The sequence below is a fragment of the Euphorbia lathyris genome, chromosome 6 (genome assembly GCF_963576675.1).
Source record: "Euphorbia lathyris chromosome 6, ddEupLath1.1, whole genome shotgun sequence".
Lineage (NCBI taxonomy): Eukaryota > Viridiplantae > Streptophyta > Magnoliopsida > Malpighiales > Euphorbiaceae > Euphorbia > Euphorbia lathyris.
In genome coordinates this window covers 25,989,565-26,117,868 of record NC_088915.1, presented here as the reverse complement: position 1 = coordinate 26,117,868, position 128,304 = coordinate 25,989,565, and the positions used below count along the sequence as shown (strand labels likewise).

At 35.2% G+C, this 128,304-nt stretch overlaps 4 protein-coding genes across 12 annotated transcripts; 2 read left to right on the top strand and 2 right to left on the bottom strand.

Annotated features, from left to right (window-relative positions):
* Nucleotides 1–55,744: 55,744 nt before the first annotated feature.
* Nucleotides 55,745–75,603, bottom strand: LOC136233854 (uncharacterized protein At5g08430-like). 8 transcript variants are annotated; one of them, XM_066023550.1, is made up of 15 exons: nt 75,326–75,603; nt 75,116–75,258; nt 73,154–73,905; nt 70,282–70,385; nt 69,512–69,571; nt 68,508–68,558; nt 68,207–68,277; nt 67,281–67,546; nt 60,486–60,530; nt 60,243–60,287; nt 58,410–58,616; nt 58,191–58,259; nt 57,027–57,464; nt 56,435–56,945; nt 55,745–56,278 (listed from the first exon to the last, which is right to left on the bottom strand). In XM_066023550.1, the coding sequence occupies exons 3-11, from the start codon at nt 73,803–73,805 to the stop codon at nt 58,525–58,527; spliced, it is 1,386 nt and encodes a 461-aa protein (XP_065879622.1). In that variant the 5' UTR covers nt 73,806–73,905; nt 75,116–75,258; nt 75,326–75,603; the 3' UTR covers nt 55,745–56,278; nt 56,435–56,945; nt 57,027–57,464; nt 58,191–58,259; nt 58,410–58,524. The 8 variants fall into 8 exon arrangements, with proteins under 8 accessions (XP_065879622.1, XP_065879624.1, XP_065879623.1 ...); XM_066023552.1 differs by having other exon boundaries at nt 55,745–56,593; nt 56,880–56,945; XM_066023551.1 differs by having other exon boundaries at nt 56,880–56,945.
* Nucleotides 75,604–75,727: 124 nt separating this feature from the next.
* Nucleotides 75,728–94,917, top strand: LOC136233853 (uncharacterized). Of its 2 annotated transcripts, none has more exons than XM_066023545.1 (23): nt 75,728–75,944; nt 77,307–78,335; nt 80,178–80,293; nt 80,838–81,046; nt 82,688–82,807; nt 83,625–83,753; nt 83,858–83,983; nt 84,811–84,866; nt 84,975–85,074; nt 85,984–86,101; nt 86,293–86,502; nt 86,974–87,298; nt 87,629–87,722; nt 88,254–88,362; nt 88,449–88,714; nt 88,825–88,949; nt 89,921–90,155; nt 91,496–91,684; nt 91,766–92,052; nt 93,202–93,409; nt 93,495–93,734; nt 93,964–94,049; nt 94,533–94,917. In XM_066023545.1, the coding sequence occupies exons 2-23, from the start codon at nt 77,491–77,493 to the stop codon at nt 94,690–94,692; spliced, it is 4,353 nt and encodes a 1,450-aa protein (XP_065879617.1). In that variant the 5' UTR covers nt 75,728–75,944; nt 77,307–77,490; the 3' UTR covers nt 94,693–94,917. The 2 variants fall into 2 exon arrangements, with proteins under 2 accessions (XP_065879617.1, XP_065879618.1); XM_066023546.1 differs by having other exon boundaries at nt 75,728–76,191.
* Nucleotides 94,918–96,549: 1,632 nt separating this feature from the next.
* LOC136232717 (ATP synthase subunit delta', mitochondrial) lies at nt 96,550–99,710 on the top strand. Its single transcript, XM_066022088.1, has 2 exons — nt 96,550–96,944; nt 99,173–99,710. Exons 1-2 carry the CDS (start codon nt 96,678–96,680, stop codon nt 99,515–99,517), a joined length of 612 nt encoding a protein of 203 aa, XP_065878160.1. The 5' UTR covers nt 96,550–96,677; the 3' UTR covers nt 99,518–99,710.
* A 9,281-nt stretch (nt 99,711–108,991) lies between these two features.
* LOC136231906 (lon protease homolog 2, peroxisomal) lies at nt 108,992–122,141 on the bottom strand. The gene is made up of 17 exons (XM_066020928.1): nt 121,848–122,141; nt 121,591–121,709; nt 121,367–121,475; nt 121,020–121,189; nt 119,654–119,745; nt 118,406–118,585; nt 118,223–118,306; nt 117,444–117,571; nt 115,126–115,327; nt 114,828–115,034; nt 113,911–114,041; nt 113,091–113,304; nt 112,034–112,336; nt 111,114–111,308; nt 110,337–110,582; nt 109,651–109,752; nt 108,992–109,508 (listed from the first exon to the last, which is right to left on the bottom strand). Exons 1-17 carry the CDS (start codon nt 121,952–121,954, stop codon nt 109,425–109,427), a joined length of 2,673 nt encoding a protein of 890 aa, XP_065877000.1. The 5' UTR covers nt 121,955–122,141; the 3' UTR covers nt 108,992–109,424.
* Nucleotides 122,142–128,304: the final 6,163 nt, after the last annotated feature.

Here is a 128,304-nt window from a genome sequence, read left to right as displayed (position 1 = left end):
GTCATCTTGTTCTCCATCCTCAATATCTGAATCAGAAAAATCCTCCTCAGATTCATTTTCTATAATATCATCGTTTGACAAAGGCTCCTCCTCAACCACTCCCATAACCGTATCTCTCCACGAATTTTTTCCAACGCCTTGTTCGTTACCATTTTTGTTATTTTTTTTACTATTCTCATCAATAATAATCATAGATCCCAAATTCTCAACGGAACGGGCCTCCTTAGCAACCGCAGAAACCCCACCATCCACCACCATGGCGCCCCAATGTCCCTGGCCTGCCAGTCCGCCCCCCTAGACTATCGCCACATTCCCTACTTTTTTCACTCCCCCAGCGTTATCTCCTAAAACCACAGCCGTAGGGGAAGCCATCCCGCCGGCCTGCAGCACTCCACCCCTCCCCTACCCAAGATCCTCGCTTCCCACCTTAACCTCCCCGCCTCCCAGCCTCATATCTCCGATCGCCATCCCCTCTTCCTCGGAAACAGATCCACCCAAGCTGCACCTCCCAACTCCATCTGACGCCCTACCTCCCGCCTCCCTCTCCTCATCCGCCCCTGAACTGACAGATCCGCCCCTCCCAAATTCGGCCGCTCCCCTATCTCCCATATCCCTCACCCCTACCGATCCAAAATCCCCGCCCTCGCCCAGACCCCCAGCCAAAGCCATCCGCATGCCCGTCGTCCTCCCCCGCGTCGCCCGATCCCTCTCCCTAGATCTCTCCCTCACCCTCACATTCGCCTCCTTCATCGCACTCAGAGACGTTTTCGGTGTTAAAAGATTTCAAGGTTAGTGAGATTCTAGTTTGTTCCTCCTGCTTTTGAGATTTAAGGTTTAGGATTTGAATTATTGTTGCAATATTTTTGTAAATTTTGATAATGTTATGATTTTAATGTTAGAGTTATTATTGCAATTGTGTTGTAAATTTTGATAATGTTATGATTTTAATGTTAGAATTATTATTGCAATCTTGTTATCAGGATTTGAAAGTTATATACCACTTCGCATATTGTGAAATCTACGAATTAAAAGTCATTCTGCAAATTAGTATTGCCTCCGCATATTGCGAAATATGCGAAATAAATTTCATGTCCTTAAGCTTCGCAAATTGCAAAATATGTGAAATAAATTTCATGTTGTTAAGCAATATTATCTTCACAGACTTTGCAAATTGCGAAAAATGTGAAGTTAGACAGAAGGGATAAAGAAGAAAGAGTAAGAAATTTCTAAGTGATATATATATGAAGGTTATTTCGGAAAAGTCACAAAAAATAGTCTAGATAGGTAATGAGTTGGGTAATTGGTCTAAATATGTAATGAGTCTCCCATTTGACCAAATTTTGTAATTTTCCCTAGATATTTTCATTACCTACTTTTCCGAAGTATCTCTATTTTTTTCAAACCACCAACTCAATGTATGCAAAGCAACTGCGAACACCTTTCAACGAACAACATTTGCGATTTTGGCTTCGAACAACATTTGCGATTTTGGTTAGAATTTTTGATGAATTTTTTAATCAAATTCAATGTCAAAGATAGAAAAGAAGGTAAGTTTCAATCTTCTTACATCTAATAACATGAAATCTTTGTTAGGGTTTACGGGTTTAAGGTTTATAATATAGATTTTTGTATGATTTAAAGCCTTATTAGGGTTAGAGTTATGTTTATTAGCATGTTTATGCATTGCAAACTTGTGTGGGATGTATTTGCATTACTAAATGTGTTAGGCATACCCTTATTTCAGTAGCTCGATAGTTTCGTAGTCATGAAAAATCTTCCGTAATGGAAGCAACTGCGGAGAAAATTCATATCAGTCAGTTGAATTTCCTTTGCAGTTGCTTCCACTGCAGAAGGTTTTTCATGACTTCGAAAACAATTTAATACAGGAGTACCTTCGCAGTCTAAGACACTGTGAGTGGATTACAGGAACTGCAGTTTTATCATATGTTTCGCAGTTTCTTCAATTGTAAAATATTTTAAGCTTGTTTTGTTTTCGCAGTAGGGTTAACTGCGAAATAGTTTTGTTTTTCTAGTTTCCTTTACACTAAATGCCAATTTTTTTTATAATGTGAAGATTCCAACCAATGTTCTTCTAAGAAGGATTTCAATAAGAGAAAGACAAGAGTACCTTTGGATAATAGTCTGGAAGGCATTAAAACATTCAAGTATCCATTTAGTTTGAATACAAAGACATCCGTCACAGTGAGAGATGACTTTGAGCTAATGAAGAAAGTGATCATCATCATCAGTTTCAATACAGGTCATTGTACCTGGATTGTCAATGTCTCGCAGTAGTCTGGTAACAACATATATGACTGACAAAACCATTTTAGTCTTGTTACTTTCTATCTTATTCAATATAATTTGGAAATATTTGATGTTCAATTGATGTTTTTATCTCATATTTTGTTTTGAGAGAAAGTTTAGATTTTTGGTGAAAAATCTGAAAATTAGTGGCCTTTTGGAGCATTTTGGAGTATTTGCAAATCAGAGACCAGTTTCAGTTAAGGCGTGGGCACGTCCTGCCTCAGCTGTAAAACCCCTAGACCAGTTATCGGTATTGGTTTAAGCGATCCACCCTAGTCCACCAGGGACTAGGAGAGTTGGACATCCGACCTTCGTGAATGGAGGCAGATGTCTCCATAGGGTGGAACCCCTGTGAACACTTTGGGCTCTAGAGTTAGCCCATAGTGCATGTTTTTTACAAGACGGGGATTAAACACAGAGACCCACCGGAATGGAATACCGATAAATGATTTAACGGGATGCTTGAGGCTTAAAGGGGGAAGATCGCTTTGGTAGGGATTAGTTGGTTGGGGATTTGGAGAAATCTCGGTGCTACATGGGGCATTGGCAAGGCTTCGACCTGGTCCCATGACAATACGCACATGATCCTTTTACACGTATTACAATTTGTAAAGTTAAATGAAATTAAATCATTTTAACATAGTAATTTTCTATTACCTTTTCATTCCCAATTTTTTCATAGCATTTCTAATCTCTGCTTCAGTAACTTTTTGAGCCCTTAGTTCTTCAACTTTCTTATCAATTAGGTCCTTTTCTTCGTTAATGTCTAATCCATGAATACCATTATGTGACTCGTTCAGGTTGTAAGGACTTTCTTGAATTAATCCTGATTTTACTCCACAAACATATGCTGAAACATACCCATATTAATTATTCAATGCATAACAGTACATAAAAATAAGGCTTAATATATAACTATATGCTTAATACATTAGGTCACCCGGTCTTAACCCTTTACAGACCGTGAATGAAATAATAAATTTGAGCCCCTTTGTACATACATTCTAAAATTTTAAACAATTATAGAGGATAAAGATGATTTCAAAGAAGAAGAAAATATGAATTTAAAGAAATTTTTGTGCCGGTTACTTTAAATCAAAATGATCAGTAATTGTTTTCATTTTTTTGGGATAAAGTCTAAATTTGCCCATATTGTTCTGAGAGAAGTGCAAATTATACCCCTATTTGACAAAAAATTTGAAAAAGACTAGCTTCACCGTTATTTGAGTGTCACATCGAACTTTTCAAATAAGGTGTTGTTTGATAAAACTGAAAATTAAGTACTGAAAAAATAAGTACTGAATTTTAAGTGCTGAAAATATTGAATGATATAACTTTTATAAAAATATTAGTTGATAATGTTTAACTTAAAACGTTAAGTTAAATATTTTGACTTATCAAAATAAGTGATTTTTAACTTAAATAAACAATTTAAGTGGTGGAGAAGCAATCGTTATCAAACGCACTTAAATTAAATAAGTGCTTAACATCTTAATTTAAGTAATTAAGTGCTTTATCAAACAAGACCTAAGTTTGTCAATAAATTGCAGTAGTTTCTTGCATTTTGTCGGATTGTTTTTGTAGCCGCATTAATAAATATTTTATGATTAATTTATATATTACAAATGTAATTGTTGACATTTTGAGAGGTTCTTTTGTAAATCTTTCAAAGGCAGAACATTCTTCTTCCCATCGACATCTCTCTGCTTACCCGACCCCTGCCATTGCTTAGCTGAACTTCCCACTGCACTGACATTATCATGGGACGAGACTCTAAAAATTGTAGATACCCTGCCAGGCTCCCTGAGCCAGTTGGACACAACAGGGTTGCTGACCCTCTTCAAGGGAGCTTTCAGCCACTCACCCCATTCACGTTTAACCTCCTCGGGTTTCAATAAAAACAACTTCTCATAAAATCTCTTGGTGTCGCCTAGCTTCCCACATATATAGCAGAACATACTTAGCCTATCATACTCGAACTTAATAAAAGCCCAGTTATCCCGACCCTTCTTAATCTTCTTGAAACTTTTAAATGGATTTCGCACATCAATCAATACTCTAATACACATGAAATAACGATAGACCCCGACATTGTTATTCATATCGTACTCCTAGAATTACCAGTGAAATTAGCAATTTGGCGTCCCAAACATTCAAACATGTAACTCACCGGAAGATCAAAGATCTGTATCTAGAAAGTTGCTTCATTCAACACTACCATCTCCGACGAAGGCTCATTCTTCCATTCTTAGATCACAAGGATGTGGTTATCAAACGACCATGGCCCCCCTACTATGACTCTAGCCCTATCGGCTTCATGGAAAAACTCAAACACATAACAATTTGTATCAATTTTCGAAATTGCGACCCTCTTGTCTGGATGCCACAACGAAGACAATTTCAATTTCGTAGCCCCGATATTGATTGTCCAATCGATAAAAAAATGCCCCACTAGGGATAACCCAATGTTCTTGGCGCCGGGGTTGGAAGACGGTCCACTCAAGTCGAGCTCTTCGTTCGATGAATCATGAAGTCCTCCATTCAATGTGAGCAACAACAAGTAAAGAGATTGCAACAACACCACTAGTATCAGTAGTGACAATAGACATACGATATATCTATTGAGTGGTTGATAAGTGCTCAATATATTAAACTCACTCCAATGAGAGAGAGAGTTTAATGAATGAGTATAATGAGTGGTTCATTATACTCCATTGGAGATGCTCTTATTAATATCTTTAATGATATTCTGAAACGTCCATAGGAGAATTCAATGCTTATTAATGTCTTTAATGATATTCTGAAATGTCCATGAGTGAATTCATTACTATTCTATCTTTAGCTTTCCCATTCCTTAGAAAAGAAATGAAGAAAAACACAAAGAATTCAAAATTTGTGTGCAATTTGCCTTAGTACGAGATGATCCTAGGAATCTACAAACTCAATCTCCACCATTTAGAGCCTTAAACCACATGTGTCTAGAAGATAACTTACGAATCTAACATAAATCAAATGGTGAAAATCCACCAAATTGATTTTTTTTCTTTTTTTGGTAAAATCGGTCGGATTTGAAAATGTGATGAAAAATAAGTAGAAGAAAGAAAAAGAAAAAAATGAAACAAGAGTAATATACCTTAATTTTATTTTTACTTTATTAAACCAAACATCCGACAAATTACTTGGTATTGCTTTAGATCGCTCAGAGGTGAGAGTGATTATTGATGATATCAGACAGATTCTACTTAAATGTCCAGGTTATTCTGTGACCTTCATCTCGAGATTAGCGAATGGAGCGGCTCATGCTATGGCTAGACATGTTCGGTCCAATGCTAGTTTTTTAGTGATTTTTCTATCCGTGATTTCTTGGTTTCTATAGTTTGTAATGAATCTTCTTTGATTTTTTAATATCATTTTATTTGGTTTAAAAAAAATATAATCAAAGTATTTTTGTGATCATAAATCACTAGTGAAAGAATTAGTTATTATCTCAATCACCTTATATAAGTATGAAATTGAATTTTATCCTTATCTTGATCAAATTTATCCGATGATAGTCAGATATTTTTTAAACATAAATTAAAGCTTTTTGGATTTATTAGTTATTAAATTTGAGATCTTGTTTAAACGACTTGAAACCTTTAACCATTCAAATCAATTTTAATTTGGGAAAATTACAAAACTAGATCAAATTGGAGGCCCATTTACATATTTAAACCATTTACTCAACCTACTACATATCTAGACTGATTTTGTGTGACTTTCCTATAATACCCTCAATATTTACGCGCGTCTCAGCCCCCTCCCGTCTGACTTCGCAGATTCTACATTATGTGAAGCCTGCAAAGCTAATGTTTGGATTTACTTAATGAATTTAGTTCGCATATGCGAAGCCTGCGAAGCTGAAGTTTGTTTTACTTGATGAATTTAGTTCGCATATGCGAAGGCTGTATATGTTTTGAAGCTAATTCGCGTAATGGTATATAACAAAAAACGGCAAACAACAACGGATTCTAACATTAAAATCATAACATTATCAAAATTTACAACAAGATTGCCACAATAACAACATTCAAATCATAACATTATCAAAATTTACAACAAGATTGCCACAATAAACTCCTAACAAATCATTTCAAAGTGAACCTAACTAATCTGGTACCAATTTTGAAGCGGATGAGTAATCTTGGTGTGCACCATGAGACACATCCATCTCAAAAGGTCTGGACTTCCATTTCTCATCCCAAAAGGTCAGACTTCCAGACTTTTTGGGATGGACGTGTCCCACGGTGCACACCAAGATTACTCATCCGATTCAAAATTGGTACTGGATTAGTTAGGTTCACTTTGAAGATTGGCACCATGGGATGGACGTGTTGGAGTTTAGTGTCCTAAAGACAATTGTTTTAGGATATAAATATTAACGAATAAATTGTTTATTTAGTCATTTGTTTAATCAGATATATAGCATTAATATGTAACTATATATAAGGCACAAATCTTTCATAAAGAAAGTAATCCTTAGTTTGTTTAATAATTATAAAGTGTTCATACAAGCATGAAGTGAGACTGTACTTTATAACAAGATCAATAAACTTAAAATCAACCCAAGTCAAGTGATATGTTATAGGGGTTGGCATATCACTGTTGAGACTTGTATGTAACAGTGTTTTCTATCGAGACAGAAAGCTGATCTCACAAGCTTTAGATATAGAGATATCTAGACAGTTACATGGATCCGGTGAAGGAGTTCATTAGGATTGGGACCCGACTTGAGATAACAGTATGGATTAATTTATCTAAATGTGTCAACTGTTCATCTCATTGGTATTAGCAGGTATAACTAATCCTCAGACTTAAACATTCATTAATTAGTGATTCTGGATCGTAGAGTGTGATACTTAGATTCTGTGCGAGCACGATCCATTACAGGTGGGAGCTTGGGGTGTGTAAGAGCAGGGTTGGGTATCACACAAAGTGGTTGCATAATAGTTAATGTCAGATTAAGCATTCATCGCTCCTGATAAATGGGAGATATATCCAAATGGCCGCTTGTGATGAATTAACTGAAATCCTTGCAAGGTGATAGAGTTAAGAGTAGAATAGAAATTTCACTTAATTTATCTTTCAGAGTGAATTCAACATGTACAAGTAAAACAGACTCTTCGTTATATGTAACCTTGACACGTTCCATGGTTATAAGGAATTGACCAACAGGATATAGTTGATGAAGGATCGTATTATACTGTACCTAATGCAGAAAGGTTAACGTCAGTTATCAACCTGACTTCTTAATTGCTCTGGGGGAATATCATAGGTTCTGCTAGTAACAGCTCGCGACGGTATTCCGTTATATATGTGTTGAAATAATCGTGATGATTTAATTTCAAAGGATATATAAGGCTAGTAGCAATAAAGGACCTAACGGGTCGCATATGGGACTTGGAACCAGAGGACGAAAATGTAATTAGCCAAACACTACACATGGGTCGAAATTTATATAGTAATTAGGGATAAATTAATTTGATTAATAGTTATAATTGGATTATGGTTATAAATTAAATTAATGGATTATGTGATAATGTTAATTAGAGATTTTAATGGGAATGAAACTCTAATTAATTATCCCTAACAATAATTAGATTATTAATTTGATTAATAATATTATCTAGATATAATTAGTTATTATTTAGATAATAATGAAGTGTTTATTTAATTATCTAATTAGCAATCCTATTCCGAATGAGATTCTGATTATTTAATTATCTAACACAACTGGGATTAGGGTTTAGAGAAGTCTATAAATAGACTCCCTAACCCCAGAATTTCGACACACACAAAAGAAGAGGAAGAGGAATCGTTCTGTCTCCGTCTCGGCTAATTTACATTCTTTCTAACTCTCTCTTTGATCTCATATCGATTCCGTTAGAGACAATCATTGCAATTGTTTATTATTAAGGTTGATTACTAATCGGTTATTGTTTTCTGTGTTGAACAAACCATTCGTGGATCTCGGATTTGATAAAAGAAGTTGTGGGCACTTCGTTTGCAACTGTAGATAGAACTTCAGAAAAGGTATTTCCTTCTATCCCTCCTTATATGAAATAACAGTTAACAGATCTTGGAAAAGGGAAATAGATAAAATAGATAAAATTTTATTATTCCGCTATGCCTAGGCTTGTCTATTTTCCTACATTGGTATCAGAGCCTATGTTAATCTGTTATTTCATATATGAAAATAAAAGTGTTTCGATCAAACTGAATAAATATTTATTATTAGGTTAATTAATTAATTGGTTAGTTTAATTAATCTAAAGATAAATAAGTTTTGATTACTTGATAATTAAAACTGATTATGCATAGTTCCTGATTATTTCGGTTGATAATCTTTTAAACTTAACTTAAAGGTTTTATAGTTAGATAATTAAAAACTTTTGTTTTTACTAAATCTAAAAGATAAAACTAATTTCTGATATTCTGAAAATTATTTTGAAATTGTTTTAAAACAATTATATGTATATTAGTATATATTTATTTATTTAAAAATATATATATATATACGAACAGCTATTCGGGGTCGCTGCCGCGAGGCAGCAACCCCGAGCGGTTGTCGCAGTTGGTTGCTGCCTTACGCAGCAACCAACAGTGGGGACTCCGCTGCTGTTACAGCAGCGGCTCCCTGCGTTTTGCTGCTGCCGCGAGGCAGCAGCTGTTACGACGGGTGGGCCGATTAAATCGGCCCGGCCCGATGGGTACCGTTTTAAAATCGTTTTAAACAGGCCCGGTTTTTTTTAATATATATATATACGTTTCAGAATATTAAAAGTTTTATTTTGATTATCAAAATGAATTTATTTAAAAGTTTGTTTTACCTAAATATTTGATATAAGTAATTCAAAGCGTTAAATGAATTATACGAATTAATTAGGACATGCATAATGCTATTTTGTACATGTTATATTAATCTAATATGTACTTGCTACAATTTGATTAGATTGAATATAAAGGGTGCAAAATTGATAAGAATAAAATTGAATGTAAATTAATTTAAGTTGTTAATTCGATTAACTCAAATATTACATAAATAGTTTGTGTAATCAACCAATTTAATTTAATTTAATTGAGTCTTTGCATGTTGGGCGTTATGGACATATTAGACCCTCTATAATAGTTATTTAGTGTTTTGGTAATTTTTTAAAATAGGGCCTGCGATTCCTGCCTCTCTTACTCTCTATTGTATTTCTCTTCTCATCCAAATCCCTTCAAGTAATTTGAAGTTTCTTAGAAATTGAATATTGTTGTAATTCGAGGCGCCAATAAGAAGACAGAGGATCCAAGAGAAATATGTGATAGTTAATATTTCCATAGGGTTGACCATTTATTCCGTTTCTGGCTCAACGGAATAAAACTTAAGAATATGTCCATAATTGTTAATGTTGAATGTATGAGTGTCTGATGTATGCTAAAGAAAATCAAGACTAGGTTAGATTATGAGACAGTAAAATTAAAATCCCTCACTAATCAAAAGGTTAAGTCAATAAACAAGTTATGTTAGTTGCCCCCTATTATTATAATTCAGCCGGTGATATCTGGGGACCTTGGGCGACTGAGAGTCTCAAGGCCTGGGGTCTTATGGGTAACACCTGAATTATCAAAAAGTGTTTTCATGAATAAATGAGGTCAATGACTTAAAATGGCTGAGAGTAGTTAGACGAGTCGTCTAGATTATTTAAAGCCGTTGGGCAAAATGGTTGGGATTAATGTCAAAAGCATTAGTTACTAATGTGGTTAGTAACCCAACAAACCTAGGAATCACATGGTTGATGTGATTGATTATATGAATCTACCTATTAAAGGGAGTGAACTTGTTTGAGTCATTCAAGGTAAGCTTCACAAGATAGGATCCTAGCTCACTAAGGAATTTATATTAGATTCTTCGAATTAATATGGAGGGTTATTAATTTGGTAAAATAGTGGGAGCAATTTAAAATCAATAAAGTCCTACTACTTAAATTGTATAAGAATTAAACAAATGAATAACATTCGTCACATTTTCTCACTCTCAGGTTATAAATCAAAATCTTAATCTAAATAATCATGTCGAAAACCGATTTAAGAAATATCCTTACCGATAACAAACTAAATGGTTCAAACTTCGCCGACTGGTTTCGTAACCTCAAAATCATTTTGAAGTTCGAAAAGATTGGGTATGTATTGGATACGTCGATACTCGAGGCTCCGGCTGATGATGCACCCATTGAAGAGATATATGTTTATCAGAAGCATCGATTTGATGATGAGCATATGCATCATACTTGCATCGATGACACCAGAATTGCAAAGGCAACATGAGGAGATGGATGGTTATTCTATAGTCATGCACTTGAAAGAGCTGTTTGGGAAACAGACTCGCTGTGAACGTTTTGAGATATCAAAAATGTTATTTCATTGCAGGATGCAAGAGGGTACATCTATTATGACACATTGTGTCAAACTGATTGGCTACATTAACTTTCTAGTATTAGCTTTGCGATGGATCATGAACTAAGTGTCAACTTACTTCTCGCATCCCTCCCAGAAAGTTATTCTCAGTTTGTAATGAACTATCAGATGAATGACTTACAGACCTCTCTTGAAGAGCTCGCCAATATTTTCAAGACTGTTGAGCCCAATATGAAGAAAGATAAGGGAATTTCCGCACTTGTCATCGAGGGGTCAAAGAAGAGGAAAGGGAATTTTCCCAATCCTAAATATCCCAAGAAGAACAAGGGAGCCAAGTCAGCCCAAGCCAAAGGGGAGCAAGTTAAGAAGCCCAAAGGGGAATGCCACTTCTGTGGTAAAGACGGGCATTGGAGGAGGAACTGCAAGGAGTACCTAACTTCTCTCAAGAAGGGAAAGAATGGTGCTTCAACTTCTGGTATGTTCTATATTGAAATTAATTCAATTTCACAGTCTGAATCTTGGGTATTGGATACCGGATGTGGATCTTATATTTGTACGAATATGCAGGAACTAAAACAGACTAAGGACTTGAAGAAAGGAGACATAAATCTGCGAGTTGGAAATGGAGCAAGGGTTGCCGCACTCGCAATTGGAAATTATGTTTTGCGTTTACCAGCAGGACTTGTAATAGAATTAAGGAACTGTTTGTATGTTCTAGAGATGTCTCGTAACATTAATTCTATTAGTTGTCTAGTTAATGATGGTTTTCATATTTCAATTAAGAACAATAATTGCGAATTTTATAGAAACAACATTTTCTATTTTTCAGGAATATTGTTAAATGGGATTTATATTTTGAATGATGATATTTCTGCTTACACAATTGATACCAAAAGACTTAGGCTAGATAATTCAACTTACTTGTGGCATTATCGTTTAGGCCATATAAACCAGAGACGCATGCTTAAGCTACATCAAGATGGGCTTATAGATTCGATTGATTATGAATCAATGGGAATGTGTGAGTCATGTTTAAAAGGTAAAATGACAAAGACACCCTTTAGCAATAAAGGTCAGCATGTATCAGACACTCTAGGATTGATACATTCAGATGTATGTGGTCCTATGTCAGTCCAAGCAAGAGGAGGATTCAGATACTTCATTAGCTTCATAGATGATCATACTAGATATGGTTATATCTATTTGATGAAGCACAAATCAGAAGCTTTTGAGAAGTTCAAATGCTTTAAGAATGAAGTTGAAAATCAAATTGGAAAGACTATTAAAATACTTCGATTTGATCGAGGTAGGGAATATCTTTCAGAAGAGTTTATGAATTATCTAAATGAATATGGAATATGCTCACAATGGACACCTCCTTATACACCATAACACAATGGTGTATCATAGAGGAGAAATCGAACCTTATTGGATATGGTACGATCTATGATGAGCACCGCATCTCTTCCAAAGACATTCTGGGGCTATGCCTTGGAAACTGCTCTATTTACTTTGAATCGAGTACCCACTAAATCCGCTAGTACCACTCCATTCGAACTGTTCATTGGAAAGAACCTCGTTTTCTCTTTCATGAGAATATGCGGATGTTCAGCATATGTTAAAGGAATAGTGTCAGATAAGTTGGATTCTAAATCTGATAAATGCTTCTTCATTGGATATCCTAAAGAAACCATAGGATATTACTTTTATCATCCGGATGATCAGAAAGTAATTGTATCCAGGAATGCAGTGTTTCTAGAGAAAGAGTTTCTAGAGGAAACACAGAATGGAAGTATAGTCGAACTTGAGGAAGTTCAAAATGAAACACATGCTGAGACAGCGGAAGAGGAAGTTGAATCGGAACTTGTTTCACTAGATGAAGCACACGTGTTATATCCCACACGTAGGTCTCAGAGAGTTCGTGAGCTCCCAGTTAGATATGGTTTTTTAGTGGGAGATAACGAACTGGTTCCCGTGTTAGACGACGAACCTGAAACCTACGAAGAAGCTCTTACTAGTCCAGAATCTAAAGCATGGCTCGAAGCCATGAATTCTGAAATGGACTCCATGTATACCAACCAAGTGTGGACTTTGGTTGATCCACCCGAAGGGATAAAACCCATTGGGTGCAGGTGGATCTTCAAGAGGAAGACAGACATGGATGGAAAGGTTAGTACCTACAAAGCTAGGTTGGTAGCGAAAGGATATCGTCAAAAGCAAGGAGTTGACTATGACGAGACTTTCTCTCCTGTAGCCATGTTCAAATCCATCAGAATATTGCTTGCAATTGCCGCTCATTTTGATTATGAAATTTGGCAAATGGATGTGAAAACAGCTTTCCTAAATGGAAACCTACTTGAGGATGTATACATGATGCAACCTGAAGGTTTCATATCGAAGGATGCGACTAAGGTTTGCAAACTTCAAAGGTCCATTTATGGACTCAAGCAAGCATCTAGAAGCTGGAACAAACGTTTTGATGAAACCATAAAACAATTTGGTTTTGAACAAAACTCTGAAGAGGCTTGTGTTTACAAGAAGATAAGTGAGAGCTCAGTTGTTTTCTTAGTACTATATGTCGACGATATACTACTCATGGGAAACGATGTTGCAATATTACAAACGGTAAAAGTTTGGTTATCTGGTAATTTCTCCATGAAAGACTTGGGAGAAGCAGCTTACGTCTTGGGTATTAAGATCTATAGGGATAGATCTGCTTGGACTATCCCAGTCTATATATATTGACAAAGTCCTAAAGCGTTTTGACATGCATGAATCGAAAAGGGGTAACTTGCCAATGGTCCATGGTGTCAAGTTATCAAATGATCAATGTCCTAAAACGGACGATGATAAGAAACGCATGGCTGTAATTCCTTACTCTAGTGCGGTTGGTTCGATCATGTATGCCATGCTTTGCACTAGACCTGATGTGGCATTCGCATTGAGTATGACGAGCCGCTATCAAGGGAATCCAGGATTTGATCAATGGATTGCTGTTGAGGACATACTTAAGTACCTTAGAAGGACTAAAGATATGTTCCTCGTATATGGACACGGAGAATTGAAAATTGAAGGATATTCAGATGCTAGCCATCTGACTGATGAAAATGATTATAAATCTCAATCAGGATACCAGTTTATCTTGAATGGAGATTCAGTTAGTTGGAAGAGTTCCAAGCAAGGAAGCGTTGCTTTCTCGTCGACTGAATCAGAGTACATCGCAGCTGCAGAAGCGGCAAAAAAGGCAGTTTGGATTAGGAAGTTCATAATAGAACTAGGAGTGGTTCCCTGTTGGTGTGCCCTAGTTCTTAGGCATTGGTTTATGTATATTGTATTATGCTTTTGATTATTCTTGCATAGATACACTATTTGTGTTACATTAATAAAGGCATTAATCTAGTTCATTTATATCTTGTGCTATAATATGAATAGAGAATCCATTGATTGATAATCGTAAAACCATATCCCAAGTCTATTCTATCATGGGAATGATTAGGACCATAGATTTGTATATTCGACGACTGTATGGTAGTAATTGATACTAGCCATAGTACTTGATAAGTCAGTTGTGAATATGGGTACATGTTGTATACATGTGACTGGATCGATCCGCCCGAGAAAACTACATGGTGGTTGTGTCATTAGTTTTCTTAAGTAGGTCTCTAACTGTCTTCAGACTAGATTTCATTATAATATCAATGTGGGAGCCGGTTCACTTTGACATACGCCTAACAGGTCTGTAACAGGATGCCAAATACGGGTATGATTGGGTGAACAGGTGAACATGTTGGTATTGATATTGAAGTGATGGAATTACCACTCATGTAATAGTGAGATGATACCACAGGCCACTTGATAAGTGAGATTGATAAGTGTGTGGCCACACCCTGATAAGTAGTTTACTTATCTGTCTCATCAATCTACTTAAGATCAAGAAATATCATAAACGTTAGAGAGGATGACAGCCGCCATGCCTCTAGTTTATAATATCGATATCAAATGGTAAAAGAAGTTAAGAGATAACTACAGGGGTCTCTGCATCTTTAGACTGCTGAAACTCTGTCTTGGTTAGGGGCAGTAATGGTTTGCTAGAACCCACTTACTGTCTGTGGGCCGTGAGCCCACTGCTAGCTAAGGACAGTCCCATAGGATCGTGCACATCGAACATCTGAGTTAGAACTTATAGAACGGTACATTGGAGAGATGAAATTAATTAATTGATTGATAGTAAAATATCAAGGTAATTAATTGGTGGTTAATTAATTAATTAATTGATACTTTGTATCAAGGTAATTGATTAATGGTCTTAAGTGTTGAGTATTTAATTGATTAATTAGTTTACGGGATGTAATTAATTGATTTGTAAATTAATGAAATTGCATTCGGTGAATAATTAATTAAACTAATACGTTAATTTATTAATTAGTGTTGTTTGTTTAATTGGGGTAATTAAATTTAATCTAATCATAATTAATTGTATAGAATAAATATTATTGGTATTTATTTATGTAATTAGATTAGGATTGGATTAGTTTTGTAAGTAACCAATTAACCCTAAACCAATTAGGTTTAGGAATACACTATATATATAAATTAAAACATTAAAACCCTAATCTAACCTAATGCTAATTCGGCCACTATAGAGATAGAGGCAGAAAATCAAATTGTTTTCGTTGCCACCATTCATTGAAAGTGGGTTTTGGTTTTTGGCAAATATCAAAATCTCTCCAGTTCTTCCTCCGTTCTTCGGCTAGCACCGGTTCTAGCTCGATAGCTGTTCGTGCACCTGACTACGGAGATCTTACTACTTTGTGGATTCTTCAGCCGTCTCTAGAAGAGACAGTCCGGGTAAGTTTTTATCCCTAAACGGATCCAAAAAGGTTTTATTCAATTAATGGTTAACGGACAAAGATCAAACTAAAGGGATTAGAAATAAATTTTGAACCGCAATTCCGCTGCGCTACAGTTGATTAACTGGCAATAATCCCTAACATTCCCGACATTGTAAATCCCATTACTTTGTACTGTGATAACAATGGAGCCATTGCACAAGTAAAGGAACCACGGTCTCATAATGCATCCAAGCATTACCTCAAGCGATATCATCTAATTAGGGAGATTATAGCCAGGGGAGATGTGAGAATAAAAAAGGTGCCTACTGAGGACAACATTGCAGATCCCTTGACCAAGCCATTACCACAAAGAGCTCATGATAGACATCTTGGTTCTTCTAGTATTAGTTACAAGAACAATTGGCTTTAGTCCAAGTGGGAGAATGTTGGAGTTTAGTGTCCTAAAGACAATTGTTTTAGGATATAAATATTAATGAATAAATTGTTTATTTAGTCATTTGTTTAATCAGATATATAGCATTAATATGTAACTATATATAAGGCACAAATCTTTCATAAAGAAAGTAATCCTAAGTTTGTTTAATAATTATAAAGTGTTCATACAAGCATGAAGTGAGACTGTACTTGTTGAGCGATTTCCGCAAGTGCACGGTATACGCTTGTAGTAATAAAAGATATCGATCCCACAGGGAACGTTTTTTAACAAAAACTTATTTTGAATTGGTTAAATATACTTTTAAGATTTATAATATGGAAAATCGTTAAATTGGATTTGGTTTTGAAATTGCTAGAATGAGAATTAGAATAGAGAATAACAAATGTTAGAAAATACTTTTGATTTAGGAATGAATTTACAAAACAGGATTGCTTAGTTCTTTAGAAAAGTAAACAAATGTATTCGTTTGCATTAAGCAAAGAAAACAACTTTAAACTTTGTATAAATTATAACGATGAAATAAATGACGGAACCTCTAATTTTTAGGCTTTGAACTGTAGTCAATCCTCCTACGGTCGGGTTAGATCGCTACCTTAACCAAATTAAAACTCTTTCGAGATAATAATTTGTCTAAGTGTTCAACAAAGTTTCCTTGTAAAGATTTTGAATTAAACTACGTTTTAATGAAAACATCGGCAATCCACTTCGGATCCTTTACCAAAGTGCTGCATGAAAATCTATCGAATAGAACAGACTTTATTAGATGAAATATAAATTGATACAAGTTTACAGAGAACAAGGAGCATGAAAACATTCGACGACGTGCAAGTGAGGGGTTGTCAATCCTTTCCTTGGGTTTCGTTAGAGTTTGTCAGACTCAGGGGCGGATCCTCTACTCAATCTTCTCGTTGAATCTTCCGAATAGAGACTGGTCTATCTACTACCAAAATGTAAACTAATATGAACAAATCTAAATGCTATTGTGTTTGTAATTATTGAATAAACAATGTGTGTACATCATATTGCTTTTTACAGAAATGAACTCTAATCTCTGACTCATTTCTGAGTCAGAGTTTCTGCATAACTCCTGCACTAATCTTAAAATCTAACTCTCTCATTATTTTTCAACTCTCAATCAACTCTTTATTTATAGATGTTGAAGAGTCGTGATTGAAGTGTCATGTCCGTTATGGAGGGTCGTGTCCGTTGTGAAGGGACGTCTTTATCCACCCGAACGAACGCGTTTCTTGGATTTTAAACATGTGTTTGTTGTGCTTGGCATAATTTCTGATCTTACCGAGAATGGCAATTCTCGGTTGAGAATGAGGGAGCATTTATTTGGTCTTCGGACGAAGGGAAAGAGGTGACTGTTGACGCGTGTCGCGACCGAGAATTTGGGATTCTCGGTCGCGACTTTTGTAAATTCTCTACCGAGAATCTTGTTTCCTCAATCGAGAATGTGTCATTTTCTTCTGTTTCTGACTTCGTCTTTGTCCTTGTTTTGGTGTAATTGATCTTCGTCGTTTTTGACTCCTTTTGTAGGGTTTTTGTTCTGTTTTTAACCTCTTTCGTTTCTATTTGGATTTTACCAAATATTTAGGTACCTTGCAAGAAAGAAATATATTCGAATGTAAAAGTACTCTAAATAGATATAAACAGCACAAATTCGTAATAAAACTGACGTAAATATTAATGATATTTTAGGTATATTTTGGGCTTAACAAATCTCCACACTTAATCTTTTGCTAGTCCCGAGCAAAATTTCACTGAATTTATTCTTTAACCAATCTCTTTATGAAAATAAAACATATATCTTTGTATTACCTTTTAAATTAGTTAAGCCAAAAAGACTAACTTCGTATGGCAAATTTATACGCAAAATATCAAACTAACTTATTATAAATACAATATATCATTCGTCTTGTATTTTTAATTTTGAATTGAAGTATTCGGGACGATATAAGTACGCATGTTATTGAGTCTTTCATCTCAAGGCATTTCAAAGCACAAAATTTCCTTTCCTAAACCTAAACTAATATATGAGATATATTATATTTAAATAAGTACTTAATTTTAATTTTTTTTTGCTTAGTTACGCCCGAGATAAGGGTGGTCTCAATCGTAACTCTATACGTATTTTATTGCTTAGTGTTTGCTTAAGAGGTACCGACCATGCCATGGGTGGACGCAATCGTTACTTTAAACATAAACACACTTAATTTTTTGTTTAAACGTTCCTTCCATACCTCGATTGTGATAAGGGTGGTCGCAACCGTGGCCAAAAGTAAACGGTACTTAATTTTCTTTCCTTTCATACCTCGATTGTGATAAGGTTGGTCTCAATCGTGGCCAAAAGTTAAGAATTCAACTAATTGATTAATTAATATGAATTTATGAAATTGTAACTTGGGAAGAAGAAAGATAGCACATTCATCCTATATTGACTTAAAATTCAACATGTATTATGGCTAAAGTTTCCTTAAAAACTTCAATTGGTGTTAATGTAAGACGAAATCAAACCGAGCTAAAAATCGTTAGTTCAATTTAATGCCTATAAACCTAATTGAAAATTTAAAATAAGATTTATTGTATCATGAATGTCATGATATAAAATAGAGATTAAAATAAAGAATTTATTACTTAAATACATTTACTCGAGACAATTTTACTTAAAATCGTAACGGAGATTTTGTGAAAAAATTTAAAAATATTACCCGTATAGAAATATTATTTCTAACGATAATGATAACCTAAAAATAATCATAATTTAAAATATTTTAAACATATAAAAATATAAAGTTATGAAAAATAATGTTTAATAAATTGTGTTGCAATATATGTTGCATTTGCATAAAACAAGTGTTGCATTTATAAATTATTCTTATTCATTGCATCAAAATATTATTCGTTGCATTTATTCATGCTAAAAATAAAATGATATATGCAATATCTCCTCCCACACTTAAATTGGACCATGTCCTCATTGGTGTAAAAATTGATAAAACACGAAAAATTGTACGAAATAAAGCATACGAAAAGAAAATAGAGAAATATGAAATGGATTTTATCCAACAGAAATAGAAATTAAAATTGTAACAAACTTAATAAAAAAATTAACATAAGAGATAAACGAGTTGAGAAAAGATAAGATAAAACCTATTCTTGTGAAGGTGAACCCGGTGGAGATGGTGTGGTCACTACGCCTTGACGACGGAAGCAATGATAACAACCGACGTCGAGTTGATGTATGATCTCGTCGCAAAGTATGAATATGTGCAGCCACCGCGTTTAATCATGAACTCATCTCCTGGTTGTTCGCAATAATATCATCTAACCGCAAAGTCATTGGCCGGTTGTGGGTATTTATTTGGTTCAAAATTCTTGGAAAATTAACGTGATCATAAACATTGTGCTCATCATCAATATGCCCTTGTGCTTGTGTGTAGGTATCAACATGCTCCTCCTCCTCACCCGTTTTAATACATATCGGCATCCTCACTAAAATGTGTCTGCTCATTACCATTCTCTTGAAGACCATTATAATGTGAACTTGGAACACCAACATCGAACTTGAAAAACGAACCATAATTGGCTAACCACTAAATAAATGTGTAAAAGGTGTGGCATAATCCAACATCGGAAAATAATTAGGAGTAAGTGATTAAAAATTACTCCATAAGACCCGTAGCATCCAAAACAATACCCGTAAACAAAGTACACATAACAACGTGCTTATTGGGTGAAAATGGAAACATGGTTAAAAATTATCAAAAAGTAATCCACCGCTATCTACCACGAAAACCAACGATCTTTAATGAGCGTGCTAGTAGCATTCTTGAAATTAAATCCATCCAAACCAGGCAAATTATGTCCAAACCGGATTGCTTTGAAAATTGATGGCTTAACAATAAACAATTTTGTATGATATCCAAACTAAAAACGAATCTCGTCATCCCCAACTTCATATATTGGAACCTAATTCCTAAATGTAATCCTCTCATTCCTCTTTAGCATGGGAAAGAGTAATCTTCTTATGTCTAGGCATTTGGAGGGTTAGGCTATGGATGTTGTGGTTGGGAAAGAAGTATATTGGATAGGTAAAAATTTGGTAAAAGTAAAGGTAATGGTGTGGAATTAATTGTACTGGGAAGAGTTTGGATTGTGTAATTTGGGTAAAATAGGAGGTGATATTGGGTTTGTGTAAGGGATAGGTATATATAGGTAGGAATATAGGTGTGAGGAAGTAGTGAGGAATAGGAAAAGGTTGCAAAATTGGATAAATTTTTGCCTATACCCGTCCTACAGGGCGTGTGTCGCGACCGAGAATCCAGATTCTCGGTCGCGACTCGTCATTTTCAGAGAGAAAATCTCACTGAAAATTACATGTTTTCGCTGAAGTTACCGAGAATTATTAATTCTCGGCCAAGAATCTGCACCTGGCAGCGACAAAAAGTGCGTAAAAACTCTGTTTGTGCAATTTTGCTGGGTAAATATGTCCTATAATGAAGTAAATGTATACCTGAAACTTAAAAACACAAATAAAACATTAAATTCAAGGTAAACCAAAGGTTTATCCTTAGTAAATTGGAGTAATGAAACAATAAATGCGTTAAACACAAATTAAAACATTTTGATAAGTGCATACTGATATATGTTAAATAATTTATCATGGTTAACATAAATGAATCAACAAATAAAAAGTAAACTTGATGATCTAATTTAAAATGAAAATTCACTATAATGTTCAATAGTTAATAATGATTATAACTTATTAGCATTTAAGATATATATGTACAGATTCATTGCTAATAGTGTATAAATTTTAACAGATATAAACCAGAACATAAGATTAAAGTATGAAATGAATTTGAATTCTTATTGCATAACACATATTTGTATGAATGAAAATTAACATATGTACAAGAAAGATTAAATTAAACCTATATACAGAAACAAACAAACAAATTAAAAGTAATCAAAACAAATTATTAATCACTTATTCATAGTAAATTTGAAGCATTGAAACTTATGCAGATTAATGAAATGATATACAGAGTCATTTTAACATTATATACACATTTATGTTTGAAGTTTATACTGATACATTTTAATATTATATACAGATTCAGCCTAATATAGTTAACATATACTAATAAAAAATAACCAAAGAATCAAAGTTGATATGCTATCAAAATTGAAAACATATGTACAGAAACATAACTTAGAATTTATCATATAAAATGAATGTTCATGAACTTTTTCAGTAGTTATTAATGATTATACCGTATTAGTATGTAATATATATGAAAAGTCAGATGTTCAGAAACATTTCTGAAATGAACACAGATTCATGAAAAATAATTACAGATTCATGTTAAAAGTTATACTGTTTTATTTAAACTTAGATTCAGATGTATTCGTATAACTTGTATGGTTAACGTATATTTAAGCAAAAAGAATCAAAGAATCAAACTTGATAGTTTTATAAAAAATAGAAGACAATATATATTAGTTACAGAAAGAACAAACTCAAAAACAAACCGAATACAAACTATATACAACAAATAGTTTTATAAAATCTTCGTTCTTCATTATGTGCTAAATGGAAAACGGTGCACCGTAGCATTCTGATAAATCAGGACGCTTATTGCGTGCAGCAGTAATCTTCATGGAAGATTTATGCTTGGAAGTCGTGGTTTTTGAAAGAAGAAAGAGTTTCTGTAACTTTTTGAAAGGTTTGAATAATTGGAGAAGAATATCAGATTTTGTCTGAAAGAGATGAAAAGTATTGAAATCTGATCTTCTCTGTTTATTCCTAATGATGTTAGGATTAATTAATGTGTCTATTGATGCGTGTCACCTAGTAGTGTCGTTTTCCACGACGAAATATATATTATGATGATTGCGCTACGACTATATATATGGTCTTTCTAAGTGCTTTGTATCTACTAGATGTCACTACATAGGGGCAAGTGTACCCTGTCGTATCAAGTAATAATCCGGTTAAGACCGGGTATCGAATCCACGGGATTTATAACTGCAAGTATTAAACGACTCGGTTTTATACATTATTTAAGCGGTGAATACTTTGAGGTTGGTGAACACAGCTACAAACTACTCCTAACTATGTGTGAGGCAAATTTATGTAACGAAACTCTAAGAGGTGATGCGGATGGCGATAAGTTATAACTATGACAAACAACGACTCCTAATGCATATACGGTTAATGTTTTGCTCTTGCATAGACGACTACGTGTAGTATAACCGGCCCATGAAGTACTTAGACTACGTGGTTCCTAGTCAAGGCGTGTCTAATGCTTGGGACCAGAAATTAGGGCCCGTAAGTTCTGTGGCTTGTCAATTCCTACGGTTTCCGGTTTGTCACTTCCGGTAAGGCAACACCTATATGAATCCCTAAGGATAGCCCGAATGGCGTCGGAAATCGCGTTCTCCTACACAATAGTCAATTATAAATATCAAAACAAGTAACAAACATCAACACGTGTATAGAAAAGAAGATTATGAATCATAGATTATAATATGGAAAGTGTAAATATGGATTACAAACAAGCCTAGTACATAGGATGAGATCAAGCTAATTAGCAAGTGTAAAGGGAAGAATCCACCCTCGGAACTAGCTAACCGGACTCAAAAGCCGTCTCTAAGGACTTGAATGGTGGAGCTCTCGAGCTTGGTGTGCGGAGATGGAGCGGGACTTTGGTGAAATGCTGGGAGCAACGGACAAGCTCTCGAGATGGAAGAGTTTAGTTACACAAAGCCTAAAACAACTCTAAACTACAACAATCAAAACAAGTATAGTTTTGCTCTCTCTAATTCTTGTGTCTTCAAATGGGGTTCAAGAGCTTCCTATTTATAAACATCAAGCAAGGGCAATGTTGTAACTTCACAAAGCACAAGTATGGAGCAATATTATTTGGTGCAGAAATCCCATGATACGCCCCGCGTAAGGTGGTCTACGCCCCGTGTAAGTGCCCATTCCATCAGAAATCTCCTGCATGTGGACCAATTCCATGTCTAATTGTCTCAAACACGCCCTGCGTAGCTGAAGTACGCCCCGCGTGTTTGAGCTTCTGAAGTTTTATTGCTTGAATTGGAGCTTTTACGCCGTGCATAGTTGAAACACGCCCCGCGTAAATGAATCTATGAGCTTTTAACATTGAGGAACTGCCTGATACGCCTCGCGTATATGGTGATACGCCTCGCGTACAAAGAGTTGACTTAGGGAGACAATGCAGTCTGACTTTCAGGATTAGGCCAATCATTTCCGACATGTGTCATACGCCTCGCGTAGGGTGGCATACGCCCCGCGTATGTTGAGTCAATTCCACATGACGTCCGTGGATAAGGCAATTATTGCTGACACCATGTTTCACGCCCCGCGTAAGGGATGATACGCCATGCGTATTTGAGTATATTTTTGCTCCTTGCTCGTACCTGAAATACAAATCTTGCGAGTCGAGTTAGCTTGACGTTTTTATTTCCTAAACTAATAAAAAACACGGAAAATTAACTGAAAGTACGAAATTTATTTTTATTTCTATTATTTTATCAAACTGCTTTATTTTTGTAATTAAACTTATTTATTTTATCCAAAATCAACCCGTAAATCACGCTAAAAGATAGGGGTAAAATACCCCTATCATCTATTGGTGGCGAAAAGGTGCAAATTCACACCATTTGAACATGAAGAAACTTAATTGTTCAAAAATTTCAGAAATGGTGCATGAACTGAATAAGAAAGAAGAGATACATGTCTAATATACGCCCGTGTCGCGACCGTGAATGACAATTCTCGGTCGCGGATTTTTTTTTTTCGCTGAAGTTACCGAGAATTTTGATTCTCGGTCGAGAATTTCGATTCTCGGTAAGTTCAGAAATTTTGTTTTTCTCTTCCTTTCCCTTGAAATTTTGAAATCCTGAATTCTCAACTGAGAATTCACATTCTCAGTAAGTTCAGAAATTTATAAGGCAGAGAAAGTAAAATTCTCAACTGAGAATTCACATTCTCAGTAAGTCCAGAAATATATTTTTTTTTCTTCCTTTTGCTTGGACAAACTGAGATTGCTGGTTCTCAACTGAGAATCCAGAAATCTCAACTGAGATTTCTGATTTTTTTTTCTATCGAATTAATTTCTAAAAACATGACTTAAATAAATTTTTATTGATTTTAAACTCGACATACTCATATCTAAAAACTAAAAACTAAAAATCATAAACAAATGTAAATTAAATTTAAAACAAGTAAAGATGAAAATAAAACAAAAACAAGATTAATGATGAACAACAAAAAGTATGAAAAACTAAGTAATTAATTTTTATTGAATACGTCCACGAATTCAATTTTCTCGAATTGGAGCGTCTTCGTACTCAAAAAAAAAAATTCAACTAAATATAGTCTTGTTCATTTTAACTTACCTGGAAATAATTTCAATTTGGAATCAAAAAAGTAGAACTGTATCCCAAACTTTGAAATTATATTTTTTCTTTTTTTTAGCATTTTTTTTCAAGCGCTTTCTTTTTTTAGCGTTTTCTCAATTTAAGGATCTAGTGATTTCGGTTGAATGTCCGAACTTCTGGTTCAGGCCTCGAACAAAAAACTACGCACATTAACTGAAACTTTCAAAACTATATTAAAAGTATACAATTCCTTCGTGGTGAATAAGATAATTTCATCATACTTCTGATATATCTGTCTGAGAAGATTTTCCATGGTGATTTCTTAGAGAGATAGATGTAGGTGTTTAGGAATGTTATAAAAAGGGAAATTATTTGGGTTTGTAGGAAATGAATAAATTTCTTAACAAAGAAATTTCATATGTTGGTGAAGGATTTAGTGTATAGAAAAGAGGTAAATGTGTTTGGAAAGAGGTAAATTTTCTGGAAAAATCATCTGTCACGTCTGACATCCTATTTCATAAAATTTTCTTTTCCTTCTGATGTAACTGCAGGCTTAATTTCTTTTCTGTAGACTCCTTCTGTGAATTTCATTGATAATCAAATCTCCAGGTTATCTTTGAAAAAACTTGAATTTTTTATCTGCAAACATCTAATTGCAAACGTTAAATAACAACGAGGATGTAGTCCTAGTGACCATCCTCAATAAATAATAAAATCTATAAAATAAATAAATACATATATTATAAACCAAGGTTCGAAAAAAAAACACGAAAAACATAAATTTTTGTTAAAAATTTGGCGTTCTCCGGCAACGGCGCCAAAAACTTGTTGAGCGATTTCCGCAAGTGCACGGTATACGCTTGTAGTAATAAAAGATATCGATCCCACAGGGAACGTTTTTTAACAAAAACTTATTTTGAATTGGTTAAATATACTTTTAAGATTTATAATATGGAAAATCGTTAAATCGGATTTGGTTTTGAAATTGCTAGAATGAGAATTAGAATAGAGAATAACAAATGTTAGAAAATACTTCTGATTTAGGAATGAATTTACAAAACAGGATTGCTTAGTTCTTTAGAAAAGTAAACAAATGTATTCGTTTGCATTAAGCAAAGAAAACAACTTTAAACTTTGTATAAATTATAACGATGAAATAAATGACGGAACCTCTAATTTTTAGGCTTTCAACTGTAGTCAATCCTCATACGGTCGGGTTAGATCGCCACCTTAACCAAATTAAAACTCTTTCGAGATAATAATTTGTCTAAGTGTTCAACAAAGTTTCCTTGTAAAGATTTTGAATTAAACTACGTTTTAATGAAAACACCGGCAATCCACTTCGGATCCTTTACCAAAGTGCTGCATGAAAATCTATCGAATAGAATGGACTTTATTAGATGAAATATAAATTGATACAAGTTTATAGAGAACAAGGAGCATGAAAACATTCGACGATGTGCAAGTGAACGGGTTGTCAATCCTTTCCTTGGGTTTCGTTAGAGTTTGTCAGACTCAAGGGCAGATCCTCTACTCAATCTTCTCGTTGAATCTTCGGAATAGAGACCGGTCTATCTACTACCAAAATGTAAACTAATATGAACAAATCTAAACGCTACTGTGTTTGTAATTATTGAATAAACAATGTGTGTACATCATATTGCATTTTACAGAAATGAACTCTAATCTCTGACTCATTTCTGAGTCAAAGTTTCTGCATAACTCCCGCACTAATTTTAAAATCTAACTCTCTCATTATTTTTCAACTCTCAATCAACTCTTTATTTAGAGATGTTGAAGAGTCGTGATTGCAGTGTCGTGTCCGTTGTGGAGGGTCGTGTCCGTTGTGAAGGGACGTCTTTATCCACCCGAACGAACGCGTTTCTTGGATTTTAAACATATGTTTGTTGTGCTTGGCATAATTTCTGATCTTACCGAGAATGGCAATTCTCGGTCGAGAATGGGGGAGCATTTATTTGGTCTTCGGACGAAGGGAAGGAGGTGACTGTCGACGCGTGTCGCGACCGAGAATTCAGGATTCTCGATCGCGGCTTTTGTAAATTCTCTACCGATAATCTTGTTTCCTCAACCGAGAATGTGTCATTTTCTTCTGTTTCTGACTTCGTCTTTGTCCTTGTTTTGGTGTAATTGATCTTCGTCATTTTTGACTCATTTTGTAGGGTTTTTATTCTGTTTTTAACCTCTTTCGTTTCTATTTGGATTTTACCAAATATTTAGGTATCTTGCAAGAAAGAAATATATTCGAATGTAAAAGTACTCTAAATAGATATAAACAGCACAAATTCGTAATAAAATTGACGTAAATATTAATGATATTTTAGGTATATTTTGGACTTAACAGTACTTTATAACAAGATCAATAAACTTAAAATCAACCCAAGTCAAGTGATATGTTATAGGGGTTGGCATATCACTGTTGAGACTTGCATGTAGCAGTGTTTTCTGTCGGGACAGAAAGCTAATCTCACAAGCTTTAGATATAGAGATATCTAGACAGTTACATGGATCCGGTGAAGGAGTTCATTAGGATTGGGACCCAACTTGAGATAACAGTATGGATTTATTGATCTAAATGTGTCAACTGTTCATCTTATTTGTATTAGTAGGTATAACTAATCCTTAGACTTAAACATTCATTAATTAGTGATTCTGGATCGTAGAGTGTCATACTTAGATTCTGTGCGAGCATGATCCATTACATGTGGGAGCCTGGGGTGTGTAAGAGCAGGGTTGGGTATCACACAAAGTGGTTGCAGAATAGTTAATGTCAGATTAAGCATTCATCGCTCCTGATAAATGTGAGATATATCCAAATGGCCGCTTGTGGTGAATTAACTGAAATTCTTGCAAGGTGATAGAGTTAAGAGTAGAAATAGAAATTTCACTTAACTTCTCTTTCAGAGTGAATTCAACCTGTACAAGTAAAACAGACTCTTCGTTATATGTAACCTTGACACGTTCCATGGTTATAAGGAATTAACCAACAGGATATAGTTGATGAAGGATCGTATTATACTGTACCTAATGTAGAAAGGTTAACGTCAGTTATCAACCTGACTTCTTAATTGCTCTAGGGGAATATCATAGGTTCTGCTAGTAACAGCTCGCGATGGTATTCTGTTATATATGTGTTGAAATAATCGTGATGATTCAATTTCAAAGGATATATACGGCTAGTAGCAATAAAGGACCTAATGGGTCGCATATAGGACTTGGAACCAGAGGACGAAAATGTAATTAGCCAAACACTACACATGGGTCGAAATTTATATAGTAATTAGGGATAAATGAATTTGATTAATAGTTATAATTGGATTATAGTTATAAATTAAATTAATGGATTATATGATAATGTTAATTAGAGATTTTAATGGGAATGAAACTCTAATTAATTATCCCTAACAATAATTAGATTATTAATTTGATTAATAATATTATCTAGATATAATTAGTTATTATTTAGATAATAATGAAGTGTTTATTTAATTATCTAATTAGCAATCCTATTCTGAATGAGATTTTGATTATTTAATTATCTAACACAACTGGGATTAGGGTTTAGAGAAGTCTATAAATAGACTCACTAACCCCAGAATTTCGACACACATAAAAGAAGAGGAAGAGAAATCGTTCCGTCTCCATCTCGGCTAATTTACATTCTTTCTAACTCTCTCTTTGATCTCGTATCGATTCCGTTAGAGACAATCATTGCGATTGTTTATTATTAAGGTTGATTACTAATCGGTTATTGTTTTCTGTGTTGAACAAACCATTCGTGGATCTCAGATTTGATAAAAGAAGTTGTGGGCACTTCGTTTGCAACTATAGATAGAACTTCAGAAAAGGTATTTCCTGTTGAAACACCTTTCCACATGATTTTGATTTGATAAAATTATTTATGTAATTAATTAAAAAATATTCTAACACATTAAATTTAAATGCTTTGATTTATTTACACTAATGTGTTTGTTCAATGTTAAGTTTATTGTTTATAAGCAATTAAGATAAATAGCTTAAAGGCCCATAAGTGAAAGTCAAGCCCAAGTCAACACATCAAGACCATTCGGCCCAAGACTTCAAAACGTAGCCGTATCAAGTGAAACGACGACTCAGCATGAAGAAGGATCGAGAAGCCTTCTCTCAATTGCTTCAAGATGAAGCTGCTGAGTGGAACGACAATGCAGTCAGGACAGCGGCAGACAAAAACCAACTTCTAGACAAAGTATTTCTACTTTGGGTAAAGTTCAGAAGGCGTAGAAAGCTGTCTCGTGGACTTTGCCGTAAATGTCGAAACATTTTGTTTCTAGGACGAAAAGCTGCCGTGGACAGAAGATGCATGAATCCTATTGGCCAACGACGCTGAGCACGCCCAGAGTGACAACGACAGGAAGCCGTTTCCCTCCAACGGTTATTTCAAAATTCGAAATAACCGGTGCCTCAAGTGTCTCTATATAAAGGCCATTCATTTGCTTTAATCGATGCAGATCTTCAATTAGTTGAAACGCTGACCAAATTCATACTTGAAGTTTCTATGAGAAAAGCAAAGTAAATACCTTACACCAATTTCCAAATTATTGTGTAAAAGTCTAGAGTGATTTCAATCATCTAAAGTGTCTTAGCAATTGTTGTTTAGGACAAACACTTTATCATTTCTAGAAGAATAGAAATGAGAGGTTGAGTACTCGGTTATAGTACTCAGCGGTATATATAGGAGTGAGTAGAGGTATAGAGGAAGGTACTTTGTATACTCAGCTTCTATTGTAAAAGGTTTCGTGCTCTACCTTTAAAGAGCTCAGTAGAGAATTCAAAAAGCTCGGAACGAGTTCCGGGGACTGGACGTAAGCGGAGAGGTTGAACCAGGATAAGTCTGCTGAGTAATATCTTTCTAACCCTTAAACTCCTTTACATATTGCTTGCTATAAAACTGACTAAGTAACGAACTCACGCTGAGTTAAGTATACTAAGAAGCTGAGTTTAGGAATAGACTCTAAGTGCTATCTCCTGACTCAAGGAAAGAAACAGACTTAGTCACAAGTTGACTAAGCTTGTGTCTTCAAACTACTTAGTCACGCTGTGTAAATCTTTTCATAAGAAAAGAAGTCAGCCTTAACGGACAAAACTTTAAATAGTTCCTATCCCCCCTTGGAACTAACTTGTCACGTTATAAGGGACCAACAAGTGGTAACAGAGCTTAAAAGCTCATTGAGAAAGGTTTAACTACCTTGAGCTGATCCCCACTATGGCTGAGAACAACACTCGGTTCCTCCTAGGAAATCAGACAACTCAGATTTTACCTGAGGGGCTGTCCATTACTCGGCCTCCTCTATTCTCCGGGTCTAACTATACCTTTTGGAAGAATAGAATGAAAAATTTCATTCAGGCAACAAATATAAGTGCATGGCTATCTATAGTCCAAGGCCCATTTGTTCCTGTTGAAACTATTGACGGCCAAACGGTTGTTAAAGCCGAGACTAGATGGACAGAAGATGATCTCAAGAAGCTACAAAATCATGCTTCGGCTATAAATATGCTTCACTATGCGTTAGATGCTGTAGAATACAACAAGATTTCAGATTGTGAGTTAGCGCAGGAGATCTGGAAGAAGCTGGAGGTCACCTATGAAGGAACCAACAAGGTGAAGGAATCCAAGGTCAACCAGCACATGAGGTTGTACGAGCTGTTTGAAATGAATGATGATGAAGGAATCTCTGACATGAACTCAAGGTTCACAAACATAATCAACGAGCTCAAGAGACTTGGAAAGATCTTCACTGAGGAAGAGCAAGTCAAGAAGATTCTTAGGAGTCTTCCTAAAAGCTGGCAAGCAAAGAAAACTGCTGTTGAGGAAGCTCAAGACTTAACCACCTACAAGTATGATGAACTCATTGGCTCGCTGCGGACCCACGAGATATCAATGAAGAACTTCGAGGTGAAGGAGAAGTCTGAAGACAAGAAGCAAAAGTCTCTTGTCATGAAAGCTGACTCCACTGATGGGAGCTCAACAAACGATGAAGAAATGGCTATGTTCACTAGAAATATGAAAAGGCTGTTCAGAAAGAATGACAAATATTCTAAGAAGCCTTACAAGAAGTTTGATAAGTACAAAGCTGAGTCCAGCGACAGCAAGTACAAGAAGGATAGCTCAAAGCCCATTACATGCTTTGAATGTCATCAAACTGGCCATATCAAGTCAAACTGTCCCACGCCGAGGAAAGAAAAGAAGAACGGCAAGAAAGAAATGGTGGCAACCTGGAGCGACAGTGATGAGTCTTCATCATCAGAAGCTGATGCCACTGAGTCAGCAAAGATTTGTTTCATGGCTGACGAACTTGCTGAGCCATGTGTTTCTGAGCATGCTGACCCCTCAATCGCATCTGACAATGAGATACATTCAACTGAGGTAATATCACTACCCTTGCTCAGAAATGAAATGGTAAATGCCCTGAGTGACGTCTACACACTTATCAAAAAGTGTAATAAGAAGGTTAAAGCACTCAGCAGACGATGTGACGAGATTGAGGAGGTCAAACTGAGTGATCTTTGATATCTTCTCCAGGACAACTCAACTTTGCATAGTAATGTAGAAATTATGCAAAAGTTTGTCTCTGAGGTCCAATCAGATTCTAAGAAACTAAAAAAGGATGTCACATCTATTCAGAACCAACTTAAGGTTCCGAATAAAAGAAATATTCCTCTGAACACTCAGTACCGAAGTGCTAGTCAGCAGAGATGGAATCCTCAGCGGAATGTCCAGTGTGACTTCTGTGGGAAGAAAGGACACACCACAAAGGTGTGCTGGCATGCTCAGCACTGGGGTGCTGACCAGTCAGTGAGATATCCTAAACGGAAGGTCAGCTGTGACTTCTGTGGAAAGAATGGACACACTGTCCAAGTATGTCGTCATAAAATGAAATATGACGCTTTACTTGTTGAACCTAACAAACAAGGACCCAAAAAGAATTGGGTACCTAAAAACAACTAGCTATATTGCAGGTAAGCCTGAGGTGTGCTGAGAAGTCAAAGATGTGGTACATTGACAACGCATGCTCGAGGCATATGACTGGTGATGAAACTCAGTTCATCACATTTGTGCGTAAACGAGGAGGAAGCATAATTTTTGGAGACAACAAAAAGGGTAAGATAGTAGGGTCAGGAACCGTTGGTGGTAATCCTACTATTGAGTCAGTCTCCCTAGTCAGCGGACTCAAATATAACTTACTCAGCGTAGCTCAGCTATATGACAATGGGAGAAAAGTTATATTTGATGACACTAGATGTAAAATATTCGAGGGTAAAACAAATGAGTTAATTTTAACTGCCCCTCGTATTGATAATGTCTTTATGCTGAACTTAGAAAAGAAGTTTTCAAAAACTGTATGCTTAGTGTCAAAGGAAGAAAATTCCTGGCTATGGCACATGAGACTTGGTCATGTAAGCATGGACCTCCTGGCCAAGTTAGCAAGAAAGCAATTAGTTGAGGGACTGCCAGAACTTAAGTTTGAAAAAGACCAATTATGCAATGCTTGTCAAGCTGGAAAACAAACCAAACAATCTTTTCATAGTAAAAATATTGTCTCAACTAAGCGTCCATTAGAGTTGCTACACTTGGATCTCTTCGGACCAGTCCAGCCGCTGAGCTTGGGTGGTAGGAGATTTTCCTTGGTCATTATAGATGACTTTTCTCGGTACACTTGGATCATCTTGCTGAGTAGCAAGGATGAAACATTTGAGACGTTTTCAAATTTAGTAAGAAAACTTGAAAATGATAAAGACCTAAAATTGGCTCACATCCGAAGTGATAATGGTGGAGAATTCAAAAACCAACAGTTTGTTGAATTATGTGAAGCCAGCGGCATTGACCATAACTTTTCTACTCCTAGGATGCCTCAACAAAATGAGGTTGTTGAAAGGAAGAACAAAACCTTGGTTGAAATAGCCTGGACAATGCTGAGTGAGCATAGGCTTCCAAAGTACTTTTGGGGAGAAGCTGTTAACACAGCGTGCTATATACTCAATAGGGCTCTAGTCAGACCCATATTGAAAAAAACTCCCTACGAACTTTGGAAAGGACGAAAGCCCAATATTGGATACTTTCATGCCTTCGGCTGTAAATGTTTTATTTTAAATACTAAAGACAACCTTGCTAAGTTTGACTCAAAAGCTGATGAAGCTATCTTTTTAGGCTACTCAACAAACAGTCGAGCATACATAGTTTTCAATAAATGAACTTAGGTTTTAAAAGAGTCAGTACATGTTGAGTTCGATGAAACTAACCCTGCAGGAAGAAACCAGCCGCTGACCGAGGATGATCCACACTCAGCTCCCGCTGACCAAGAAACAGCCACCGAGTCATTGCCTCAAGGGTTGACCAAAGGTAAAAGTGAAACTCAAATTGTTTTCACTGACCAATCTACACCTGCAGAGATTGTTGAAACACAACCAGCACAAAACATCAATCTACCAAAGGAGATCAGAATACCAAGAGGACACTCAGAAAGTGCCATTCTTGATGCCACTGAGAATACCCTGATGACAAGAAATCAACTCAGGAGATACCTCAGCAACGTAGCATTCGTCTCAGTTCAGGAACCAAAGAACTTCGCTGAAGCTGAGCACGATGAGTTTTGGATGAATGCAATGCAAGAAGAGCTTGATCAATTCAGAAGAAATGAAGTATGGGACTTAGTGCCAAATCCAAGAAGCCAGAAGACCATAGGAACAAGATGGGTCTTCCGCAACAAGCTGGATGAACAAGGGAACATGGTCAGAAACAAAGCAAGACTCGTAGCTCAGGGCTACAGTCAGCAAGAAGATATTGACTACGGTGAGACCTTCGCCCCAGTGGCAAGGATAGAGGCTATAAGAATCTTATGTGCATACGCATCGTATATGAATTTTAATTATTCCAAATGGATGTTAAGAGTGTATTCCTTAATGGAGTTATAAACGAGGAAGTTTATGTTAATCAACCTCCAGGGTTTGAGGACCCCAAGTTCCTAAACCACGTTTATAAACTAAAAAAGGCTCTGTATGGCCTCAAGCAAGCACCACGTGCTTGGTATTAGAGGCTGACTAGTTTCCTGCTGACTAGAAATTATGTCAGAGGTAAAGCTGATACAACCTTATTCATTAAGAGGAAGGGTAAAGATACCCTACTGGCTCAGATTTATGTGGATGAAATTATTTTTGGTGCCACTAACGAGTCAATGTGCAAGGAGTTTAGTAAGCAGATGCAGACTGAGTTTGAAATGTCAATGATGGGAGAACTAAACTTCTTCCTTGGACTTCAAATCAAACAAGGAAAGAATGGCATCTTCATCAGTCAAGCTAAATATGCCAAGGAGATATTGAAGAAGTATGAACTTGATAACTGTAAGCCAATATCTACCCCTATGGGCACTGACACTGTCCTCTGCGCTGACAAGAATGGTAAGTCGATAGACAGCAAATTGTATCGAGGTATGATCGACTCTCTACTCTACTTAACTGCTAGTAGACCAGACATTTAGTTCTTAGTATGTTATTGTGCTAGATATCAATCTAACCCTAAGGAATCTCATTACATAGCTGTAAAAAGAATCCTTAGATATTTGCAAAGCTCAGTGAATGCAGGTTTATGGTATCCCAATACTCATGATTTCACACTCATTGGATACACTAACGCTGACTACGGACGAGACAAGCTTGAATGAAAAAGCACTTCAGGAGGATGCCACTTCCTTGGGAGCTGTCTTGTGTCCTGGTTCAGTAAGAAGCAGGCGTCAGTAGCCCTGTCAACCACTGAAGCTGAGTACATTGCTGTTGGAAGCTGTGTTGCTCAAGTCCTTTGGATTAAGCAACAACTAGAAGATTATGGTGTTCAGACTAAGACAATTGAAGTCAAATGTGACAACAAAAGTGCAATTGATCTATCAAAGAACCCAATCCAGCACAGCAGGATGAAGCATGTCAGCATAAGATATCACTTTATTAGATACCATGTACTCAAGGGTGAGATCAAGCTGACCTATGTCCCAACGGACGAGCAGCTTACGGATATCTTCACAAAGCCACTGGCTCGTGAGCAATTCAACATACTGAGAGAAGCCATTGGTATGTTTAATCCTCTTCAGTAAATTCCAAGTATAAAAATGTGATATATGCATGCTGAGTGAATTACCATGCTCAATGATTTATGCTATCACATGCTGAGTAGATATATATATGCTGAGTGTTTATATTAAGTTGAGCTACTAAGCATAAGAACTATTCCTTTGCGTAACACTGACTACTCAGAACATTAATCGCTTGAAATTCTTAACACTGAGTAAAGATCCGTTGCAAAATTTAATGCATAACACATGAATTAAATAGCCACCTAGGATGACGTATGCGCAATAATTAGAAAATACATGCACCGTATGTGTCATAAATGCCAGAATCTTTATCGATTGAGGATCTCGAGGTCAAATTGACAACCCAACGCTTTAGATCAACTCAACACCTCTATAAATAGTGGATGAATTCCCACTTTTATCTCTTTACGTTTAGAAATCTCTGGTATTCCTATCTTCTCTCTAAAAAATTCCCAATCTTCCCAAACTTCTCTGAGAATCATGACAAAAGTTTCTCTGAATATCTCCGGTGCCGGTAACTCTGATAACCGCTCCGATGAAAATCCTTCATCTCCTGCCCAGCGTGACCACTCTAAGGTCACTACGCCGAGCAAGCAAACCAAAGCTGACCAAGCTGCCTCTTCAAAGGGAAAACAGCAAAAGGACAAGGGCAAGAAGACTGTGGAACGCACCTACTCTCAGGTTTACGAGAGTGTGAGGGGGTATAAGGTTGACCACTCTCGATGGTTTTCAAAGGGCTTTGTAGATGCTGAGCAACCCTTTTGTGAGTGGATCAAAAAGAACGGCTGGACCGAGCTGTTCTCAATACGCGAGGCTACTTATCCTGAGCTGGTAAAGGAATTCTACGGCAACCTAAAAGCCACGAATGATAACCGGGACTATATGGTCACCAAGGTTCAGGGGAAGGATATCTTCATCAACCCTTCTTACCTTGTCTCTCTACTCAAGCTGAAAAATGAAGGAGCCATACTTCGTAAATCAGGTGACCAAGATAAGACCAAATATGTCGCTGAATTCTGTAATCCTCCTGGTCATGTAGGAGAAATTTCAAGTACCTCCATGGGTCAGCATCAGAAGATAGCCCATTACATACTGACCAATTTCCTCTTCCCCAAAATCAACTGCACCAACTCAGTGACAAACTTCGAGCAGTGTTTCATATGGCATATGCTGACCTACACGCTGATCAACATGCCTGTCTTCATAATCGGTGGGTTTCAAAGAAGTACTGGAACCCTTAGGCTAGGCTCCATAATCACCAAAATCCTCAAGGATCAAAAGGTGAGCTTGGTTGAGGAAATCCACACTTGGGGAACCGAGATTACGGCTGCTGCCCTGTTCGGCCTGACATATGACCAACCGATTATGCCCAAGAAAGGAAAAAGGGCCGCTGTCCAGGAAACTGAGGGGATGGTGACTCGAAAGGGAAGGACAGAAAGAAAGAGGAAAGCTATTCAAAGCACCTCTAAAGAAGTTGTGTCTCCACCAAAGAAGCTTAAATTCGTATCCAGAGGAACTAAGCCTCAAATTCAACTAGGACCGATTGAGCCTAGGTCAGCTGAGAAAAGACCAAGGCAAGCTGAGCCTGAGGTAGAAGAAAAAGAGGATATTGATGAGCAACCATTAAGAAAGAAAAAGAAACTCTCTTCAGAATTACGTCATATCGATGCCCTTCCAACTGACATCGTCATTCCTCCTAACTCACGCTATGTACAGAGTCAAGACATTGACACTAAACAACAGTCAGATGAAGAGGAAGAACAAGACCAATTGGGTGGTCAGTTTGAAGAAGAGGAAGAATAAGACCAATTGGGTGGTCAGTTTGAAGAAGAAGAAGAACTGGGTGGTCAGGTTGACACTGAGGAGACAGCTGATGATGAGCTATATGAACCAACCAACACTGTGTTGGTTGACGAAGAAGAAGCTGAGCCAATGGCAAATCATCCCGCTGTTCAAAGGGAAACTTCACCCACTGACTCCATTGAGTCCATACCTGCTGACCCTACTCCTCTAAGGATAAAGAGACTACGAAGACTTAAGAAGAAGGCACTTCGATCCCTCGTCATTGATCTGATGAGTGTCTCACCTCTGAAGGACGAAATCACTAACCTAACAGACATACATCTTAAGTTCTTCTCTAATCCTACTGAATCTCCACCTGAGCACCAAGAAAAGCAAGACTCTATTTCTCAGCAAAAGGAACATGCCGACTCCAATGCTCCTAAAGAACCCGTCCATACCGAGCAAGTGCTCGAAGTTCCTGCTCCTCAACACATTGAGTTAGCTAAGGAAATACCTGCTTAGGTGAGCGCTGATATTTCTCAACTTCCTATCTCCAACCAGCGTCAACCTGATACTGAGCAAGTTCAAGATTCTACCGAACAACCACTCCCTCAACCACAAGTGCAGAATATCCATCCAAGTCCAACCGCTGATAATGTTGGCACTTCTAATTTTGAGCATAACCAAACACCACCTCTATTCGGTTCTACTCCTCCTCCGGCATCTGGGCCAACAAATGATGGATCCTTCAGTTATCTAACTGCCTCTGAGTCTGGTCGAAGAATCGTTGACTCAGCTGAAGCCCTTCTTCAGGACCTCCATCAAACAAACAATGATGCCGCTGGGTCAGTTCCTGTTGAGCTAACTCAACTTTCATCTGTCACTCAGCTTCTTACGGAGATCAAAGGCCTTAAGGATCTTCTGAGTGTCATGACTTCATTACAGTCTCAACAGCCCAGGCAGGAATCCATAACCAAGCTGGCCGAACTTCAGCTGACCATGGTCAATCACATGAATTCTCTACAAGGTCAGGTTCATCAACTGTCAACTGCGAACTCACCGTATGCCACTTCTGAAGAAGTTCATCAACTCTTCAACCAGCTGCACACTGAGCAAGAGAAAACCAATCACCAACTCTCTTCCTTCTCCCAGTGCTCAATTGAGCAAATTAGTGAGGCTGTTCGTCTGCTAAATTTAAGCAAGGAAGAGATGGAAACTGACCAGCTTAAGACAAACAAAATCCTGAAGTACTCTCGAGCAACTTTCAACCATATGCGCCACTCAAATATCCAACGTCAGTATTATGACACGTCCCTGCTAAAGATGTTTCATCAAGCATTTGCCATGCTTACTGACAGCATACATTGGGTTGGAAAGTCTCAAGCATACATCTTGAGAATGCTCAGTGCTTCGGCTATCAGGATTCCACGTTCTATTCTGGATGATGGTGTTCCAGTCTTTGACGGCATAAATGAAAGCACACGAAAGCTTAAGGCATTCTCTGGCCGACTAACTCATGCTTCCATCAATGACACCTTCATTCTTCCCTCTCAAGATGCTGACAAAATGGGGGAGAAAGAACAAGCTCAAAGAACTCGCCAATCAGGAGAAGCTTCAGCAAGTCAGCAGAAATTCAAGGGAAAAGGCAAAGCTGTAGAACATGCTGCCCAAGTTAACTACAAGAAGAAATAGTCTAGCTTGATTATGTTCTGTTAAAACTTGCAGTCTTTCCCTTATGTATTTTTGTTATGCTGACCCTGAATACAAAACTATGCATGCATCTATCCTTTTAAGAATGGACCAATCTTATGTGATGCTTTACTTTAGTTTTGTGATAATTAAACGCATCTTCATTAAATCAACTATGCTAAACTGTCTACATTGCTTTATGATTGTTTGCTCTGTTGATCAATACGTTGACCACTTCTTATATGCTCTTAACTAAAACTCATTGAACAAATAAATACTAAACGCTCTCTGATATCTAAAATCTTCCGCACAAACTGAGTTAAATATAATATGTTCCATGAGCTGACCTTTTTCTGAAAACTGACCTTAGACTTACTCGATTAAACCTTGAAATGTTTAGAGTAAAACTAAGTCAGTAGCTCAACCCTTACGGGGGAGTAATTTGATAATATAAGGTCAACTATCATGGGGGAGCTCAACACTGAGTTCTTGACTGAATATTTTTGCCAACATCAAAATGGGGGAGTTTGTTGAAACACCTTTCCACATGATTTTGATTTGACAAAATTATTTATGTAATTAATTAAAAAATATTCTAACACATTAAATTTAAATGCTTTGATTTATTTACACTAATGTGTTTGTTCAATGTTAAGTTTATTGTTTATAAGCAATTAAGATAAATAGCTTAAAGGCCCATAAGTGAAAGTCAAGCCCAAGTCAACACATCAAGACCATTCGGCCCAAGACTTCAAAACGTAGCCGTATCAAGTGAAACGACGACTCAGCATGAAGAAGGATCGAGAAGCCTTCTCTTAATTGCTTCAAGATGAAGCTGCTGAGTGAAACGACAATGCAATCAGGACAACGGCAGACAAAAACCAACTTCTAGATAAAGTATTTCTACTTTGGGTAAAGTTCAGAAGGCGCAGGAAGCTGTCTCGTGGACTTTGTCGTAAATGTCGAAACATTCTGTTTCTAGGACGAAAAGCTACCGTGGACAGAAGATGCGTGAATCCTATTGGCCAACGACACTGAGCACGCCCAGAGTGACAACGACAGGAAGCCGTTTCCCTCCAACGGTTATTTCAAAATTCGAAATAACCGGTGCCTCAAGTGTCTCTATATAAAGGCCATTCATTTGCTTCAATCGATGCAGATCTTCAATTAGTCGAAACGCTGACCAAATTCATACTTGAAGTTTCTGTGAGAAAAGCAAAGCAAATACCTTACACCAATTTCCAAATTATTGTGTAAAAGTCTTGAGAGATTTCAATCATCTAAAGTGTCTTAGCAATTGTTATTTAGGACAAACACTTTATCATTTCTAGAAGAATAGAAATGAGAGGCTGAGTACTCGGTTATAGTACTCAGCGGTAGATATAGGAGTGAGTAGAGGTATAGAGGAAGGTACTCTTGTATACTCAGCTTCTATTGTAAAAGGTTTCATGCTCTACCTTTAAAGAGCTCAGTAGAGAATTCAAAAAGCTCGGAACGAGTTCCGGGGACTGGACGTAGGCGGAGAGGCCGAACCAGGATAAGTCTGCTGAGTAATATCTTTCTAACCCTTAAACTCCTTTACATATTGCTTGCTATAAAACTGACTAAGTAACGAACTCACGCTGAGTTAAGTATACTAAGAAGATGAGTTTAGGAATAGACTCTAAGTGCTATCTCCTGACTCAAGGAAAGAAACAGACTTAGTCACAAGTTAACTAAGCTTGTGTCTTCAAACTACTTAGTCACGCTGTGTAAATCTTTTCATAAGAAAAGAAGTTAGCCTTAACGGAATTTTTTTTAAATAGTTCCTATCCCTCCCCTTGGAACTAACTTGTCACGTTATAAGGGACCAACATTTCCTTCTATCACTCTTTATATGAAATAACGGTTAACAGATCTTGGAAAAGGGAAATAGATAAAATAGATAAAATTTTATTATTCCGCTATGCCTAGGCTTATCTATTTTCCTACAGGACGTGTCCCATGGTGCACCCCAAGATTGGCACAATCTCTCCTAACCAACCATTTTAGGAGTGAATGTGTCAATCTTGAGGGAAGTTAATCCTTATACAGGAAGGAAAATCATCTCCTCTGCAGCCCAGTACGTCGCCTTCCAGAAAGGGATGTTAGGTATTCAACCACCATCAGAAAAAATTAATCGTGTTAGGCAGGGAAAAAGATGATTTTGGCTTCGCGAAATGAAGATTAGCGAAGCATGCGAATGTAAATGTGTAGGGAAAGAGGTGATTTTACTTCGTTAATCGATTTTTTCGCGAAGCCTGCGAGGTCTGAAACATGACTATCTATGTTGCATATCGATGCTTTCGCGAAGTCTGCGAGGTCTGAAACGTGAGGATCTATTCGCAGACTTCGCGAACTAATCGATTCGCGAGGTAGATCCATACGTTTCAGACTCTTTCTCTTCGCAGATCTTCGCGAAATTATCGATTCACGAAGTAGATCGTCACTTTCCAGGCTCTTTCTCTTCGCAAAGCTTTGCACAACCATCGATTCACGAAGTGTATTCATGAAAAAATGCAGAAAAAACAACAGATATTTGCATTTTTCGCCCCTTTCGCCCCTTTCACCCCCAAAAGCAACAATAACAATATGATAATATGGGAAGAATGAAGGAAATAACGTAGAAAAACTATTTCTTTGATGGTAACAAGAAGAAAGAAACCAAACAACGAACAGGAAGATGAAAAACCATGGCTCGTTTTCTAGGGTTAGGAAGTTGCAGAATCAAGCGATGAAGAGAGGAAAAAGAGAAATTCATTGTGATTTTGACGAAATGGTGCAGATTTCGTGCAATTTAAAGGAAGAAAGGAAGATCAAAAGTCTTCAAATCATTAATGCAGGAGCAACTTTTCGCGTAACCAAGGAGATAGGGGGAGCGAGCGGCCGTTCGCAATGTGTGGGAAGTAGGAAGGTTAGGGGTATTATAGGAAAGTCACACAAAATCTGTCTAGATATGTAGTAGATTGAGTAAATGTGTTAATTATGTAAATGGTCTCTCATTTGACCCAGTTTTGTAATTTTTCCTTTTAATTTTTACATTTTTTTTTTTGGTAGAAAAGGAAAAGAAAAACGAATAACAACAAACTACCCAGGAATTAGCCTAGGGAAGCTAACCCCAATCTTATCTTCTAAGAGAAGATGAGAGATGAAACTAGGGGAAACAGGAAGGGTAGTAACGCCTAACGTCCCTTCATGGCCCGCCGCCGCCAAGCGATCAGCAACACGATTCTGCTCTCTAAAAATGTGTCTGAACTCTACGAACTCAAAGGAGGAGCAAAGCCTTATAATAGCTTTGATGAGGTTGCGACTGTTAAGACCCATAGAATGATTCTCAGAAATCATTTTGATTGCTTCCAAATTATCAGACTCCACAGAGAGCCTCTTAACACCCAGCCTTTTAGCAAGATTGATTCCAGTAAGAATAGCCCAGAGCTCCGCAGAAAAGGAAGAACCCAACCCTAAATTCTGGGAGAACCCAGAAAGCCAGACGCCCCCTACATCTCTAAGCACACCTCCAGCCGCAATCTTACCGTTACTGAGGCAGGAACCATCAGTATCCAGCTTCACAACCCCCTCTCTTGGCCTGCTCCATCCCACGAGATGGACATCACAACACTGAGAGGCTCTGGCAAGGGACTCTCCTTTGAAACTATCGATAATAGAGAAAAGTTTTTTCGAGAAGAAATCAGCTAAGTTTGTCATAAAAACAGTTTTATCTCCAAAAATCTCCTCGTTTCTCCATTTCCAAACTTGGTGACAGATAATAGCAAAGAAAATGTCACCATGCTCCATGTATGGAAGCAACTTTCCTCTAACACCATCAGAGAACCGGTCGACCTCAGAATGTGCCATGAAGGAAGAGAAAATATGGTGTGGGAGAATTTTCCTCCAAACCTCTTTACTATTAGAGCAATCTCTAAGAGCATGGCACAAAGTCTCAACATGGCCTCTGCATCTACTGCAAGCTCCAGAATCAGCCAAGTGCCTTCTGTGCCTATCCGAATTAGTAAGAAGCCTGTCCTTAACGCCCAGCCACAGGAAACTCCTAATACGGAAAGGAACTTTAAGGGTCCAAATCGACTTCCACACATCCGAGGGAGGATCAGATCTAAAGAGAGAGAAAGCTTCAAAGGCCGATTTGCAAGAATAAACTCCATTGTTATTCAGCGCCCAACAGTGCCTATCCAAGTCTTCCTCTTGATTACTCACCTTCACTCCCCGCATTCTAAGGAGAGTCTCAAGGCTAAAGAAAGTATCAAACTTTGACCAGATCCAGTCCCCTTCCGAGTCAACCATATCGGCAATCCTCCAGTTGCGTATATCATTAGGCGGAGGGGGGAAGAACACACCTCAATTAACGGTTTATCCCCAATCCAGTTATCAAACCAGAAACTAATGGACTTACCATTCCCCACCTCAAGGCCAATTAATTTTTACATTTCATTTTATTTTAATCACTTATGTATCATCTATTTGTACATAGTCAATAACATAAGAATACAAATTTTAACAAAACCCAATATATTAATTTTTTTTTGGGATAAATTAGGTTGAAAATGATTTTAGATCTGGAATGCACAAATTTTCAACTAGTTAAATGAATTATTAGTTAATCTGATTGGTGATTGCTTAAAAAATTAAAAAATATAGACTTTTGACTCCTTATAGAGTCAATAATAATGTACGAAGTTTAGAAGTCGAGAATGAAATTAGGACAGGGCGTGAATTTTGGAGATTCTTGAACCGGATCGAATATCCGAATAAAAAAATCTAAAAATTAATTGAACCGTTGATATTTTTAGGACCGAGCTAAATTATATCGTTGACTTAATTAAATACAATTCTAAAGATTTTCAAATTTCAAATATTACTAACTAAATATGTTAAAGATTCTAGAACCGGATTAAATATCCAAAAAAAAATAAAAAATATTGCAATATCGATTTTTTTTAAACCGAATCGAATTGCACCGTCAATTTTATTATATACCGTTCAGGAAACTTTGAAATCACCGAATTGTGCCCTAAATGGAATAATCAATTAAAAATGGCAAATCCGTTAATCAATTAAAAATGGCAAATCCGTTACAAAGGGAAAAAGCTAGGGGTAGATTCGTAATAATCAACTACCATATAAAAATACACGCGTAAATCTCTTTCAGAATCCAGCAGTGCAAAAACGTAGCTTGGACTCATTAAAGACACACTCTCTACTCAGTCTCCTCTCTCTTCTCTACACTGTAACGCAATTATGCACAAGAAAACAAATAATAAATAACTGAGAAGAAAGCGAAGAGAGAGCAAAGAGACAAAGCAGAAAGTTGAAACCGTTTTAAAAAAAAGAGGCGGAGCTTCACTCTTTAGAGTCAGTAGAATTTTCAATCATCCATTACTAGATGGTACTCTTTCTCTATCTATTTGTCTTCACTTCGACTTCACTTTCAGCTTTGAGTCTTCTGGGTCAAAATCAGCCAAAATTCTGGTTTGATTTGGATTCTGCGATGTTTGATTTTTCTTGTTGGGAATCTGAATTCTATGATTGGAATGGCAAGATCGATTGTCGTTTTATGTGTACTACAACATTCTATCAAACGCTGTTTAGAGCTCACTAAGCATTTGACATATATACAGAAGTCTCCTCTATCTATGTAATTTTTTATTCATTTTCCTTTTTCTTTAATATTTTTAGTGTTGTAGAATTTTAATGTGGTCTTTCTTTTAGGGACTCAATTTGCATGATCACTGTAAATCTTTCAATTCTATTTTAGTTGAGAATTCTTGTATTCGATGTTAAATGTGGTATAAATCATGCAGAGGAAAATTGAAAATCTGGAATGTTATGCAGTAGTTGCTGAGTTTAGACCACGGTGTGAAAGATAATTAGGGAAAAGTTCATAAAAAGCTTGAGAAAGGGTTGATTGATGGGGAATTTTATAAGTTAATTATGCAATGACATATGGTGAAAACGAAATATGAAGTTGAGCGACTCTAATATTCAATAATCTATGCTATGTATATTGCCTGGTGAATTATAACATTCACATGTGAAATTTTAGTGCATATATGATTTTGAATTTGATGTACAATTGTTGAATTGACTTGTACATATATTAATGTAAACAAGAAATGGATTTGGTGCATTATACAGGCAATGAAGGATGTAAAAACTAAATGTAAGAAATCCATCCTTGGCATGACATACCAAGGGTGGATTTTTAGGGGTTTCTACATCAACCCCATGGTGCTGGGATCAAAACTCAACACCTCCCTCCTTGCAATTTAACAAGCATGCATGCACCAATGTAAAATATGAAAAGAAAAAAATATTGCATAACATATAATTAGGATTGTTGAATCTTTTCATGGGTTTAAATTATGTACTGAAGACTTGTCTTATGGAATTTCTATTGCATTTACCATATGCAAGAAGACAAGAAAGAACTATAATATATTAGACTGTCAAAAAATTTAGAAGAAAGAAAGATAAGCCATTTTGCTAATGATATCACACCATAAATCTAATTGCTTGCAGTACAGAAAATTGCATGTTTTGAATTTTTTTTTTTTTTTATGATTAAATATTTGCTCTACTAATTAGCTTTAGTGAATTTCTGCCTGAAGAGTTAATATTTCTTCTTTTTTGGATTATCATTAGCATTTTGTTGAACTTGTTCTAGTTCCATTCTTTAGCTTACTAATTTGGAAGTTATATTCCTAGACTTGTCAGGAGATACATGTTTCTTTTTTATATCCTTCATTTCAGCGTGTTCAAATCTAACAGTAAACTTTTGGTCATATTGGCAGGTTTGAATTCATCAGGATAACATAAGGCTATAGGGGGCTTTGCAGAAAATATTCACAATTTGGGACTGCCAGGCATTCACGACTTTACGGGAAAACTATGAGCATACCTAATCGATTAATACTCTGGAACTTAAGATTTCAGTGCAGGAGATAGCAGTACAATACTTGGTTATTGGGGTGGTGATGTGTCATTTTCTGATGAAAGGATACTTTTGCTGGATCATTCTTTTGGGGCATGTGTGCATATCCACTCTTTCTCTTAGTTCAGGGGAATCTAGAAGTGAAAGCATTTTGTCAAGGCATTGGCTGCATAACTCTGGATCAGTTTCGTATAATGGTTCTAGAAATGGCATTTCCTACCGAGTCAAATCTGTTGAATTTTCTTTCCCTTCTGTAACTTGTGAGGACCTAGATGGAGTTGGATCATTTAATACCACCTGCTTTCTAAACTCAAATTTGTATTTGAATTCTGATCTTCACATATATGGCACGGGAAATCTGGAGATACTCACCCATGTTTCAATTGTATGCCCCTTGGAAGGCTGTATGATTACTTTTAATATGACGGGCAATATTAATATTGGTCAATATTCAACTGTTGTTGCTGGCTCAGTTGTTTTTATTGGTACCAACTTGACCATAGAATATAACTCTTCTATTAATACATCTGGCTTGGGGGGACTGCCGCCTCCGCAAACTAGTGGTACGCCAGTTGGATATGACGGAGCTGGGGGAGGTCATGGTGGTCGTGGTGCTTCCTGTCTGACGAAGAATAAGACAAATAATTGGGGTGGAGATGTTTATGCTTGGTCAACGTTGGCTGAGCCATGGAGCTATGGTAGTAAGGGTGGTAGAACCTCTCCTACAAACAAGTTTGGAGGGAATGGTGGAGGACGTGTCAAGCTTCTAATGAAGGAGATACTGTACTTGAATGGATCTATCACCGCCGAAGGTGGTGATGGGGGTCTGCATGGAGGAGGAGGATCTGGTGGTAGTATCTTTATACATGCAGTAAAGCTGTGAGTAAACCTTGCCTGAATGGGGAAAATATAAGCCATACTTTTCTTTGGTAGTTTATATAACTATTTGGATGTTAATGCATGCTTAGGCGACAACTATGCAGGAACTAATACACGCTAATATTGTCAAAGTGATACCGGGATTTTTCCCTGTCAGAAGATTGGAACATCTACTGGCACCATAATGCTTTTATTATCTATTGCCAATATTCATGAATCTCATAATACCCATCCAAACTGTTCATGATAGAGAACAAGATATTAGTCGGGCTATTTTGCAACCAGATCATGGGCCTAAACCTCTACAGGTATATGTTAGGAAAAAGGGAAATATACAGGGGCAGAAATGGATATCTGGAAAGAGTTAGTTATTTACAAGGGTGTTTTAGGGAATGAGTTGGTTATATACTGTGGGTGGGGAAAGGTGTGAGGTATGCTGATTTTGTTTGTCTTTTCTGCTTAGCAGGGCTCTCCCGTTTGGGTTGAGAGGGGTAGCAATACCTTGTACTGTTTTCTCTTTTCGGATTAATAACAATTCATTCCTTTTTTCTATCAGATCATTCCTTTTGTCAGTTACTTTCTCATTTCTGTCTAATTGTGGAAGATTTCTGGATCTTTTCCCTTTCAATTGGCGCCGTCTGTGGGAAATTGCTTTCTCGATGGGAAACGATCCGATTCAAACAAGGACTCAATCTTTGCTGGATGTTCAAACTAAGTTGGAAGGCCATGAAGCACAGTTTGAGCTCGTTCAACAATCTCTGGGAGGCACGAGGAAGACCATGGAAGGATTACAGAAGTTAGTGGAGAACTTGGCTGTACAGATTCACAACAACCCTAAACGGCCACCGGAAGGTCCGTCTTTCTCCTTCCCGGAATTAGAGGACACCTCTGAACCTGAATCAGGTATCAAACCCGATCACCAGCTCTTTGAATCTGGCTTTAAGGGTGGTGGAGAAAATGGGTCTAAGGGAGGAGGTCCTAATCTTAATTCTCACATCCATCCCAACCATTTCGATGGTGCTGTGATGGCTATGCCTAAGGTGCGGATACCGGCGTTTGATGGATCTGAGGATCCCCGTTCATGGCTCACCCAAGCCGATTTATATTTCAGAGTCCACCGGACTCAGCCGGCTATGAAAATCATGTTAGCACAGATGTGTATGTCCGGCACGACGTTAACTTGGTTTGCACGGTTGTTCCGAGATGATCCGCAATTGTCCTGGGAAGTTTTCCGATTGAAGATGCAGTAGCGGTTCAGTGAACGGAGAGTACAGAATGCATACGAGGAACTCTCTACGCTCCGCCAAACAGGAACGGTCGATGAATACATTGAAGCCTTTGAAAAGGTAACTGCGTTCATCCCAAAATCATCAGAGGATCAGTTTTTGGGACACTTAATTGGAGGATTGAAGGAAGTTATCCGACCATGGGTGCGCACTCTGAGACCGCGGACCTGCGATGATGCGATGGAATTTGCAAGGGATGTTGAATTATCATATGGGTTACAGGGGAATCGCACTTTTGGGAAGGAGAAAGGAGGAAGCTCCGTGGGAATGATAGACTCTCACGTGACCTCTCACACATGGAAACCCACTTTACCTAAACCACCCACAAACCCGACCCGACCCGACTATAAACCTAGATCCCTAAAAACCCATGATACCCACATAGATCGCCCAACTCCCCCTTTTCAAACACCAAATCCTAATCGTAATCGGATTCGTTCCAACCTCTCAGCCAAAGAATTAGAAGAACGTCGGCGAAAAGGCTTATGTTTCAAGTGTGCTCTGCCTTGTAGTCCTCAACACCGGTGCAAAATTGGTGAACTACGTTTGACGGTGACTGAGAACGATTTGTTCTTTGAATCTGGTGCTTCTTTTCTAGAGTCACTAGAGTCAGAAGTGTCTGCAGTAGCCAATGAACTTGAAACTGACGGTGAATGCGCAGTGCTTGAATTCCTTTCTGCCGCATCTGAACCACGGTCAAGCCCCCATACTTTGAAACTGACAGGTGCGATTTTGGGTATCCCTGTAGTCCTACTGGTTGATTCTGGGGCAACCCACAATTTTATTTCTCCCAAATTGGTCCATTCTTTGGGACTATCCACAGAATTCATCAATCCTCTTTCTATCCGTTTGGGTGACGGGCACAATGTTTTCGTCCAGGAGCAGTGCTTGGTCTGTATTAAATTGGGCTCAGGAACGTTCACTCTTACGGCTCTCCTTTTTGAATTGGGGCATCTTGACATGGTCTTAGGAATGGCCTGGTTGCAGTCTTTGGGGGATGTGCTGCATAATTGGGATCAGAGGTGGATGAAGTTTGTGTATGAAGGTGAGGCAATTGAATTACAGGGAACTAGGGGTACTCAATCTGAATTGACTGCTTTGCAGGTCTGGCTTGGAGGTGAATCTTTGGCTATGACCGTTGTTGGTAGCGCTGGTTCCACTATTGATACTGATAGCTCACTATCTTCTGTGCAAATGAATGATTTACAGCACCTGCTTTTCCAAAATCGGGAAGTCTTTGAGCCCCTTACTGGCTTACCGCCGAGACAAAAGCACGATCATGCCATAACTCTTTTTCCAGGCCAAGGGGTTGTGAGTGTCCGCCCTTATCGCTACCCTCACATACAGAAAGAAGAAATTGAAAGGCAGGTGGCTGAGTTATTGGGAATTGGGTTGATCAGGCCAAGTCAGAGTGCTTTCTCCAGTCCGGTTTTGCTCGTTAAGAAGAAAGACGCTTCATGGCGAATGTGTATCGACTTTAGGGCGCTTAATAAAGTCACTGTTCCGGATAAATTCCCCATCCCGGTTGTTGATGAGCTTTTGGATGAGTTGAATGGAGCCAAGTACTTCTCAAAAATTGATCTCAAATCGGGATTTAATCAAATCAGAATGCGTGAGGGGGATGAGGACAAAACAGCGTTCCGAACGCACGATGGACATTACGAGTTTCTAGTGATGCCGTTCGGCCTTACTAATGCTCCGTCAACATTTCAAAGCATGATGAATGACTTATTCCATCCTTGGCTGCGGAAATTTGTTTTGGTTTTCTTCGATGATATACTCATTTACAGTGCTTCATGGGAGGAACATCTACATCATTTGGCTTTAATTTTACAGATCCTTACTAATGATTCTTTTAGAGTTAATCAGAAGAAATGCTCCTTCGGGCTGACCATAGTGGAGTATTTGGGGCACTGTATTTCGGGCCAAGGAGTCTCTGTGGATCCTAGTAAAGTTTCAGCTATCCAAAACTGGCCTATTCCCAAGAACGTGAAGGGGGTACGGGGTTTCTTGGGTCTCACCGGTTATTACCGAAAATTCGTTAAGGATTATGGAAAACTCGCAAAACCGCTTACTGAACTTACCAAGAAGAACAATTTCTTATGGCAAGCGGAAGCTCAGTTAGCCTTTGATACACTCAAGGAGCGTTTGAGTTCGACTCCACTCTTGGCCCTTCCTGACTTCTCTAAGGACTTTTGTATTGAGTGTGATGCCTCGGGTTGGGGACTAGGAGCAGTGTTGATGCAAGGGGGACAGCCAATTGCGTATTATAGTAAGGCCCTATCACCAAATAATTTGGCCAAGTCCGCTTATGAAAAGGAGCTGATGGCTCTTGTCCTCTCGATTCAGCATTGGCGACCTTACCTCTTAGGGCGCAAATTCTTAGTTTACTCGGATCAAAAAAGCTTACGCTATCTTCTCCAACAGCGAATCACTACAATGGACCAGCAGAATTGGTTGGCCAAGCTCATGGGCTATTCGTTTGAAGTGGTTTACAAACCAGGAAAACAGAACCGCGCTGCTGATGCTCTTTCTCGGCAACATGATACGGGTGATTATTTTTCTCTTATTTCATTCCCTAGTTGGTTGGATGAGCAGCAGCTCTTGGCTGAAATTAAAGCAGACCCCCACTTGAATGCTATTGTGGATTGTTTGAAGAAAGACTCGACAGCCCTCTCCTCTTATCAATTGAAGAATGATGTACTGTATCGACGGGGCAGTATCGTCCTCCCTGCTCAATCTGCTTGGATTCCAGTAATTTTAGCTGAATTTCACAATTCAAAAACAGGGGGCCATTCAGGCTATTATCACACCTATAGACGGATTTTGGGCATTTTCTATTGGAAGGGAATGGTGCAACGGGTCCGGGAATTTGTTCAACAGTGTGCTGTTTGCCAACAATTTAAGGCTTCAACCTTAGCCCCCGGAGGACTGCTTCAACCCCTCCCTATTCCCCAGGAGGTATGGACCGACATATCTATGGACTTCATTGTGGGTATGCCTAAGTCTAAAGGCTACGAAGCGATCATGGTGGTGGTCGATCGTCTTACAAAGTACAGCCACTTTATAGCCCTCAAGCACCCGTATACAGCTAAGTCCTTGGCAGAAATTTTTGTGAAGGAAGTAGTTCGGTTACATGGCTTTCCCTCCACCATCATCAGTGATAGAGATCCGGTATTTATGAGTCACTTTTGGCGTGAATTATTTCGTTTGCAGGGCACTCAGCTCAAATACAGTTCCGCTTATCACCCCGAAACCGACGGGCAAACAGAGGTGGTGAATCGCTGTTTAGAGTCCTATTTGCGATGCTTCGCGTCTGATCAGCCTAAATTCTAGCTCCAATGGCTGCCGTGGGCGGAATTTTGGTATAATACTTCATTTCATATTTCTACTGGCACCACTCCTTTCGAAGCCCTATATGGCAGACCTCCTCCTTCCGTGTTCCGCTTTAGTTCCCAAGAGATTCAGGTGGAGGCTGTGGCTCATGCTTTACGAGATCGCGACGAGGCCTTGCGACAGCTCAAGCAACATTTGTTGCGTGCTCAACAACAGATGAAGACTCAGGCAGACAAGCACAGGCGAGATGTGCAATTTTCTGTGGGGGACTGGGTGTATATTAAGCTTAAGCCTCATAGGCAACAGTCAGTTGCTCGTCGAGTTTACCCGAAGTTGTCTGCTCGTTTTTATGGGCCTTATCCGGTTACTGCCCGTATTAGTTCAGTGGCTTACCGCTTACAATTGCCGGACACCTCTCGTATTCACCCCGTATTTCATGTATCTTTGCTAAAAAAGGCCATTGGCGCCCATTCTGCTTCTACTGACCTTCCCCAAGAATTGGCTATTGATCCCTCTGACACACTTACTCCTGCAAAAGTGTTGGCTACCCGAACTACACAGAAACATGGGGATTCTGTTTCTCAATGGCTGATACAGTGGCAATCTAAAGGAGTTGAAGACGCCACTTGGGAAGATGAGTTTGTTATCAAGAGTGAGTTCCCTTCGTTTTGTCTTGAGGACAAGACACTTTCTCAAGGGGGTGGCAATGATAGAGAACAAGATATTAGTCGGGCTATTTTGCAACAAGATCATGGGCCTAAACCTCTACAGGTATATGTTAGGAAAAAGGGAAATATACAGGGGCAGAAATGGATATTTGGAAAGAGTTAGTTATTTACAAGGGTGTTTTAGGGAATGAGTTGGTTATATACTGTGGGTGGGGAAAGGTGTGAGGTATGCTGATTTTGTTTGTCTTTTCTGCTTAGCAGGGCTCTCCCGTTTGGGTTGAGAGGGGTAGCAATACCTTGTACTGTTTTCTCTTTTCGGATTAATAACAATTCATTCCTTTTTTCTATCAGATCATTCCTTTTGTCAGTTACTTTCTCATTTCTGTCTAATTGTGGAAGATTTCTGGATCTTTTCCCTTTCAGTTCACCAGCTGGGTTAATGTAGTTTGCTTATAAGAATTTCATTTCTTTCATCATGCTAATTACGTTTGCTTGCAAATGATTACAGAGACAAGCCTCTCATGTGACAATTTTTTGTTTCTCTTGCAAATTCTTCATAAGACTTTAAACATAATGCACATCAAGCTTCTAGCTGTCAACCGACGACGTTTCATCAAATATGTTTCTTATTCTGTTTTTTATGGAAATTTTCCCTTGTTATGATCTTTTGCTTTTATGATCTTAATTATTGAGCTTGCTTCATCTTTCAATGGCCTTAATCGTCTTTGTCCTCAAAGTCACCCTTAGGTACAAGCTTATTACATCTTGTACCACAGTGCACGCCCTAAATCAAATTTTGAATTCACACCTTCTTTCAGTCTCACAATTTGTTGTCTCTTGATGGACAATTCTTAATATTTCAGTGTGATGAATGCCTAAAAGGAGCTATAACTGGAACTAGGAGGCCTTAAGTTGCTCGATGGCCATTTTTTTAGTCTCTATTATGGTCATTGCATCTTGTACCACAGTGCACGCCCTAAATCAGTCTTTGAATTCACTCCTTTTCAGCCTCACAATTTGTTATTTCTTGATGGCCAATTCTTGACATTTCAGTGTGATGAATGCCTAAAAGGAACTATATCTGGAACTAGGGGGCCTTAAGTTGCTTTGATGTTCATTTTTTTGGTCTCTATTATGGTGCTGCTTAGGGTAATAGCTTAATTTATTACACTGACTTGCTCAATCTACATTACTCAACACGTTTAATTTTACAATTAATCTGCTGCGGAGAAGGCACTTATAAATTCAAATGCATCATCTTTTGTTAGTTTGTTGAGCCTCATTCACGCTTGTTCTTATACTGTGAGGTTAGTTAGGGAATTTGGAGACATTATATTGGTATTTACAAAATAGATATTAGAGACATCCAGATTACTTAAAACTTCTTGTGGCTTGAAATGGCAGAATTTAGTGGTAGAAAAGATTCTGAATTCTTTAGAATTTGCCTTTTCTTCCTCCATGTATTTTTGAGCATTTTAATGTGCACGAATGCACATTTTCGGAAACCAGATGTTGTTCCTCAATCTGTTTTTGGATAAAGTAGTTTACTTGGCTTCTCTACTGTGTTTTGCTCCTCAATCTGTATTCGCTTGGATAAGGTAGTTTGGTTAATGTTCAGCTTGATTTAAGGGTGTTGCTTTTTCTATGATGTTTACTATCAGTCTATAAGAGTATCTTAGTCTTTAACTTGTAAGCTCCATTTTCTTTAATATAATCACTTGTGTTATAGAACTACAACTACATTTATTGTTGTGTAAATCACCATTACATAGAAACATGACTTGAATTTTCATTACATTATCATCTAGCCTCTCATTTCTCAAATCTTACATTTCAGTCTAACCTCTCATTCTTGTCAAAAACGCAAAAAGTAGAAAAACATGAAAATTGAAAACGAGAAAAAAGAAAAAAAAAATTGAAAAATCGAAAAAAATGCAAAAAAAATGAAAAAAACAAAAAACCGAAAAAAGTAGAAAATAGAAAAACTGTGAAAAATGTTGAAAATGGAAATTAAAAGAAACGATAAAAATGTAAAAAAATATGAAAATGCGAAAAACTATATACTAATTTATTGATTTCGGTTAATCTAATTTTGTATTTGATTCGATTCGATTCGATTTTCACATTTTTTGTACTTTTCACGGTTTTCATGTTTTTCGTTGATTTTAATTATGTAAATAAAATTTTATGATTACATTAGGAAAATATAAGTATTGTAATGGCAATTACATTCCATCATTTTCTTTTCAATTGTCAACCAAACATGGCAATAGAATCACCATTCCATTCCATTACAACTTAGATTACATTACGACCTTGATTATATTGCATTGCATTACGGCATACCAAACGACACCTTAAGGGTTTAGAGTTCAACCGGGATTTAATGGGGTTGAACTGAGGTTCAAAAGATCCTATAAAAACTAATATTTTAAGTTTTATTTAACCTTTTACATAATAAAATTAGAATACCAGGATAATAAGTCTATAATATATAAAAACATCAAGTTTAACACTATAATACTAAATTGATAATCAATATAGTAAAATATTAATTAATAGATAAATGATATTGTTGACTCAGGTTTTATCATCATCAAATCAATATTTAAAATTAAAAGTTTATCTCTCGTTGTTTGCAAAGAGCGGATCAAAGAAGTCTAAATTGATATTTTCCAAGTTGCCTCTAACGTTATAATCTTCTTCTACAACAAGATAAAAAATAATAATTATAAAATGATATCGGATAAAAGATTAAAGAAAAACAAAAATAGTAACAATAATCCTTTTAAGCAAAACCAACCATAATTATAAACCGAAACCTTTGAAATAGGTATAAGAAGAAGAAATTGTAAAGAAAATAATTGAAAAAGTTAAAGAGATATGGGCAATAGCAAAATAATTAGTCTCGCAAGTTGCTATGGAAATCTTATTGTAAGATGTATTTAGTAGTTTAGTGTAATTTTGCTCTTTGTAAGTTCATTTATGTTATGATTATATATAATTAGAATTTTGATATGTTATTTACTTCCATAACACTTAACTATAAATAAAAGGGTTTCAATATTTACAGCCCTAAGGGCTGTAAATAAAAACTCCAAATTCATAGTGTTAATTTTGTGTTCCAATATCTAAAACTTGTTAATACTTTAATGCTAAATACTTAAATGCACTTATCATAATATATTATTATATTTTCAATACAAATAAATGTTTATTTTAGAATTAAAGTTCTCTTTTTTATTGAAAAAAAAAATATATACAGATGATTAAATGCTTATATACATTCCATAGGATTGTATATATCATTTGCCTAAATAAATAGTCTATGGTTCAACCATTAAATTTATTTTGATGTTTCAACTACTCCTTCAAAAAAACCGTCGACGGTCTCAAAATAAAAAATTTAAAGAGTTAATAATATTGTAAGGAACTTTAATACGTGAAAATTTTCGTTTAGAGATCATTTAGATGTTGTTTAGTTAGGAGGGAGATGATGAATCTTTAAAGAGAGAGAGCTCCAAAAAGAATGTGACTTTGAAAAAAAAAAGTGGTTTCATCGTAAATATTGTTCTGAACAACTTTAATTCTTGAACATTTTCATTTTGAGGTTGTTAACAGTAATTTTGAAAAGTTAGTTAAAGTTGAATGACCATAGATATTAAAAAGTGTAAATTTAAATGGTCCTACCGTTAAGAATTGAATTTTAGTGGTCACAGTGTTAAAATGAGTAAAGTTCAGTATCCATGGATATAATTTACCCCACGACTTGAAAATGATAATTGTCAGATCTACCTTTTACCATTTACAATGACCCATGACTACTTCAAAATGGAGAAATCGAAAAACTAAAGCTGCTTAGAATCACTTTCTCATTAAACAGTCATTTTCCAAATCGCCATTCTCACAGTTTTCCCTCTCTAAACAATTATTTTCTCCATCTTAAAGTTGCTTAGAATATCATTTTTATATAATCTACCACGAAGAATTACCTGCTGTTGGAGTATTTATCATGATCAACGGTACAAGTGATCGTATGTTAGTAAAGTGCAAAGTTATGGGTTTATAATGTTTGGCTTTAAAGTTCAGAGATCATGATAAAAGTAGAAATAAAGTTGAGGAGTCATGAATGTAAATTTACCCTATAAAACAGTACACAGTCATTTCTTAAGGAAAGCAGCGTCTCGGCAGCTCTAAATATGGCACAAAAACGCTATAAACGTAACAACATAGAGCCGAAAACTTAACAATTGAAACATATTTCAGGCATGCATGCACTTTATGAATTAGAAATCAATTAATAGAAAACATTCTCTGGATTTACCTACTCACTAACTTTAACTCTTCAATTCAGTAAATATAAACACAGAAGGAACCAGTTATACCATTCATCACGCCAGCAAAAGAACTCAAACAAAAGGTTCCTTAATCAAGCACACACTACAGGAAAACAAAAACATAAAATATTCTTTTGTCACCTTAAACGAAGGAACCAGTTGCTCCTTTTGTCGCCTCATTATTAGCGGAAGCACTAAAGGAAGATAGGAAAAATATGGTTTACCTTAAACTTTTATTGAAAAAGCTATATAACAATTTACAGGGAAAAAACCTTGTGTAAAAATCAATTTGGGTCCTAAATGTAGTACCCCTCGAAAATTTTGAGGGACCCCAGTTCTTATGTATATGTATAGCACCAACCTAAGCCGAAGTTTTTACGATTGAGGCTCCCCCAGCTTATTCCTATAAAGTTACATCAGTCATCTATACTGTAACCACCAAATATCCCTCAAAGCATACTACTCAATGTTACAGCTTCTTTTTGACTCTATCCTGTCAACCAAACCTTAAAATCTGGAGGAAAATAATTAAGTCGCTGCTTGAATCTTCCGATTTCTCTTCATCATTGCTTAAATCAATCACCTCTTCATCATCGCTTGTATCAATCACCGGCGATGATGAAGAGGTGATTGATATAAGCAATGACGAAGAGTTTCATCATCGCTTATATCAATCACCGGCACAGGGATCTCCAGGTCGCTGCTAGAATCTTCCGATTTCTCTTCATCATCGCTTAACCCTGACAATCTGCATTTTATTAAAACAAAAAAAAGAGGTCAGTGAGCAATAAGAATGAAGTAATTGTCATCTTATTGAAGGGTAACTGAAATACAAAGCAACAAGTTAATGGCTAGGTCTTTTGCAGAAAAGCAAAGGATTTTCAGCAAAAAAAGATACAGGTACCTTAGATTCGAATCGACGCATATTCAAAGGCATTTACAATTCTCTCAAATTAACTTGTTTCTAAAGAAAATAATGGAATTCTTTGCATAGTATCCTTGTTCTCAGTGCTAGTATCTATTGGTTGTTTTTGTTCTTACAAAATAAGAGAACGCCAAAAACCTGTATTAATCTCATGAGATGTCAGTGAGCAATAAAAATGAAAAATTGTCATCTTCTTGAAGGATAATTGAAATACAAAGTGACAAGCTTACAGCTAGGCCTTTTGCAGATAAAAGCAATGAATTTTCAGGAAAAATAATACAGGTATCTTAAATATGAACTGACACGCATATCTTTTAGGCATTGTTTGGAAGAAAGAATTCAATTCAGCTGAATTCATAAATAATTTACTATCCTCTCCAAACTAGTTTTCTTAAAAATAACAATTGAATTCTTTGTATAGTACCCTTGTTCTCAATGCTCATATCTGTTGCTTGTTTTTGTTCTTCCATAATAACAGAATGCTGAAGATCTGCATTGAATTCATAAATAATTTACTATCCTCTCCAAACTAGTTTTCTTAAAAATAACAATTGAATTCTTTGTATAGTACCCTTGTTCTCAATGCTCATATCTGTTGCTTGTTTTTGTTCTTCCATAATAACAGAATGCTGAAGATCTGCATTGAATTTATGAGATGTCAGTCGACAATAAGAATAAAGGAATTGTCATCTTATTCAAAGGTAACTGAGATAATAAGCAACATGTTTACGGCAAGGTTTTCTGCGTTTAAAAGCAATGGAATTTCCGCAAAAATAATACAGGTACCTCAGATTCAAAATGCCATTGTGGTATTTCCGCAAAAATAATACAGGTACCGTTTCAAACTCAGATGAAAAAATAACTGAAGAGCTGCTGAAATAGAATAAAATGAAAAGAAAGGAGTGGTGACTGGTGATTCGAACTCAGACGGTGGTTGGCTTGTGGTGGTGGCCGGCCGATTTCGACCTCACTCTCAAATCTCTCACCCTTGGCTGCTTGTGTCTGTCAGCTGTGTAAAAAGAGAAGAAAATTAGGTTTTCAATATTTATAATTTATTTATACTCCATCAAATATGAAACCCTAAGGGTACTTTTGTAATTTCACTTTTTCATGTCATTTTCGTGTTTTCCGGGTTGACCGGAACACGACCCGAAATTTTTAGTGTCATTTTCAGGTTGACCCAAAAATGACCCATTACCTGCTAAGCTCAACACTAACACTAAAAATCCGTGTGTCGTATAATTGTGTTGTATGTCATTTTGCCACGTCTAATGCCACACACATCCACAAATCCCTTGTTTGGAACAAATTTCATACAAGAAAAGAATTGAATTTTCTAAAATTCAATTCAATTCATGTACCATATCATTTCTTACATTTGGAAAACATTTTTAACATTGAGAAATTCAAGTACAAATTGAGCAAATATGTGCTTCACAAACTACTCTACTCCCAATCGAACAAAAATCCGTCATCTTTCTACTTTCCAGTTCTCACGTCACAAAAATATGAGAGAATTCAATTCTTTTAGATTCTTTTGCTAACAAACATGAAAATTGGGCAAAAAATACTCAATTGAATTGAATTTCGTCCCATAATGAGATATCCAAACACTTTGCAAGGCATTGCTTGGAAAGAAAGCATTTGGCAGAAAGGAATTCAGTTTAAGTCCTACACAATTTACAATTATCTCCAATTAAGTTGTTTCGTAAAGAAAATTGTTTAATTGGTTTACCCTTATTCTAGTTGATAATATCCGTTGGTTGTTTTCGTTCCTCTTCTAAAATAACAGAATGCTGAAAATCTGCAATAAAATCATGAGATGTCAGCCAGGTATAAAAATGAAGGAATTTGTCATCTTATTGAAGGCTAACTGGAATAAGAAGCAACTAGTTTACTGCTAGGCCTTTTGCAGATAACAGCAATGGATTTTCAGTAAAAATGATGCAGGTACCTTAAAATCGAAATCATATGCATATTCATTAAGGCTTTGTTTGGAAAGCATTTGAACGAAACGAATTTAGTTGAATTCCTTTATAATTTGCAGGTCTCTCCAATTAACTTGTTTTCTAAAGAAAACAATTGAACTGTTTTACCCTTGTTCTCAGTGATAACATCTGTTGCTTTTGCTCCCCTTCTAAAACAATAGAATGCTGAAAATCTGCATTTAAACCATGAGATGTCAATCAGCAATAAGAATGAAGGAATCCGCATCTGATTGAAGGATAATTGAAACACGAAGCAACAACTTTATGGCAGGCATTTTGCAGATGATAAAAGCAATGGATTTTCAGCAAAAGTAATACAGGTAACTTAAATTCGAAACAATTCAAACATTCATTAAGAAGCGCACAAAAATAAAACAAATAAGAAAAAAGTAATCTCTTAAAAAAGTATACTAATTTTTCTTTCTGAACAAAAAAAGGAAGCTTGATAAAAAAAAAAAAAGACATTGTCAGAGTTAATAATATACAAGAAATCTTTTCCCGCAGGAGACAAAGGCATATTTTGCACAATGTAAAAACCCATCTGTTACATGTTTTGAAAGATTTTTGGTATGTACATAATAGTAATATACAGAAATCTTTAACCGAATCTTTAGAATTTTACGTACAAAACCTGCATGTTACCATGTTCATACCAAAAATCTATATATTACCATTCTGTTCCATTCTTCTGCAATATTTACATTTTGTTCAAACCAAAAATCTTTCAAAACAAAACATTATGTTCATACCAAAAATCTGTATATTGCCATTCTATTCGATTCCCCTGCAATATTATATTAAAATTCTGTCCATACCAAAAATCTTTCAAAACAAAACAAATACAAAATATCATACCAAATCATACAAAACAAATATATAATTGAACGTTTCCAATTAGAAAGTAGAGAGAGAAGGGAATGGGGAAGAACTAAGTCTGAGACAGTGATAAAAATAGAGAGGGAAGGGAATGAGAGAACTAAGTCTGACATAGTGATAAGAGAAGAGACTAGAAAGAAGTGAAAAGAATCGATGATGTATAGGAATTAGGAATTAGGAATTAGTATTAAATATATTAGAGAGAGAGGAATAGGAGAAGGAAGTGGGTGTTTGATTTCATTGATATAAATGAAAAGATAAAGAAGAAGAGGAGAGGCTTTTGAAAATTGTAAGATTCATTGAATGAAGAAATGAATTGCATTAGGATTTAGGAATAGAAAGAGATTTCTGTGGTCTTTGAGAATTGGGGGGTGGAACCAATAAGAGCAACTTAGGAAAGAACTACATTATATATATATATTCAGTCCAGTACAGTTTTTAAGTAATTTTTATAAACCAGAACCGAAAACCGATAATTCTTAAAAAAAAACTAAACCGATCACGAACCGAACGGTAATAAAACCGAACCGAAAACCGGATTTTAATGCAGTTTGGTTTGGTTTTGTGGTTTTAACCTCATAATGTACAGCCCTAGCTACATCAGATTAGAGCAACTGCTGCTCCCCCTCAATAACTTACTATTCCAAAAGAAATAATCATAATTTGCCAACATATCTGGTGAACACATCAGCTCGTATAATAGATAAGCAAGACGAGAATGTTTATGGCAAACTACGTACTTTTGCAGGATTTATTAAGATTTTAACTGTGCATAATTCGACTATTAACTAAAAAGGATAGGAATATTGGTAAAGCACATGCATAGAAAACCGTAACTGTCAAAATTTGTGTCCTCTTTATCTCACATTTTCAAATAAATTTAATAGCAGCACGGAAGGGTATAAAAAATGGGGAATTTTTACCCTTTCCGCTAATCTGTTCAGTAAATGCAAGAGCTGGTAGGTTCCCTGCAGAACAAAGCAAATGAAATCAAAATTAATCAGCATGATTATGGAGAAGACCAAACTCAGCAGCATTTTCATTTCAACACATTTGAGTGGAAGGCCAAAAAGAATTTGTACATTCAAGATCTGAAAATACTTCCCCTAACTCAAATAACCAATTCATAGAGAAAGCTAGGAAGGGCAGATAATGAAGAATTTTACCCTTTCCGGTATTATGCTTTGTAAATGCCAAAGTCTGTGGGGCCCCTGGAGAAAGAACAAAAAACTAAGTAAATATAACAGGACTCAATCAACATAGTTGTGGAGAAAATTCATGAGATAGAGCGACAAACAGTAGAATTCAGCACATTTATTCATTTGCACGCATTTCAACTGGACGATGAAAAATTAACTGTGTTTCAACTTCGAAATAACTGATGTATAATAAATGCCAGCTAAGACTGACAGGAATTTTGCTAACCACTCATATACGCATTTAGTTCTAATTCAGAATAAAATAGTCTAAGCTTATACGCATTTAGTTCTAATTCAGAATAAAATAGTTACATTTCAAGAGGTGAATTACTTATTTCCCCGCAAAATGTCATGATTACCAATCCATCTAGTTATAAAACTCAAGGTATTTCGTCCTCCAGATTTCATTACATTAAAAAGATTGTTCTTACGATATTCTTTATTAAATTAGCAACGTAAATCTGAAAAAGGTAATCAGATCCTTGAAGTAAATTTATAATTCCATATATACTCATCATTACAAAATAATCAGCAGTACGAGGCTCTCCTTTTCTCCCCATTTTTTCCCTATTTTTCAGCCTTCTACACTGCTCCAACTGATTCTCTTATTGAAGTTACCTAAGAACTCTAGATCAACAGACGAAGTATCTATCCCCAAAAATATTTTCCTCAAATCTCCTTGTTTGCCTGTAAAATCCTAATCTACAAATTAAATATATCACTTTGAGTTACTGATATCAATTGATAAGCACAACAGATAAAGTAATAAAATATAAATAGCCCTTAATTTTTAACAAAAAGAATAAGTTGCAAAATTTTACAAATTAATCAACAGATCGGAATTGAAAGATTGTGGACAACCAAGAAACACTAAAATAGAGCAGAGTAGTGATGGAGGTGGGACAAAGTTTTGCGACATCATTTGATTATTTCAAATTGTCAATTCGTACATTCATTATGGATGTCAGGAGCACATTTCCTCATCAAAAGAAGTGAGGCATATTGCAAAATGGAGCTCCTAATGCACCATTTGTGAATCTTAAATTGAAGGGTAGGAGAGTTGAAGTGCTACTTGCACAGCAAGGAAGGCATACATAGTTGTTAATGGCGATGCCATGACAACACCATGGTGCAAGAGCACAATGCTCAAGGTCATGCGCCTTAGCACCCCCTAAGTCCAGCCATGTTGCTTTAGCAACGGCAAGGTGCACCATTTTGCGCCTGGACAAGGTTATCAGAGGATCTTGATGGCATGCCTTTTGTGTCACAAGTTATTCTTTTAGGGTTTTATATTATTCACCCACATGTTCAAACTACACCATTGGATTAGGCACATCTAGAGTCCAAATAAACAAAAACAACAGCAAAGCAGACACACTTTCAAATTAAACAATCAGAGAAAAGAATAGAGAGAAAGATGCATAATGAGAAACAAAGGGAAAGAAGAAGCCCTAAAATAACAGCGGAAAAAAATAAAAAAACAGCCAGAACTTGAAGTTGGAGATTTTTTATAAGTAGCTATTAGTAAACTTAGGATTTACTATTTAGTTGAACACTAGAACTTTAGAATATAGGGTTTATTGCATGTTAGAATTTACGATTAAATATATTGACATGATTTCGTATTTATTGAATTTTAACTTCGAAGGTAACATTTTCTTATATTTTAAATATTATGATTTATGGTGGTTTTACATGAAGTTACTCACGCACGCGCTTGCGCCAAGGCTCCAGGACCCCAGAGTCGTAGCGTGCCTTGAGCATTTAATAACAATGAGTAAAACATTGAAACTAAGCTTCGGAATTATATTATGGAATTGTATGATCCATTACTTGAAAGCAAAATGGTCAGGAATCAATAAGCTCGTCCTATTTAGATTTATATTCTATTTATTAAATGAGTTTTATTCCTAATAGAATTAGGAACTAATTTGATTTCCCACATAGCATAGTTACCATTTAGGATAGGTCTTGAATTCCACAAGTATTGGTTATTCTCTATTCCTAATTAGTTGTTGTTTCCTATTCCTAATTAGTTGCTTCCTACGCAGGCCTAGCTTGCATTATTTTATTCCTATTTAGTAATTTTGTCACTTCCATTTAAAGGGGAGATCATTAATAAAATAGCCATCAGTTGAAAATCAAATTAAAGCTCAAGAGGTCGTGGAGTTCTCTCTTAACGAGCTACTAACTGTTTGAACAAAATAGGTACGGCCGAAAGGAAAACTCCTAAGCATTATTTTCTAGAAGATTATAGGGTACAAGGTCTCGTAACTAGATCCCAAACCTGTGTTCATAACAAAAGTATTTTTGTTGACGGGTATGTAGAATTTGATTTTATCAATGCATATTGACTTTTATGAAAAAGTGTTGTTTCCTATTCCTAATTAGTTGCTGCCCACTCAGCCCTAGCTAGCATTATTTTATTCCAATTTTGTAAGAAAACGAGCCACTAACTGTTTGAACAAAATAAGTAAGGCCGTAAGGGAAGGAAGACTCCTAAGCCATCTTTTCTAGAAGATTATAGGGTACAAGTTCCCAAAACTAGATCCCAAATCCATGTCCATAACAAAACATTTTTGTTGACAAGTATGTAGAATATAAGAATTTATCAATGCATATTGATTTTTATGAAAGTAGCGTGTTGTTTCCTCTTTGTAATTAGTTGCTACCTACGCAGCCCTAGCTAGCATTATTTTATTCCTATTTTCTAATTCTGTCTCTTCAATTTAAAGCAGAGATCATTAATAAAATAGCCATCACTTGAAAATCAAATTAAACTCATAAGATCATGTAGTTCTCTCTTTACGAGCTACTAACTGTTTGAACAAAATAGGTACCGCCGTAAGGGAATGAACACTCCTAAGAATTCTTTTCTAGAAGACTATAAGGTACAGGGTATCGTAACATTATCCCAAACCCGTATTCATTACAAAAAAAAAATTCTGACAAGTATGTAGAATTTAATAATTTATCGATGCATATTGGTTTTTATGAAAGTAATGTGTTGTTTCCTATTCCTAATTAGTTGCTGCCTACGCAGCCCTAGCTAGCATTATTTCACTCCTATTTTGTAATTCTGTCTCTTCCATTTTAAAGGGGAGATCATTAATAAAACAGCCATCAGTTGAAAATGCAATTAAAACTCAAGAGATCGTTGAGTTCTCTCTTAACGAGCTACTAACTGTTTGAACATAATAAGTAAGGCCGTAATGGAAGGAAGACTCCTAAGCATTCATTTCTAGAAGATTATAGGGTACAAGGTCCCATAACTAGATCCCAAACCCTTGTTCATAACAAAAATATTTGTGTTGACAAGTATGTAGAATTTAATAATTTATCAATGCATATTGGTTTTTATGAAAGTAATGAGTTATGTGCTATTCCTAATTAGTTGCTGCATACACAGCCCTAGCTAGCATTATTTTACTCCTATTTAGCAATTCTGCCGCTTCCATTTAAAGGGGAGATCATTAATAAAATAGTCATTAGTTGAAAATCCAATTAAAGCACAAGAGATTGTGGAGTTCTCTCTTAACGCACTACTAACTGTTTGAACAGAATAGGTAAGGCCGTAAGGGAAGGAAGACACCTAAGTATTTTTTTTCTAGAAGATTATAGGGTACACCGTCCCATAACTAGATCCCAAACCCGTATTCATAACAAAAATATTTTCTTTTACATGTAGAATTTAATAATTTATCAATGCATATTGATTTGTATGAAAGTGGCGTGTTGTTTCCTATTCCTAATTAGTTGCTGCCTACGCAGCCCTAGCTAGCATTATTTTATTCCTATTTTGTAATTCTGTCTCTTCCATTTTAAAGGGGAGATCATTAATAAAACAGCCATCAGTTGAAAATGCAATTAAAACTCAAGAGATCGTTGAGTTCTCTCTTAACGAGCTACTAACTGTTTGAACAGAATAAGTAAGGCCGTAATGGAAGGAAGACTCCTAAGCATTCATTTCTAGAAGATTATAGGGTACAAGGTCCCATAACTAGATCCGAAACCCCTGGTCATAACAAAATTATTTTCCTTGAAAAGTATGTAGAATTTAATAATTTATTAATGCATATTGATTTTTATGAAACTAACGTGTTGTTTCCTATTCCTAATTAGTTGCTGCCTACGCAGCCCTAGCTAGAACTATTTCATTGCTATTTTGTAATTCTGTCTCTTCCATTCAAAAGGGGAGATCATTAATAAAATAGCCATCAGTTGAAAATCAAATTAAAACTCAAGAGATCCGGGAATTATCTCTTAATGGGCTACTAACTATTTGAACAAAATAGGTAAGGCCATAAGGGAAGGAAGACTCCTAAGCATTCATTTCTCAAAGATTATAGGGTAAAAGGTCCCATAACTAGATCCGAAACCCGTGTTCATAACAAAAATGTTTTTTCGACAAGTATGTAGAACTTAATAATTTATAAATGCATATTGGTTTTATGAAAGTAATTTGTTGTTTCCTATTATTCCTAACGAGTTGCTGCCTACGCAGCCCTAGCTAGCATTATTGTACTCCTATTTTGTAATTCTGTCTCTTCCATGTAAAGGTGAGATCATTAATAAAATAGGCATTGGTTGAAAATCCAATTAAAGTGCAAGAGATCGTGGAGTTCTCTCTTAACGAGCTACTAACTGTTTGAACAAAATAGGTAAGACCGTAAGGAAGGAAGACTTCTAAGCATTCTTTTCTAGAAGATTATAGGGAACAGGGTCCCGTAACTAGATCCCAAAACCGTGTTCATAAGAAAAATATTTGTGTTGATAAGTATGTAGAATTTAATAATTTATCAATGCATATTGATTTTTATGAAAGTTACATATTGTTTCTTATTCCTAATTAGTTGCTGCCTATACAGCCCTAGCTAATATCATTTTGTTCCTATTTTGTAATTCTGTCTCTTCCATTTACAGGGGAGATCATTAATAAAATAGCCATCAGTTGAAAATCTAATTAAAGCTCAAGAGATCGTGGAGTTCTCTCTTAACGAGCTACTAACTGTTTGATCAAAATAGGTAAGGCTGTAAGGGAAGGAAGACTCCTAAGCTTTCTTTTCTAGAAGATAATAGGGTACAACCATAACTAGATCCCGAACCCGTGTTTATAACAAAAATATTTTTTGTCACAAGTATGTAGAATTTAATAATTTATAAATCCATATTGATTTTTATGGAAATAACTAACAAATGTAATCTCACTATCTTGCATCAGTCACAATCATAATAGAGATAGCTGATTTGCAATGTTGAGGATGCTCATGATATACTTTAGCAACTAAAAAGCAAGCTCTGCGTTATGGTGCCAGAAAACTTATGCAAAACCAATAGGCAAAATAATTTTAGTGGATATGGGTCTCAAACAAGCAACATAATTGGAAGCAGTTGCAGTGACAATTAAATTTTTTAACTGTACATACAGCTAATATTGAAAGAAGTAACAAAGAACAAATGGAATATTATAGTATAGCACGATATGCAAGGAAAAACATATAGGGTAAAGTTCAAATAACACCCATGTGGTTTCACTAATTTTCAGATAAAGGACTGTGATTTACTTTTTGTCAAAACGAGGATTGAGGTTTCACACTTTTAATAATGATATTAAAACTATCTTTAACGACCTAAAAATGAAAATTTTCAAGAATTAAAGTTGTTCAATGTCATATTTTCTATGGAACTACATTTTCGATTTTAGAAAATCATCTTTTTTGGAACTCTCTCTCTAAACATTAATTTTCTCTCTTTACCAATCATCATCTAAATAATCTCATAATAATAAAAAATTTGAAGAATTAAAGTTGCTTAGAATATTATTAGTTCTTAAAATATGTCATTTTTGAAGTCGTCAAGGGTGATTTTAATAGTATCAATCGAAAAAGTTCTTATTTTGCTGAAGTTGAAAACCTCAATCCTTGTTTTGACAAAAAGTAAACCACGGTCCTTTATTTGAAAATTAGTGAAACCACAGGGATTTTATTTGAACTTTACCCAAAAAAATATTATTAGCTTAAGAAAAGAAGGTGTAATTCATACATTCAATACTTGTCAAGAGAGCGATATACTTAGTTCACTTGTCCATAAATGACAGTGCATTTAGTCGAGATTGAGGAAGAATCCGAACCAAATTATAATGATTATGATGAGATAAATGAATTTGTTAGCAATCAAACTCAAAGTGGACCTTTGGTGATCTTAAATGATAACAACGCTCAAGAGTGAAGAAGATTGGAATCAGTGTAATATTTTGTGCTATTTGTGGAAAGGTGTAAATGTAATGTGGAGAATGTAATATCTAAGGAGGATGTAGATAAGCTGAAACCTCTTAAAATGCAATATCCTGATCTGTACAAAGGGGGCTCATGAAGCAAAGGCAAGGAACATTGCTATTTCCTTAATGTTTGATGAAATTTTTAATGACATGTAACCTAGAAGATGAAGCTTTTTATGTGATGCTATATCAAAAACAGTTGGGTATATTCTTTATTTGGGATCCTTATTTGATTAAAAAAATATCACCATGCCACGTGTTAATCGTAAAAAAAAAAAAACATAAATACTAGTTGATTTAATCTAACTATAGAATTATTTTAAGAGTTCCTATTAGGTCCCAAATTCAAATGCCTCACTATATAAAATAATACCTCATTGCATTTGGTTTCTAAAATAAAAAACTATTGAGAGCATTTTCAGACACAAACAAAAATTTCATCTTTCAAGGGGTAGGGATATAGAAATGTTATACTAAACTCACACCTGCAGAATCCAAAGCAAAAGGTACACAAGCTGATGGAGTTTCTTTGCCTGCTACACCCTGCTTAGAGACATTCAAACCTCCATTGACAGTTGGGGTTGATTTTGGGGAAGCAAGATCATCTTGCTTTTCTGTACTATTTGGAAATTCCTGCACAGCACCTTCAACTTCTATTTCTTCCGCAATAATTTCTGGAACCTCACACAAAAGGCGTGCCTGTTCTTTTGGAGTTAGCAGCAGCTTCTTTCTATCAAGGTACCCAGACAGCGTAAATCAAGCATGTTAAGGATTCCAAAAAACACACTTAGTAAAGCTGCCAGCAGACCAAACAGTTAGAAATCAAATACAAAGATCTAGGATAGTGCCTTAACACCATTACCAACCTTCAAAACTAGATCCTCAAGGAATACTTCTGCATCCTACATAAAACCAAATTTGTGCACTTCATCCAACTTCAGAAAATCTTAAAAGACTATTTTCCTAGAATAATTATTGCTAAAACTACTCATAGATATTATTACCAGTTCTTAATCTCTAGTTTATGAAGCATCATGCATCTCTGGTACCGTATTCCAGTTCCTTCCTTGATACTTAAAAGACTTTTAGGAACAATAATAGATATCTTAACTCACAAGTGGTTATATTGACAACAGCAACCATGAGTTTTGACGAATTTTATTAAGACTAGTAATACCAACCACAGCATGATTAATGGATGAACTAGTATCACATTCAGCTGCAAACTGAACTACCTGAAATCTAGAACACTGCTAGATACATTGTTTCTAACCTATAGTACAAGAGATCCCTTGGTACTTGTGACCACATGCAAATATTTGCTACATCATGAAACAAAATATATAAGAGATACCGTAATTAAGGGAATGATTTTTCATGCTCTATCTTTTATTCAAATCATTAAGGATATTCTCTACACCATCCTTTATAATTTGCTAGATCAATTTGTTTTTCTAGCAAAGCAAGTTCCTTTGCCAACCACTGCAAAAATTCCATAACGTTAATTATAAATTGATGAATAAATGTGAAAATGCAATTGATATCAAAAGCATTTTAACATTATCTTGTTATAAAAAGCATAAATGTGAAAATGCAATTGATATCAAAAGCATTTTAACATTATCTAGTTATAAAAAGCACAAATGTGAAAATACAATCAGTTTGATAAAGAAACAAGACATGGTTAAGTTTTCTTTATAATAAACACCTACATGATTTGTTATATCTTTGTGCAAGACTTGCACCTTCTTTTCTAGCTCCACCTATTAAGGTTAAAGATCTACATCAGTAAGCATCAATTAAGAGCCTATAAAAAGAAAGAGCTTAAGCTATCAAAACTAGAGAATCAATTATAAATGATGTCAGTAACGAATAACTGCGTTAAAAATTAGAAAGTTCTTAGACTAAAAATCAAAATTACCATGCATCAACTCGAATGAAGTGTACATGATCAAGAAATTTTGTTTGTTTTATTTTTCAAACATTAATCAATATGGAGATCCTGAAAGGGAAGGGATTCAAAATCAATATTCATTAGGAAGAGGCTTCATTTCGGAGAAAGAAAAGGAGGACATTGAGGTAATATAGTTACTTCATTGCTTTACACTATTTGATCATTAGTAAGTATCTAAGTTGCGGAGAAACATTTGGTGTTTAGATTCTACTGAAATATTTATACTATCTTCTGCTGCATGCATTTGATTTACACCAAAAAAAAATTCTCTTAAGTGACAGAATTTGGAAAGGAAAAGTGCTAGTGAGGAAAAGGCTTTTGCATGGTCAGCAGTCTTTAAAACCTTAAACTAATGAACTGTTGCGAAAAGGAAGCCTTGTAAAGTTAATTCTCCAAATTGGTTTGCTACTTATACTAAGTACTGTGGATTTTGACAGTGTGGAGATGTTGGACATTTTAAATTGCCTAGATGGGCAGCAGGCATTCAGAAGAACTTAACATAAACCTAGAAATCAAGCATCCAATCTCAAAGTGGCAGCAATTTCGGGAGGATAAACCCATAGTACACAATAAATAAGATCCTCTTGTACTTTATGGACGCACTAAGTTAGTTTATAGCCCTTTCTCTTCACAGAGATGAGCTTTTTCTTATTTAGGAAATATAGGACAAGATACGACCATACATTCTTTGACACACAGATGTCACCAACACAAACTGGATGGATATAATGAAAACATTAGGCAAGACCAGAAGGAACTTACAACTGTCAGCTTTTTAAGTAAATCATTTCTCATTCTCTGATGCAAATCATTGCACTCCTCCTGCAACCAACAGAACAATGCCAAAGAAAGCCATGAAATCATTACATGCACAGAGACATGAAATTGTACAAATACATGTAAATCTGAATTGCAACAGCAAATGAAAATACAAAAACTGTTATCAGTTATGAAGAAGCATCTGCTCTAAATTACTAAGCCTAACACTGAAATCAGACCATGCGGTATCAAAATAATCAGATTAAAAGAAATTGAGAATAAAAGGTGTCTACTGTGTGTGCATGTTTTCCATAAATTTTAGTGAGAAGTTTGGTATTCTGGATAGAGAATATATTTGGCATTGAGAATTTAGTATTGAGACATTGCTTCGCGAATGGGGAAGTCCAAAAACAGAAACTAGAATGGTGTGGAAGCAATCATTGCATGCAAGAACAAGCTCAGGATCTCCAATGATCTCCATTATTCTTGCAAGTAACGGATGGCATGTAATATTGTTGATATAATACTATAACTTGAATCAGCTGATTAAAAAGATAAAACATTGATTCCATCATTAGGTGATCTTTAAGGACCTCTAGGTGTTTATTAGTTCGTAAGTTCAACGGTTCCTAAATAACCAGAGCAACTCTTGTGATAACAAAAAAGAAAAGGTAAAAACCAGACCTGATGGTTCAATACAGCTTTGCATAAAAGCACAAAAAACTGTGTGCAACCATATTAAAAAAATAAAATAGCAAAAATCCGCTCATTACCTCAGAGAAGTTATCCTCTGAAAGGATGGAGATATGGACATCTTTCATAATAGTTGAAACTCGAAGAACAAATTCTGTATCAGACCCAGTGATCTTCTTTAAACCTGAAGAAGAAAAACAATTCCCTCGCTTTTCAATCTCTGAAAGTCTAATTATTTAGTCTCACTTACAAACATAGTTGTTAAATCGAGATTCGGCTCGTGACTCGAAATCCTTATTTAGTAAATTGGGACTCATGAATCGAACCGAATTGTAAGATTCGGATAAAATTCAAAATATAATAATAATAAAATATTAACCATGTTTTCTAAAAATGCAATTTTAATGTTCAAAATAGAAATTACATCAAGTTATCAATCATACACTTAGTTAAAATTCAAATGTAATGCAATTCTAATAAAACTAATTGACAAAGCATTGTCAAAAGAATCACAAAAGGAAAGTAAGAAAAGAGTTGGCTGGGAAGGGAGAGTGACCCTAAACGAAAAGAAATAGAGAAGGCTTGTTGCAGAGAATGAATAGAAACAGAGAAGAAAAGAAGGTTTGCAATTTGTAGTCTCTCCTAGTTGCAAAGTATTAGAAAGAGTCTCCTAGTTTTCTTCAATGTCTTTTTAATTAGTTCTCTGTCGTTTTTTACTCCATTTAAATTAAAAACAATTTTTTAATGGAGTACATGAATTGACAGAATTGGTGGACTCGAGCGATTCAATGATTTCGAGTCATACCATAGATACGACTTAATATCATACAGAATCGACTCGAATCGTACGAGTCGTTATAACAATGCTTACAAAACAGTGTTTCATTCAATGAAAAGCATTATCATCAGTAAGACACTGGATAATAATATAATAAAAAAAAGAACCGGATAAACAATATGACAAACACCGTCTCCTGACTTCCCATTTCCACACAGAAAAAACAAGGTTCAAAAATAAAAAAGAGAATAAGAAGAAATAAATAAAAAGTCAGGTATGCGATTGAAGGAGCTATCATATAAAACAATACTCTGCAAAGTATGTCAACACAAAATTAGCTCAATATAAAAGTGATATGCAAATCAAAGTGCGTAGAAAACACAACATATTATAATTTCATCTTTCAAGCTACAAGAAAAAGACAGCAATAAGATTGGTTCAACTTAAATGCAGGTGCACAGGGAAAGCAAAAAGAAAGGATATAGTAACCTGCATTATCCACAGCTTAACACAAACAGAAAAGCTAGCATACCAAATTATACAGACACAACAACACCTATTAGTATTCCTCTTATTCCCCTTCATGGTGTAAGTGTTTAAATGTTTTCTTACTCAAACCTATTAAGTCCAAAGATGTTCACTTCTTGTTCACTGTATAAAACCATAACCACTGAAAATTAAAGCTGCTCTAGAAATAAGTTGACATTGACTAAAGGAGGAGCATCTGCAATACAAGATATATGATAACATATTCACCTCTTCAGTTTGATTTTAATTACTAGCACTTTTTTTTGGCACAGAATCCATCAAGTTGTTAATATCATAAGATAAATTTTATGATGGTCACAAGTACCCATGATCAAACAGTTAAAATAAACCAAGGAAGCATAAAGCGAAAAGATCCTATAATAAAAGAGGGTTTATAAGGTTTGAGGGTTAAGCACTTTCCAATCAAAAACTTCCCTTCTCCTTGTTGACCCTCCATGCAATCAATCCAAACAAAGCAGAGGGGGGAAAAAGATAAAGTTCTTTGTTAGCAATAGTGACAAGGAGGGTGTGGGGCCTTACTAAGAGTATACACAAGGAGAAATAAGGTGAGAGAGGGCAGTTAAGGGAGCATGGGTGTTTTGTCATCTTATGAAGAGTGGTAGTAGTAGCTTAAATAAGAAAGAATGCAGAGGACAGAGGAGAGATAATTTTGTTTTTCTGTGCACAACCTGTGGGCGGCAGAGAAGTGGGGCTTAGCCCTGCGAAGTTTATTCATTACCTTGTAATTCCTTTTTTAGGGGAGACAGGTGTTTACTTCCATTAATATCAATACCAATGTTTTATCTTGTTCTTAATTCCTAGATACAAACTGTTCCTGTTTGCATTCCTTAACATTCTTCTCTAGAAGGAACATGTTAAGCAACCGGGCACACCTTTGGGCTTCAATTATCATGCATTACAGCCTTAGCGACATAAATTTATTAGCAAGAAATCATAAGGCAGTCTGATCCCATTCATGATGAGTAAAATTGGTCAAAATTTCCAGATTCAAAGCCAAAAACAACTACTTGTTGACATGAAAATGCTCAAACAGGAAGACTTTCAAACACTACAAAGATACATGACTTGATAAGAGCCAATATAAAGACCAAAACCTAGATTTTCTTTTCACCGAATTGGTTGTACCATGATTTATGAACCTCCATGAAGCTTCACCAATAGTAGAAAGCAGATGAACATGCTAAACAATTTCAACTTCAAATTGTAAAGTAAAAAAAAAAGTACAAAAAAGGCATTCAAGAGATAGAGGCAGCGATTATCTCCCTTGAAGTCTGTGGTGAATGCGATTCTCATTGTACTTCCCCATAATAAAATGATAATAGGAATGAGAAGTACTAAATTTCAAAGTCGGTCTACTTTAAAACTGAAACATGCTTTTTGCTACATTGAAAGTATCAATCCACGAAAAACAACTAACACATTTCAAACATATATAAAAATTTAGAGAAAAAAATCCTTAGTATAAGGGCACCTAATAATAATAAAACTCAGATCAGGCATAAGAAAAATAATAATATAAAGAAGTGACTGTAGTTCATGTTCCAATGTGAAACCCACTGGTATCAAATAAAACGACACTTTCTTAATGAAAATTTATAAATAGGAAACAGCTAACAGGAAAATACCTATAACTTTCACAAGCATGTGAGAGTTTTTCTGTAGGTAGTCATAAGAGTCACGTTTGACTCTCACAATACTTCCTACGATCTTCTCTTCACACGTTTCTGAATCCCTCAGAAGCTCCTGCACTAAACTCCTTCTCAAATAGATGAGTTTAATGTTATCATGAATAATTGCGGCAAATTCGCTTTTTGGGGCTTTCAACACCTTCTCACTAGGCTTTCTTTTCAAAGTAAACTTCTCCTGACTTTCACATGCACCATCTTTGTTCAAACTACAAGGAAAATCATCATCTGAATCCACTTGATTTTCCACAAAGTGAGTCTCTAGCTTGCTATGGATTTGACCTTTAACAATCTTTTTCCTTCCAAAAAGAGAAAGAAGCCACTCATCACAAAGAATTGTCCTCCTTTTTTTTCTTTCTGGGAGAAGAAGCTTCTGATCCTCGGCATATTTCTCCACAATGACAGAAACATCATATTGAGAAATCGGTTTACTTGTATCTGTACCAACTGATTCAAGAAACTCAATTAGTGGTCTAGAACCCCACCCAACATACTGCATTTTCTTTGTTTTTGCGTTGCTGTTCACACCTACAGGAATAGGTGGTTGCTCTATGTGTTCTTCCACCCTAAAAATTTGCTCACTGTCGCCCATTTTACCAAGAAACTAGTACCAGTAGCAACTCAAATAAAATAAACCTAGTGAATTTCAGCCCAGACCCACTTTGTCCTCTGCTAGTACTAAAATGTGCACCCTGCATGAGGAGAGCTTTTTTAAGGCTAGCAGCAATACAATCAACAAGCAAATAAATTCAAGCTGAGAGGTCATTTACTGACAAATGCAGAACTAAAGTCTAAAATACCCCTTAAGCAGAGACAGATCCAGAATTTGCATATAGTGGGGGCAAACTATATATGCGGTGTAAAAAATAGTCAATAACAACGTAAATAAATAATTTCAATTACAATATATCAAAATAAATTACATAAAGTAATATCTTTCATAACTGTCCTCTAAGTTTCTTCCTATGTACTAAATTGCATTAAATATACATCATCCCTCCAATATATACAAACTAATGTTAAGTTGGTTCAAATCAAACCCTTGTTAAATTGCTCAATTGGTTCAAATCAAACTCTTACTAAATTGCTAATTGGTTCAAATCAAATCTTTGATAAATTGCCCAATTGGTTCAAACTCTTGCTAATTGGTTCAAATCAAACCCTTGCAAATTTGCTAATTGATACAAACTCTTGTTAATTGGTTCAAATCAAACCTTGCTTAGTTTAATGTTAAATTGGAACAGTTAATTGATTCAAAACACTTAATTGGTTAAATTAGTTCAAAACACTAAATATGTCGCAATGAAACCAACAACAAAACACAATTCAAAATAAATTAAGCCATTCAGGGTAAAAGAAACAATTAAAATGTCCACATCAAACAAAGAGAAAAGAGCAGCAAAACAAGCTGAAAACACTTCAATTTCAACCTTTCTCAATTCTCCAATTCAAACAAAGGGAATAGCAGAGCAGCAAAGTAAGCAGAAAACAAATAGAGGGGACGACGACGGTCGGGAAAGAGAAGAGCAGCAGCAGAACTTGAAGGATTTAGTTTTGAGCAAAGATCAAGAGACAGAGAGAGAGCTTCAAAACTTAGGGATTAGTTTTTTTTAAGGAAACACTATTTTGCAATGTTATCAGAACTGGACCGGATTTGTATAAATAAAATATATATTAATTATATATATATATATTAAAATTATATTTATATATATATATATATATAATAATAATAATATAATAAATCTGTTGATTCCATTACCCAAATAAAAATTGCAAACATAAGTTAGAGAACATTAAACACTAAACCATAAAAATATTTACAAACATATGATCAAGATCACCCAGTTTTCGCAATTGCATATCCATATTAATATATGATCTCACAAAGCAAAGTAGTACCTCCAGGAATAGGATCCACCCCTGAATTGGCAGCACTAAACTCAAATGTAACCTCCCCTTTCTCAACTGCTGAATTCGTATTGAAGAAGGTAAAGCTTAGGATTGACGGGATTTGTGATGGGAATTCTGCTACACCTGATTCACTGAAACTTTACAAATCAAGAATTACCTATGCAATTTGTTCTCAACATCAGACTTTAGAAAACTTACCCTATCTTGTGCAGAAGAGGTGGAGATCGAGAGGTGGAGGAGGAGGCGGCGGTGGAGAAGCCGCTCCCTGTTTCCGGCGCCGTGAGAAGTGGATCGACTGACTGGAGGTACGAACGGCGGTGTGCGAGATGGCGGTGCAAGGTGGAGGTGGCGATATGCGAGGTGGACGTGGCGATGGAGTGGAGTGGAGTGGAGTGGGTGGAGATAAAACCCTAGAAAATAAGGAAGAAAGCAGAGACGGGTTAACAAAAGAGCAGGAATACGATTAGTGAATGATGTGGTTAACAAAAAGAAAAGATTATATTTTATTACAAAGGGAAAAAACCAGGGGTAGATTCGTAAAAATTAACCACCATATAAAAAACACGCGTAAATCTCTTTCACAATCCAGCAGTGCAAAAACGTAGCTTGGACTCATTAAAGACACTCTCTACTCAGTCTCCTCTCTCTTCTCTACACTGTAACGCAATTATGCACAAGAAAACAAATAATAAATAACTTTGAAGAAAGCGAAGAGAAAGCAAAGAGACAAAGCAGAAAGTTGAAACCGTTTTAAAAAAAAGAGGCGGAGCTTCACTCTTTAGAGTCAGTAGAATTTCCAATCATCCATTACTAGATGGTACTCTTTCTCTATCTATATGTCTTCACTTTGACTTCAGTTTCAGCTTTGAGTCTTCTGTGTCAAAATCAGCCACAATTCTGGTTTGATTTGGATTCGGCGATGTTTAAATTTTCTTGTTGGAAATCTGAATTCTATGATTGAAATGGCAAGATCGATTGTCGTTTTGTGTACTACAACATTCTATCAAACGCTGTTTAGAGCTCTCTAAGCATTTAACATATATACAGAAGTCTCCTCTATCTATGTAATTTTTTATTTATTTTCCTTTTTCTTTAATATTTTTAGTGTTGTAGAATTTTAATGTGGTCTTTCTTTTAGGGACTCAATTTGCATGATCACTGTAAATCTTTCAATTCTATTTTAGTTGAGAATTCTTGTATTCGATGTTAAATGTGGTATAAATCATGCCGAGGAAAATTGAAAATCTGGAATGTTATGCAGTAGTTGCTGAGTTTAGACCACGGTGTGAAAGATAATTAGGGAAAAGTTGATAAAAAGCTTGAGAAAGGGTTGATTGATGGGAATTCTATAAGTTAATTATGCTATGACATATGGTGAAAACGAAATATGAAGTTGAGCGACTCTAATATTCAATAATCTATGTATGTATATTGCCTGGTGAATTATAACATTCACATGCGAAAGTTTTAGTGCATATATGATTTTGAATTTGATGTACAATTGTCGAATTGACTTGTACATATATTAATGTTAAACAAGAAATGGATTTGGTGCATTATACAGGCAATGAAGGATGCAAAAACTAAATGTAAGAAATCCATCCTTGGCATGACATAACAAGGGTGGATTTTTAGGGGTTTCTACATCAAGCCCCATGGTGCTGGGATCAAAACTCAACACCTCTCTCCTTGCAATTTAACAAGCATGCATGCACCAATGTAAAATATGAAAAGAAAAAAATGGTGCATAGCATATAATTAGGATTGTTGAATCTTTTCATGGGTTTAAATTAGTATTGAAGATTTGTCTTATGGAATTTCTATTGCATTTACCATATGCAAGAAGCCAAGAAAGAACTATAATATATTAGACTGTCAAAAAATTTAGAAGAAAGAAAGATAAGCCATTTTGCTAATGATATCACACCATAAATCTAATTGCTTGCAGTACAGAAAATTGCATGTTTTGAAATTGTTTTTTTTTTTTAATTTATTTATGATTAAATATTTACTCTACTAATTAGCTTTAGCATTTTGTTGAACTTGTTCTAGTTCCATTCTTTAGCTTACTAATTTGGAAGTTATATTCCTAGACTTGTCAGGAGATACATGTTTCTTTTTTATATCCTTCATTTCAGCGTGTTCAAATCTAACGGTAAACTTTTGGTCATATTGGCAGGTTTGAATTCATCAGGATAACATAAGGCTATAGGGGGCTTTGCAGAAAATATTCACAATTTGGGACTGCCAGGCATTCATGACTTTACGGGAAAACTATGAGCATACCTAATCGATTAATACTCTGGAACTTGAGATTTCAGTGCAGGAGATAGCAGTACACGTACTTGGTTATTGGGGTGGTGATGTGTCATTTTCTGATGAAAGGATACTTTTTCTGGATCATTCTTTTGGGGCATGTGTGCATATCCACTCTTTCTCTTAGTTCAGGGAAATCTAGAAGTGAAAGCATTTTGTCAAGACATTGGCTGCAGAACTCTGGATCACTTTCGTACAATGGTTCTAGAAATGGCATTTCCTACCGAGTCAAATCTGTTGAATTTTCTTTCCCTTTAAACACTTCTGTAACTTGTGAGGACCTAGATGGAGTTGGATCTTTTAATACTACCTGCTTTCTAAAATCAAATTTGTATTTGAATTCTGATCTTCACATATATGGCACGGGAAATCTGGAGATTCTCACCCATGTTTCAATTGTATGCCCCTTGGAAGGCTGTATGATTACTTTTAATATGACGGGCAATATTAATATTGGTCAATATTCGACTGTTGTTGCTGGCTCAGTTGTTTTTATTGCTACCAACTTGACCATAGAACATAACTCTTCTATTAATACATCTGCCTTGGGGGGACTGCCGCCTCCGCAAACTAGTGGTACGCCAGTTGGATATGATGGAGCTGGGGGAGGTCATGGTGGTCGTGGTGCTTCCTGTCTGACGAAGAATAAGACAAATAATTGGGGTGGAGATGTTTATGCTTGGTCGACTTTGGCTGAGCCATGGAGCTATGGTAGTAAGGGTGGTGGAACGTCTCCTACAAATAAGTTTGGAGGGAATGGTGGAGGACGTGTCAAGCTTCTAATGAAGGAGATACTGTACTTGAATGGATCTATCACCGCTGAAGGTGGTGATGGGGGTCTGCATGGAGGAGGAGGTTCTGGTGGAAGTATCTTTATACATGCAGTAAAGCTGTGAGTAAACCCTGCCTGAATGGGGAAAATTTAAGCCGTGCTTTTCTTTGGTAGTTTACATAACTATTTGGATGTTAATGCATGCTTATGCGACAACTATGCGGGAACTAATACACGCTAATATTGTCAAAGTGATACCGGGATTTTTCCCTGTCAGAAGATTGGAACATCTACTGGCACCATAATGCTTTTATTATCTATTGCCAATATTCATGAATCTCATAATACCCATCCAAACTGTTCACCAGCTGGGTTAATGTAGTTTGCTTATCAGAATTTCATTTCATTCATCATGCTAATTATGTTTGCTTGCAAATGATTACAGAGACAAGCCTCTCATGTGACAATTTTAGTTCACTTGCAAATTCTTCATATAAGTGACAAGCAACCTTTATATGCAAAGACTTTAAACATAATGCACATCAACCTTCTAGCTGTCAACCAATGACGTTTCACATCAAATATGTTTTCTTGTTCTGTTTTTAATGGAAATTTTCCCTTGGTGATCTTACTTATTGAGTTCGCTTCATCTTTCAATGGCCTTCATCGTCTTTGTCCTCAACGTCACCCTTAGGTACAAGCTTATTATATCTTGTACTACAGTGCACGCCCTAAATCAAATTTTAAATTCACACCTTCTTTCAGCCTGAAAATTTGTTGTCTCTTGATGGACAATTCTTAATATTTCAGTGTGATGAATGTCTAAAAGGAGCTATAACTGGAACTATGAGGCCTTAAGTTGCTCGATGGCCATTTTTTTAGTCTCTATTATGGTCATTGCATCTTGTCCCATAGTGCACACTCTAAATCAATCTTTGAATCCACACCTTTTCAGGCTCACAATTTGTTATTTCTTGATCGCCAATTCTTGACATTTCAGTGTGATGAATGCCTAAAAGGAACTATAGCTGGAACTAGAGGGCCTTAAGTTGCTTGATGATCAATTTTTTGGTCTCTATTATGGTGCTGCTTAGGGTAATAGCTTAGTTTATTACATTGACCTGCTCAATCTACATTACTCAAGACGTTTAATTTTATAATTTATCTGCTGCAGAGAAGGCACTTATAAATTCAAATGCATCATCTTTTGTTAGTGTATTGAGCCTCATTCACGCTTGTTCTTATACTGTGAGATTAGTTAGGGAATTTGGAGACATCATAATGGTATTTACAAAATAGATATTAGAGATATCAAGATTACTTAAAACTTCCTGTGGCTTGAAATGGCTTAGTTGTAGAAAAGATTCTGAATTCTTTCAGAATTTGCTTTTTCTTCCTCGTATTTTTGAGCATTTTAATGTGGACGAATGCACATTTTCAGAAACCAGATGTTGCTCCTCAATCTGTTTTTGGATAAAGTAGTTTACTTGGATTCTCTACTGTCTTTTGCTCCTCAATCTGTAGTCGCTTGGATAAGGTAGTTTTATTAATGTTCAGCTTGATTTGAGAGTGTTGCTTTTTCTATGATGTTTACTATCTGTCTGTAAGAGTATCTTAATCTTTAACTTGTAACCTCCATTTTCTTTAATATAATCACTTGTGTCATAGAACTACAACTACATTTATTGTTGTGTAAATCAACAGGTTCTATGTGAAAACTTATAAGCTGCTCTGTTTTCTTTAACTGTCAGTTGCAAGTACGATAATTTTGTTTAGCTGTATTTCGCCTATATTTTGTTCTGTGGGAAAGCTTCAAAAGATCAATGAGATTGTGATATTTTACTATTTTATGTTCATTTATAGTAGGAGGTATTTGATGTGTTTAATTTCATATTGGTAGGATTTTGAATCTTTGTTATTATATGTTATACTTATTTGTTCTTATGATTCCTAATTTCTTAGGAAGGGTTATGGCATTGTCAGTGCAGCAGGCGGGAGTGGAAGAGGTGGAGGTGGTGGTGGAAGAATTTCTCTTGATTGTTACAGCATACAGGAAACTGTTACAGTGACTGTTCATGGTTTGTACTGATCATACATCTGTTTCTTGTTGTAATCTTAAAAATTCTGACGTATTACTTAATGGATAATTAATTTACTGAAGTGCTAAATGTCAATCGAAGGTTTATTTACTGTAATTAAGAGTTGGGGCTGCATATTTCCACAGTCATTTGATAAATAATGAAGGTTGTTCGCCTTTTAACTTAGAGAACATTTTCTGTATCACATTTATTGCTCATGCAGAGGGTGCATTTCAGCTTTTCTTGTTGTATATTATTTTAGAAGAGGGCAGTACTCTTTAAGTTTGTTGAATGGGACTGAAATTTACCGTGTTCTTGCCCCACCCCACTTATATTTCTAGTTGTACATTGTCAGAAAGTTTATTTTCTTGGTACTTTTCTTTTCCCTGTACAAATTTTGCGAAAAGCATGCTTGTTGATATTGCTGATTTGGCGAGAACAATTTTATTCATTTGCATGTTATTTCTTTGTATATAAATTTCTGGCAACAATTCATACTATTATGGCAGTCTTTTGGACTAAGTTTTATGCTTTTATGGGACAGGTGGTTCAAGTATTGGTTGTCCTACAAATGCTGGTGCAGCTGGTACATTTTTTAATGCAGACTTACTTAGTCTAAGAGTTGGAAATGACAATGTGACTACTGAAACGGAGACTCCTTTACTTGATTTTCCTACTACACCTTTGTGGTCAAATGTGTTTGTGGAGAATAATGCAAAAGTCTTGGTTCCGCTTCTTTGGACCAGAGTGCAGGTTTCTTGATCTTTTCCATGTCAATTATGGTGCTTTTTTCATGAACTGATTTCATTAGCATATCTATGAGTTAGGACGATAATTTTTCTATCATAGGCTAATAACCAAAAAAATACTGTTCTTTTAATTTTGTCAATTCTATCCTAACCTATAGGCCTCTATAACAATTTCAGCCAATTTAGTAAGTTATGACTAAAATATTTGTGAAAACTTACCAACTATTATCTCCTTAAGTTAAATTTACTTTTAATGTTGAAAAAGTATTTATTTTTCTTTCTATACAAATTTATCTTTATATAAAAGGGCCGCTATGAGGGCGAGCCTTGGCGCAACGGTAAAACGTTGTTGCCGTGTGACCAGAGGTCACGGGTTCGAGTCTTAGGAGCGGCCTCTTGCCAATTAAATTGGCAAGGGAAGGCTTGCCCCCAATACACCCTTGTGGTGGGACCCCTTCCCGGACCCTCGCTCAGCGGGGACGCGTAATGCGACCGGGCCGCCCTTTATAAAAGGGCCGCTATATTATAAGAAAATTCTACTACTAAACTTTTTCTTGAAATGAATAGAGTAAAGAAAATTATATCATGCTCATCAGTCTTACAGACAAGTAAAGCAAATATATACTGTTTTTAACTATGTAGAGATTGGATAAAACTGTTGTTATATGTTCTAAGTTAGGTTGAAATTGACAAATTGAAATACATATAGTTGAAAATGAAGGGGTTTTTTTCAATATTTTTTATAGGCTTTCTAGTATATGAATGGACGATCTTGCTTTCCACTAGTGCATGTAATCACTCAAGCAATGCTGTGTGCAGAATCTATTTCCTCCATTGTTTCTTAGATCATCATTTCTAGTACTTATTAGCGGCATAAGATTTTGTCGTAGGTGTTATCTTGGTGAATCATAATTAGTATAGCATGCATAGAAAACTTTAATTGGGAGAGGATCCACCTAAAGGGTGCCTGAGAAATCGGACAAACTATCCAAAAAAAAAAATATACATTTTTCTAAGAACAGTTGAAGGTTTACAAGGCACTTTTTTCACTTGCTCATTGCATGCATGCCGGACAACATTGTAAATTCACCTTATGATTCATGAGATGTACTGAGCTATTGAAAGTTTAATTTTTTAGTATAATATATTAGTTTTCTTGTACACGTCAAGTCGTCCACTTCATTTTTGGGATGCAATTTTAGCTTCATTTAGTGCTATTGTGGGTTGTGAATAAATTAATGGAGCTAGAACAATAATGGTTATTAGGAGCATGTCTCTTATATTCTTAAATTCTTTGGAAGATAATTAATTTGATGTAGTAAATTATTATTCCAAGTTTCAGTCAAAGATGTGTTCACTATCAAAGAGTTTGTGTACACTCTCCTCTTTTAATGCTTCATTTCTTGGACTTCAGCATGATCAGCTTGAATGGGGATTTTCTGTTGGTTTGCACCATAAGACATACTAATTCTTCCATGCTTTGCCAAGGATATTCTTTCGGACTTATCTTCACACATTTAATTTTATATTTTGTCAGATTCTCTGATGAAATTTATAATTCATCTTTCCTACAATTTTTGTTCTTGGTTGGTTCATGAACTTCTCAGCTTCAAGCATGATGCTAATTTTTTCTTTCCTTGTGAAGGTCAGAGGTCAAATTGGATTATATAGTGGTGGCAGCATCGTCTTTGGATTATCTGCATACCCAGTATCAGAATTTGAGCTTGTGGCAGAAGAACTTTTGATGAGTAACTCTATAATAAAGGTATATTTTCTGGAGGGCTGTATTGTTTCTCCAATTACTATATTGTAGAATTAAAGAATTGCTTTCCTCAACTTTTATCGCCCTTTCTGGTTAGAGCAGGTCGGATATTTCATAGATTGGTATTCATACAACTAATTTGATATATTTCACAAATTGGAATGAAAATAAATGTAAGTGTTAAGATAGATCCAACTCATTTTGCACTGACCTTTGTAAGCACAATATCACATGCAACAGGAGATTATTATAAGTAAAATTCATATGATGTGGAACTTTCAGATATAAATGTTTTTGTTTTCGTCGCAACTAGTTTCTTGCAGTTATATATATATATTGAATTAAGAGTTTGTATCACATGTATAATTTCCTAGAAATAATAAAAGTACTGTTGGAACATTATCTATCAGCTTAAGTTTTTGAATAAGTGGTTCCTTGACATGGTAACAAAGCTTGCTAAATCAAGAGGTCTAGAGTTTGAGTCCTGGAAACCACATTTATTAATTAAATTTTGACACAAGGTAGAATGAGGCTATGCTTGTACACCCTTCTAGTCCAAGGAGCATTCGTCTGCAGGAGTTTGTTAAAATAATAAACACTATTTTTGGAACCTTAGCTATCAGCTAAGCTTTTTGGGTTAAACGATTACTTGATAATAAAAATGTAATTGGTAAAACTTTGCGAAATTATGTGCTATTTTACACTAGCTGTATATGATGCTCTGCTTCAAAAATGAAGGTTTTTGGTGCATTTAGAGTTGCTGTGAAATTATGTGATATTTTACACTAGCTGTATATGATGCTCTGCTTCAAAAATGAAGGTTTTTGGTGCGTTTAGAGTTGCTGTCAAAATGTTGCTTATGTGGAATTCCAGCATTGAAATTGATGGAGGTGGAAACACTGTTGTCACTGCTTCTATCCTTGAAGTCAGAAATCTGATTGTTCTGCGGGTATGATGGCTTCAGAATATATTCTTGTACACTCACTACTCCCTCTTGTTGAACACACATTGCGTCTCTGATAGAAAATTTGAGTCTGCTATTTGTCTTTGCAGGCTAACTCTATCATTAGCTCAAATGCCAACTTGGGGGTATATGGGCAGGGACTGCTGAGATTGACAGGTCATGGTGATGAAATCAAGGCCCAACGGCTTTCCCTCTCCCTCTTTTACAATATAACTGTAAGCTATTAGCATGTAGAGTTGCTTTTCTATTTTTTTGTTTGCATATTATTACATTTCTTTTGATATCATAGTCTACAAGCAGCATGCACAACTGAGAAGATTGGAATAGATATAATATTTTCCAATGTTTCCAATGTTAAAAAAACATGATTGGGAGTCAGCAGAATATGATGGCCAAATAAAAAAATGAAAATTTGAGGATCGATTCTTCACTCCAAATGCACTTCAAGGGTCATGAATTTGGTACTGGTCCTAATATGGCTAATTTTAAATTTCAACTTCTGGCTCAAGAGCAACCAACATCTTATACTATAAAACTGGCTGAATAGAACTCCCTGCAACTAGTCATACCTTTACCAGTCACCCCTTATTTTCTCTTCCCCTGATGTGGTCATTTTCATTTATTTCCTGCAGTGGTCATCTTCATAAATATGAAAGCTTTATACTCCTTTAGTTAGGAAAATGGCAATTCTAAATTACTAACAATGACATTTGACAATAAAAGAAAATTAAAGGTTCATATTGAAATGTTAATTTGTCACTGGAAAATTTAAGAGGACATCTTCACACAGTTTTTTAACATGCTGGACTCCATGCTGCTTTTCTATGCGCTTTGTATGCAATTCCAGCACCAGATTTTTTTTTCTGCATTTCAAACTGTTTGAGTTAGAAATCTAGGAGTACCTATGGCAAGTGACGAAGTACATTGTTTGATTCCTTGTCTTGAAACTACAGCCTGATTTGTGCTTTTTATGCTATTCTTTTTTACTTTGAATTGTTCTCTAATTTATTTTGAAAAAATTACAAATACATCCACATCACAGGTTGGACCAGGTTCTGTACTACAGGCTCCATTGAGCGATGATGCTAGCAGAAGTGTGTGAGTACGAACTTCTATTTTGAGTATGAGGATTGAGGACATGCTATGCTCATTGTGAGAGCAGTATGACATTTCATTTTTTATGTGATTCTGCTCCCTTTGCTGTAGGGTAACACAATCTCTGTGTCAAAGTCGAACATGCCCAATGGATTTGATAACTCCTCCAGATGATTGCCATTTTAATTATACGCTATCCTTTTCACTTCAAGTAAGTGTTGCATTGAATTGGATTAGTTCTGGATTTTAATACACGTTTGTCTCTCAATTAGTTGAGATAAGTAAAAATATGTCAGAACCTGACCTCATTTACAATGATCATATTAAAAAGAAGTTAAAGTGGATAGAAGTTTCTCGTTAAGAGTTGAGAAAACTGGAATCATTAAGGCACCAGAACTATCAGACACTCCTGACAATTATTAGTATCATAGTTCTCTTCAGCATTTATGCTACTTTTGGGTATAATAATCAGGTGGAATTTGCTCCATGGATCTTAATACTGATGCTAGGTTGTTTTTGTCAAATATCAGTTTGTGATTGACTTCATGAAATAAAGTAACACAAGGAACTCTTAAGAGAAAATTATCCTGTCAAATATCAGCTTATATGCACTAGTCTTCATGGATCAACCAAGCATGTTTCATTGTAAATGACCTTTAGAGGACTCTTTTTGTAGTTTGTAATCTAAATATAGTGCATCGCATGTGTGATCATGAAGTTTTCTTTTGTTGAAGGAATATCAAAATAGCAAATTATACTTCGGAAATACCTTTGTCTTTTATTTTATCTAGTTGCAAATATTGTCAATTGCTATGTCAAACTGAAAACTAGCCTAACTGTTGTATCTTCTGTGGAACAAGTAAGGACTATTTCTCTATGTTAACAAATTTTAAAACCTGTGTAAATGGTCATTAAATACGTATAAACCATATTTGAGGAATTCTGCCTGGAATTGATGTTACAACTTTTGTACTTTCTGTTTGTTTTTGGATCAGTTTTAAACTTTTCCTGCTAACCTTTATTTTGCATTGTTCTATGACTTTGGCATCTCATCACATGTAGTTTCTTCTAATGAACATGCATGTGGTGTTGTAAAAACATAACTTTCCCATTTTGTCAGATTTGTCGTGTTGAGGATCTCCTTGTGAGTGGCACTGTTAAAGGAAGTATTATCCACATCCACAGGGCAAGAACAATAATTGTGGATACTACTGCTTTGATTACTGCATCAGGATTAGGTAATGAGGTGTACTCCATTAGATCCTCTCTATCTCTCTTGCTTAATCACCTTCTTTGTATCTTGCTGCTTATGTATGTCTGAGTTCTTTATGCTTATCAGGATTATGTCATTCTACCAATTGCTTGTCTTATGATAAAAATAGGTGGTTACAGTTTTAGGCTTATAGCTGTTAGAGATCATTCATTTCAGGTTGCAGTGAAGGTATTGGGAAAGGAAACTATTCTAATGGAGCTGGTAGTGGTGCTGGCCACGGTGGACGAGGAGGCTCAGGATATTATAACGGGATTAAGAGTGATGGTGGTAATAAGTACGGTGATGCTGATCTTCCTTGCGAGTTGGGAAGTGGAACTGAGGGTCCTGATCGGTCATATGGGAATGTTATTGGAGGGGGAATGATTGGTATTATTTTGATAGATGACAAATTTTTTTTTTATTTTATCTTTATTGTGCTACTCTGTTTATCACTCTAATTGCTACTATGCTCAAATATTTGCTACGATCGATCATATATATAGTGTATCACATGTGTGATCATGAACTTTTCTTTTATTATAGAGATTATCAAAATTGCAAATTTTCGGAATATTTTTTTCTTTTATTTTATCTAGTTGCAAATATTGATTGTTTTTATGAATGCTATGTCAAACTTAAAATTAACCTAACTGTTGTATCTTCTGTGGAACAAATCAGGACTCTCACCTCATGTTAACAACATTCAAAACCTATGTAAATGCTCATTAAATTTGAATAGTAATGTCTACGAATATTTGCTATGCTATAACTTTTGCTTGAAGCCTTTTTCTGGAACTACATACTCTACTGCATTTTTTGTAACACCATTGTTATTAATTTTTCTTTCATGTTCTTCAGTGATGGGCTCCATTCAATGGCCATTGGTAAGGCTTCATCTTTATGGATTCTTAAAGGCCGATGGTCAAAGCTTTAATAAAGCTTCAAGAAATAGTAATGCTTCTTTGGTTGGGGGACTTGGCGGAGGTTCTGGCGGGTCAATACTTCTTTTCCTTCAGGAGCTTGTGCTTGAAGAAAACTCGACTTTATCTGTCTTGGGGGGTAGTGGTGGTCCTCTTGGTGGTGGTGGAGGTGGAGGTGGGAGAGTTCACTTCCATTGGTCTATGATAAACAGTGGGCATGAATATGTTCCTATTGCAAGTATACACGGTTCAATGAACAGTAGGTATGGCTTGTTGGAATGTTGAATGGTTTAATTCTAGATGGGAGATAACGTTAGAACATCGACTTCCAGGGGAAAATATTAGTTTCTTTAACTCTTAATTTATTTTATTTTGTTTTGTTTTGAGTGTCTTAGTTGCTAACATGCTTATGGGAACAATAATAAGTATTTCGTCTAATATGATACGATCTCTCTTAAAGTTGGTCCTAGCGTCTAGAGTATGTGCACTTCTTTTCGTTGAGGATTGAAATACTATCTTCTGCATAAAGAAGTCCGTTCTTATGATACTTGTAACATTATCTCCAATTAACATTTTACAGTGTTGTTTAACAGTGGAGGTTCTGGAAATAATGGTGGCCTTTTTGGAGAAGCTGGCACTATAACTGGAAAAAAATGTCCAAAAGGGCTTTATGGTACATTTTGCAAGGTATTTACATTGTTTACTCATATTACCTCAATAAAATGTTTCTGTTATTTTAAAGTTTTGGATTATGGCTCTCTTGTAAATAAGGGGAAATCTACAATTCTTTGAGTTGTTTGCGCTTTTCCAGGATCTTTTGATGTATTAAATGAAAAGCTTATAATCTTCCTTCAACTAGATTATGAATAGTGAGTTATGAAATACTAAACAAAGTGGATAGTTATCAGAGGATATTTAGTTTCACGTTTAAGTTATTGTTATGCTTAATTTATGGCTTACATGAATTTGAATTGAAGTAAAACTTCTTGGTATAACAAATAAGCTTTTGAAGTGCTATGCAACTAGTTGTTCTATTAAAGACGATTCTGATTGACAGAAACATGTAGGTACCAACTACTACCACAAGTGTGGCAGGGAGATCCTTTTATTTTGTACTATCATTTTGCCTTTGCCTCCATATTTTGTTACTTATACCCACAGTTCGTTGTTGAGTCAATCTAGCATCTTCTATAAGTTTGTTTGTGCACTTATAAACAGGAATGCCCTGTTGGAACTTATAAAAATCTTGAAGGCTCTGATGGAAGTCTATGCATTCCTTGCTCTCTTGACCTTCTTCCCAATCGTGCATTTTTCATATACGAGCGAGGTACTACTCTCATACTACTTTTGGACTGTAGTCTATGTCTCTCTTTCAATCTTTGGGTGGTATCAATATAATTGAATTTAATGCAGGTGGAGTTACTAAGCCGCCTTGTCCTTATCAGTGCGTATCGGACAAATACAGGATGCCAAATTGCTATACTCCTCTTGAGGAGCTGATATACACATTTGGAGGCCCTTGGCCTTTTGCTCTTATCCTTTCTTGCGTGTTGGTCCTTCTTGCTTTACTTTTGAGTACTCTGAGAATAAAATTGGTCGGACCAGGTTCTTCTTATGGTGCAAACTCAATTGAGAACCAGAGTCACCACCATTTACCCCACCTACTTTCCTTGTCAGAGGTACAATGTTGATAATACGCATTCCTTGTTTCTACTTGTGTTCTCTACAGCTGTAACAGACTGTGCAGTACTTACTATGTTTTTACATAATACACTTTTAAAAACTCTAGGTCCGGGGGACAAGAGCTGAAGAAACACAGAGCCATGTCTACAGAATGTATTTTATGGGTCCAAACACTTTTAGGGAACCGTGGCATCTTCCTTACTCTCCTCCCAATTCAATTATTGAGATTGTGTAAGTATTCCTGTGAAAACCATTGGGTGATAGCTTAACTGTTAACATTCTATTACAATTTACCCGGTTTCATAAAGTGTATTGCTGATTTAAATGGAATCAGTTGAATACTTGTTTTTCACTCCGGAATCCTTGACTTAGGAAAACTCGACCTACTTGTTTATCTATCTAAAGTATGGCGTCAAATCATGGACATCATATAACATGTGGAATCATTTTTTGGGTCCATTTCAAGGTCGCTGTTGCTTACATTCTGCCCTTTATGGGTAGTTACTCTTTATGGTATCACCATAGTTGTTAGAATTGTATGAGTCGACTCGATCCGATTCTGCCTGAGTTCGAGTCGTATCTATGGTACGACTCGAAATCATAAAGAATTTCGAAATTATAAAGAATAGGACATGAATCGGCCGAAGTTATAGAATACAAGTAGGAGACTCTTCAGACTTTACAGATCCCAACTCTTTCTTTCCTTCTGTTTCTCTGTTTCTTTTCTTTTCGTTTTCTCTTTTATTTCTTTCATTCTTTTCAAATGTCCTTCTCTATTCTTTTCGTTCTCTTCAACTTTCTGTCTCTGTTTTCTTTTCGTGCATTAGATTTGAATTTTAACTTAAGTGCTTAGTTGATAACTTGATATAATTTCTATTTCGATATTAAAATCGCATTTTTAGACTAATATTTAAAGTTAAAATTGGTTAATATTTTATTTTTTATAATATTATTATTTTGAATTTGATCCGAATCTTACGATTCAGTTCGATTCACAAAATGAGGATTTCGAGTCACGAGCTGAATCTCGATTTAACAACTATGGGTATCACCAGTTCTTTGTGAAGTCTTCGTGCCACATGTGCATGATAACTTGAGTTACTTATATTAGAAATATACAGAAGCATCTCCAACTGCTAGTTTTATGCCATGCATTTTATTATTAATTGAACTTATTATGGGAAAGGCATTTTGTTCTGCAGGTATGAAGATGCTTTCAACAGATTCATTGATGAGATAAACTCTGTTGCTGCATATGATTGGTGGGAAGGTTCAGTCCACAGCATACTTTCAGTCCTTGCCTATCCTTGTGCCTGGTCCTGGAAACAGTGGCGAAGGAGAAATAAGGTCCATCGACTTCAGGAATATGTCAAATCTGAATATGACCACTCATGTCTTCGCTCTTGCCGATCACGAGCCCTATACAAAGGGATGAAGGTTTGATGCATTATGCTTTCTTAATTTTAGCTGCTGCTCATTAAGATGACCCAACCTAAACTATCTTAATATTCTAATCTTTTTGGCTTTGATAGTTTCTATCTAACAGTTCATGAAGTTGTTTTTACTTTGGGACAGTATGTATGTGAGCAAATCAATACAACATACTACTATATTTCAACTCTTTTGAAATATTCAGGCTCAATTTTTAAATAAGGTCAACTTTTAATTTTTGGTGCTCAAACTTGAGGAATAGTAATAGGAAACGAACCCAAATGGATATGATAATGTGTATTCGTATTGATAGAATAAGCAATACAATAGAAATGGAGAACAGTAAACGATAAATGAATCTGAGGAACAACCTACAGACCCCCTCTCTGATCCAAAGATGCAGAGCCTCTGCTCAAAGGCAGCCAAACACAAATTAACCAAAATATTCAATACCTAAAACATAACAACTAATCCCTACTTATACTCAACCTATTACCCAAACTACCCTCCAGCTCATCTTCCCAAATAACCAACATCTGCCAAACAGCTCATTCCCTACTGCTCACCCCTTCCAGAACATTCCTACTAATGGTTAGACCATTCTCTCACTTCTCGAATTCAACATTTCAGGAAATTGTGCTTAAGTAGCTCATGAGTAATTTGAGTTGCTTCCACCCTAATTTTATATTTCTTCTCAAATTCAATTCAAGTCTCCATACCTAAAAACCAAAGCTTTAAGATCTTAGCTAACAGAAATCAAATACTTCCATACATATAGACTAAACTACCTCCACTCAGTAAACTATTCAAAATTTTGGAAACTACTCGTATTCAAATAGTGTTGTTTAATTGTCCTTTTATTCAGGAATTAGAAAATTGAGCACTTCTTTCCAAAATATTGAACTATTTAGTATTTGCATATTTTCTGTTCATGCCTTGTTAACAAAATTCAACTGTGTAATAATAATAATTCGTGCAAGAAAATTGTTTTTTTTTTCCTTGAAATGATACTGCCATGTGTTGTCATTGTTTTTGACTAATGATGGATAAAATTCTCAAATGAAAGCATCATACATGTGCACACACGTTCAAATACTAGAGCTCATACACCATATTAAGGGTAAAATAGAGATTAGTATTATGTTAGAACTAAAAACTAGAACCTACACTGGTAATTTCTTGCTCAAGTTTGGACCACCTCGATTCTCTTGTTGATTTAAATTTGCCATGGTGAAGGGCGACTTGCATATGCTGCAGATTATTTTTTAAAGGATTCTTATTTATATATTTTCAGTATGTAAAGATCTACATTTTCTTTGTCTTAATATCAATGCAAATTTATGCAGGTTGGAGCAACACCCGACTTAATGGTTGCATACATCGATTTTTTCCTTGGAGGAGATGAGAAGCGTTTGGACATTGTATCTATAATACAAAAAAGATTCCCAATGTGCATAATTTTTGGTGGGGATGGGAGCTATATGTCACCTTATAGTCTTCATACTGATTCATTGTTAACCAATCTTCTTGGACAGGTATGACTACCTGACTTCACAAATCTCTCATAATTCTTTCTCCAATATTTTATTTGATATAAAATAGTATGCCATTTTCAGCATGTCCCAGCATCTGTCTGGAATCGTTTGGTGGCTGGCTTAAATGCTCAGTTGAGGACTGTGAGACATGGATCTATACGTTCTGCACTACTTCCTGTTATTGATTGGATCAACAGTCATGCCAATCCGCAACTTGAGTTTCATGGGGTGAAGGTACAGCTGGGTTGGTTCCAAGCAACTGCCTCTGGTTACTATCAATTGGGTATATTGGTAATGTTTGGTGAATACCCTCTCCACAGTTTAGCACATTCGGATTTTATGGATAGAAGCAACGATGAATTCACGAGGTAACTAAACTATATAATGACACTTTTTGAGTTCTGCTGTCATTGTGCATCTTATATTTTTTTTTTTCATGACACTTAGTTGTTAACTTCGTCAGTAGCCTCGGAATTAGCATCAGATCTCATTTTGTCCTTAAAACTTCAGTTTTTTACTTAATGATACTTAAACTTGTATAAATGCAACATAAATGTACCCTTAGTGAAGAATCGGCAAGAACACGAGTGAAAAGCATGTTAGGCAGAACGTATTGTATAATATGCTTGGACAGGTGTAAACTAAGCATATTATGCAGAACGTATTGTATAAATGCAACATAATCACCTCTTCTATTCCCGGATCAACTTAACGTTGCCCTTGTATTTCTCTCTTCCGGGTAAACTGCTCAACCATAGGAGAATGCAAGTCCTCTGCTCCGCTATATGATATTTAATGTAGATGTTGTTGCATAATATGCTTTTCACTAGTGGAGATATAAATATGATGTGAGATGGAGCGCTTCTAATAAATGATTTTCCTTCAATCTTCTTAACCTAAATCATTTGATGCAATGATGTCCTCAACTAGACATGATGCAGATAGTTGATTCTTAGAGTAATGGATCAATTGGAATGAAATATTGCATTTTCAATTAGCAAAAAAATGATAGGAAAGATATCTTGTACCAGGATCATATTGAAAAATTATGTGTTAGGGTGTAAATTCAGGTAAGCGTAGATCCTATCATACGCTTACTGAACCTGATCTCAGTTAGTTCATGCAAAACAAGAATCTGACCTGGCATTCTGATGGCTTGAACTGATGACTTCTGCTAGAGTCAGCTGTGATCTTGGTAAGTTTATACAAATCAAGAACCTGAGCCCAAGTTTCCATATCTTGAACAGGTTGTGTTGTTGGAGTTCCACTTTTTACCCTAAAGGTTTATTTTTTGAACCTATTTTCTGGGTATCTTCCAGTCCTATAATGGGGCTTGAATAAATAGCCATTCTAAATTTACACTTCTTCTTCTGTTACAAATCCGCCTAGGTGCTTATCATATTTATAAGTTTTAATCGCTTGCTATCTTGTTAATTAAGTCTTTTCTTATTAAGTTCTTTCCAATTTACTTTTGGTAATCTATTTACCCCTCACTTTTTCCCTTGACTTTTTTCAAGGAAAAATACCTCAAGTACAAGCAAAAGTCTTAACCAGCTACAGCAGAATCAGCCATACATGACTCAAGTATTATCTCGTAAAAAGATGACTGGAGGTATTAATGGAGGCGTCATAAATGATGCTACTTTGACATCCTTGGAGTATAGAAGGGACTATGTCTTCCCATTTTCTCTCTTATTGCACAATACAAGACCTGTTGGGCGACAGGTAATTTTAAATGCAATTTAGTTATGTTGAAAACCCGATATTTGATATTGTTTTCTATTGCTTACATATACTTTTTCTGTTTCAGGATGCTCTTCAGCTTTTCATTACAATCATGCTTTTGTCAGATCTTTTCATCACCCTTCTTACTTTGCTTCAGTATTATTGGATTTCTCTCGGAGTGTTCCTCGCAGTCCTGCTTATCCTTCCTCTAGCGTTGCTTTCTCCATTTCCAGCTGGCTTGAATGCCTTATTCAGCAAGGAACCTAGAAAAGCTACACTTTCTCGTATATATGCATTATGGAATGCTACCTCTCTGTCTAATATCGTAAGTTGTGTATTCATGGTCCAATTTGACGTTTGAATGAAGTCTGTTTTGAGCTTAATTGACGTATGGCAATGAACTCATTCATGTAATTGAAGACAAAATTTCATGATCTGATTATGCTCATAATTCATAATTTGGATTTGAGGGAAGTAGCCAGCAGATGAGTATATTGTCAGTTGCTCTTTTGGTAGACTCCTCTTGGGTATTAAAACATGATTTGGTTTTGCAGGCTGTCGCTTTCATCTGTGGCATCTTCTGTTGTGGATTTTCTTTTTTGCAGCCCCCAGACAAGGATAACGTGTGGAACATTAGCAGGTCGGGTTTGATATATATATATATATATATATATATATATATATATATATATATGCACATATATTATTTTTTTTCATATTAATTGAACAGTGAATCAGAAATGAAGACTGACAGTCAGATGACTCTTGTAAACATATAGATAGAAAAAAGTGTTTTTCTCTTCGGAGTTATGAATCTATATCATATTTTCAGTTATAATGATAATTGCAAACATAGTCACCAAGGTGAGTTGTGCGGATAGATAAAACTACATACAGGTAGAAAAGGGGAAAAGGAAAAGATTATCGGGGTCAATAGTAGTTTTTTTTTATTTAAAAGAGGGGTCAATAGTAGTTAAAACTAATATAATCTGTTGAAGGTAGTTTTACTATTATTGTTTTTTAGGTTGGTTGAATCCTATCTTGCAGCCTAGGCATTTTATTGTGGAAGTTTGGTCTTTGCCTTTACTTCAAGTCTCTTATTTATGCTCTCCATTGTCTACAGGGAGAATGATAAGTGGTGGCTTTTGCCTACAATACTCCTTTTATTCAAGTCAGTTCAAGCTCGGTTTGTAGACTGGCACATTGCTAATATAGAAATGCCAGATTTTTCGCTGTTCTGTCCGAATCCAGATGCTTTTTGGGCCTATGAATCTAATTCTTGACTTCAACACTCGCGCACCCATTTGGAGCTTGTGCATAATGTTGAAAGGGTGAATGAAAGAAGAGATTTATCTTGCGCATTAGCCGAGGTGTGATTAGTTTTGGTTTGCTGGGAATTTTTTTTAGTCCCACATCTGTAAAGAGCATTGATTTAGCTGTGCAGCTTCTCTTTTTGTAAATTATGATTGTGAAAAATATGAGCAGTATAGGATTAGCAATTTAGTAGATATGCCAGTTCTTTTTTTTTTTTTTCTAGAAATTATTTATGCAAGGTTAAAAGAAAAAAAGTTTTGCTCTGTTTCCAACAGTTAAATATTTTTGTAAAGTCATCTTAAAAGATCCATCCTGGAGCCTGGACGACCCTAATGAAGATGGCAGTGACCAGATATCAATTCTAATTTTGGAGTTTTTTTTTTGTTTACATTTCCTTTCAATCCATCAATTGATGGACTGCTATAGAATATAGTAGCAATTACTTGATTGAGAGAAAAATGAAAATGGAGCTAAGAAGATGTTTGCTGTAACGTCAAAATTATGAAGCAAACTAACAGTTGGTCATCTTTTTTCGTATACATGATTACTAATGATCACAATTAATAACTGTTTTAATAATTACACTCAGGGATTGCGATAGATGTACCACTAGAAAAAGATGCGCACTGGAGAATAGTGTGTTCAGTTATGATTTTGAAGACAGATATTCAAAACAGTTTAAAGACTTAATTAAATAATTTAAAAAATTCAATAGAAAATTAATTAATTAACAAATAAAGGCTTAAAGAATTATTTGGTCCTTAGTAATCATTTGATCATATTTGGTTTTTGACCTATTTCATATTTCATATTTCATGTCAGGACTATTATCCCCTTAATATGCGGCATTATTTTGATACTGAATTTTATAGAATTTAGTTTAGAGATTTGTTTTTTTTTATCAATATTGATGTGCATTGGAACCACACTCTAAAAATGTTTGATATGGTATAATGTTTGAGATAAGATTGTATGTCAAGTATAATCTAAATTGTAATTACTGCAAAAAGGTTCAAGTTGAAAAATACATTGGTTTAAGCTCATTCTTACATTTTAAAGTTGCTGCTCATTAAAAAATGGTTTTAAAAATTCAAGTGGAGTATTATTAGGCTTGATCTAAATTTGTGAATGGGCTTCCTACATGAATATCATACTTAATAATAAAATTACAACTAAATCAGATTAGCAAACTTAATTCTGAATGTGTCTTTATTTTCTATGTATAACAAATGAAATATGATTTTACATTCTAATTTAAAAAATTTAAACTCCAATTCATAAATCATAAACCCTATACAATATATCCTAGTCCCTTAATTTATAAACTATAATTCTTAAAATTAATTAAAGTAATGATTTTATTAGGTTGACATAATTCAAAACAATGACACGACAATTGTTTAAAGTCTTGGACCATCTCCAACCTAACATCAAATTGATGTTGGGAAGAAGATTTGATGATGGTTGGCTTTCTAACTCATCGTCAAACCGTATTTTTATTTGGTCCAATTTGCTAGCATTAGGGATAAAGTTGTTATTGGTTATCAACATTAAATCTAAAATTGATTTATTTAGACGTTACGAGTAAAATTACTCATGTCTATCAACGTTATATGGTATTTTTGCACTTTATCCCAATAATAATAGTTTAATAATAGTTTAAGAATATTAAATTGACATTTTAGAATAATTTGTTCTATATTCTCGTTATTATAGAGATTTCATGATAAATAATATTACACTAAAAAAGTAAAAAGAACGTCATATTAAAAAAATAAATAAATAAAAGAAGAGAAATATAGAAATATAAGAGGTAAAAGTTCAGAATTGGGAAGAGCAGGAAATAGGAAATCATAAATTAACCAATTCCGCACTCTCACTGATACAATTCGACTCCCTAAATTCAACCCACAGCCAGGAACCAAACAGTCCGCCGCCCCTCACAACAGGAACCATGTTGCGGCAAGCATCGAGAATGTTGGGTCGATCCATTCGTCAACAACCAAGGATGATGGCTCGAGCCTTCGCGACGGATGTTCCAGCCACATCCACCGCCGATGAAAACTTTATCGAAGCATGGAAGAAAGTGGCTCCAATTATCGACCCTCCTAACACTCCGTCAGCCTTTATGAAACCTCGCCCCCCGACCCCCTCTACCATTCCTTCTAAGCTCACTGTCAATTTTGTACTTCCCTATTCATCTGAGCTCTCTGCTAAAGAGGTTTGATTTCTTTTTTTTTTTTCTTAAAAAAAATTAGGGGTATTTTATCTAGGTTTTGCTTGGATGCGGTGGTTATGGTACTTGATTTAATGATCTTCGTTTGATTATGTTAGTTTTTACTTGGTGGATCTGTCTCTAATTCTGGGTATATATATATATATATATGATTGAGGAAGTGAAGAGATAAACCATGTTATTGTTTCAATGGGTTTTAAATTTGATTGGATTCGGGTTAGGATTGTGATTGATCTGATAACAACTCTATCCAATTGTTTTGCATGATTACTTAGTATGGGCTTTTCGCCTTTTATCTTGATTTTGTTCAAATTTTGGCATTCTTCCTAATTTATGTGTCATGGTACAGAGCAGGCATGATTAGAGTTATTTGTGTGAGCATTTGGGCTATCTTCTAGTATATTCTTTATCTTAATTTCATATGGGTTTTTGCTTGAATATCCAGTTTTCAAGTTGATTAAGTTATACTATAAAATTTCATATCTTAATTTCATACTGTATTTTTGTTTAGTTGCATATAAAATGGAGTCTTAGTCAGGGAATGATAGTTTTTTTTTTTTTTTTGTGGTTCTCTTGATGAGTGATTATTCATTATAGTGTCTTAAAATAGCTAAATCCAATGATGTTCAACTACATGTATCTTTTATTTTCCAATGTTAAGTCTCTTGTGTTAGTCCTGGTCCTCTTATTGATACTTTGATACCTATGACAAAGGACAATGTCCAACTTCTCAAAGAGATCTCCTTTGTTTACTTTTCTTTTTTCCCCCACAAATCTTACTCTGGAGGCATTGGATAAATTTCAAATAAAGTTCTATATCCTTGGCAGCAAATTTGTACCTTTGAATTATGAGCCTTCATTTTTTTGATTCAGTCCGGACAGTTCACTTTATTGTTTTAAATTCCATGAACATTGTCCTAATATCTGGCTTACATCTTAATCATTTTATCTTCTTTATCATGACGGTTTAGCTTCTCTGCTCCATATGGAGAGGGAAGAAGAAATTGAGTCTTTTGTTTTCATTTGGGTATATGCGGAGAAGTTATGTGCCTTGCACACTTTATGTTGTCTATTCTTATTGATCCTAATAATATAGCCAATTTAAAGAATGAGGATGAATAGAAATTGATAAATTATCTCGCTGGTCCCGTGTACTTCAGCATTGGTCATCTTTACATGTTACTTTCTCTGTTTTCAAATTCTTAAACCTAGACTTAAATCTCTTTGGCTTTTGGCATGGGCTTACCCTTGATTAAAAGTAAACTAAAAAGCTACTGCTGACTGTTTTTGTACCTTACCTTCACAATTTAGAGTTCAGCTTATTATGAAAGAAACAATTATTATGAAAGAAACAACAAAGGTGCCTAATTTCAGATACTTGGTCCTTAGGTTTTGATTTTTGCTTTCCAGACATGAATTTGATCTGATGCTTGCATTTATTGTCAACAACATACAGGTAACAGGTGAATATTGTCAAACATATATAAGTTTTGAATATATGAGAGGTGGTATTTCTATATGGATGTTATTGTAAAATTGATATTGCACATCCTTCAGAAAATAAAGTTCAATGAATTGCATTTAAACTTTACATTGTGATCCACATGATTTTAACCAGGAAGTATTTAGATTTAAAATCTAGCATATTAAATAAAGGGAAAAGTACAAAAATAAATTTTGTAGTTTCACTCACTTGATTTAAAAGTTTGCAAATGCATGGAAGGAACTGTAAATTCCAGAAGGGATCAACTACAAAGAGACATAGTTGAAATGGAATTTACCCTTCTCTTCTGTTTAAATAGAAAGCGTGATCATGCTTTTCTCTTTTATATGTTGAAATTGCTCGATGAACTCTTCCACTTAGAAAAACAAATTATATAGAATTTTAAAAATGGTGATCAAATAACTTTCATTTTGGGATGGTGGCGAGGAATGAAAATAGAATAACATTTTTGTGATTAACTCATGCCTTTGATTGTAGATTTATGAAGCATTGAAATTAATCTTTTGTTATTAAATGTCTATTTTATATATTTGCTACTGATCTATCAGTAAGTTTGCGTCATAGTTTTTGTGTTCTCAAATTGTTATACTGTTCATGGTCAATACTTTAAGCCGTAGTCTTGCAAATGACCTGTTTGGTGGAAATAATTGCAATTTGCAATATACATCTGTAAGTGATGGTGGTTCCGGATTATTTACAATGGTCACAGGTTGACATGGTCATTGCACCTGCAACAACCGGGCAAATGGGTGTTCTGCCAGGGCATGTACCAACCATTGCAGAAATGAAGCCTGGGATCTTATCTGTGCATGAAGGAACTGAAGTGACCAAATATTTTGTCAGCAGTGGGTTTCTTTTTATCCATGCTAACTCCGTCGCTGATATAGTTGCCATTGAGGCTGTGCCGATTGATCAAATTGACCCGGCCGCGGTGCAAAAGGGGCTTGCAGAATTCACACAGAAGGTCAACTCAGCTTCAACAGATTTGGAGAAAGCTGAAGCCCAGATAGGTGTTGATGTGCATAGTGCTCTCAACGCAGCTCTCACAGCCTAATGTTGTTCTTTTTTCCAGTTCGTTTCATTTTTGTGCTTCATTGGCAGTTTCCTTGTTTATCTATTAACCGCCTATCTGAAGATACAGCTTTTGCTTTGATTCTGAGAAGAGGAAATAAAATCTCAGTGAACAAGAAGAGCTATGTTTCATAATTACATTGAAAAGATTATGAAGCTGCTTGCTATTTACATTACATGTTATTTGGTAGAGATTAAACTGAATTAAAATGTTGAGACTTAGTTCTGTTAATGGAGGATTTCTTTGAATCTAAGTTTTGATTCAAATAGCCAGTGTCATATGGACTAGGAAATTAAGTAGAGTACTCCAACTGCAAAAATTGCGAATGGGTCAAAGGAAGAGGAAATGGTACATTGGTCTAAATAAGGGTCAAAATTTAAGATAAATTTGGTCTAAATTGTATTTTTAAAGTATCAATTCAATAGTCTAAATATAATCAGTTTTAATATTTGAAATTTATATTATTAGTTTTATCTCTCTAAGAGCATCTCCAAGAGACTCTTAGTAAGCTCTCTAAAAATAATATAAATAATTGACTCTTAGTGATTTAAGAGTGACTAAGATATATCATCTCCAACAATGCTTCTTATATTCACTCCTTATTTATTATTTTATTCTTAAGATTATTCTTTATTGTTACATTATCAATAGTGTGAGGAGAGAGACACATCAATAATAAATTATTAATAAAAAATAAAGTTAGGAGACACTAAGAGGTGGAGAGAGACTCTCTATTAATAGAGAGGATGGAGAGGCTCTTAGTGATTTGAGGAGTCACTAAAAGGCTGTTGAAGATGAATTTTCATTCTCTCCTCAAATTTTAACTTAAGAGCCAACTTAAGAGGTTGTTGGAGATGCTCTAAAGATAATACTAAAAAGTGAATTCTCAAAAGAAAAAAAAAAAACTAATACTAAAAAGTGATGTATGTCTCTAAAACAAACACCAGAAAGTGAAGTGGGCAATGTTAATTCCTATTTTTTTTGGTAAATAATCAGCAGTCTATTTTCAAAATTATATTATCGGATCTTCAGATTCTATTTTTGTCACTTTTTTAGTCAAGTCATTCATCTTCATTTCTGTTAGGGAAATTTCTTTTTTAGAGATAAGTAAAAAAAAAAAATGTTTCATCTATTTATAAATAAAAAATGTTGTATTAGCAGTGTTAAAGCATTTCTATCCCTTTGCATAGCTTATATAACATTACCAATACTTGTGTCAATCCATCAAATTTGAGAGAAAACTTGCTTATTTGTAATAGGGGAGAGAAATTGCTAAAAAATAAAATATTATGTTTAATATTATAAATTAAATTTAATAATATAAATAATAAATATTTTATGTTAATTTGGTAGTTGAAAGTGGTGTGAAATGCAAAACAATTATAAGATGAAATGTATTTGGAAGTAAAATTGAGATTCTAGCTGATTTAACAATATGAACACTCACCTTATAATTATAATTGAAGAATAGAGATGCTTCTGGTTTTTTTTTTTTTTTTTTATTTTTTTTTTTTTATTTTTTTTTTTTTTATGTGACCTGTTGACTTTGATAACATCATGACATATTGACTCGTTAATTTTGATGATGTATTACATTATAAATATTAGTTTTTATTATGATGTGGTTAGGGGTGCAAGCGAGCCTTGATAGTTCGCAAACTATTCGAGCTCGGCTCGGTGAAAGCTCGATCAAAGTTCGGCTCGATATGTCTCGACTCGAGTTCGAGATCGGCTCGAGCAGTAATGAGCTGAGTCCGAGCTTCTTTAGGTTCGGCTCGAAAGCTCGCGAGCAGGCTCGATTATTTTTAATTACTATATATATTTCTTTATATATATTTAATGTATATTTCATTAGTTATTATTAGTTTTCATCACGATTCACAAATCAAATAAGATTTAGCCCATACAAAAAATGACACAAAAAAACTTAGACATTTGAGTCTTTAGCGAGACAATTAGGTTTTGATAAGGAATAAAATATATTACAAAGTTTAATATATATGTCATTGTTTGAAATTTTTCTCCGAGTTTGTGTTTTCCGATCACAAGTACTATATATTGTTTTGGAATCTCGACAATAACATGCTTGTTTTTCTTTATAAATATTTTAAACTCATATGGAGTGTGTTATAAGGCTTTTGTATTTTTTACGCTACTTATTCTATGCATGTATGATGGATTTGGTTAAAGCTCGTTAGAAGTTCGATAAAAGCTCAACTCGGTCAAAGCTCGGTCAGATTCGGTCAAAGCTCGACTCGGTCAAAGCTCGTCAAAGCTCGATTCGAGAGAGCTCGGCTCGAGATATTAACGAGCCAATACTGAGCCTACTTAGCGTTCGGCTCGGTTCGACTCGGTTGCACCCCTAGATGTGGTAAGCGAGAAAGGGAATGCATCGAGGTGGTAAACAACAGCAAAACAACTACATTTTTGCTTTTCTAGAATTGGTGATGCGAAAAAAAAATGTGTTAGTATTTTTTTTGGGTAAACTACAAATAAAACCCTTGTGGTTTCACTCATTTTCAGATAAAGGACTGTGGTTTACTTTTTGTCAAAACGAGGATTGAGGTTTTCAACTTTAGCAAAATAAGGACTTTTTCGATTGATACTATTAAAATCACCCTTGACGACTTCAAAAATGACATATTTTAAGAACTACTAATATTCTAAACAACTTTAATTCTTCAACTTTTTTATTTTGAGATTGTTTAGATGATGTTTAGTAAAGAGAGAGAAAGTTAATGTTTAGAGAGAGAAAGTTCTAAAAAAGATGATTTTTGAAAATCGAAAATGTAGTTGCATAAAAAATATGACATTAAACAACTTTAATTCTTGAAAATTTTCATTTTCAGGTCGTTAAAGATGTTTTTAATAGCATTAATCCAAGTGCGAAACCTTAATCCTCGTTTTGACAAAAAGTAAACCACGGTCCTTTATCTGAAAATTAGTGAAACCACATGGGTTTTATTTGAAATTTACCTTTTTTTTTTTTCGTTCATTGTGTAAAGGACATATTTTTTTTAAAGAAGAATATCACATTTCCCTAATACAAATCAATAAAACCACGGAGGATTTATTTCCCTCAAATATTTATGGTCAAAAACTAGTATATTAGATTTATGCTCATACCACAAATAGTCCATACTTATTTTTAGTCCCTAATTTTTGTTATTATTATAATAATGTAAGTCTTTATTTTTTAAAACATTATTTCGTGATCCATACAAATACAAATGCAGATATAATAATAGATTCTTGTTAGCTTTTTAGCGTAAAACCTGTTAATTTGATTGCAGCAGAAGAATAAACCAAGATTGTGTATTGCTGGTCACAAATCAATTACACTGAGACACACCGAAAGAAGATATTATTGAAACACCTTTTCCATAAGATTTTGATTTGACAAAATCATCCATGATTAAGAGGCAATTAAGTTTAAAATGCTTTGATTTAATTGTACTAATGTGTTTGTTCAATATTGAGTGCAAAAATATATATAAAGTAAAGACAGGACAAAAGTCAGCACAAGCAAAGCTGAGTAGAACGGAACTCAGCATGACAGAATGAAAGCTGAGTGGAGAAGAACTCAGTATCAGAAGTTTTCTTCTAAAAAGTTGCAAGAACGAAGCTGACTGAATTAGAAGACTTTTTCAGAAGCGTTTAAACAGAACGGAGCTGACCAAGAAGGAACTCATCTTAGAAGTTGAACATCCGAAGATAACGAATGAAGCTGAGTGACAGCCAGGACAGCATGAAGGATCCGTTCACTAAAGGACAAATTCTGTCAATCTTCTGCACCAATAATTGGAACCTCGAAGACACACAAAAGACTAATTCCAAGAAACATGGGTCATTGGATTACTGGTAAAAGACAACTGGCGCAAAAAGACAAGTCTGGTGCAATAAGACAAAACCTGACGCCTGAAGAAAACAGAGAAAGGGAATGGCGGAACAGACTGAAGCTGACCAGAATTTGTTCCCCAAAAGAGCCGTTTTGGTGTTAACGGTAACAACAATTCAAACGATCCAAATCTGCAGCTTTCTTTCTATAAAAGGACAATGAAGAACCTTGGATAATCACTAAAGCATCGAGAGAAAAATACAAAGAGAGAAAATCTTAAAAGCACTCAAATACAAAAAAAAAAATCTTACACCAACTTTTCGATTCTCTGTATAAATGCTAGATTGATTGTCTTGTAATCATCTAAAGTGTTCTTTAGTTGAAAAAGAACAAGTTTGTGATCAATAGGAATATTGAGAGTGTTAAGCTGAGTGCTTGGTTGTAAGCATTCAGTGGTAGAGAAATCTAGGTGCTGGGTTGTAGCACTTAGTAGGAGTTGAGTAGACGAATAGAGGAAGGTACTCTTGCATATTCAACTGTCTTGTAATTGGTTTGTGCTCTACCGTTAAATAGCTCAGTATTGGATTCAAAAAGCCCGGAGGACTCTGGGGACTGGATGTAGGCAGAGAGGCCGAACCAGGATAAGTGATACTGAGTAATCTCTAAACTCTCTCTCATATTGCATATGTTGTTTGTTTTATTTACTCAGCATATAAATTGCCAAAGCTGACCTTGAGTAAATAAGTGGTGCTGATTTAGAAGCTGACCTCCAAACGTGTCAATTCCTAACTCACAAGAAAATATCTTTAGTCAACATCTGACTAAAGCTGTCTTAAAATATATCTCACCAAGCTGACCAAAAGCTGAGTTAACAAACTCCTAAATTAACTTCCAGTCATTAAACGCAAAAAAAAATTATATTAGTTCCTAACCCCCCCCCCCCCCCCCCCCCCCCCCCCCCCCCCTTGGAACTAATTACTAGGGACCAACAGATATGATGACCCATATACTAAGAACAAATGACCGAGGGAGTATGAAGGGGGTTGACACACCAAGGGGAGAGAGAGCCACTTTTTTGCTTTTTCATATTATGTCATTATCAGATTTAGGGGGCGTTTGGTTCACAAGGGGTAAGGGAAAAGAAATCAAGAAAGGGAAACTAAAGGAAAGGAAAGGAATAAGTATTAATTCCCCAATGTGTTTGGATATGTTTAGGAAAGGGAATGGGGTAAAGGGAATCCAATTCCCTACATGGTTTGGGGTAATGCCTTAACCTAAAGTGGGGTAAACCCATAATCTAAAATGGGTAAAGGGAATGAGTTTTTTTTTTAAACAAACAAGAACAAATGGAATGAAACTCTCACATCCATTCTCATTCCTAAAGACCCCGAACCAAACACCCCATTAGAGTTACAGTTATAGCTGATAATTGGGCCATAACCTTAATTGCCCACATAACTCTAATCTCGCACATTTTTATTTACGGGCGGATAATATTGGACACATATCAAATATTCTTAACAGCTCCCACTTGCATATAATAGAACATAATTCTTCTCTTTCTTCTCATTCTCATTCATACTTGCAAATAGTTCATACGATGGACATGCCATATTTTTATGATGTGAATCTCACACTAGAAAAAGTTGAGATTGTATCTTTTTCATCTCATGATCGCTAAGCACACATGGTATAAAATCATGTGTTATGGCGTTTTATCATTTCTTTTTGAAAGAAATGCATGTCTCATTAACACAATGCGGAAGTATCAGTCTAGATGTGTCCAAACATCAAACCTTAGTCTACTGCAATTTAAAGAGTATTTCTGACTATAAAGACAGAAGGCCTTGTGTTATTTTTAACTTTTTCATTTAGATTACACGCAATCTTTATAAACAAATGCTATGTAGCATACCTATTCATCATTTTGCTCTTTAGTGAAATCACTTTCACAGTTCATGCAATGCGGTTTCTATTTTTGAACAAACTCTTCAAGAACAACCTCATTCTTCCATTTGTCATTACTTTACAAATTAAGGGTAAACACTTATATGAGTGTGATATTTCTCTATCTGGCATACAAAATTGTATAGCAACAAATATTAGTATTATATACATTCAAACTTTATTGAATGATCATGTTCTCGAAATATATAAAAAAATGAAGTATGTATAGATCTGACACAAAATCTAGAATCTAACATGTTTCGTATAAACATCTCTTGTGACATGTTTGGTAAGTGAATCTACTACCATGTCATGACTCGATACATCTTTAAAATTAACTTTTTTGTGCAATTAAAAAATCTAACAAAATCATACTTAATCTCTATGTGCTTTGACTTGAAATGGAACCTTTGCTCCTTACCAAAAGCTTATAAAAGATCGACTATCATTGTTAAACACTACAAGAGTATGTGGGGTGTTAATACTTAAATGGTTCATAAATCAATTAAACATACTACTTATTGTATTGCAAATGATTATCACATATACTCAACTGCCACAGAAGATAGAGAATCACAAATTTTCTCACTACTTTGTGAGCGTGGCATCTTAGCCTAACGAGAACATAGATAGACATGGTTTTTCTCACATCCAAATCTCCTTCCCAATCTATATTTGTGTATTCTCTTGGTTTAAAATCGTTTTAAATAACATAGAGAGTAATCTACATTGGCCTTAAGATACCTTAGTATTCTTTCTATAATAATCCAACGTGCTTATCCATGGTTGGACTGATATCTACTCACTACCCAAATGGTGTGATGGATATCGGGTCTTGTACACAATGTAGAATATATCAAACTAACTATAGTACTAGCATAAAAAAAACATTTCTCATACGTTCAACATCTTGTTGCGTTAAGGGACACATTTCGATATTAAGAGTCATACTCTTAGTTGTTAGGCTATTTGCGGGTTTGCAATCTCGCATATTCAATCGTTCAATGGTCTTGTTGATGTATGTATGTCTCTTGAGACAAGGTTAACAATTTCATAGAGTGATATCTTGAAGTCATAACTCTAAGAATATAAGTTGATTCATCTATGCCTTTTATTTTAAAATTTGGGTTCAAACTTTGATTTGGTTTATGTATCCAATGTCATTTCGAGTTATGAGGATTTCATCAACATATAATGGCAAGATGACAAATTTACTTATAGAGCACAATGCATATATACATCTACATGCACAAATACAAACAATAATTAACATTGATGATTATGGATAATCTACATCCATTCCATTGAGTCATGAAACAGAATTGACACCAACCCTAGGAAAAAAATTACGTAATTCCTTTAGATTGGCTTCTTGTTCTTTTAATTACATTATTCTTCATTTTATTTTAATATTTCTAATCTAGAGAAAAAATTCAAGCGAATTTGAAGGGATTGGGTGAAAAGAGAAATACAACGGAAGAATAGAGAAGACAATGACTTGTAAGCCTTATTTTACCATAAAATTCCAAAGCAATATAATATATCAAATATATAGATCGCAATATCCATATTCATCAACCATGTCAATAATCGACTTTAACTATATCTAATATAAATAAAAATATAATTTAATCCACTATATATAATTTCTGCCCTCACTTTCCAATTGGAACCAATTTCCCATTTTACTATTTTGCCCTTCATTCTTATTTCTTTACGTGCAACTCATTAAGTTCTTAAAGCAGCTAGCCGTAAATGTAAACTGCAAGTCTATTTAATTTAGAATTGAATAGAAATTAACTCTTTAATTTCATATCTATTAATTTCCCAAATTAATCAAACCAAACATATAACAGTGTAAATACACCAAATTAAGAAAGATGTGTGTTTCTCCCATAGAGTCATAAGAAATCAAGTTGATTTTTACCTTTTATTTTTCAGTGCCTAGTTGCAGTATAGTATAATCTGATCCTTTATCAACTACATCCAAATGAATCATGATCATGGAAAGTTCGAAATCACATATACATAGACATGTGTTCACTTGTATAGGTCAAGTTATTTAAAATAGATAGATCACATGGAAATTTCATTTCAACCTTTAATTTATAACCTTGTAGGATTTAGAGAATGTCTTTCACAAAAAGCATGTGATACATTTCTCATCTTTCGAGAGTAATGAATGTTTTATCTGTCATTCAATTATCTTGCAATTACTTATGTCGGGTGCATAAGAAACAAAGTCAAAGTATCACAATTCATAATTCAAGATCGCAATGCTGATTATTTAAGTTTGAGGATCATGTATATACTATCACCAATGAGATCTACCAATGGCACTAGAAGTATTATCCATATGGGACCTCATATTGGATTTCCAATGTGTATGAACTCTTTCCTATATATCTATGTAACTATCTAGTGTCTATATATCTATAGCTTGTGAGATCAGCAGTTTGTCCAGGAATAGAAAACGTTGTTACATACAAGTCTCAACGATATTATAATGGTCTTATTATATAATGTTTGATTTGGGATCATTTAAAATTATTATCATTATAAGTTTACATAAAACTTCATTTCATTTTACCTTGTATGAACAATCTATATGTTGATCATGATCTATGGACCTTTTATTTTAATTTAAGTTATATGATAAAAGATATATGTCTTTTAATAGCAATTCATAACTATTTGATAAATCGAACAGGTACAAAATGAAGGCTTCATTAATAAAATATGCTAAAACATATTGTATTTAAGACACTACATCAACAAAGATCGGATGTGTTGCTGACGTGCCAGGGCAGAGCTAGCCCAGATACCGAAGGAGGGGTACCACCCCCTAATAATACACTATTTTGATTCAGTTATATAATTTGAATATTTCAACATCGTTGGATTGATTTGAAATGTATGTTTTGTAAAAGCTCATATATTCAAATCCTATAAAGCTCTTTATTCTATACAACGTTTATTTGCTTGAATTTATTTTTAAATAACTATGTTACCATTATTAATTTGTTTAAATTAAATTTGTTTGCAGATTCTGACAGCCATTCAGCCTATCCAGACTCGGTTCTAATGGGTTGGACAAGAAAAAGATAACTTTAGGTCCAACTTAGTCCAATCCCGCTAAAGCTGCCTATATTTAGAGCAGTCCTGGGTTTTATAAAAATATTCGCCCAATTAGTTCATTTCATTTCATCAATCTGTAAAGCATACTGCAGCAATGTGCTCTCTGCTTTTGGTATCATTCTCATAAATTGAGGTGATTCAAACTCTTAATCAACCAACATGTTTCCTTAGTTATTGGGCTATAGATTCAATTGCATTCAACTGTTCTTCCAGTAATTTTACCATGTTTTAGCTACACTTTAATTTCTAATTATCAAACAAAGAACTTAGAAATTATCATATAAAAAAATAAAAAACATCATAAGACGTTAATATTTGAATTTTTTTTGTTTATCAAGTATAATATTTCAATCCAACACATCCGACACATTAAGCTCCCCATTTCAAACATTAAGCGTCCAGTCACCAGAAGAGTTGAAGACTCATTTCGTAAACATCGGTCTACAATTACATTTTTTTATGAGTTGGCAACACAAAATGATAATGATAAAAGACGCAACAATTAATCAAGTGGGCAGAATTGGCTTACTGAATTGAATAATATATCATTATTATTATTATATATGCATATATACATGACATATTGATCTGTGATGAAACGACACAAGGGAAAAAAAAGTTAAACAGATGAGACAGATAAGACACGGAGCCGGTCACTATAAATACAGCAAGATACAAGGGAGTGGGCAGCGAGGAGATGGCGTTGGATAAGGTGTGAAGAATGTGCATAATTAGTTTGATTTCCATCAACAAAAGTATGTCTCGTTTCCTTGTTGGATTGGAACACAATCTGCTTGTTAAAAGACCCGATTGATCTTCGCGTGTTGCTGGAGATAGCAGCTGAATAAAATGAAATCGAGCCGTGCAGTTAATGTGATGCCTAGCCTAGCTAAACAAACTCATCGGAGGAGGAGGACGAGAAGGAGATTTCGATTAATAACCATTGCCTTTGCCTCTAGGATCTTGTCATAACTTGGAGTGTTGTTTCCATGGGCAACCACCTTCAAACGCCTGCTCCAACACATCTTCCATTCGCTTTGCTAGTAATATCTGTTAAAAAGAAATACAACATATACAGCTCAAGCAAACATCATAACAGATTGCAGTCTACCGTCCAAATTTGAAGTTCCATGACATGGAATAAGTGAAGAACTATTGCATTATTATTTTGACACAATGGTAGCTTGATTACCTCGAGACTGCCAAGCACAGCTGCTGGTACTTCAACCAAGTCCTTCAAATTTCTCTCTGGCAATATTACTCTCTTTATACCATAACGGTGCGCTGCCAATACCTGCAAGGAAGGACACACCATTTGAGTCCAAAACTATGGCATGTGCAAGCATGTTCTAAATACCAAGTCAGTTCCAGGAATTTTACAGTTAAGGCCAGTTCCAGGAATAAATATAACAAATTTTATGGAAGTCAGATACAATAACTGATTCAACACGGAGGACCATTCATTTAAGTGTGCATGTTGTCATTAAAGAGAAACACTCCACAATGGTAACAGATTATGCCATCTAAAATCTTTGTTGCACTCGTTACCATTTTAGCTTCTGAGTCTCAACGAGTTCATCCATTCAAATGATCCAGCTGGATTGTAATTATGATGCAGAACATGTTCCTCAACCCAAAAACTTCAGTGAGAAACCCTATATGATTCGGCCATAGCTAGGTAGCATATTCAATTTCAATTCCATCCAGTGCAAATTTCATTGTGAAAACCATATAACCAGATATACAGAAATATTAAATCATCACACCATTTTACGACTGCATGAAAATTCAGCTCCACGAATAATATGTATCAAACGAAACCAACAAAGTCTGGTATACTAAACGACAAAGGTAGGTATTCAAGCAAGGGAACATTACCTTATCCTTAATACCACCAACAGGGAGTACAAGGCCCCTCAAAGTCATCTCTCCAGTCATTGCTGTATCTGCTCTTACTCTTCTTTGACTGAACAGTGAAACAAGAGCTGTTACAAGTGTCACACCAGCAGAAGGCCCATCCTTGGGTACAGCCCCAGCAGGGAAATGTATATGAACATCCCGGCCCTCAAGGAGACTGATCTCCTGACCAGCTGCCAACTTAAGATCTGTTGCCCTAGACCGTACCTGTAGATTTCAGAAACTAGTTTCAGACTTACTTTTCCAGGAGCTGAAAATGGTGTGCTTTGAGCAATGAAATCTCACTTCATGAGAGCACTTCACTGTCAAACACCACTATCTAAACGTATTGGATGGTAAAACCAATAGCAGACAAGAAAATATCCAAGCATAGAAGATTAAAAACTCAAACATACATGTCTTTTTTTCATATAGGGATCATACAACTATGTATTTATCTAATAAGGAAAAGTGAGAGCGATCGACTCAACGTAACTACCATTGCCTGTTCCTCCAAATTGACAGTGTAACAGTATTTCTTAAAACTTAAAATCAGCAACCATCAGAATCTACTAAAGAATTATGAGAAACAGATACGACAAAATAGCTAAATTCGAATCTAACTTCTTACACAAAACCATATTAAACTTGATACACATTTCCAACTGCAATTTGCAATATTTATTATTCTAGCATTTTGCATAAGCAGCAAAAAGAAATTTAACACATTATTAGTGATATATGAAAGATATAAATTACCCAAGTCAAAGCTATTTGTGCCGATTCCTTTATAACATCACCAAGTTGTCCAGTTAGATGTAATTCACCCTTCCCTGCCATTGCTGAAGCCTCTACAAACTGCACTTCACCCCCAAAGGCAGTCCAAACAAGCCCAACTGATATACCAGGACTTGCAACACGCTCTGCAGCTTCTTTATCATCAAACCTTGGTGGCTGCATTACAATATACAAAACCCTCAGAGATGTAAAACTAGGAGAGACTCAACCTACTGCTGAAGTAACCATAAACCTAAGAATTAGTTATTAAAAGCTTGTTCTGGTTCCAAGAGCAAATCATGCATGAGAATCATAACAACAAGGAACCAGCAGCTCAAGCTATGTCCAACATGCAACAGAAGGTTGTTAGAGACACCTTCTGGCCTCCTTCTATGCAAGGACAAGTTTAAGGGAGAACCTGGACAAACTACAAGCCCCACTTAAAGGGAAAGAATAAAACATACTTTAAATACTTTCCTCTATAATACTATTTTCAGGGCTATGAAAATTAAAAACTGGTTCTAAGGCGCAATCTTGTACATTACATGTAGAAAAAGAGAGATATACACATATAACATGGAAAATACTTTGCAAGTCTCAAGATGTTAATAGGCATTTCACACACTGTGGGCCGTGAAAGAATGCACTTCTAAGCCAACTATAGAATCACAGCTGGCATTTTTTGTCCTTACTCTATATAGAGAAGACAACCACAATTGTGGATATCATCTTTAATATTAATGAAATCTTCTCACCCTATCTTCTTCTCTTCCTTCTCATCTAAATTCTCTCAGAATTATGACGCCAGAACTTAGGTTCTGACATATTAAGACACACTTGAAAGGTGGAAGAGGATCAAGTACCAAAAACTAAAAGGGTAAGCCAGAAAATAGAATTATTACCCCAAGTACTTTCTCGAGCATGTCTTCATCCACAACCAAAGGTGAGGCAACTCTGAATGAGTTCGAAATCTCATGATTGTTATCATTCATTGGAATGACTTCCATTTCCACTTCAGCTCCATCAGCAAGTCTATTCTCCAAAAACGGTGGAGCCAGCCGGTCCATATCTTTGCTCAATGGGACAGCTTGTTCCAGTTCTGCAAATCTTACAGCAGCAGCACGAGCCAATGCAGCTAAGTTCCTCTCCAGGTTCCGGACACCAGCCTCCCTAGTATACCTTTGGATGATAAGTCTAACCGTAGCCTGCCACATAAAAATAAAAAAAATAAAAAAATCAAATTAATAATTCCAGCGAAAATATCTGTTGAAAAAGGGTATACGAGACAGAACCAAAGCACTTCATGTATGGACTTGAAAAGACAATAGGCATGGGAGGCAAAGATATATCTTAGTTAGGATAAATGAGATCAATAATATTTTCAAACTCAAGAGTTGGACAGTTAGCTGCTTCATGTACTCAGACCGCCATATCAAAACTGAAAGCAAAAAACTGGGGAATATTGCTGATAATTCTTGTGAACCATGCTAGGGAAAAATATTAGATGAAACAATTTTGGAAAGAGATAAAATCAATGACTTGATGAAAGACAGAAAAATATCAGAAGTAACTCTACTTTGTCGCTTTGGTTTCAAGAAGTTTGTAGGAATAAAGGGCACAAGATGATATGATCTACTAATACATAGGAATAGCACATGAACAGAGAAAGATGAACAAAAAAGAAAGCTGTTCACAAATAATGCATCAATCACACATTCAAGACCGATCAAAAGTATTTTCACTTTAAAAAGTATTTTCACTTTAAAAAGGAAATAAGATCACAAGAAAAAGACGAGAGTGAGTGCTTCAGCAAATGCCTATCGAACAAATAATTGACACGCTACATAAAATGTTCATAGCCTTGACTAAATCTAGTATAATATGCAGCAGATATGTTTTAGCTAGGAAATACAAATGATATTCTTGATGATAAAATCCCGTATTTTATTCATTTACTACCTCCGAGATTTGAAGAAACTCAGAGCTTAATCCATGCTGGTCCAAAACTCTTGGAATCAAATGCCGCATAGCTATACGAAGTTTCTCTTCAGGAGTATACCCAGGGAGCTCAATAACTTCCATTCTGTCCAAAAGTGGAGGAGGAATAGGCTGGGCCCTATTTGCAGTAGCCACAAAAATCACCTTTGAAAGGTCAAATGGAACATTCAAATAGCTATAGACCTTCAATCAAGGATTTAACTTCTGATGCGTTGATGAGACCATTCAGACATAATGATACTAGTGACCAATTCAAATAAGCAAACCTCAAAAATAAACAATTGTAGGTAAGCATTTCAGAACGCATTGGTTTTGTGTCATATGTCTGAAATTGATAATCATTTCAAAAGATGAGGTAGAAATTGATCCATTAAAATGTGTTGGCTACATTTAAAAATTCACACTAAGGTAAAAATTTCATGATAACGAAAAATACTATTAACTTGACATTGATGTAATGTAACCACCTCTCATCATCTCAAACTTTAAAAACCTTACCCACCCAAAATAAAATATTACACGATGATGTCGTGTCTTGCACCATGTCTCCCCAAACAATCAGAGCAAAGCAAAGCAAATAGAAAATATCTCTATAGAAGATTAATAACTGGAACTTTTACAGTTTTAGCAAAACTCTAACCGGGGTTAAAGGAATCAAAAATCACTTTCTGTAAGAAACAATAATAAGAGATGTGTCGATTACTAGAAGGAGCAGCCAGTATACGCATACAGTCACCTAACAAGTGATTGTCACAAGACATTGTGATGGAAAAAAGGATACTGATCATTAAATGCCTTGTTCTGCTCAGGGTCAAGAACCTCTAGCAGAGCTGAAGCTGGATCCCCACGGACATCAGAACCTGTCTTGTCAATCTCATCCAGTAGCATGACTGGATTGCAAACACCTACTTTCTGAAAGCCAAAATTCATAAATTCACAAGTCTACACAAGCACCAAATAGACATGCGTATAGAAATAAGGAAAATTAGTCGTCAGCTAAAGATATACATTAAATAGCGTGCATAATCATCAGAAGGAAAATCCAGTATGTAACGCCCCTGGTACAGCAATGGTATCACAGATGCTAGCAGAGAAAAGATAACGAGACACTTCAACTGCTGCATATGGTTTAAGGATAGAATTTATGGTGTATTTCTGAAACCAGCATGTCTATGACTCGATAAAAGACCAGATAGCTTTGTACAGTACTTCAGCAACATGCAACATTTATACACCAGTTCCAGTAATGTATATTCCTATACATGCATTTCCAGTAATGTATATTCCTATACATGCATCTCGCAAGAAAGGTACCGTGAAAGAGCATCAAAACAAACAAAATGATTATAATCAACAAGAGCTAAAGAAGCTGTACAGATGAATATTGAACAGGAATTCAAAATTTGAGTACTGTACATACAAGGGAATACATAAGCAACAAATCACTTAAAGGCACAAAGTTATAGGCAATTTATTCCAAATTCCTACATAAATAAGCGACCATGGGGGAAGTTGTAACGCATTTTTCACTGCCATGTTCTTTTTCAATAGAGAATCTACTGAATCTCCCATAAGACCAAAACAGAAATCCATCAACTGAACATATAGGCTCATGCCTTCTATAATAATGCAAAAAATAAAGGTGCAGAAAATTTCAACAGAATTGGAAATAAGCTATCTAATGAAAGCACTTTCTACCTTTAAGCCATCAATAAGACGCCCTGGCATGCTACCAATATATGTTCTTCTATGCCCTCTAATATCTGCCTCATCCTTAACACCACCAAGGGATATCCGAACAAATTTTCTGCCCAAGGCACCAGCTATAGATGATGCTAAGGATGTTTTCCCAACACCTGGGGGACCAACAAAACACAAGACAGGACCTCTTGCATCTGGTTTAAGCTGCAATGTAATTGTTTCAATGCATATAAATATTTACTTGAAACTTAAACGAGTATTAGGGACATTAATGCAACGAGGAGAATAGGTCAACCTTGCGAACAGCTAGATATTCAATTATTCGTTGCTTGACTTTGACCAGGCCATAATGATCACTGTCAAGACGTTCTTTGGCAACTTTCAGGTCCAAATCATGTTCTTCACTCGCCCTTTGCCAGGGAAGATCAGCAAGAAGCTCCAAGTAAACCCGTGAACTATTATATCCAGGTTGCTGAGGTTGCATTTTCTTAAGCCTCCTGAAATGCATAGAAAAAACATAAATGCCAAGAGGATCAAAACATCTTGTTCCATCACTTGACAAAAGCACAAAAAAGCAAAGAAATTTAACAACAAAATCTAAGAAAGATTGCCTGTGGAAAATGTTTCATCTGAAATTTACTTTCTAAAAAAAATGAACTATTATTTATTGGTTGGAATAGTTAGAAAAAGAAAATAATAATTTTCTTTCACTGGAAACCATGAAGCATTTAGGATTGTAAGGAATACATATTTTTAATTTGCATCAAAGAAAATCACATAAAAAAATGGTAAGTTGTGGTAGCTCCTTGACCCACAATCCAGAGCGACAGTTGAGATTAAATAAAAGTAGGAATTGGTTGGACTACAGCTTCTGACACAGTGATCTCTTCTCATGAATTTATTCTTAAATTCACTTATTTTCCCATCTCAAAAAGAAAGCATTACAATTTCCCAAGACAAGCAGCAATCCAACACTGGGAAATGCAGAAAAATGCTTTTTCAGGAAATTATTTTCCACAAAAAGAAAAAAGGAATTCCACAATTCTCATTCACATAAAACGCTACACCACTCAATAAACATGTCCATTTGATGGTAGGGTATGGACTTGATTCATTATAAGACTACCACTCTATGCACAAAGGATTCATCTTCTGTCTTCATTGCTACTTCCTACTTTCAAAGCAAGAATTAGCAATCAACCTCGGGATTAATAAAAGTTAATGACAATTAGTCATTAGGCATAGTTCCTTGGGTCTCTTGGGTTTTAACCCTTCCCTTGTTAAAAAAAAAAAATCATTAGGCATAGTTAATAGGCATGCTAATAGAGCTTCTACTGTGAAATAACACTTCCCAATATCGACATAGAAAGTGTTTCTTTATAGTCTTCTTTTACTTTCGCCTCCTAACTTTAGAAGAGACCCTGATATTAACAATGAAAAGATAAGACAACACAAGACAAGACAGCCAAAAAGGACATAGGCTACAGTTTGGCACTAGAGAATCTTAAATCAAACAATGACATCCAAGGCAACTAATCTAACCAAGATGCAGTCATTAGGAAGCCCTTGACCTTGAGAGTACCCCTCAAAATGACACCTAATTTCTCATATAGGTACACCCAGAACCCAAAAAAAGTCACAGATCAAAAACAAGAACAAGTTACAGATTGTGATAAATAGATTTCTGAGATAATTCTTGCTTGTATTTCTCAATGGAAATGCCCCAATATATATACAACTGAGTTCAGTTTAGTAAGGACAGAGAGTCCGAAACCTAAACCAACACAGATAAGGAAAACCAAACTAACTCTACCTAGGAGAACCGAAACTATACAGAGTTCTAACTAACTAGGTATAAACCGTGTAATATAAACTGAGTAGGAATAACATCCTTATCACCCCCCCCCCCCCCCCCCCACCCTCTCCCCTCAAGTTGTACTGGGGGAGACTGCACTGTAAGCTTGTCAGTTTTCCTTATCACAGATGACTCCAACCTCTTTCAATTGACATCACATTAGAAAAAAAGAACCTCGGTAACCCAGAAGACCTGTTCAAGAACAAAACATGTTCCAAGTGTTCTTATGCAGTTGTAATGTCTACATACACACAAGTATATATACACAAATACACATGTATTATATGTACATATGCTAGTTGTCGAGATAATAGCAATATAAACATGTATTACTTATATATATATATATATGTATATACACGTATTATTATTATTAGGTGTATGTTCACTCACATTTGTATATGCATGATAAAATTTAAAGATATTAGCAATATGTATGTTGAAATAAATTCTTAAGAAATTTGTCCCCGAAATGTCAAGTCCTAACATATCCATGTCATGTCAGGCGGATGTTATCATGTACAAGCTTCATTTCAGTAATGTTTTCTTGAAGACCAAGCCATAATCAGACTCGTTCTGGACTCGTGGAAATGCAATCCAGAAACATGTAAATCACAGTATTTCTTCATTAAAACCTCCATAAATAATAATAGTTTATATCAGCATTGTATCTTCTAAAATACATGGCTAGATGAGATACAACTAATTTTCCAGTAATAATTAAAGATGTCATAAGCAGATCCCATCCCAGTATATACCTTAGCTCCCTCTGGGCATGCTTCCAGATATTTGAAGGCATCCCTACACTTTGCATTTTTCTTTCTAAGGCAGCCACATCATCTTCATCATCATCATTGTCACCAAGCTCCTCTTTTATAGCTCTCATCTAATATATGGTTACAATAGATTAGACATAGAATTAGAGCAAAGCAGGTGAGAGAGAAAACAAAACTTATCAGTAGAAAAATTAAACACATATTACCACAAACAGAGGTTTTCATCTCATGACTTAGACATAAACAAACAATTACAAATAAAAAGGAAGCTGAATATATCCCCATGTCCAATGCCCCCAAGGAAAATTTTCAGTAACAAAGCCTTCCTCCAGACCAAACACATTAATTTGAAAAAACATGACTCAGTGAGCAAGTACTCATGCAAGATGTTCATTGCCTTGACATCTTTGCTGCAAATCCCCAAACTTTTTACTCTGAAAATAATTTTTGTCAGACTGAATGATAAAGTATTTTGAACCAGAATTATTGACATGTTCATGGCTTCATGTAACAAATTGAAACATTTAAACATTAGAGCTGTAATCAAAGCCAGACGAATGACATAAGCTACTTTTTAATATATTATCCTAAACAAAATTGCAGTACATGCACATTGTTAAGTCCCCAAGCCAAGCCAAAAGGACAAGAAAAAGAAGAGCATACCTATGGTTACCCGCAATCCATCTAGGCAGTTTAAACATACTGAGGTGTCTTAATATTAGACTGACATTTTAAATGACTAGACCAGAGTTGGTACAAACCTGCTGCCGTAGAAGAAACTCTTTCTGGGATTTTGATAATTGACCCTCAACTTTTTGTGAAATTTTCTCTGCCACACGTATTGACTGTCATAGGTAGAAATCATAAGACTCGTTATTAGTGCCAGAAGAACCAGCACTAGAGTGACACAGTAGATGTTAACAATCATTGAATACATAAATCACCTGCAAATGTCTGTCAACCAACTCTGTTGCTTTGGACAGCCTAATTTTTAGATCAACTGAGTCTAACATAGATAGCTGCTCCTCAAAACTCATCTCGAAGCTAGCAACAAAAATATCTGCCAATTTGTGAATTGGAAGTGTTTCCAAAAGAACTTTTGTCCTTCCTCCAGTTTTTTGCTTCTAACATAAGGAAAAAAGCATTGTACAGTTATTTACAGAGAACAATATAAAAAAAATTACATTTTTTAAATGAGCAAAAAAACTTCTAAAATTTCCTACATATCCTTTTTCCCATTCACCAATCAATAGAAGTGAATACTAATAGCAACCAGGGAAATAGTAGTTTTCGGTGTGTGATTGCAAAGTCTACCTCCATATTCATAATTCCCAAATAAGTCCTTTCTTTTGTGGCTTTTCCATAACAATATAAAGATGAAGCAAGACAAAAACCAATTGAATTCATTGCAAAGATGATTGTAGAAACAGTAAGAGTTATCAACATATCATTTCCCATATGCATATAAGAATCTTCATGTAAGGGATACATATTTCACATACTGCCTAGCTTTCCAAAGTAATTAAATCCACAGTTTCTTTCTATCTGATCTATCATATCTATTTTAGGTTGGAAGCGCCCTTTATGCTTCCTTTCATGACCAAATTGTGCTTCTACATTTACCAAACTTATAAAACCACAGACATAGGAATAATACAATTCACAAACCATTAGAAACGTATTAACCATAATGGCCAAATCTCCAATAATAGTCATGTTGAAACTCATGCTGAAAAAAGAACTCTTTACACAGAAAAGAACTTACCAAAAAAAAAACTCTTTGAAAATTTCCACATAAGCAATCATACAGCAGGCCATGAAAATCAAATATAAGTAAGATGGTTCATGATTTCTATAAATATTTAAATATTGAGAATACTAATGTCTGCAACCATGCTACATGTTAACAAAACAAAAAATTTGATAAATCTAATAAACCAAATTTCTATGCATAAAATGAACTTATGATAAAAAATCAACCATGTTCCATATGTATCCTGATCATAAACATGCTTTAAGAAAGCAGAATAACAAAGAAATTCAGATAAAAATTAAGTCCAATTACCAGAATATATGCATACCCAAGAAAGTCATTATAACAACCATTACTAACAATGGCATGGTTAACATGGATGCAAAAGATGGAATGGTAACTCCTCAACTAGATTGGGGAAAAAAACACAACTTATCACCTGTTCAAGAACTGAAATAAGTTCCATGGCAGTTGCCTTAAATTGTCGGGACAATGAAACAAAATCAAGGTCTTGCTCCACTTGGTCCATCTCTATTAAGATTAGACAATAAGAAATTTCAGTGAACAGATGAATGACACCTTCAAGCTCATTAGCACTATACTTGCAATATACTTGATTCATCTAATGAAACACACCCTATAGTATATAGGGTAGATACTGATAAACCATAGAAGTTAAATGTGAAGTAATTACTGGTGCATGTTGAATCTATTTATGTCGTGTGGTTATACTTAAGCCAGATGTCAATTCATAAAATCCAGTTTTGTGCTTAATGACACTCAACCATTAAAATATCCAAAATTGAGCTGCTTCAATCCATGTGCTGCAAGTACTGTATTATGCATGAGATTCCTTACATGCTTTGGAATTGTATTATGTATCCTGCTAGATATCAACACATTGTTTTATCACTCATAAAAATAACGACAATAAGGTCTAACAAAAAAGAAAAGCCAAATGCAATTCCAATCATCTCAGTTTTGGCAACCCAATCTTAGTATTAGCTCGAATTTGTATCCATGTCGTGAAATTGACATAAAATATTGTGTGTATTGACCATTTTAAGTGTCGTTGAAACCAGCAACCATCTTAGTACCTCTAATAACTAATTCACTATCTGTAATCCTTTTCAATTGTTATTACTGCCATAATTAAGGCATAAATGATTGAATAGAGCAAGTTAAAAATCAAACTAGATTATATTCAATATCCCTCAAATATTTGAATTTCTTCTGCTATCAATATTGAAGATTTCCTTAGGCCAAGTGACACCACCAGTGATGGATCCAGGATCCACTGACAAGGGGGTGCTCCAATACCCTTTACCCTAAAAAAAAAAGCTTCAAATTCGAAATAATATCTTGATAAGAGTTTGTAATGAATAAAAAATGGGACCAGGTGATCTGGTCAGATTCACATACGAGAATATTACAGTGACAAAAAGGCAGAAGGCACTGTCTTACAACATCTAACTGCCATTAGGACAGGATACTGGTAAAACTCAGAGTAGAAATTGGTTGGAAAACAAGGTTGTGATTTATACTTTTATGTGGTTTGCAATGTGAAAGGTATACCAACTTCGGAAACATTTCATCTCATGAACAGAAGTTAAACATTTAATACGTTCAAGGTGGAGCAGTTTAATTATGTGTTTGTCAATGTATATAGAGACGTGTGTCTAGATACATTGTCATTTCCTTCTCCATTTCCCTCAAACAAACACACTAAGTAGTGGAAGAAAAACTCAATGAAATGCTGAATGCATTAATTGTTTATAGATGATATAAGTTGATTCAAAACTAACCAGTCTTTGTCATCTCAAGGGAAGATATCCTTGCAGTGTAATACATCCCTCTCTTGCTCAGCTCCTGGACACTGAATCTGCATAAGCCTTCGAGAACAACTATGTATGTCACTCTCCCACTGGGTTTCTCCACTCCTCTGGAAAGATGCAAAGCACGAGCTGCCACTCCCCTAGAGTCAACCACAGAAAACATGTCAGGGTCTAGAGCATAGACAAAAAAAGTTTAGAAACAAAAACACACAATGAAGAATTCAAAACAAGAAATTTCTCTGTGGGACAGAAACTATCAATTGAAAGCAATAAAGATAAGTTGAAACTTCTAGCACACAAAATGATTAAAGGGGAACCTGTTATGCCAACGAATAGCTTCCTGCTGATTTTTCCCGTCAAGCTTAAGATTATCAGAGCTACCAACTTGAAATTTGGGGCTTTTCTCCCCTGAATCATGTCCAACACCTAATTTTCACAAATTTAAACATGAAAGGAAATATAAAAACTTAATTTTCAATTCAAGAGAAACTGAATTCAAAGGAGTCCATGGCACCAGAGCACAACAGAAACCAGTAATTACCTTGAGTTAACAATTGACCTGCAGACGCAGCATCCTCAGCTGCAGCATCCCGAACAGGTAAAATGCCAATCAAACCCTTCTCCTCTCGCTGCCATAGCTCTTGCTCGACCAATTTCACACTAAAGCAAGAAGAGAACAAAATCAGCGTTGTCATTGATGTCTCAGAGCAGAAAACACGCAAAGAATCAATTATGAATCATCAACCGTCAGCAAGAAACAATAGTAAAAGGTAATTGATTGAAAAAATAGACAGAAACCTGTTAGCAGAAGTGCAGCGAATCCTAATAATGGCGCCAGGCAAAAGAACTTTATTCCTGAAAGGAAGGATCGCCAGCCGACTCGGTAGCTCAACCGATTCCGCCATAGTTGATGCAAATTACAGACAAAAAATCGCTTTCAAGTATATGTGTAGAAAGAGAAAGAGAGTTGAGTTATCTGTGTTTATTTATATAAGTACTGATGACAATAAAGAAGAGCGGAGAGAGAGAGAAGGGCGAGGAGGAGAATAAGATAAAGGTCAGAGCAAAGAAACAAGTTGAGAAGAAAGAGGTTGTTACTCTTGTTTCATTTTATTCGTTACTATTTTGTTACAGCAAAACGACGTCGCTTTCCTGCAGCTCCTCCACTCAGTCTGAACATATATCAGTAATTTATCTTTTTTTGAAGATTTAAATTGTGGATCCGGCGATGATAAGTAATTTGGTTTTTTTTTTTTTTTTTTTTTGAAGTAAGATAAGTAATTTGGTTGGAGACCGAAAATAGAGCAGAAAACATTACAGTATTTTTCTTTCTATGGTTTTAAAAAATTTATGTTTATAATTAGGGCAGTTCAACTGTTTTTATCTGTTATTTTTTTTTTTTAAGAAACTATTTCTAACTTTTTTATATCTTGTTTAGAAGTAAAAAATAAAATGTAGTGATGAAAAATGAAAACAAACCCTAAATTATAGATGACAAAAGATATTTTTACTGAAGATATTTTATTTATTTATATTTTTATGTTAATAATTCTTTGTACCTGGTAAGTTATAGGTGACAAAAGATATTTTTACTCTAATCAATAATTTATAAATTTTAGTGTTACAAACTTTTTGTGTAAATTGAAAAAATAAATAAAGAAGAAACAATGATTAAATTGGAGACAGTTGAGTGGTTAAAGGTTTCAAACCATTTAAACTAGATTTTAAATCCGAGTTCTAACGTATATGAAAAGGTTTAATGAAGAGAAAATTTATCTAAAGAGTGTCCGAAGAACTTCGAACCGAGAAATCTGATAAACGATAAAAAAAAAAAAAAGTGATTATGAGTTAAGTCGTGATCAAATAAAAATTTACTAATACTCTTTTTGATATATAATTTAGAAATAAGGTGAAAAGTTGCTATCCACATTTATGTGGAAAGCATATATTTATACTTAATATTTTTAAACAGGTTGAATTTTATTTTTATATAACAGAAAATTTGAACTAAATGTTATATCGTTTTTTTAGAAACGACTATTATATTGTTATTTAACTCGTTATTTAATTATCACATCAGACCTTTTAAATATCAATTATGTCTAAAATATTTATTTTGTTACTAACACAGTTACAAATAACATGTCGAAATGATAATATTTAAGTATGACAGATACAAATTAATAATAAAAAAAATTGTGTAAAATATTCACCATGTTATTAAAACATGTATAAATAATCCATCAAATATTTATTAACAAACTTGTTTAGAAAATCAATGTGATACTCGAATATTGTTAAATGAGTCAGCTCAAATTTTATATAGTTTAAAAGTAAAATTAAACTTGATTGATAATATTAAAAGTAAAATTACATCATTTTATACGTTAAAGATAAATATACACTTTTCTAAAAGCGATATTAATGAAATTGGATGGTATTTTGACATTGAAATTATACATATGTGAATGTAAATTATTTTATGAACAGTGATATGTACCATTTGGTAGGGAAAAAAAAAAGTCAAATATTGCACGAATTATCTATTCGTGCATTATTGAATATTAGGTGTCGTGATCCTAGAGCTATTTGTTAAAAAAAAAAAATCTTAGATTATTAAGAGGTCCAAATAGTAATTACTAATTAAAGCCACTGGATGATTGAATAGCAACAAGTCGGCTGTTAACTAAACATTTTATCCAAAAGTTCAAAGTTTATAAATAAAGTCGAAGAATCACATTTATTAATAAATACTATAATTGTTCAGATTAACTTTTTTTTTTTTTGGGGGGGGGGGGGAGTTGGGATTAAATTTTTAATTAGTTGGTTTATAAAACTCTAATATTATATTAAAATATTATTTTAATTTTAAAATTTTAAATTGATAGTATAAATTTAAAAGTAGATTTTGCCTGTTTGGTTCAGCTGTTAGCTAATAACTGTTGCGGTTGCTGTTATCTGTTTGCAGTTGTAGTAAACTGTTAACTGTTGTTGTTAACTGCTTGTTATTAACTGTTTAATTACTAGTTTTGGTAAAATTATATTGAACTGTTGCTGTTTGGATTTAGAATATCTAAAATGGACATGTTTTGAATTTATCAACGATGAAATTATAAAATGAAAAATATGAAAAAATGTCGATAACGTTTACAACTAGGAATAATTTTACTCTTAACGTCTAAAATGATGCAATTGTTAGGGGTAAAATTATTTTTGGCTGCCAATATTAGGGGTATAATTGCATAATTTTAGACGTTAAGAGTAAAATTGCTCCTGACTATAAACATTAGGGGTATTTCTGCATCTTATCCTATTATAAAATAAAAAATTACATAAATTAATAAAAATAATCTATATAAAAAATAAAAAAATATTGAACACAACAAACCTTGTCTTTCCGGTAATTATGTTGTAGAAATATAAATAATAAAGAATAAACATATTTTGTGGAAATAAAGAGATAATTTTGTCAATAACAAATAACTACAAACAACTGTTTATGAAAAGCTCCAAATATGAGCTTTTCATGAAACGCTCCAAAACGCTGCAGTTTCCAGAGAAAATGCTAAACGTTGCGGTTATTTTTTTTTTTTGTAGAAAAGGAAAGGAAAGCAAAGCAAAACAAGCAACTACACCGGGATTAGCCTATGAAAGCTAACCCCAATCATATCCTCTAAAAGAAGAGGAGAAAGAGCGATAGGGGGAACGGTAAGGGTAGAAACACCTAACACCCCCTCATGGCCTGCCGCCGCCAAGTGATCTGCAACACGGTTCTGTTCCCGGAAAATGTGGCTGAAGTCAAGGATATCAAATGAGGGGCTAAGCCTCTTAATAGCTTTAATAAGGTTGCGGCTATGAAGACCCATGGCATGACTATCCAAAATCATATTGATGGCCTCCAAGTTATCAGACTCCACAGAAAGCCTCTTAACACCCAGCCTAATCGCCAGCTGGATCCCAGAGCGAATGCCCCAGAGCTCCGCAAATAAGGAATAACCCAAACCCAAATTCTGGGTAAACCCAGAAAGCCAGGCGCCTCCCGCATCCCTAAGAACACCTCCGGCAGCAATCTTACCATTACTGAGGCAGGAACCATCAGTATTCAGCTTCATAACCCCCTCTCTCGGCCTGCTCCAGCTCACGAGGTGGACATCACTACTCGGGGAAGATCTGGCAAGGGACTCGCCTTTGAAACTATCAATAATAGAGGAGAGTTTCTTCAATAAGAACTCAACTATAAGTTAGGCAAAAGCACAGCTTTATTATCAAAAATCTCCTCGTTCCTCCATTTCCACACTTGATGACAGATAATGGCAACGAAAATGTCCACATGCTCCATATAAGACAATAACTTTCCCCTAATACCATCTGAGAACCAGTCGTTCACAGAATGGGACATGAAGGAAGAGAAAGTATGATGAGGGAGAATTTTCTTCCAAACCTCTTCACTCTTAGGGCAATCCCTAAGAGCGTGGCACAACGATTCAACATGGCCTCTACATCTACCGCAAGCTCTAGAGGTCGCCAAATGCCTTCTGTATCTATCTGAGTTAGTAAGTAATCTGTCTTTAACGCCCAGCCACAGGAAGCTCCTCATACGGTAAGGGATTTTAAGGGACCAAATGGTCTTCCAAATATCCGAGGGATTATCAGTCCTGTTAAGGAAAAATGCTTCAAAGGCATATTTGCAAGAATAGACTCCATTGTTAGTCAGCGCCCAGCAATGCTTATCCATGTCTTCCTCTTGATTACTCACCTTCACTCCTCTAATTCTAAGGAGAGTCTCAAGGCTAAAGAAAGAATCAAATTTAGGCCAAACTCAGTCCCCTTTAGAGTCCACCACATCGGCTAACCTCCAGTTTTAAATATTACTAGGCGGGGGGGAAGTGCACACATCCACTAAAGGTTTATCCCCAATCCAGGTATCAAACCAGAAGCTTATGGACTTACCATTACCCACATCCAGACCAACCCCCGAGCAAAACTCAGCAAAAACGGCGCTAAGCCATTTCCAGAGGAAGGAACAATTGATAACTCTCTCTTTCGGGCCCCCAAAGATCTAATCTTTTCGATACTTACCACAAAGAAGGCGAACCCAGAGAGAGGAGGGGCAAACGTTGCGGTTATATAAACCTAACCAAACGCTATATTTCCTGCAGTTTGGAATGAAACGCTAAACGCTCCTCCGAAAAGCTGAAACAAACATTCTCTTAATATATGGAAAGTCCTTTAATTTATCTAAAAAAGTTTGATAAAAAAAAAAAGACTTTTCACAAGCTTTTTTAATTACCAACCCAAATTTTGTTGTTTTTAAGAACTTGATATTGATAAAATTACAAATCTAAAAATTAATTTCAGACAATTGAACCTTCTTAAATTATTTCTTTTTAAGAACTAAAAAGATTTGTTCCAAAATAACAGATGCCAAGAAGAACAATGGTCATTTCAACTTACACGATATCTCATTAATCCTCTAAATTTACTTAAAGTGTCATAATTAAGTCCCTAAAAAAAGTCATAAAAAGGTACAAAATAAAAAGTTAATTTGTTTTAAAGATTTAAAATCACGAATTTGGCTTTTATATTTTAAGTTTTAAATTTTTTACGAATTTAGATAAATTGCAAAGTATATCACTTTAAACAAATTCAGATGGCAAATTGATCCGTAAGCAAGTTTGGGAGACTAATAGGTCACTTTAAGAAAATTAAGGTGGCCAATAAATTGTTTTAAATAAGTTGAAGGAGCTAATGAGATATTATATAAATTTAGAGACCAATCAAACTTTTTAACAAATTAAGGAGGTATTAAACCTTAAAAGTGACTTTTATTATTATCTATAATATCTATCTACATATGATTGATGAATCTGTAATCAGGGCCGGCTCTAGGGGGAGTTCCCTAGGCCTGTGCCTAGGGCCTCACAAATTGTGAGGCCTCACTTTTTCGTAAAAAAATAGATATTGTACTTTACTATATTTTATTTAATTATTTTTAAAAATAAAACCTGCCTTTAGTTACACCAACACGTCTCCTTCAGTCTTTCACGCAAACCAAACACTAAAACACTGCAGCCTATCTTAATTAGAAGTACAATTGTTAACTATTAATAATTTGAACAGGACAAAAACTATCTATTCCAATTACTATTAGAAATAAAAAAAAAAAGTCACCTCTCTATCCCTATAAAACTACTCTGGTGCCGCCACTCACAATATTTGTCGGACATAAAAATTTGCTTCTCTTTTCTCTACATTGTCCAAGAAGAACTCTTCCTCATTCTCCTTGCTGCTTCTCTTTGGTTGGTGCAGAGGTGAATATTTAATTTTTATTCAAATAATTGTGTGATTTTGAATTTCTTAATGCTTAGTCTTTTATTTTATTTAGTTTTAATTTGATCTAATGTTTTTTTTATAAAAGTTTAGTATTAAAAAAATTAATAAATCATCATCCAGACTAGTTTTTTTTATCATGTTTAGTGAAAATAAATTTAAAAACTGTGCATTAAATATAGATTAAAATAAGAAAGGTATTTAAATAAATTAAAAAAATTGCACTTGACATAGATTAAATTTAAAGCATAGATCTTTCAAAATCTTTTCATTTGACATAGATTATTTTGAATGTCAATCTTTTCTTCTTTTTTGCTAGTTTCTCATTCTCAAGTACCATATAGTAAACAAATATTTAAAAAGTTGTGAAAATCAATCAAGGAAAATATATTTTATTATTTTAATTAGAGAAGTTAATTAAAATGTAATATTTCTTCTAATTTTATGTAAGGATAAATGACTATGTAAAGGTTGTAAATTATAATTAGTAATTACCGTTAAAAAATGTTCTTTCAATTACTATCTAATTTTTTTTTATTATAATATTTATTGTTATTTTCTAGGTGTTATTAATATTATGGCGGGTAAACGAAAATTTGAATCTGGAAGCTCGAAGAAAAAGAAAAAGGAAAGACAAGATAAACTCACTCAATCTCTAATGGGATCGATGAATAGGTATTTAAAACCTACTAATATATTGCCAAATTTAAACGAGAGTGTCACTATTGATGAAAATTTGGCTGAAAATAACCTATCAACAATGACAATTTGAACATCTCACATGTTGATGAAATTTTGCCTGAGAATTTGAATCCTGTGAATGTTGCGGATGAAGATTTAGTTGATAATAATCTTAATAATATAGTTACAGATGGTGAGCCTTTAAATGAAAATGTGGATATGAACGAAGAAGATTTAAATGATT

Excerpts from the sequence above, each read along its gene's own strand:
- LOC136233854 (XM_066023549.1), bottom strand. The coding sequence starts at position 73,805 with ATGGGCGACAGTGAGCAAATTTTTAGGGTGGAAGAACACATAGAGCAA. Across the intron at positions 67,547-68,206 it reads TATAAAGGATGGTGTAGAGA|GCTGTCTGGGTACCTTGATA; the intron begins ATATCCTTAATG and ends TGCTTGATTTAC. Across the intron at positions 60,288-60,485 it reads AAAGCATAATACCGGAAAGG|GGAACCTACCAGCTCTTGCA; the intron begins GTAAAATTCTTC and ends TTTGTTCTGCAG.
- LOC136233853 (XM_066023545.1), top strand. The coding sequence starts at position 77,491 with ATGTGTCATTTTCTGATGAAAGGATACTTTTTCTGGATCATTCTTTTG. Across the intron at positions 88,715-88,824 it reads ACCTACTTTCCTTGTCAGAG|GTCCGGGGGACAAGAGCTGA; the intron begins GTACAATGTTGA and ends TAAAAACTCTAG. Across the intron at positions 91,685-91,765 it reads TAACCAATCTTCTTGGACAG|CATGTCCCAGCATCTGTCTG; the intron begins GTATGACTACCT and ends TGCCATTTTCAG.
- LOC136232717 (XM_066022088.1), top strand. The coding sequence starts at position 96,678 with ATGTTGCGGCAAGCATCGAGAATGTTGGGTCGATCCATTCGTCAACAA. Across the intron at positions 96,945-99,172 it reads CTGAGCTCTCTGCTAAAGAG|GTTGACATGGTCATTGCACC; the intron begins GTTTGATTTCTT and ends CAATGGTCACAG.
- LOC136231906 (XM_066020928.1), bottom strand. The coding sequence starts at position 121,954 with ATGGCGGAATCGGTTGAGCTACCGAGTCGGCTGGCGATCCTTCCTTTC. Across the intron at positions 119,746-121,019 it reads CCTTGAGATGACAAAGACTG|AGATGGACCAAGTGGAGCAA; the intron begins GTTAGTTTTGAA and ends TAATCTTAATAG. Across the intron at positions 118,307-118,405 it reads TGGTTGACAGACATTTGCAG|TCAATACGTGTGGCAGAGAA; the intron begins GTGATTTATGTA and ends TACCTATGACAG.